We start from the raw sequence: 144,179 nt of genomic DNA, 5'->3' as shown, positions 1-144,179 counted from the left end.
AATTTTGAGATTGTTACATACACAGATGTACAGACCCCATGGAACGTTGTTATCTCTAGTTGCCCTGAACCATTCAGTGACATAAAGTTTGAATGGGTGGCCTAAATCCACAGCCTTTGGAGAGCCTTAAAAGTCTGGGAACAAATGTTACAGTGTCAATTAATGGCGATGTCTTCAAATCTGTGAGCTTATTTCTCCAGAGTAAATGTTTTGCTCCAGGAACTTACAGAAATAATGGGCTTTTCAGAGCCAGTGAAACCTCCACATAAAATGCCTTTGTGCAGTCTGTGCTGAGAATAAGCAAGCCAGTATCGTGCTTCCAGAGACACTCAAAATGCTTGAATCAAAACACATATAGCCTATTTGACAAAATAAAAGAGAGCAGTATCACAGTTTTACTAGTCAAATTGTATCAAGTCATAATTTGACTCACTTTACAGTATTATTTAATATGAAATTGTTTATTTCATAATATTCAAAACTCAGTCAAATAAAGACATGTTGTCGTAGTAGCAAACATGAAATTCCCATCAATGAAAATTTAGAGTAAAATCTAAAGTCTCCAATCATTTGAATCAATTCTCATTTTTTACTGCCATTTTTACCATACCCACTTAATAATTATATGTATTGAAATGAAAAAAATAACCTGTTTGGTCAGCTAATAAATTGTTAATTTATTAGTAATTCGATTGGTAATTTTAAAAAAATGTTAAAATCACCTGCACTCTGAAGCCCATGTGCTTAGACTGAGAGTGCTTAAAAAAATCATGAAGTTGACAAAAGGGAAAGTCAATTTAGTACCTCCTGGGGAAAAAATAAATCCAGTGCAAAGCATGCAAGATGAAGGGAAACTTGTGAAGAAATGATGTTAAAATATCCAGAGGTGAGAGCAGAGAGGGAATTGTATGCGACCTTGCTTTATCCATCCAACTGTAGCTGAACCACAAAAAAAGAAAAAGAAAGAAAGGAAAAAAACAAACCCACCAAGATTTCCCACTGGATACAACTCTATCATATTACCTATTAAGGAGGTGACAGACTTTCTACTTAAATTGCTCTTGTGAGAAGACCTCTAGAGTATTAAATCCAGTCCTGAACTACTCAGTAGCAAAGAAGGAGAAAGACGAAGGGGAGTTTACCAGGAAAAAACAGCCCAACACTCTGTAGGAAATAATACAGGATCAAAGGGCAGAAAGTGATCCGGAAAGGTCATTTAATCTCCCAATCTGTCTCTGGACATGATTGCTCTCAACTACTGAATCTAAGGAATGGAATTGTACAGCATTTCTACCGTGTTATTTCTACCGTGTGTGTGTGTGTGTGTGTGTGTGTGTGTGTGTGTGTGTGTGTGTGGTGTGTACAAGAGTCTCCTTTTGCCTAGGCTTTCCTTAAACTAACCACACACAGATGAGGATGGCCTCTTTCTCCAGAATTCCATGATATCCAGCATGTATCACCATGTCTGGTATTATGACATGCTAGGGACTGAACCCAGGGATTAATGTATGCCAGTCACTAATGACCAACTGAGCTACATTCCTAATCCATGGATACATATTTGTTCACCAAACTATGGTGACTTTTGTAAATATAAACAAATCCAAAATCCTTGTATTATAATTATAACTTAAATGAAAATACATATCAACCCCAGTATCCCAGAACCTTTCCTCCGTTCTCTATAAGTAATGATGCTGCTATCTTCTGTCCCATGGCACACATTGATGATAAATATTCTTCTTTTTTTTTCCTACCCCTGTTGGCTTTCTCTACTTCTCAGAGATTCATTAAATACGTTGATGGTCTTTTAGGGGAGATGCCTTGTTCAATGTTATAATTTGGCCTAAAATAAAGGAGTTTATTCCAGTTACTGTTCGTGGTTCTAGCATGGATATTGCGATACACTTATTTTACTACATGGAGATTTTATGTTTCTACTTCATTTACTAACAATAGGTTTGTTTAGAGTATTCTTGCCCGAACACTCGGAAACATAATGTTCTTGTGTTGGGAAATAATCTCCAGTGGAGTTGCTAGAGCATAGAGAATGTACATGATTTTCTCTAGAAAATCGGCTCTCTTCTACCATCCTCTCTCAAATCATACTGTTAATGTCAGACTAAGAATTTCAGTTGATTCACACTCTCACAGTACTTGGCAATGTTTAAAGCTCTAATCATTCTAAAAAGTAACGAATGGTCTTACATTAAAGTTTCATCTTTCATTTTCTTAATAACTAAAGTTGTCGAACACCCTTTCACATATCCATATTGGATATTTTACATCCTTTTTTTTCCCCTGAAATGCTTATTCTGGCTTTGACTATTTAAAAATTCCCATTAAGGAAATCATAGCCATTTGCACATAACTATTTCCAATGAGTACATTTCTGCTACAAAGCATTAAAGCATTCTTTACCTTGCCCAGGTAAAGAAATACAATGGAGAATTCTTTGAGGACAGATTTATGGGGAAGGTCTGAAATCAATGTATGACTGCCAGTTACAGTCTGCTGGTTAAAATTAATTTAGCTATTGGAGCATCATTAGCTATAAGAAAATGTTGTATTGCTGGTTGATGGGAGAGTAGAGAAGGGAAGTCTTTAACACCCAATGATACCATAAAATTCCTCTTTAGAGAAAGGGGCTAGAAAAAAAATTATCTCTGAGTCCTACTCAAATCTGCCTTCTCTGGCAACATGTAGTCAGACCCTGTCTCTAGCAGAACCTACCACTATAACATTTCTTTTTAAGTTTGATCATAAGCATATATTTTAGTAAGTATCTTAATACCTAACTTTTTGTTGAATTTATTTTATATAAGCACTTGTTGTATTGATTTCTCAGTGTTTCATACAATTTCAGAGTTCAAAAAGACCACAGAGGTCATCTCTTCTGATACTTATCCAATGCATAAATTCTCTCCAGCTGGTTAAACTCATTTTTAATTCTAAAGCTATTCTCAAAGCTTCTAGTCATTTCATCAGCAAACTTAATTAACAGAGACTCTATTCAATCTATTGACTCATGAGGCCAGCTTAACAAAATTAATAAATACATAATTTGGCTGACTGCACTTGAGGTGAAGGACGTGGGGGTAATGTACATTACCTCTATGTCAGTAATTTCTACCATAATATTAACAAGCTGTATTAGATAATCCTAAATTCGCTTTTCTGTGGAAAAAAAATGGTGTGACAACCACATGCCCTTGAGGGACGAAAACTAAAATATTGTAAGTTAAAATGTACATGGTGAATGATTTAATACCTCACATGAATGACAGGGACAGAGAGACTGTTAATGTAAAATCTTCATGAAGAGCGCCTAAAATGTGTACAAGTTCTACCAAAAGCTGAGGTAAGTGCAGGTGACCCATCTTCCGCTGTGCAGTTCATCTAAACTATGACAAGCATTCTGTAGGCTCAAGTAGTCCCTCAACGTTTGCCTCTCACATACTTGGCTCATGTTCAAGTCTCAGTGAGGAGACAAAGAAAAACCATGTGTTACGCAAAATTTGAAATTTAAATATATCAACAAAGATACCATTGAAAATAGCTGGTCCGTATTCATTGGTAAAATGGGTAAATTTCTCTTGTTGAGCGTGTTCTTTTATCTTTACTACTGTGGCATTTTAATAGGTTGTGTCTTATCTACTAAAGATTAGCTGGTGATCAATTGTACAAGAAAACTTATTTCTCAAGAGAGGAAACAATAAGAACCTCATCATAATTAATTACTTTTGTTGCAAGTTATCTCGCTGTATTCTGAATTCTAATTATGATTAAAAACTCACCAGCTTCTAAAGTTTGTGTTGCTTAAGTGAGTGTTCATTGGCCTCCAATATGGCATTTGCAGAAGCACAAGAACATTTAACTTTAATTAGATGAATAAAAAAGTTGGCAAGGTCAACTTTCATTTATAAAATTTGTAGTTGATTTAAAATATTGGTTCGATTCTTAATATTTTAAACTTAGCTTATAAATATTATCTGACTGCATATTAACAAAAACATTCATTTAGATGCAAATTTTGTTTAGCATTTGATCCCTGTTATATATTTGATAAATTAAATGCCTTAAAATATATCTAACTGAAGTCAAATATACTCTGTTTGGATTTAATTAGTGGGATTGCAAGCTAATACAACCAGTCTGGAAATCAGTCTGGCAGTTCCTCAGAGAATTGAACATAGGACCCAGCTGTACCACTTTTGGGCATATACCCAAAAGTTGCTACAACATACAACAAAGAGACAGGCTCTTTAATAGAGGAATGGATACATAAAATGTGGTACATCTACACAATGGAATACTACTCAGCTATCAAAAGCAATGACTTCATGAAGTTCTTAGGCAAGTGGATGGAACTAGAAAATATTATCCTGAGTGAAGTAACCCTGTCAAAAAAGAACACACATGGTATGCACTCACTGATAAGTGGATATTAGCCCAAAAGCTTGGACTACTGAAGATACAATTCACAAACCATATGAAGCTCAAGAAGAAGAAAGATCAAAGTATGGATGCTTCAAACCTTCTTAGAAGGGGGAACAAAAATACTCACAGGAGGAAATAATGGAAACAAAGATTGGGGCAGAACTGAAGGAAAGGCCATCATCCAGAGATTGCCCCACCTGGGGATCCATCTCATAGACAGCCACCAACCCCAGTCAATATTGTGGATGCCAAGAAATGTGTGCTGACAGGAGCCTGATATAACTGTCTACTGAGAGACTGCCAGAGCATGACAAATACAGAGACAGATGCTCACAGCCAACCACTGAACTGAGAACAGGGTCCCCGGTGGAGGAGTTAAAGAAAAGGCTGAAGTAGCTGAAAGCGTTTGCAATCCCATACTATTAGTACTATTAACCAGCCAGACCCTCTAGAGCTCCCAGAGACTAAACCACCATCCCAAGATGGAGCCATCGCTCCATCCACATATGTAGCAAAGGATGGCCTTGTCTGGCATCAATGGGAGGAGAAGCCTTTGTTCCTGTCAAGTCTCCATGTCTCAGTGTAGGGGAATGGCAGGGTGGGGAGGTGGGAGGTAGTGGGTGGGTGGGTGAGGGAGCACCCTCAAAGAAGCAGGGGTAAAGGAATGGAATAACGGGTTTCTGGAGGAGAAACCAAGAAATGGAATAACATTTAAAATATAAATAAAAAAATCCAATAAAAGAAAAAAGCAATGATTAAAAATAGGCTCTGCATAAGAGTGCATTTTAGGGTTGTTTTCTTAGGTGAATATATTAATTAAGTGTATACTACTCTACTACATTTTTTGAAAAAGATAATTTACAAAGAAGAATAGTTCATTTTGATGTTTTCCTTTTATTGTATTTTTTTCCTAGTCCATTCTAGCACCGGCTCCCTTATAACTCCCTATATAGCCAGAGATAACCTTGGTTTCCTAATTTTCCTGTTGGGATTATAGACAGGGTCTGCAATGCCTGGTTCATGCAATGCTGGGGGTCAAACCAAAAGTTTCTCCAGGATTTGGTATTTGGAGAGGAATTTTAATCCAGCAACAGGGCTTCACTGATCTCATCCAGAGACCTTATCTTTGTGATCTGGCTGGAATATACACACGCTGTTACCACACACCTTTAATCTAAAACAATGATGTATAATCGAGGGGCAGACAAAATGACAAGTCTGAGAAAATTTTGACAGATTGAGTCAGAGATAGGATATGCCTAACTCTCAGGAGAAAAGGTATTTAAGAACTCTTGTAAAAAAATGTAATCCTAACCCAGGGTTTCTACCATGCCTCGATCATTCAGTTTCTGGATAAAAGACACACAAGTTTTATATTTACAATAAACCTTAATCAGCACTAGCGCCAGGCTGATATCAGCTCGATATGCTATTAGAATCTACTTTCCTATTAATTACCCTGAATAATTACTATGTTTCATCTTGGTTGTTGCTTGAAACTCCAATTGGCCAGCCCTCAGGGCCATATTTTCATGGCTCACCTAACTCATGGCAGCTTCTCTTTCCTCCTCCATCTGCTCCTCCTTGTGGTTCTCCTTTGACCCCAAGCCTGGGAATCTTAAACCCCAACTATGTCTCTTCTGTTCAGTCACTAGATATTGGCATCTTTATTTACCAATCAGAAATAACTTCGGGGCAAGGTCACATAGCTGTCACTCAGGTCTACATGCAGACTCCAGGTCTTGGTGGCTGGCACTTAGCACTACAATACAAAGTACAACCAGATCTGAACAAGGGGCGGTGCAGGAAGAGTGAAGGAGTTCAGGTAGTTCATCAGTGAGTTGGGAGTTAGGCTATTTGGGAGTCAGTGCAGAGTGTAGTTTATGGCAGTTGAGTCCATTCCTGAGTTTGTGGGATTCAGTACATGTCAGAAGAGGCAGTAGAAGTCAGAGAATAAGAAGGAGCCACAAAATTAGAACAAATTTGCCAGAGTTAGTTTGAGGGCAGGCAGAGCAATTCAATGAGGAGCTGAGAGAAGCCAAATTGAATCAGTGAACTTGGAGAGTAGTTTGATCTAGAACAGTTAAGTTGAATCAGCCAGCCATAGTTGAAAAAGAACTAGAAAGGGTGAGCTTATTCACCAGTAAGCCTTCAAGTTAACATATACATCACATGGATAAAAGTTCCAGGTGTGGCCCTGTTAGAAGAAGTATGTCACTGTGGTATGTGTTTTAAGACCCTCATCCTAGCTTCCTGGAAGTCAGTATTCTGCTAGCAACCTTCAGATGAAGATGTGGAACTCTCAGTTCCTCCTATGCAATGCCCTGCCTGGATGCTGTCATGTTCCTGCCTTGATAATACTGGACTGAAACACTGAACCTTTAAGCCTGATCCAATTAAATGTCCTAATAAGAGTTGCCTTGTATGGGTGAGGGGGAGCCAATGGGGGCTTATGGACAGGAAACTGGGAAAGGGAATAACATTTGAAATGTAAGTAAAGAAATATATCTTTAGAAGATCCTAGACTGATGTCATACAGACCCTAAGAGAACACAAATGCCAGCCCAGGGTACTGTATCCTGCAAAACTCTCAATTAACATAGATGGAGAAACCAAGATATTCCATGACAAAACCAAATTTACACAATATCTTTCTACAAATCCAGCACTACAAAGGATAATAAATGGTAAAGCCCAACATAAGGAGGCAAGCTATACCCTAGAAGAAGCAAGAAACTAATCATCTTGGCAACAAAACAAAGAGAGGAGAAGCACACAAATATAACCTCACATCCAAATATGAATATAACAGGAAGCAATAATCACTATTCCTTAATATCTCTCAACATCAATGGCCTCAACTCCCCAATAAAAAGACATAGATTAACAAACTGGATACGCAACAAGGACCCTGAATTCTGCTGCCTACAGGAAACACACCTCAGAGACAAAGACAGACACTACCTCAGAGTGAAAGGCTGGAAAACAACTTTCCAAGCAAATGGTTGGAAGAAGCAAGCTGGGGTAGCCATTCTAATATCAAATAAAATCAATTTTCAACTAAAAGTCATCAAAAAAGATAAGGAAGGACACTTCATATTCATCAAAGGAAAAATCCACCAAGATGAACTCTCAATCCTAAATATCTATTCCCCAAATACAAGGGCACCTACATATGTAAAAGAAACCTTACTAAAGCTCAAAACACACATTACACCTCACACAATAATAGTGGGAGATTTCAACACCCCACTCTCATCAGGGGACAGATCATGGAAACAGAAATTAAACAGAGACGTAGACAGACTAAGAGAAGTCATGAGCCAAATGGACTTAACGGATATTTATAGAACATTCTATCCTAAAGCAAAAGGATATACCTTCTTCTCAGCTCCTCATGGTACTTTCTCCAAAATTGACCATATAATTGGTCAAAAAACGGGCCTCAACAGGTACAGAAAGATAGCAATAATCCCATGCATGCTATCAGACCACCACGGCCTAAAACTGGTCTTCAATAACAATAAGGGAAGAATGCCCACATATACGTGGAAATTGAACAATGCTCTACTCAATGATAACCTGGTCAAGGAAGAAATAAAGAAAGAAATTAAAAACTTTTTAGAATTTAATGAAAATGAAGGTACAACATACCCAAACTTATGGGACACAATGAAAGCTGTGCTAAGAGGAAAACTCATAGTACTGAGTGCCTGCAGAAAGAAAAAGGAAAGAGCATATGTCAGCAGTTTGACAGCACACCTAAAAGCTCTAGAACAAAAAGAAGCAAATACAGCCAGGAGTAGTAGAAGGCAGGAAATAATCAAACTCAGAGCTGAAATCAACCAAGTAGAAACAAAAAGGACCATAGAAAGAATCAACAGAACCAAAAGTTGGTTCTTTGAGAAAATCAACAAGATAGATAAACCCTTAGCCAGACTAACGAGAGGACACAGAGAGTGTGTCCAAATTAACAAAATCAGAAATGAAAAGAGAGACATAACTACAGATTCAGAGGAAATTCAAAAAATCATCAGATTTTACTATAAAAGCCTATATTCAACAAAACTTGAAAATCTACAGGAAATGGACAATTTCCTAGACAGATACCAGGTACCGAAGTTAAATCAGGAACAGATAAACCAGTTAAACAACCCCATAACTCCTAAGGAAATAGAAGCAGTCATTAAAGGTCTCCCAACCAAAAAGAGCCCAGGTCCAGACGGGTTTAGTGCAGAATTCTATCAAACCTTCATAGAAGACCTCATACCAATATTATCCAAACTATTCCACAAAATTGAAACAGATGGAGCACTACCGAATTCCTTCTATGAAGCCACAATTACTCTTATACCTAAACCACACAAAGACCGAACAAAGAAAGAGAACTTCAGACCAATTTCCCTTATGAATATCGACGCAAAAATACTCAATAAAATTCTGGCAACCCGAATCCAAGAGCACATCAAAACAATCATCCACCATGATCAAGTAGGCTTCATCCCAGGCATGCAGGGATGGTTTAATATATGGAAAACCATCAACGTGATCCATTATATAAACAAACTGAAAGAACAAAACCACATGATCATTTCATTAGATGCTGAGAAAGCATTTGACAAAATTCAACACCCCTTCATGATAAAAGTCCTGGAAAGAATAGGAATTCAAGGCCCATACCTAAACATAGTAAAAGCCATATACAGCAAACCAGTTGCTAACATTAAACTAAATGGAGAGAAACTTGAAGCAATCCCACTAAAATCAGGGACTAGACAAGGCTGCCCACTCTCTCCCTACTTATTCAATATACTTCTTGAAGTTCTAGCCAGAGCAATCAGACAATAAAAGGAGGTCAAAGGGATACAGATCGGAAAAGAAGAAGTCAAAATATCACTATTTGCAGATGATATGATAGTTTATTTAAGTGATCCCAAAAGTTCCACCAGAGAACTACTAAAGCTGATAAACAACTTCAGCAAAGTGGCTGGGTACAAAATTAACTCAAATAAATCAGTAGCCTTCCTCTACACAAAAGAGAAACAAGCCGAGAAAGAAATTAGGGAAACGACACCCTTCATAATAGACCCAAATAATATAAAGTACCTCGGTGTGACTTTAACCAAGCAAGTAAAAGATCTGTACAATAAGAACTTCAAGACACTGAGGAAAGAAATTGAAGAAGACCTCAGAAGATGGAAAGATCTCCCATGCTCATGGATTGGCAGGATTAATATAGTAAAAATGGCCATTTTACCAAAAGCAATCTACAGATTCAATGCAATCCCCATCAAAATACCAATCCAATTCTTCAAAGAGTTAGACAGAACAATTTGCAAATTCATCTGGAAAAACAAAAAACCCAGGATAGCTAAAACTATCCTCAACAATAAAAGGACTTCACGGGGAATCACTATCCCTGAACTCAAGCAGTATTACAGAGCAATAGTGATAAAAACTGCATGGTATTGGTTCAGAGACAGACAGATAGACCAATGAAATAGAATTGAAGACCCAGAAATGAACCCACACACCTATGGTCACTTGATTTTTGACAAAGGAGCCAAAACCATCCAATGGAAAAAAGATAGCATTTTCAGCAAATGGTGCTGGTTCAACTGGAGGTCAACATGTAGAAGAATGCAGATTGATCCATGCTTATCACCCTGTACAAAGCTTAAGTCCAAGTGGATCAAGGACCTCCACATCAAACCAGACACAGTCAAACTAATAGAAGAAAAACTAGGGAAGCATCTGGAACACATGGGCACTGGAAAAAATTTCCTGAAAAAAACACCAATGGCTTATGCTCTAAGATCAAGAATCGACAAATGGGATCTCATAAAACTGCAAAGCTTCTGTAAGGCAAAGGACACTGTGGTTAGGACAAAACGGCAACCAACAGATTGGGAAAAGATCTTTACCAATCCTATAACAGATAGAGGCCTTATATCCAAAATATACAAAGAACTCAAGAAGTTAGACCGCAGGGAGACAAATAACCCTAGTAAAAAATGGGGCTCAGAGCTAAACAAAGAATTCACAGCTGAGGAATGCCTAATGGCTGAGAAACACCTAAGGAAATGTTCAACATCTTTAGTCATAAGGGAAATGCAAATCAAAACAACCCTGAGATTTCTCCTCACACCAGTGAGAATGGCTAAGATCAAAAACTCAGGTGACAGCAGATGCTGGCGAGGATGTGGAGAAAGAGGAACACTCCTCCATTGTTGGTGGGATTGCAGACTGGTACAACCATTCTGGAAATCAGTCTGGAGGTTCCTCAGAAAATTGGATATTGAACTACCTGAGGATCCAGCTATACCTCTCTTGGGCATATACCCAAAAGATGCCCCAACATATAAAAAAAGACACGTGCTCCACTATGTTCATCGCAGCCTTATTTATAATAGCCAGAAGCTGGAAAGAACCCAGATGCCCTTCAACAGAGGAATGGATACAGAAAATGTGGTATATCTACACAGTGGAATATTACTCAGCTATCAAAAACAATCACTTTATGAAATTCGTAGGCAAGTGGTTGGAACTGGAAAATATCATCCTGAGTGAGCTAACCCAATCACAGAAAGACATACATGGTATACACTCATTGATACGTGGCTATTAGCCCAAATGCTTGAATTACCCTAGATGCCTAGAACAAATGAAACTCAAGACAGATCATCAAAATGTGAATGCTTCACTCCTTCTTTAAAAGGGGAACAAGAATATCCTTGGCAGGGAAGAGAGAGGCAAAGATTAAAACAGAGACTGAAGGAACACCCATTCAGAGCCTGCCCCACATGTAGCCCATATATATACAGCCACCCAATTAAACAAGATGGATGAAGCAAAGAAGTGCAGACCGATAGGAGCCGGATGTAGATCGCTCCTGAGAGACACAGCCAGAATACAGCAAATACAGAGGCGAATGCCAGCAGCAAACCACTGAACTGAGAATAGGACCCCCGCTGAAGGAATCAGAGAAAGAACTGGAAGAGCTTGAAGGGGCTCGAGACCCCCATATGTACAACAATGCCAAGCAACCAGAGCTTCCAGGAACTAAGCCAATACCTAAAGTCTATACATGGACTGACCCTGGACTCTGACCTCATAGATAGCAATGAATATCCTAGTAAGAGCACCAGTGGAAGGGGAAGCCCTGGGTCCTGCTAAGACTGAACCCACAGTGAACTAGACTGTTGCGGGGAGGGCGGTAATGGGGGGAGGGTTGGGAGGGGAACAGCCATAGGGAAGGGGAGGGGGGAGGAGGATGTTTGCCCGGAAACCGGGAAAGGGAATAGCACTCGAAATGTATATAAGAAATACTCAAGTTAATAAAAAAAAAAAAGAGTTGCCTTGGTCACACTGTCTGAGTTTTTCCTTAATCATTTTTATATTTTCTTCTGAGAGAGTCTGTGAAGATCTGTAGCCTATTTTTAAAATTGGTTGTTGTTTGTGTCTAATTCTTCCTCTTCTTTCTTTCTTTTTTGTTTTGTTTTAATTATAGTCTGAATACTAATCCCATGTCAGATATAAGATGTATAGCTGCCAACGGTTTCTTTCCACTGCTGAATTCATGATAAGCGTTGAATTAATCTATATCTATAAAATAAGTCATCAGGAGTCATTCAAATATTATGTCCATTGAGCAAAATAATAATGAGTTCTTACAAATGGCTTATGACCTGCCTAGCTAGAACTTCTTGGCTGTTTACCAATGCCTAATATAGGTTCTAAGTCAGACCTTAGATTCTATCAGAAAGTAGTTGATTAATCCATTAACATTTGATTCATTATTGCAAACACAGGCAGATCTTTTAGGTTAGTCATTAAATTATCTTTCAGAGTTCATACACATACATACACACACACACACACACACACACACACACACACACACACACACCACACAACACACAACTAATTCAATTCTTCCTACATGGTCTTGTATGCCAGTATGTCAAGTGATTTTCAATTGAATGTTAAATACCATATAGAGGATATCAGATACACAATTTGAGTTACTGAAGATGTCATTCTGCAGTGGGGGCTTTGTTTTGCCTCTGAGAAGAGTTAGTACCAATGATTTTACCTATAGTAGGTTGACTTTTCTCATTTGTGTATTTTATGGATAAATGCTTTATCTGCATGTGAGCCTGCACATCAGAAGAGGATGGAAAATTCATTATAAATGGTTGTAAACCACCATGTGGTTGATGAGAACTGAACTCAGGATGTCTAGAAAAGCAGAGCAGTCAATGCTCTTGACTGCTGAGCCATCACTCCAGTCTCCAGACATTTTAAGTTTAGATCCTGTCACCATGAGTATTATTCCCATAGATCTTCTGGTGCCCTGGACTTTCAAGCATCTCAGTTGAGAATTTGGAGATCTTGCCATGCTCTGCCTCTTACATAGGCTCTCACGACAGTTTCCTTCCTCTGTTGCTCCTTGAAACTGGTAACTTTTCTTTAGCAGTTCATCTAGCACTAACGAGCTAGCAGACACCACAGGGCAAAGGATGTACCAACTGTCACACTACCCCTCTATATTTGAGATTTTGGATATATGTTTGTCTTTGCACAAAATTACTATACATAGATACATTCATACATACATACATACGTGTGTGCATGTGTGGTTCCATAGAAACTAGCTCATTATAGCCAGAATTAAGGCAACCTTCTTTTGTCTTCACAATAAAACCTTTCAAGGAGTATTTATATAAGACAGTCAACATGAGTATCCAACAGATCTTATACATTCTTAGTGGTATCATTTCTCCAGAAAAGATGACAATTTCTCAATCTGTTTCTATGTGTTACATCAGCGTTTCTGGACTGTCTCCTGTGTTGCCGTCTCAGTGTGGTCATCAAATGGAAAAGGCTCTTGCTTTCTCAATATATGAAAATCATGTAAAAAGTGATACTTTTCAAACACACATGTTTTATAATTCAAAAGGAAAATGCCATGCTATCGGTTATCAGGTAATTCAGGAGAATTTTAGGTAAATTCTTATTTCTTTTAAATAACAATATTTATGACTAAGAGAACTAAGGGACAGAGCTATTGTTCTTTTGAAGGAAAACAGTAGTGATCACTCAGAGGAGACTGTCCCGCCCAAGATAGGGACCATTAACAGACCTCTGTGGAGTGAAAAGGGAGGATCTGAAGACATCACGAGGCTTTCAGAACAGTCCCATGAAACCCTTTTCCCTAGAATACCCAGTTTTCACTAGAAAATAGATAAATGTTCATTTGGAATCAGGTCCTTTGGCGATACAAGGGGGTGGGCCTTTTAGACAATGTGGCTGCCAGAGTATTGTGATAAGTTGGGATTTGTCCATGCTCTTGCAACTAACTCCCAGTAAGCCCATTTGTTTACCAACTGGACTTGTACAGAATTCTTTATCCTTCTAAGTACTCCCTACCTACCAGGAGCACAAAGATATTTCTCAATATATCCCAGGAAATGTAAAATCAAGATATGAGCAAAGAAAGAGAACACTTGTGTATATCATCTGATAAATGAGATTTTTTTTCAATTTAGTTATATTTAAGGAGCTATCAGACATAACAAAATATATACCAGGTCAGAAACTAAAAGCTACATGCTGATAGAAAATCTCTGTATTTTGAAGCACATTCAGACATGTTTACTGTGTAGTTAAGCACACAAGTAACAAAAGGACTCACGTAACACCAAAAGCTCATTTGAAGCCTGGTTGTGAATAACTACGAATAATGCTAACTATGGCCAGTTACATAAATTCTTCAATGTTGTAGGCCTGCAATGTTTCCTGAATGCTGACTAGCTAATCCTATTTTTATACCAAGGGGAAGTTTATATGAATTAGGAGAGGACAAAATTTTCAAGTTTTATTAATTCAGCAAGTAGTTGGCACCACTATGCCAATCATCGTAGCAAACATCCTAATGCCAACTCACATTACCCTATCTAGAACATACGGTAAAGTAGTCATGATACTTGCTCTCCAGGGGCTTCTACATGCTAATGAGGGAAGTTCAAACAGAAATATACTATTGGAAAATAGATAATGTTGGGCATGGGGAAAAGAACAGTTAGCAGCTGAAGTTATACAAAATGAAATATTGTTTTGCTCATAATTCCAGTCATCTTCCTTTTTATCAAAGTGCAAGGTAATTTCCAATATGGTTAATATATATTAAGTAACTTTTGTGTTCTCTATAACAAGACAGTAACACACATCCCTCCTTCTTATATTGCCTAACAAATGCCAAAAATAATGTAGGATTTGAGAGCTTGAATTATGTGTCCACACTTCTGTAACTAGGGAATGGGGCAGATGGGGTTAAGTGAGTAGGTCCAGAGACAGCATCAGTTGCCTAACCAATGAGTGAGCTCTGGCTACTCAAGGAACAGCCACTAACTAGAGGCACTGACATCATGTGAAAGCACAGGAAATTTCAGGGTCTACTCGTCCAGATTAACATAGTCTGGTGATTTATAGACAACATGTAAGTATAGGAATTCTTGGACACTGTGACTGCATCGAAAGTTTTGGGGAGTCTCATTCTGGATTATGTCTATTCAGACTATAGATACATATGTATATATGTATGTATGTATATATGCATGTATGTATGTAATTATATAAACATATACACATAATCATTTAACTCTGATGAAAATGAGACAATTCACTTTGTATTTTGTCTGCATGGCAAAGTGCTTATTACGGGTTATGCTTTTAAGTAGATGCCTAAAAACTGGAAGCTGACCAGCTCACGCAGTGCACCATGGACACACACAATACAGCTGTTTCAGGATGCCAAGTGTCACTGGGTTGGGGTGAGGTCTTTCAGACGGTACATGCTTAGCGTCACAAAGCACTGAGAAAATAACTCCATTTTCAATGAATTCCAAGTCTTCTGATCATCCAGAGGCAAGCACATTATAGGGTTACGTTTTTTTATTTTGTTAACATTTTCTACCATCCCACCATTTAAAATAAAAAAAAATAAATAAATACTTTTATGGCAGCCAGCATTATCCAAGTCAAAATTCACCATTTTGGTTGTGTTACAATTTAATTTGCTTGAATTTATGCAGTGCTGTAAATTAAAAACTCCACGCTGCATTTTACTAATTTTGTTTGTCGACAATTCCACACACATATATAATCCATTCCAATGACGGTCACTCCTCACCTTCTTTAATCCTCTCCCTTCCTACCAGTATGCCTTTTTGTTTTGTTTTATGAATTGCTGAGTTTAGCAGGAGCATTTGTTTGACTGTGGGTCTGGAGCCATCCTTTGCAGCCTGGTGGGCTCACCACCAGTGGAAATACAACTAAACACAATGACAAAGAACCACCCTTTGGAATACATCAGCAGCTCTAATGGTTTAGCAGGGAGAGCAGTAGGACCCCATGAACCCCTCCCCTGTCCATGTTTCACAGTTCACAGACTCAGTCTGGCACTGACAGGGGTAAGCCACGGCAGCTGCTGTGAGGTCATAACAATGCCTGTGTCATGCTCAGAAGGTGGACTTTAAGATTTCCATCCTCAGTCTCTTCTGTTCCCTCCTCTGTGAATGTCTTTCAGCTTTAGTTGGGGTAGTATACATATTTAGTTTAGGGCTGGGCACATAACTGTTACCTTTTTACTATCTTATAATTTAATTAAAAAATTTTAAAAAATGTTTAAATATAGGAACCAAGCAAGTACTGGTATAATTAACACATAGCCATGAATTACTCTGTGATGGATCTATGCTGATGCTGGAGTAGGGCCACTGAATGTCCCAAACCAGTATTTTAAAAAAATATAGAAAGCTAAGGACATAAATCCACTACAGAATTGTGGAAAGATTTAAACACATTTAAAAAACTTTTACAATACACAGCGTCTTTAAGTCTACTCTGTTTACAGGAAGCTGCTAGCTGAGCTGAATGCCCTTCTAGAAGGGTACAAGGTCTGGGTCATCCTGTGAGTCACCATTCCTCCCTCTAGGCACCAAGAGAGAAACCTGGCAAGAAGGAGAACACGACGCAGTAGTTGGAGGTGTAGACATACATTTCCTTCTGACAGGGGCATGGGTTATTTTCCTCTCTGGGATATCTAAAGGCACAGCCACTTCTGCCTGCTCAGGATGACCTCCAGTGGTTCTGTGACCTTGTTCCTTTTCTGAAGAAGACTAAGACGTTTTAGAATGATACAGAAGTATAGGGCACGTTAGATGAAAGGCTTTATGATAGCAGAGATGTTACACACTTACAGAGGATATAAACTGGCATCAACATTTTAAGCAAAACATACTATTTCTGTGTAAGGATCAAGCAGAGTAAGGGAAGGGAGGACACCTCTTACTTTTTTTTAATGCCAAGCACATTTAAAGAACCAGGAACTCCTTTTTGGTATTAAGCAGATCTATAAATCACTATAGTTTTTAAATACTGAAGAAAGGAAAAGATTGCTTCTAAGTGTTTCAAATCCCAGCAGTGTTTTTAATGAACCAAGTTTGTTTTTTAATCAATATTTATGCTACTGAGGTTTCTTTTAAATGTTGTTGCTTTTAAATTTCTGAGCTTTCAAGAGATAATAGCACATGCCATGCCTAAGAAAAATGAACTGGCTTTGATGCCACAAATCAATAGGAAGCACTGTTCAGCTAAGTATGACAGATAAAAGTGAGAATGCATGCCACTTTCCCATCTTATAAAACCATTATTCTTTTGCACCCTCTGCTACCTAGCCTCTAAGCCTAGAGATTGGTGCTGTGTGCAGAAACCTTTTCTGGTTAATGCAAGTTGAATGTAACGTATTTCACAACATTAAACCTGTCTTCAATTGTTAATCCCTTTTATTTGTAGACAATTTTATTGTGTAAACAGAGCTTTTGGCTCCCATTATATTATTTAAACCTTATAATAGTTCTGACAGGCAAACAAAATGTGTATGTGTGTGTGTGTGTGTGTGTGTGTGTGTGTGTTTAACAATCCCCATCCTACAAATAAAAACTTGGAGACTCAAAAATATTAACTACTGTTTGACCCAAGGTCAACCAGAGTAGTGCCCATAATGGTGGTGAGTTGAAACCCCTGTCACAGGTGCTGGGATCCTAACTTTTGTCCTCTGAAAGAGCAATACATGTTCTTAACTGCTGTGCTGCATACATGTCTAGGCCTGACGTTGATTTTTAAATATGCAGTTAATTGCATGGAAATTAAATCCTTCAAATTCTCTGCAATCAATATCAATTTCTCCAACTAATATTTATTGTGTGTTGACTGCACCCTTGCTACTATCTGTTTGAGAATATGGAGCAGCTGTCTGAGTTTGAGGAAGTTGCAACCTAATAAATTGTCCTAGAACATCTATAGGCACTTTTCCAATGCAATGATTTGTTGAAATATATACTTAAAATATATAAAATTGTTTTTAGTATTTCTACTTTAACAATTTATTATAAGAGTTATCAGCCATACACAAAAATGACATACACTGAATATTTTGAAAATTTTATAATAACAAAAGTAGAAAATAGCGTCTGTTCGTTAATAACAAATTAATGATGTCATATATAATAATCCTAGAGAATATCAAACTATTATAAATATGTTGGATGTTAATTGTAAATATGTAAGGATACCTGTATTGTTTTAATTAGAGAATTTACCTATTTTGTATTTGCATGCATGTATTTGACTATGCTCTTGTATGTGTGTAGGCATATATGGAGGTGAAGCCCAGACAGATATCAAGGATAGGCATCTCCCTCAGATGCTCTCCAACTTGCTTTATGAGGCTTCGTCTCTCTAAATCTAGAGCTCTAATTGGCTAGAATGTCTGGACAGCAACTCCAAATATTCTCCTGTTCCTGTCTTCACATTGGTGAGATTACAGAGGACAATTGTCACATGAATAGTGGGGATCCTGGGATCTTTTGGATCATCTCATGTTCTTTTGGGTGACTGAGCCATTTATCAAGTTCTAAGCACTCACTTTTTGTTAATCTTTAATTTAGTGTGTCTCTGTGTGTGGTATGTGTACATATGTGTATGTAGTGTATGTAGTATGTACATGTATGCATATGTATGTATATGTGTATGTAGTATGGGTGTACATCCATGTACATGCAGGTAGAGGACAGAAGAAGGTATCTGAAGTCTTCCTCTCTCGACATTTTTTCTATCTCATTTCTACTGCTATCATTTCTACTTTTTTGAAACAAGATTTCTCAGTAAACCCAAAGTCTTTCCATTTTGCCTAAGTTGGCTGACTAGTGAGGTTCTGTATTCCTCATGTGTCTAATTCCCGACATTATGATTATAGGCACACACAATCCTTCCTTACTTTATGCAGTGACTCAGACTTGAACCCAGGTCCTTTTGCTTTCACAGTAAATTCTCGTACTCACTAAACCATCTTCCTAGCCCAAGAATCTACGTTATTAATTAGATTCATCTAATATCATAAAATATATAAGTACTATTGGTAATTACCGTGGAAAAAGGTTAGCAAATAATTGGTTATGTTGTCTGAGGATAAGATTTTATTTTTTGCTTTTCTATATTTTTATTAACTTTGGGATAATTGCTTTGTATTTTTGTCCCTAAAGAAATTAACTTACATCAACATTGTTCATCAGAGATCAGTTGTTTAAGTATATGCACAGTTGAGGTGAAGCATGCTGGTAGGGAAATTTAGAGATAGAACGTTATGAGTTAAATATGCAAGGTCTCTGATTTCTTAGGTAAGAAATGAATTGTTAAGTCTGGTTGTGGTATCACTTTGTTAGATGTCTATGCAGTTACAATTCTTTTGCTTGAACTTGGTTATCCATGGACACAACATTCTTCTGACTTTTGGCCTATGATAAATACAATTTTATAAAGGAACAAAAAGGACAGAGTCCCCTTCTTCCATAGACCCACACTAAGGCTTCTTTGAAGCTGTTTAATTTTGAGTTTAGTGTAGTTTATATTTCTTCACACCTAGAACCTTTCAGCAGTAAGGCAATCATTTTTCTGAAATTTCAGTAAACTACAGCTTTCCCCCCTAACTCCTGGTGTCCTATTTTAATATAGATTAACAGCAACAAATCTTTGTTTGTCCAAGGCAAATGTTAGAGAGAAGACTATTTCTTTATGTAATGCCTTGGCACATGGCCTTCATGCCAGGACATTTTATTCTCTTCTTGGGAATCTAGTTTAAGAAAGAAACACTAAACTCTGTTCTGTGGATTCCTCAGCCAATTCTCAGGAGCAGTCTTTTGGCTGTCAAAGGTGAAGTCTGTACCATTCCCATTTTAAGTGAGAAAATGCTTTTACTGACCTGGTGAAATATATCACCGAAGACTGCCTATTACATCAAGACCAAAGGCTAGAAATGGGAGATATAAATAAAATTGAGGAAAATCATACCTTTGACCTTCCAGTCTCAGAACTCTGGGGTTGCAGAGAGGCAAAAATAAATGTCTGAATCACCAACTTCTAATCCAAGGGATCATGTTCATGGCATGCTTGATCTGAAGTATCTCTGTGTGATTTGTCTGTTCGATTATGCTTTATTGATTCTTTTTTTCTAAAAAAGATAGGTCTCATATAGCCCAGGCAGGCCTCTAACTCATGTGTTAACTGAAGATGACCTTAATTCCTCAATCCTGCCTCTCTACCTCCCCCTTGGTGCAGGCATGGACTGCCATTCTGTTTATAGAGGATTGAACAAAGGATTTCAGATTTGTTGACAAGTGTTCCAAGAGCTTCATGCCCAACCTGAGAGCTCTCTCTTTTCAAACTGACTCCTCCAGTCATCCTATATCATTTAAATGGGATTTGGCTATCATCCCTTGCCCTAATAGGACTATTTAATCTGACATATACATATGTTCATTTGGTTTAGGATGATGCTGCCAAACATTTCTCCAAAGAGATGGCAACATTGGCTTGTTAACAAAAGCTTCTGAAGCCATGATAAAGGAGCTTCCCAGGATCATGGCGACTCATTGGCAGGGTACTGAACCTTATCAGTGACATCTGCCATGTGCACCACAGGGGTGTTAAAACACCACACTTGCCTTTCCTACAAACGCTGCTAACATAAATGCCTACCTTCAGGAAAGGAAGATAAACCAGCTTTTTCAGATGCTTTGTAAGATTCAACCTTAATAAATAAACTACAGGTGAATATTTTATTCTCAGGGCAAAGATATAGCAGTCTGTGTGTAAATAAAAAGAAATGAGACTCAACTCTAGGTCTCTTTCATCAGTGTGACCTGACCACAGGCTTACAGTTCTCTGTGATTTCTTTTCTCAGTAGGCAAAGTTGGATGGTACATGTCTATCCTTAGAAGATAGCTCTAAGGGTAGTTACAGCCTTTGGTTCCAAGCCAGGCACTTGGCTACACATTAAATTTCATTGTCAACAGAAAATGCCAGCATAGTAAAGATTGCAGATTTTTTTCCCTCAAAGCTCACATTTATAAATCCTTGTTATCATTGATTAAAAGGTATATTGATATTACCAAAGTAATGACAAAGAACATGAGTAGTGTGAAGATCTTACTCACTAGAGCTCTTTGAGTGAACTGTACCAGAAACTGGGAGAAGTCGGGAGCATGTTGTGATTTCAAGGGCAGCATGACAGACACACAGTGGATTAGAGGCATGCCACAGTGATTCCTGAACCAACCTTAAGAGCTCCCAAATGTCATTAGTAGGTCCATTTGATCAAGTATGAGACTTCTTTATACCCAAAATAATAACATTTATATCTGAAAGTCTATTGACATAAATGAATAGATGAATAAATGGAGAGGGGTGAACAAATTCTTTATTATTAAAAAAAATAATGTATGTGGATGCTGGGCCCTCAAAGATACGAAGCAAGTGAAAGGTCTCAGGCCTGTGAGTGCCAATCATGACATCTGTTTTATAAAATGGTGGATGTTTCATCTGAGGAATCAGCCTATACTAAACAGACCTAGTAGAAAAGGAAGTTTACTGGGGGAAGGGAGCCAAGGAGCAGAGCTGGGACTTGGAAATGGGTAGACACCGAAAAAGGGGGGCAGAGAAGGACAGAAAGAGAGGAGAGAGGAAGAGGGAAGGGAAGAGACCAGCCAGGGGCACATGGGGAAGAGACAGATTGGGGGGAAGGGTCACAGAGTAAATGAAGAAGATAGAGGAAGAGAGGGGAGAGGGAGAGATGAGCTGCCCTTCTTATACCTGATCTCGGCTCTTACCTGGCTGCTGCTAGGTAACAGTTGGATAGAGCCTAGAGAAATTGCTAACAATATCCTTCCAAACTGAACTAGAAAGAGGAAGGAAAAATAACATTTCAGCCTAATTAAGTTTAGCTGAGGATCTGTAGCTTTGAGATAAGAGGATAGGCTTCATCTTTAAAAACAAAGGACTCTGGTTACCTCTTTCAGTCTTTTTTTTCCAAAACTATAAGGGCAATCTCATGAAAACACACATCCACATCGGACCAGTCACATTGGAGGAAAAAAAAATCCTTGTCAGAATTCTTCAAAGTCACCAAGATCATTAAAGACAAAGTCTAAAAATCTGTTGGAGCAAAGAGGGACCTGAAGAGACATGGCAGTTACATGGACTATGGATTCCAGAACAGAGAATGATCCTTAAGAAAAAGCAGAAGGAACTTGAGTCAACTTTGGGCTTTAGTTGATGATAAATATACCACTATTGGTTCCCTAACTAGAAAAGAGTATCATATTAATGAAAGGTATTCTTAGGGAAACTAAAAATTTTTATGGACATTCTGAAAATTTTCTGTGTCTTGGAACTGACCAAATACAAAAACTTATTCAAAGTGGTAGTAATCAGAACACTTTACCATTAGTATTTGAGATGGTTCTTCATTACAGATTATTTCTCAGGTGGTAAAGTATGTGTATTTAAAAGCCTTACAACCGTGGTTCTCAACCAATGGGTTTTGACCCCTTTGGGGACTCAAAGACCCTTTCACAGGAGTAGCCTAAGACCATTGGAAATATTGGATATTTACCTTACAATTCATAACAGTAGGCAGATTACCATTGTGAAGTAACAATGAAATAATTTTATGGTTGGGGTGGTACCACAACCTGAGGAACAATACTAAAGGGTCGCAGCACTAGGAAGGTTGAGAACCACTGTATAGAAGCATGTCAGCCAAATGGGAAAGTCTCCCATTCTTAACTTCCAAATCCAGACAGGAAGTCCCTTCCTTGGGTTACAGATTAGGGAAAGACTAGAAAGAAAACACTTGCTTTCATCTTTAGGACAGGGAGAAATTGGTAGTAACATTAACTAAATATTTAAAATTGAAATAATTTATGGCAAGGATAATTGGCCTTCTTAATTTCTCTTAAGGAATGGCCTCAATATGAACAGGAGAGAAGTGATAAGTAGACGTTTGGTAAGTAAGGAGCAGAACAGAGTAAGCAAATACATATGAATAGTACCATAGGACACACACCGACAAAACGAAGTTTACCCAGTATGTGACCTACTCTACTCCATTCCCGGAGTTCACTAAATTCCCGGAGTTCATAGGCTATGATAATGTTTGGCCCACAGTTTCTAGAATTGTTTGGAAAGAGTTAGGGGGTATGGCCTTGTTGGAGGAGCTGTATCATTGGTGGTAATCTTCCAGGTTTCAAAATTATACCCATTCTCAGTTAGTTCTCCCTGTCTCTGTCTCTGCATCCCTATTTCCTATTAATCACACACATCCAAGATCTCAGCTACTGCTCTGGTGACATTTCTCTCTTCCTTTGGCCATGCTCCCTGTCGGAATGGTCAAGGACTCACCCTGTGAAATGTAAACTGATAAACTCTTCTATAGTTATCTTGGTCATGGCGGATTAGTACAGCAATAGACAAGTAACTAAGACAACACCTAAATTCTTCAGCGAAGAGCTGCAGCCACCTTATCACAGCCCAGAAAGGATAAGAATGACAATGAAGCTCAAAATAGTAACCCTGCCCACTTGAACCCATTCATGTGGTGGGCGTCTATTGTATGGCTGGCTGTACTGGTCAATAAGGTACTGCTGCTCAAACAAGGCGACTCAGTACATTGCAAGTTTGACTCTCAGTCCTCTACTGATTATCAGTGACATCTTAAGGGTCAGAGAAGAGGGAGTCTCTCAGTTTATAGCTCCTCTCAGAGGGAAGGGAGCACCTTGTTGCTCCTTAGTAACACCTCAGGCAGATCCTTGTTCATCTCAACTGCAGCATGTCTTCACCGCTGGGACAGCAAAAGTGAGCTGGTTGTGAAGGAAACAGCACAGACCCAAAGCCCACTATGTATGCTCAAGGACAACACATCCTTGGAACTGTGGGCAGCCAGCCACCAGCACAGCAGGGTGTTCCGTCAGTGACCTATCCCAGCAGTAGTGCCTGATCTTGGAATGGAGGATAGCAAGCGGACAAAAAGATATTGATGCTCAACTTTTATATGAATTGTTGAGTCTCCTCTCTCTTTCCTTTATAGACCTAGGTGGTCTTTTCGTATTCTATTCTTTTAGGTTGCAAAGAAAAAATATTGAATGGGAGACAGTAATAGAAAAGGGAAGCTTGACATGGAAAAACCAGGAAACGTCTTCTAGACAGGGCTTCTGCACACTAGACCATGACCTGGAAGTTGGAGTATTGTTCTTGGATAGACACTGCTACAAAGGGATCCGGGGTTTTAGCTCTAGCATTCTATACTGTGGGTTACTTTTGTTTTCTTCATCCCTCTCTATGGCTCTTGGAAACAAGTTCTTGTTTACTGCCCATCACTAACTTGTAATGTTTAGTCTAGTCTTTCTCCTACTATTGTCATAAATTCTCCATCTGACTAGGTTACACAGTACCATCCTCTTCCGTAGGCGTGTCCATGGATACAACCTGTAACTGTGAAAAACTGAACAGTGAAGGCTAGTTATGCAAAGTACTGCAAAGGTGGGATTTCGGGTTGACTGCAGTCTCCACAGGAATATATACAGAGACAGATGTGAGTGAAAAGGAGCCCTTTAGTGTCATCATCTCCAATTAAGGGGGAAGGCACAGAAGTCTGAACTCTTGGATCCCACATGCCTGGACCCTCTGCTTTTGGCAGCATGTAGAATCAGACTCGTCATTGTCCTCCAAGTTGCCTGTATTACAGCAGGCTTTGGGCTATTTTCTGTTGTCCTCTTTCCAACTCTGCTTTTACAAAGTAGACCTAACTCAGTAATGCAATGATGATATCACCATCTATAAAAGAGATTTCTGATAATATACAAGGAAGCTGAGCAGCTACATGCCTTTAGAAATGGTGATAGGAAAAAAGACAGGAAAGGCTGACAGACTCCTAGCAGATATAGCCAGAAAGACTCCCAGGGTGATTTTCTCCCTTTTCCTCCACAGGACTTGTCTCTACTCATTAATTACAACTTTCTTTGTTTGCTTTTTAAATCTCCATTCTTGTTTGCCACTATAGTTCATGACTCAACTCCATCAACTCCTGTCCAGGTCTTTAGCAAGATGTTCAGCCTTCCGAAAGTAAAACTGCCCCTCATTCTTATCACTTAGATTTGCTAATTATTTTATACCACCATTTTGGGGGATGGCAATACTTTTCTTTCATGTCCTTCTTTCTGCACACGTTTGATTGCTTCTGGCTTAATGTGTGACTAATGCTATTCGGTTCGCTCTATTGGGTTTCTTGATGTTTTAATTAAAAATACAGGAATAACAAAAACAATTTCCACTCCATTGCATAGTTATAGATACTGAGATTATATTAAACTATATGATAGAAACTTATTTTCTAAGGAAGTTCTTTCAGATATAGACTGTTTTCCCTTAAAGCTTACAGTAAAAATAGATAAAAATCTTAAATTTTAAAAGAGATCATAAAAGAATAAACTTTCTAATTCTCCATAGATTCTAGCACCTGCTCTATAAAATAAAGCATCAAATGCGATGACAAATGGGATGGTTATAAAATTTTATAGTTTTTTTTAAGTATGAGGGGTCAGTTGATATTCTAAAAAAGATTTGATGTGTGTGTTTGTGTCTATATATGCATATGTGTGTGTACATGGTTTGTGTGTGTGTGTGTGTGTACATGGTTTGTGTGTGTGTGTGTGTGTGTGTTGTGCATGTGTGTGATTTTATTTTTTATATGATCTTTTCTAAAGGACAGGCAGTAGCACATGGATTTTTTTAGGTGTCATCCATTGTAATAGATCATTGTTTTCAGTGGTATAATTTTGAAAATAGGTATTTCAGCAGTGCTAGTAATGTGGTTTTGAGCATAAAAAGCGTATTTGAAAAGTCTTAATGGATGTGTTTTGTGCTTTGCCTAGACAGAATATTTAAGTGTGGTCGATTTAAATGGATGAGCTCCTTGAATGCTTAAGTTTCCAGGGAAGCTGTTTTAACTAGTTCCACATTATCACTGACAGCCGATCTTTACTTCATATCCCTAAGCACTTGGCTAGGAATAGGAATTATTCCAGAGTTCCATATGACCTCGGCTTCCAAAACAGGAATGTTGCCCAGTTGTTCCCATTCGCACCTGGTGATCTCATCTATGTCATCCACTTTGTTCCCAGGGCCACCAAGCTAGTTTAGAAAACAGCACACTTTGCCTTTTGGGGTTTTAATGGCCTTCCAGCTGTGCTCCCCAAGTTATCTGCAATGGAGTTTTAGAAGTAATGTCCTTCAGAATACACTTATGATCCTGTCACCTTATAAATGTACATGAATCAGCTACCGCTCTGTGTGTGTGTGTGTGTGTGTGTGTGGGTACGGCCTTCTGTATTGTTCTCTGTAGAGACCAAAGGAAGATTCTAGGAGTCCTTTATTGTGCTCTGTCTTAGTCATCTGATTCAGGGTCTTTGACTGAGGATGGAGCACACTGTCTAGCCTGGCAGTAAATATTAAATAATCCTCACTGTGTTACCCTGTCTATACCCTCTGTGAATGGACACAGCCACACTTCAGTTTTCATATGGCTTCTGAGGATCTGAGTTCAGGTTCTCCTGCTTTCGGTTGCCCACGAAACCATCTCTCCTGCCCAAGTACAGAGGTTTTTTTTTATTTTGAAACATAATATCCACCAGCTTCTAGAAATTCATTTTCATATAAAAATAAATAAACCAGCCCTTCAAACATTGGTAGTTTCCTGAAGGAAGAATTACATAGATGCACACACAGAGTTTACTAGAAATTAAATGCATAGTTTAATGACACACAGTTAGAGACACACGTATTATGTAGTAATGAGATAGAGCTTTGCTGTGTAGCTGTAAACCTAGGTTGTTAATTGGTATGGAAAATACAATTGTTTTATAAAAAAAATGTGATTTTCAATCTGTGCTTTCATTATAAGCACACAACACAAATGAGCTAATAATTTGGACTCTAGCCCCTTTTATTTGTTTTGTGGCTAAATTCTGGCAGCTCTCACACATCCCTGTGGAGTGAGTGCAGATGGCTCGTGTGCTGCCTTAGGTGTACAGGCCTTCACTAAGTGACTGTCATTTTGTCTGGTCAGCACAGGTCTCTGGCGAAAAGCACATTTCATTTTTATCTCCCAGGCAGCTTTCTGGGTTTTTGTTTGGTCTTCAAAATTCTAGGGTATGCTTATTCTGCTCAACCTACATTTCTGAAGCATGTTATTTACCCATACATTTCTTAAGATGTTTGATTTCCTAAGATGGTTAGTGGGCTTTTATGAATTCATGGTTACTGACCTTTCGTGTGCCTCACTTCCCACTGCATAGCATGCCCAGGGGGTGCTGTGTGAAGGAAGAGCAGCGCTGAGCAGGCAGCTAAAAGGAAACTTAAAAGGGGAACATTGGTCATTATTTCCAGTGTTATTTTTGTCCTTTGTAGGTGATGGTTTCTAGACATATAGGTATACCTAAAATATATAATAAATGTGTATATTTTCACCATATCCCTCAAGCTGTGTCAAATACATGATAGCAGAAGCCATGCCCCCTTTTCTAGTAGTTCCTTTTGAATAACTGGGCATGGATAGCGTGTGCTACAACGTCTATTGTAATAGGCATATATAGTAATGTCAAATACTTACAGTATTATTTCTGTTTGCCTAATTACCTGAAACACAGTCTGCTTTGTATAGGGATTATGTTCCAAATGCTTCAAAAGTGACCTTTTAGAAATATAACCTCATATATAAAAGGCTGCTTAAGCCAGTATTGATCTGAAATATTTTTCAGTTCATTGTGGAACCCTTCCAATCTTAACGCTCAATATTGCAACCTAATCAGACATGTAAAATGGATGATGCTAGTAAATATGTTTTAATTTATTCACTGAATGCTTATTTTATTTCATCTGTAAATGAGGTTATTTTAATGAGAATTCTTAAAAACCTTTTTGTAGAGCTGGGGGTATCTAACACAGCCCCGCGTATTCAAGGCAAGCATTATAACTGATGTGTTATTCAACTTTGCCAGTGATACCGTGGGATATTCCATTTTGTTATGTCCACATTTGGAGGGAAGGAGTCAAGATGTAGAGAGTAAAATACCTTATCCAGTATACTTAGCAAACTGTATCTCACCTTTGGGCATTGGCAGTATTGTCAAGATGTTCAAAGGTCAGACAAAGGGCAATTTGGAGTGATCAAAGCAAGGGGGGGGGAGGGTGGGAGGAAGGGGACGGAGCAGTGAGCATCCGCTCATCGCTGGCTAGAGATGGGGTGTGATCACCTCTGTGGATCCCTTCATCTTTGCTGCCAGGATGCAGAATGTCCTTGAATCATGCCAGAACGAGTCCTTTATCCCTTAAGTTGTATTTAAGAATATTTTAGCACAGTTTCAAGAGAAGGAAGACTATATTTACCCTACAAATACCTATGGAACTTAATATAATCAATATATTAATTATCTTTCCTGGATGCCTAATATTGATATTACCATACACATATCTATGGACTCCAATAGAGCCAGCTACAGTTAGAAAGTCATATCAACCCTTCAGAATATCCTAGGGAGAAAGCCTTTGTGATTTGTTTCTTTCCTTTGTTTGCCTGTCCGCAGACGTACTTTGAGCTAGCCAACTTGAAAAAAACTGCTTAATAAGCTTAGGAAGTCCATAATTATTATCTGAGAATTCTGTTTATATTTTTGGTTATAGCAAAGAGGGCTTTAAAAATGTCCCTTGTAAAGGACTCTGAATAGCAGAGGATTAATATTTCACAAAACAAAAAATAGACTGAGAGGCAAAGGAATTCATTATCCTTACAAAAATAAATAATGTGTGAATATGGGAAAGGTCATTGTTTTTGATACTTGTGTTATGCATAGAGAAATGAGGCTTTTTTGAAGTGTTTATTAAAATGATTTGCCATGAGACAGAGTTATGAAATCACATATAATTAAAATTCAAAGTCTCTGAGTCCCACAGTAACACATTGGGCTAAAACAAGCTAAAACACACCTTGTTTATTTGTGAACATGCTCATATTCAGGGAAGAAAAAAGGGGAAATTTGCCTGTCTCTACATATAAGGAATTTCAACATGTCATCATGGTGAGACAACAAATACCTCATTATGGTATGTTTGTGTATGTGGGGGTGTATGCATATGTACATAAATATTAAATGTAAGACCATAACTCATTATGTAGTCCAGGCTGGTCTTGAACTCATGATCTTCTTGCCTACCAAGTGTTAAGATTACTAATTTGTGCCACTGCACTTGACTGTTTTGATTCAGCTATCTAACTAAAGCATGCTTCATAATACTTCATCATGACTGTGTTAGTAAAAGCTTACAGAATGATGTATCAAAGTAGAATGGGAGATCTTAAACAGGGTTTAGAGACAGAAAGTGGAACTTATACCCTGGTTTTCTGCATTTTCCCTTCGAAAACTGGTTGAACATTCATCTGAGCTTCTGTTTCTTTATCTTTAAATGTTAGAAAGAGCTACACATCCAGTGCGTAGATTTTAAAATAAAATGAAACATCAAGAATCAAGAAGAGCATGAAATGCAATGTTTTTGCTGATACAGATGACAGTGAGGGAACCATACTTTGGTTTTTCCCTTGATGACCTATCTGGATGGAGAAACATTTGTTTCTATAGTCCCCAGATGAAGTCCTTAATCTGATATTTCCAGTGTCTTTTTACATTACCATTTCAAGTTCATTACCAGATTCTTAAGTGTTCAACTGTCACCCTTCTGTGTCTATGAAGAGATTTGTTTCATTTTAGAATTTTAAGAGAAATCTTTAGACGTTTTTGCCTTTACTCTTCTCATTTTATTTTCCAGAGCTGTAAATTAGAAAATATCGCAACAGTATTTAGTCAGCTTAAAAATAGAATGCTCTGCTTTTATACTTGCAACAAACAATAAATAATAATTACACTGAATCTACGCGTAGTCAAGTAAAACAAAATTACACTGGCTCTCTGATATGAGTTAGAGTATTTTCTACATTAAGTCATGATGAGATTTTGCTCTATTATGTTTTGTGTTTCTTTTCTCTAGTTATCATATTTTAGTTCCATAAATTCATGGTAAAAAAAGTTTTATAATAAAATCTAGGACTTTTAGCTGTCTGTACGACTTATTTAGATATTTATACTCAAGATACTGTAGAAGGGTCTTAATTGTTGAAATAATTTTGTATGTTTTAATGAATCTAAAACCGTGGGTCAGGCATAATCTGCTTACAAGATTACATCTCCTAAGGGGGGAAAAATCAAAGGGGGTTAGCATCTGATAATAGTAGGGAATTTGCTCTGGCCCTTGGCTCTCTTTCTTAATCTCAGAGAGTACAGGGATATGTTGTGAGGATCAAAGGATGCTTATTCATTGTGTAAGGGAAAACCATAAGCTGTTCTATATTGTAGGAAAACTCTCTGTAGTAATAAGGGCACCCATCACCTTAGAACCATCAGTTAAGAACATTTCAGTGTGATGAACTTTATTTTTCCGAAGTGCTTTAGTCAAAAGAATGGTCTCCAGGTTGTTCTTATTTCTTCTATTTCTCTAGTATTTGCCTTTCAGTGCATCCCTAAGCATCCTTTCGTCTTGCAGTTTTCTCATTCTAGTTCTTGTGAGGTTAATTGAGGGTTGGTGATTTCCAATAAAATATACTAATTTTATCATCTCTCCATCGCTGTCTCACAAATTATTTTCCTGGTCGGGGAAAGTTCAGACAGCATGTAGGTATATCAGAAGCCTTATTTGTTTGGCTTGCATACCCAACTTGCACAAGATTTACGAGATCCTCCAAAGTCTGTATTTTCCTGGGTCTCCCTGACGACGTGGTCACATCGTTTCTTTTACCTGCACTGTTTTAATAGCTTTGTAAATTCCTCATTCCCAATTCAAGCCAATGAATCCTTCATTGGGATTGTTAGAGCAATCCTTCTGAGACACTTTTCCAAGGCTGGGGATTTTTGATGGCTTCCTTTACTTTATGGAACCAAGCACAAACTCCACATTCCAGCAAACTGCTATCATGCTGTTTCCTCAGATGTACCTCACACTGCACACAGACTCCGTGGGATTTCCCAAAATAGAAGCTGAAGCCCAAAACTCTATGCCCTTCCCCACGTTCTTTCCTTGTATTTGCTTCTCCTTTGCTTTCCCCATCGCCTAGAAATTTCTTACAATTGTGACTTCGATGGAGTTGTACTGGGCCTGGACCTGTTCCAGACCGACGACTTCAGAGTCTCTTACATTCCAGGACTATAGAGTCCACGGCGATAACTTTCCTCATCTTTGCCTTTATTATTAGGCCGAACTTTATGTTTCTGGGTTGCTGTTTTTTGTCCCTGTTTGTTTGTTTTCCTCTCCTAAAGAAACATCTTGTGAAATATTACTGAGCCAATAAGTTAATGGTGACTCAGGTTCGTTTTCTCTTCTCTGAGTCATAAGGTGAGGATTAGCAGGGGACCCCTGCAAATGGGAAGGAAGGAAGCTCCAACTGTTGATAATAGACCTCTGCCCTCAACCGCTCTCCCTGAAACAGAAAGAAACTTCTTACCCTCTTTGGTTCTGGCTTCAAAGAGTTTCTTCAAAGAGTTTCTGTGACAAGTCAAGGCTTATCCCTTCTTTGTTTGTTTGTTTGTTTGTTTGTTTTTGCAGAGCATATTTGTGGCCATTGAAGTAAGATGAATTAAAAAGTACATCCTGATAAAAAATTCAGATTAGTAAATGGTTCTCTTGTCTATGAAATTATTTAAACCCAGTGGTCTGACAAGTGATATTTTCTTAATTTTGAACAATAGGTCTGTTCTCTCTCTATCTTGTAAATTCTGTTGGTGAGTTCATAGGTATTGTCAATGTTATATAGGAACTTACTTTGAAAGACATATACTTTAAACTCTATCCCACTATTTGCCTAAGAGTTATCTAAATTAAAGGCTAAAAGAAAAGGTCTAAGCAATAAGACTTAAGAGCAGCATGTCATTATCTCCGAGCCTGATACACAATGGTGTGACAGTATTCTGGGAGCCCATGATTCATCCTGACAGGGAACTGGTGGATCATATTGTCATGGCAACAGGATAGCTTCTTAGGTTTAAATTTGTTTGTGTTGCAGATCCATAACTTTAAAAGCTTATCCAGTGCTTTTAGAGAACAACTTGTGTCGCTTCTGTATGCTAAAAATTCATGGCTATTTTGCAAATCGTAATTTGAGTGTTCTTTGCTTTTGTTCTCTTTTGTCTCCAAAGTGAGCAGTTATAAGACTAAAATTGCTGTGCCTGAGTGTTTTGTTTGTCTCTTGTTTGGCTTCACTGTAGAGCTGCAGTGGTAATATATTGCTTCTCCCATATTCACTGTATGGAAACTGTGGATGTATGTTTTGGGGTATAAATATGTACATTTTTCACTGAGGCAGTAAGGATGAAATAGATGGAATTATTTTGGCAGGCTAAATATTCAGAACTTAATAAGCTTAATATGTTGTCCCTGCTAAGGCAGAACCTTGCAGTCTTTTCAATTCTTCCTGCATGACAAAGGCACTTCCTTTTGCCTTGAAACTCCGGGTAAACAACGCAGAAAAACAATGATCAATGGTCCTTGTTCTTTTCCCAGCAGATCGTCCTTGACACCTCTCCCTTTGTGGCACAGTGCTGACAGCTGGGTTCTCATTTGGAAGCAGAGTAGAGAAAGCCAGGAGAATGAGAGCCATAGAGGATGAGGAGAGAGAAGAATAAGACTGGAGGATGGAGAGAGAGAGACAGAGACAGAGAGAGAGAGAGAGAGAGAGAGAGAGAGAGAGAGAGAGAGAGAGAGACAGAGACAGAGACAGAGACAGACCGACAGACAGACAAGGAGGGACAAAGAACCATTTGTTGTTGACTTCAGAGTTTTTAACCCCTAAATATAAAAAGGGACAGAAATTCCCCACATTAACATGAAGCTTCTTAATCCCTTCAGTAGAATAAAAAAATGTTTGTGTAAGTTAGCTGTGTCTTTAAAGAGGACAATAGAGGAAGTTTACAGGGTGATTATGAAACAAAGAAGGCATTTTGATGGTGCTAGTCCTGAATTAAGGGGAAGAAGTCCAGGAAATTAAAAACAAAACAAAACTAATAGCTAATTAGCTAAGGTAGAGATAAGTTCTTCTAGCCATGATTGTCTTCTCTGGCCAATTATTTGTCATGCTGAAAACAGGCTTGGGTGATTAAAAAATAAAGACAAGATGAAGGGCATTTGTTAGGCCTTGGAGCTGCTTACGTGTCACTATTACGTGCCCGGTGCCCGTGTTGTTTGCTACTGTTTTCCTGCTTCTCTGGTGTGTGCACAGAGCTCCTGGAGAGAAGCTGCATCTGCATAGATTGACTGACTGATTAGAACTGCCTACTGTGGAGAGATTGGAATGTTCCAGGTCCAGAGGCTAATTGTCTCATCTTGGGCTAGCTTTAGCCCTGGGAACAGTCATTCCTTGCCCACTTTTGTGACAGAACTAATAACCTGTGTCTAATAGATAAAAGCCTTTTGAAATCTATGAACTTAGTAGACCACTAGCTACCACCAGCCCAAAAGCTAAAAATGTCATCAGATTATATCTTATTCCTACAGGAAAGCTTGTCTCCATCTTACCATGAGTCTTGCCCAATGCTAACACCCCCACACCTTGCCAGTGTATTTTAAAGTTGCTCTGATTTATAGATTTCTCTGTTCCATATAATTAAAAAATTTCACGAACTGCTTCCATGTTGGAACATGGAATTGGGGTAAGCTAAGTCTGAGTTCCCTGGGTTATGGTCATGCAAAATGGCTCCAGAATATAAAATATCTTATAATCTTTGTGATGAGAGATGTAGTGTGTGTGTGTGTGTGTGCGCGCGCGCGCGCATATGTGATGTGTGTTGACATAGGGTATGGTACATAAGAGCTAATCTTGGAGTTTGGAGTTTGCTTGCTTATTTATACATTTTCAGTTTTCACAGAAGCAAATTGGTGTTGATAGTTGACCTCATTATTTGATTTTTGGAAAACTTAACTTTGTGGACCAAACTAGAATTAGTTTTTGAAACTGCCTCTGAAGTTCCTAGCTATATATACATAAGAAAGTCAATAAGTTGTTCGGTTAAGAGAACAATAGAGATGCAACTTCCTGTTGGGTCAACCCAAATTAGTTCTCTTCCATGAAAGGGAAATGAAGTGAGCCACTTATCTTCTGTGGATGGTGCAGAGTGCCTGTAAGTTAGGGCACAGTAAACAAGTCACTGAAACGATGATTCTGGGATTAGTAGGAAGGTTTTTAATGTGTGTTAAAAGAGAACATCCAGAGGCAATTAGAAGAATCTAGAGCACAGAGAACAAGAAGTAGACTGGACGTGGCCAGCAATAGGGGAGTATGGCATGGGAAAGTCATTGGTTGTAAGGAGGATGAGTAGCTGATGGGAGAGAAAACAATGTGGAGGAGCAGCTTAGGAGTTTAGGGTAGAGGAGGAGGTGAGAGGTCCAAGGTACTAGATTTACCAGCTTTGAGATACATAACATGTACATGTGAATTGGGACTAACTTGGCTTTGGTAGGAAATGTAGGTTCACATCAATAGTGAACCATATGCCTGAGGCAGAAGAAAGGGACATATGGAAGTGGCTCTTCTTGGCAGACAGAAACTCCCATCACAAGTTCCTGCAGAAGTCGCAAAGTGTTTGACATCAATCCTGTAGTCCATCACATGCTAAGCCAAGACTGTCATTTAGAAGGAAGTCGGTGGAGCTGCCATTTTAGAGGAAATTGAGGTACCTTTTGGGCTTGACAGTGTCCACTCCAGAACGATTTACAAAGATGGTTTAGTGTCACTTCAAGCCACATGTACAATTTGCTTAGGGTCTAGGAGCAGGCTACGCATATTTTCATTCAGTTTGCTCAAACACAAATACATTTGTGTGTATTACAAACATTCACTATATCCCCAGTGGTCTGAGAAAGCGAACATTTCTCTGAACAACCAATTTATCCTTAGAACGTCTTTCCTGGTAATAGAAATTTTATGTAATATGTTTTTATTTGTATTACATATTATGCTACTGAGAACCTATCATTATAACATCATCCACTGATCCAGGATTATTTTGGGGATGAGCTAGTGTCATGGAGAGGCCCACTAGAGATGACCACTTAGACAACATTTATAGCCAATTGCAAGTCTTCATTCCATCTGGCTGGGACTATACTGAGGTATTTGGGGACACAAGTGCAGTCTCAAGTGTTTAGACCAAGAAGCTTTTAAAGGTAAAACCCACTTCCTGTTATTTTGATCAGAAGGCGCAGGGGAAGGTGTGCGCAAGCAATCACTTTAACAGAAGATAAGCAGTTAGCGGGAGGGAGACATCTGTACAATAGAACTTAAAAAGAGATTGTTTCACTGAATCAAAGCTTTTATGTAAGGAAGAGCTGGTTAGGTCTCAGGAAGTTGATTTGCGGGCCCTCAGAAGGTATGCGCATGTCATATTTCAAATGCAGGCAAGCATAGGGAGTAATTTTACAATCTGAGAATTTACTTGTTTTGGACTATATTTATATGTTTCTCAGAGCAATATACCTAGCAACCTGTTGGTGACCTATAAGATGCCAGTGATTCCTCACACTTCCAGCCAGCCATTAGGCTGCTTGTGAATGCGAATGCAAATGAGTAACTCCATTTAGCATCCTGTCGATGACACCACATTTTTATTAAATGTGTTCCAGACAGCTCAGTTCCTACAACTGAGGAAGATGGAGTGATCTGCAGTGAAGTAATTTGGGGTACAATGGGGCAGACTGAGGCTTTTGAGTAAGTTTTAAAGAAAACCAAAACTCCTTTTCACCAGATAAATAATTGGGTATTCATGATTAAAATCAAATTCATTATGGAAAGAATCATATACAGTGAGCAAAGGCTTTAACAATCTAAGCCTGTCAATCAAAGCCAAGCACTACTCCCTCTATGTCCCTTAATATTCAAACTCTTTTTCCTCTTGAATCTGATAAAAGAAAGCCCCAAGTGATAACTGGGGATCTGACTTGAAGGCCGACTTGCAAGAGTGACACCATATTTCAGAGCTTGACTATTGCTTTGCTTTTGAATGCAGTTTCCTTGCTGATTAGCAATTTCCATGTTCATTTGTTTCCTTAGTCACCGAGACAACCAGAACCTGGAAATACCTGGCCCAGACATTAACTGCCAGTAAGACTTCCGGAACCTGCTACTCTCACTGTGATTGGTTTAAAAAACTGAAGCATTTGCCAATGCTATTAAAAGAAAGCTCCAAAGTGGTGATCATCCTGGATTGTCCAGGTGAACTCTAAACCTAGTAACTGGTTATGAAAAGATGGGGAGATCCAAGACCAAGTAATTGATAATCATGTAACTAGAAGCTAGAGGAAAATTGGAGAATAGTGTTTCCTAGAGTTTTTAGAGGAAGCATACCCAGCCTATACTTTTAAATTCAGACATGTGACCTTCATTCCTCTCAGATGATAAATGATCCTTCACTGGCAGAAACAGTTGCAGCAGTCCCAAGGAACTAATGCACAAGACAGCAGAATCAGATATATGTAAACAAATATCCGTGGTTCTTCACCACAGCCTATCCAGAGACATAGGAGATAAGAAAATAGTTGGACATCTAGAAAGTTGTCATGGTGACTTTAAAATACTTTTCATTTCTATTTAAGTAATCTTCCTCAAATTTTATCCATCATCTTGCTCCAAATACAAAAGATGCAGCCCTGGTGACCTCTGCCTCACATTTGCACATTCCCTTCCTTATTCCAATTGTTTGTTTGTGTTTTCAGTGCTTGGAATCAGTTCCTTGGCCCAGACTGACCTGAATTTTTTTGTATCCTATATGCCTGTCTAAAGCTAAAATTTACGTTATTTCCCATAAAGTATTGTTTGTATATTATAATACCTCTGGGACTTTAAAATAATATTTTGCAATACCTGGCCTCTTTTCAAATTCTGGTTTTTTTAGGAACAAATCTTAGAAGAATCCAGTCAAATAGGAAGGGCAAGCTATTCAAAATACTCTTTAATTTTTTCTTTTCTTTTCTTTTTTTTTTTTTTTTTTTTTTTGGAGCTGGGGACTGAACCCAGAGCCTTGCGCTTGCTAGGCAAACGCTCTACCACTGAACTAAATCCCCAACCCCAAAATACTCTTTAATTTTTTAATTGCTTACATTTCTAGTGATCTATATATCCAAAATAATTGCCAATACCCTTATGGCTAGAAGGCAGTCTTCTAAAACATTGTCCTTGCTTGAATGAATTGTAACTAAAAGACTTTCTTTCTTTCTTTCTTTCTTTCCTTCCTTCTTTCTTTCTTTCTTTCTTTCTTTTTTAAGATTGATTTATTTATTTTATGTGAGTACACTGCTGCTGTCTTCAGACACACCAGAAGAGGGCATTAGATCCCATTACAGATGGTTGTGAGCCACCATGTGGTTGATGGGAATTGAACTCAGGACCTCTGGAAGAGCAGTCAGTGCTCTTAACCACTGAGCCATCTCTCCAGCCCAAGGACTTGTTTTCTTTAAAAATCAAAACACCTATATCAAATCAGGAGTCCTTAAGAGAAATTTTCATCATGGAAATTAGAAGCTTTTGGCTTGCCTTAATAACAGCAGAGATAATTAACAAAGTATCATATGAAATAATTGACTTAAAATAAACAAATTGCTTACTCATGCTTGTTTTTAGCCAGCAATAGACAGCGCAGTATTAAAAGAGGACATAATGCTTTAACAATCACAGCTTCAACCTTGGCTATGACACAATACAGAAAAGTACAGTGGCAGAGGTAAGACCTTAGTAGGTCCCACCTGACTCCATGTCCTTTTATTGTGTAAATAGAACATGGAAACATTTCCTAAGGATGGAAAAAAGTCAACAAAATAAAAGTAGCTACATACCAAATAATAATTAAAATATTTAATTGCTATGGCTTCTTTGGTAACACCAGGCACAAACCACCACTTAGCACTGGTGCTGACCTCACAAAACTGTTTTCATATGTAGTCATTTGAAGTTGTATTAGTATCGCTTCTCGGCCTTTTGGCTAAGATCAAGTGTGAAGCTGTATTAGTAATCCAAAGCTAGTCTAGGTTTAAAAATGGTCTTGCGTAGTAATTGTGCTCAGGATTCTTGAGATAAAACAGTGTGGAATCATATTTATATGATATATAAATCCTTTTCTATATTACTATTGGTATGGGGAGATTGCCTACCTCAAACAATTATGAAAACATTAAGGAAGCAATGCATAAGAGACAGAACCATGACTGTCCATGCATAATTACTCTATAAATATTCAACCTGAGAAATCCTCAGGTAGATATTTCAGGATAAACTCCCAGAGGATACATTAGAACATGTCACTTTGTATGAGTTAAGCATAATGCTTCCTGCATGACTTAAGACTGTGATAATTTTGACAAGCCACACATTCAGTACCAGGGACTGCTACATAAAGGAACAGCTTCTTTTCGGTGGGATGCCCTACTGAAACTCTAACAAATAAAAAGACATGTTAAAGTCAATCAATGGTGTGAAAGAGTGCAGAATGAGCAGACCTATACTCAAATAGAATAAAGAAAGGAAATGGTAAGGGAGACACCAGGGAATCTTGGTGCAGGAGTTACCTTTCCCATGAAATCAGGAAAACAAACTATGAATGTCACTTCTAAAGAAGCATTTAGAGCAGAGGATGGCATTATCTGGCATCAATAGGAGGAAAAGCCCTTGGTCCTGTGAAAGTTCATTTTCCCCAATGTTGGGGAATGCCAGGGTGTTAAGGTGCGAGTAGGTGTGTGGGAGGGAGGGATAGCATCTTCACAGAAGCAGGGGAAGAGTGGAGGAGGTATGGGAGAGAGGGGAAAGGGGCTAACATTTGAAATGTAAATACATAAAATATCCAAGAAAAATAAAATTAAAAAAACAAAGCATTTAGAAAGTGACTTGAAAGCACAATTAGAGCTTCACTTACAGACTTTTTTTTTTTCTCCTCGGAATCCCATTGCAGAGGAATTCAGATGAAATATAAAAGGATGGAAACTAAAGCATAAAGAAATTCAATGGAAAAGTACTATCTATATTTTCACTGTATTGCTATCCATAGCAGAAATCCTGGGGTCTCACCCTTCAAGGCATAGTTACTGACATGTTATATATACCTGTACCTGCTCCTCCAGGCCTGACAAGAATTCAGGTGATGTCTGCAGACCAATGTCAATATCGTTTGGCCTTGACTCTCCTCACCCAGTCCTGTGTTAGTTTGCCTAGTGTGGCTATGAACCTGAGCCTCATTTTCTGTTGCTCTGAGACAATGTTGTTTGACATAGTTGTATTTCGATCAATCGGCTCCCATCAGGGAAAGGTGCTCTGTGTAATCAATGCTGACTCCTTGTAGCATCTGAGGGGAATAACAGAGCACTGGTCATGGGATGCACAACCTCACAGAAGCAGCAATATGGGAGTTGATAGAAGTAGCCCAGTGGCTGTAAGTCTAATACAACACCTCTCTCTACTTTCAAGATGAGAAAATGGGGCCGTGAAGAAATTCAGTGACTGAAGCAGGGTCATGCATTCTCAATGGGAATATAAATCTTCACTTCTGACTTTATGGGCTCAGAAAATACTGTCAGCCACATGTACCATCCTCATATTCGCTCCCCAGTAAAGGAGCTGTCCCAGCTGGTATCAACCCGAAGTCACATATGAAATGAGCTGCAGGCAGCCTATGGACTGAGAAGTATATAATCATTTCTGCCACCTCAAGTTTTGGGATGATTTGTCATTTAGCTGCAGATAACCAGAAGCATTATTTTATTGATGAATAAGATGGGGAGAAAAGATACTCAGTAACTTGTCAGGAGTCTCAGCTATTCAGTGCTCAGATTTTAGGATTTAGAGTCAAAGTATTTTATATTTACCATTCTCACTATTTTTCTTCCTTCCCACCACCAACATATTAGGCACTTGGTTATATGCCTTCCATCAAATCTCATTTTTATCTATGAGATCCAAATAGGTAACTTAGCATATAATTTTGTATATATTTGTATACCACATATGTGTGTTTATATAAAGGTAAATGATTTGCTCTATAGTATATAACTTAGCAAATGGCACAGCCAGAAATTAAGCGTACAATATTTTTCTCCATAAATTTGACTTCCCAAATACAGCACATGATTGCTTCCTAAAATCAATAAGACTCTTCCTGTGCCTGGCTCTCTGATGTAGTTTAGATTTCCCTTGATTTATGACTCTCTTTGTTCTGTAAAACTATTACAACTCATGAAACTTCTTCCACAATGGAACATGGGATTGAAAAAAAAATGATTCTGTGTTCTTGGGCCATGGTCACATAAAATGGCCCCAGAATAAACAATCTCTAATTACTGCATCATAAAACAAACAAAAAAGAAAGCAAAAAAGAAAACACCAAGTATACTCTCACTCTTCTAAAGATATGTCCATGAACTTAATCATTCAGCAGTGTGGTCGTAAAGATAAGCCAGGAGTTCCTAGAGTAGCGCTGGTAAATATTAAACTATCTGTTCTATAACGAGAAGGTCAGCATAGGGAATTTCCCTCCTTCTTACTCCTTTTCTATAACAACTTTATGGAGATACTGGAGAGTCCACCCTTTGAGAGTAAATAATTCATTGCACTTTTTGGAGAAAATTGTTTTGAAAAAGGTCCAGCCATTACAACTATACAACCTCAAGACCTTTACTATCTCAAAGCAGCTGTGTATATTTTACTCATAGCTTTTAAGTTTCTCTGTCACCTCCAGCTCTGATTTTACACTGGAAAAAAAAAGCAAAAAAAAAAGTGTTATCTTCTCACTTTTCCCTAAAATAGCAAGATTATTTAAGACCTGTTAGTGGATTATGTGACTTCAATACATATACTGAATAGCATTAAATTTTATTTGTGCTTGCCTTTTATATGAGTAGCCTGTGTCTACTGAAACAGAAGTTTATAATTTTCTAGAATAAGAATATCTGCCAGATTTCCAATTGAAAAGAGAGTTTCTCTCCTGCAATGTAGTTGGGGAGCATTTAAATCAGCACTGGACTCCCAAACCATAGTACAAATTTCCTCTACCTTTACCAAGAAAGCTATTGAGATAATGGGGTTATAAACTACTAAGCGGATGAAATCTAGAGAGCTGCAATCACATGTTATGCATGTAATGACCACCATTTGCCCTGCCCCCAGGAGAAAAAGGTGTTGTGGGTTGGAGGCTAAACAGCAATGCAACTTTCTAAAGTTATGACCTAGAAAGAGCCAATGACCTTAAGGTTCTGAAGATGAAGTCCTGATCTAGCATGGGTGATTCTCTTAGGAGATAAAGATGAGATGTCAGGGATGTGAGTACCCAGAGTGCCATTCGAGGACAGCCATCTATAAGTCAAGGAAATAGCCTTAACAGACCTAAGTCTGCTAATACCTAGACACCAAACTCTACACAGGACTGTGAAAAACACAAACATAACAAACATAGGTTGGTTCAGTACCTTCTGTGGTCTTCTGTGGTGATAGTCAGAAAACAAACGATGAACCTGAGAGTTTCTCAGGGAAGTGTTACACTAATTCCAGAGGCTTTGACAAACTCCATGTCTCCTACAGTCTGTGGAAATATCTGGATATAACTCTATCCTTTGGCTTGCAATGAAATTGAAATACTCTTTGTGTTTTACACCGGAAAGATCACATCTCCCGAGGCTCTGTTATTTCATGTAACCTAAGAACAACAGTACCAGAAATGTTGTTTAAAATTATGTTTTTTATATATAGTTAGATAACATGCATCTTAGAGTACATTTATGCCCAAGTACAAAATATATTGTGGGGGCTGGTGAGATGGCTCAGCAGATAAGAGCACTGATTGCTCTTCCAGAGGTCCTGAGTTCAATTCTCATCGACTACATGGTGGCGCACAACTATCTGTAATGGGACCCGATGGCCCCCTCTGGTGTGCATGAAGACAGCTACAGTGTACACATAAAATAAATAAATAAATAAATAAATAAATAAATAAATAAATAAATAAATAAATAAAATGTGTATATAATGTATTAAATATGTTAAAACTTGAAAAGTTGTATATGCCCCTCACTGAGATACTATTTCAGTTTTACCTTTAGTAACACAACCACAATTTTAAACCATAATGAAACTTACAAGAAGTCACCATGTAATGTGATGAAGTATGTCCTTCAATAGAAACTTTAAAGCATTTTGAGGTAAGTACTCTCAATATCCTTTATAATCATCCACAATGCCCAGGCTTACATAATGCAAGTGGAGGCTATCAGAACATGTTAGGCAAAGGAGCAAAGCGAGAGACAGAAGTTCATGGTTGCAGCAGAGATTAGAGCAGAATTATGATGAGTGGGTACCGCGCTTGGATCTTGGTAGCTGTCAGTGTTTCAACATTCAACGTGTTATTTTTAGAAAAACACTCAATGCAAATTAAAAAAAAAAATTCTACAAAAGCCACAGTTTGCCTACAGATCTATAATTCCAGACTGGCAGGATGGAAAATCACAGTGTTTGTGTACGTTTTCTAAGGCTTGTCAGCTTTCAGAAATGCGATGCATGCTAAAGCTGCATTCCTTAAATTCCCCCACAGTGAAGTTTTACCAAAGTTGGAAATTATTGCTGTGAATTTTTAGCTCTGATAAGCAATTCTAGTGAGAACTGTGGGGTCGAAGATAACAGGGTGATATTATTGTGAGCCTTGTCTTGCCAGGAGATATTCTAAACTCAATTTTCAGATAAGAAAGGGAATCTGAGAGCATAACTGGCCTTGGATAAGACTCACCTAATAACCAGAAATAAAGACCACCACTCTAGTTTTCTCTGCCTTATCCTAACACAAGAGCAGATTACTCTAAGATCTGATGGACTGTTTCCAATTGCCCCATACAGATCGTAATCATAAGAATCAAAGTCTAGTTATCGTTTATAAACAATAGTAGCAATGAAACAGCTCCCTAAGCACTGAGGCTTAGCCAGGAGGTTTATATGTTTACTGGGTGTTTGTAAGTCATCGGAGAACTCCTGAGTAGAAAATGCACTGCAAGTAATGAGCTTTCTAGATGTTAATCTTCCCTATGTTGGAGAAGCTTAAACTGAAACACTGAAGGATAGGACTTCTCCTTTGCCTTCTTGGGTGGTAAAAACACAGTCATTGTAAACCAACTAGAAAAAAAATTTGCCTGGGATGCTAAAAGTGCACAGAGATCGAAATGGAAGTTGTGGGACATTTGAAATGGTGCAAACAATTAGAGAAAAATCTATATCTATCCCCTTATGGGAATAGTGGGATTGTAATTTGGCCCCCGAAGAGCACTGTGCCCTGTTAACCAATGATCTATCTCCATAGCCTCCTAGTCTTCCTTTATAATGTGTGAAGCAAGACTTTTGATGCACTTTTGGTCATTAAACCCTATGAAGATGCCTATTGAGTGGGTTTGTGAGAAATAACATAGTTTTCCTGATTTCAAGGAAAAGACTGATATGTATCATTTACCCTCTCCTATTGAACAGCAGCTACTAGAAACCATTAGGATGATAGACACACTGTGGATTAGAACACCAACAAGACTCTGGTGTTGTGCTATGACTCTGCTAACCTTAATTTCTACCAGAATTCCCTTCCTAAGATTCTGTGGTTGAATATGGTGTGTCCCAACTGAAACTCATACTGAGACTTGGTTTACAATTCAGCAAAATCAGGGGTCTTGACCTAGATGGAGGTCTGGAGGACTCAGGAACTAATTCCTAATGAAATGCTTGATATTCTACCTTATAGGAAATAAGTGAGAATTGGATCTTGTAGGGATGAATTAGTCACCACTATAATTAAGCTTATTCCTTGTGTTTTCATCTCTTCTGCAGGTTTCTGATCATTGTTCTCACAAATATTCAGCCATGTGATGACACCCGTCAATTTATGGCACAGCAGGCATCCTGTCAGATCTGCCCCTCGACCCTTCCACAGATAAACTTCTTGGTTTATAGTCCATTCACTCTCAAGTAGTCCTTTAGGAAGAGAAACTAGCCTAGGGAAACTAGACTAAGACAAAGCCTTATTAGCAGGAGAGAAAAATAGAACTCTTTTGATAAAAGGAGATTTTATTATGTGGTCTTGAAGGAGACTCTCTACAGTATAGATACTCAAAATCAGGTGTTTATACGTAGGACTCTGAATCATCCTGGACAAAACCTCAGATGACTGCTTTCCTATCAGAATTTTTAATGCTAAGTTGTCAGGTCAATGAATCAAGATTCAAATATCATATATGTATATGTATATATACATATATATAGAGAGAGTTATAAAAATAATATACTCACATGAATTTAATAAAATTCAAAATTAAAGGGAATACCAGTGAGCAACGTACCAATAGTAAGGTTAGTTGCTTACAGTAGCTCAAAATAATTACACAAAGCATAAAACACTTTTGCAGACTATGAGGGAAATGTAATCATTGTGACTTTGAGGCTTACCACTAGCCATCTTTACGAGTCTTTACCAAGAGTAAAGATGCCAGAGTGTCTGGTATAGAGACTGAACATTTTCTGAGCAGTTAGTGTTCATATGTCATTGTTATATTCTAAGGAGATGCTGAGAAACTCCACAACATCCAGCCAACAGTGACAGTGACATAATGATTAAAGGGCTGAAAATCTATCTGCCTAGGAAAGGTTAAAAGAGTTGGCATTTAGCCTGTGGTTGAGCAATGCAACTGTTTTCCTCAAATACATGAAGTTCTTTTGATGATGTGAGACTATGAAAGACCGCATTAAAAGAACCTTGCAAGTTTTTACAAAAAAAAAAAAATCAATCATCTAAGCACAATATGTGCTTGCCTTCTAGTGCTACTAGGAGTCATGCCCTGGACCAGACTAATTATCATTTTTAAAGAATTTTTAGACTTGTCATGGGATAAAGATGATTAGATGCCACAGTGCTAAATATAAGCTGTATTTGCCATTTTAGTGTTGTTATACTCTATAGTAGAATGTACTTTTAAGTGTAAATTCCACTTAATAACCAAGCCCAGGACTGCTTAGGAGATAAACCTGCTCTAAGCAATGTTAGGGCCTCATAACTTTGATCAGAATCTCTGCCTTATTATAGTGTGTTTGTTTCAGTCATTAAAATGGAGTCACCTCTCATCCATGAGAAATGGTAAGGGTACATAACCCTTGGAAATTCAGTTCCATTTTAAGTAGAGTAGAAGGAAGAGGAGGAGGAAGATACCATTAGGCTCCTCCTCCATTATGAATTCAGCTGTGTAATCACAGGCTGGTGTGGGGAAGTCTTAAATATTACCTCTGTCTGGGCAGGAAAATTTTCAGTTCTAATCATTTTATAAAAGAAAAGGAGTTAGGATAAGACCAGCATTCTTTGTTTGTTTGTTTTTGCTTTTGTTTAAATATCAGTGAATCATATTAGTATAAATATTCATACACCAGCACTTCCATTCTTAAAAATTATCACCAGATACAACCATTCTGGAAATCAGTCTGGAGGTTCCTCAGAAAAATAAACATTGCACTACCTGAGGACCCAGCTATACCTCTCTTGGGCATATACCCAAAAGATGCTCCAACATATAAAAGAGACACGTGCTCCACTATGTTCATCGCAGCCTTATTTATAATAGCCAGAAGCTGGAAAGAACCCAGATGCCCTTCAACAGAGGAATGGATACAGAAAATGTGGTACATCTACACAATGGAATATTACTCAGCTATCAAAAACAATGACGTTATGAAATTCATAGGCAAATGGCTGGAACTGGAAAATATCATCCTGAGTGAGCTAACCCAATCACAGAAAAACACACATGGTATGCACTCATTGATAAGTGAATATTAGCCCAAATGCTCGAATTACCCTAGATGCACAGAACACATGAAACTCAAGAAGGATGACCAAAATGCGGATGCTTCACTCCTTCTTTAAAAGGGGAACAAGAATACCCTTGGGAGGGGATAGGGAGGCCAAGTTTAGAACAGAGGCTGAAGGAACATCCATTCAGAGCCTGCCCCACATGTGGCCCATACATATACAGCCACCAAACTATATAAAATGGATGGAGCAAAGAAGTGCAGGCTGACAGGAACTGAATGTAGATCTCTCCTGAGAGACACAGCCAGAATATGGTAAATATGTAGGTGAATGCCAGCAGCAAAACACTGAACTGAGAACGGGACCCCTGTTGAAGGAATCAGAGAAAGGACTGAAAGAGCTGAAGGGGCTCGAGACCCCATATGAACAACAATGCCAAGCAACCAGAGCATCCAGGGACCCAAAGACTACATGGACTGACCCTGGGCTCCAACTGCATAGGTAGCAATGAATAGCCTAGTAAGGACACCAGTGGAAGGGGAAGCCCTTGGTTCTGCCAAGGCTGGATCCCCATTGAACAGGATTCTTGGGGGTAGGGTGGTAATGGGGGGAGGATGGGGAGGGGAACACCTATCTAGAAGGGGAGGGGGAGGGGTTAGGGGATGTTGGCCTGGAAACCGGGAAAGGGAATAACAATTGAAATGTAAATAAGAAATACCCAATTTAATAAAGATGGAAAAAATTTAAAAAAAATATTATCACCAGAACCCATGACAACGCTATTGAAACAAAGTCTTTGTCTTTATTGAGGTTAAGGGTGTTGGGATTGATTGAACCATTTTAACACCTAGTCTCAGTATCATTTTATACTCTGAGTATTTCTGTCTCCAGAAATGCAGATAATTTTCCAAAGTTCTTAATTTCTGTAGGCTAATTTAAGAGTGATTTTGATCTTGGATCTGCCTTCTTCTTTGCTTTACCAAGGTTTTGTAGGAAATCTTCCCTTTACCGTAGAAAGATCGATAGTTTGATTCTGTTTATCTTCTTACTAGCAAAACAACTGAATACTCTGTTATGAGATCGAATAAAACTTAAACAAAGAAACTTATGGAATTTGGTTAAAATTTCCTCCAATGGATAATCTTCATGTACTGATTTTATATTTAGTTTAAATGAGGATCTCCTGCAGCATTCCATCTGATCCTGACACCACAAGCAATCCATTGGCAAGGTCTCATCTAATTAAATAATGTTGTCAGGCTCAGAATGAGTTCAGTTCAATCTTACAGTTCAAATTCCATAAGCATTGTAACAAACAACTTTATAATACATGACAAGACTATTAAAATAATCAATCTAAAAACCAGACTCTCAAAAGCCCTTCTAATGAAATTGTTTGTAATTTATTCATGAGTAAATAGAATTTCAAACAGAACAAATCACATGCTATATCATTCTGAGAGATTTAATTTTTTTGTAAGTTGATGTATGTGTCCTTCAAGTAACTACTTCATATAACAATGAGACAGAATTCTTTATAAAATACCACAAATACTCATTGTTACATTAAATAAATAAATAAATATTACTGGATCATTTAGACTTAATTACTAAATCTAATTCTGTCCATCACTAAGATGAAGAGATTTTAGAAAGTAATTATGTTCACATAATGAACTCTTTTGCATGAAATAATCAATTAATGTAGCCAAACAAGATTTTTTTGAAAATGCAAACTTTCCATATGTTAAGAAAAATCATGATGCAAGATTTTTATACTATTTAACTCTGACTATTCATTAAGTCAAGTCATTCATACTGACAATGTGTGTACTTTGGCCTGTCTTTTGATTTCTTAGGTCTACTCATTCTAAGAAGTCATAATTTGTATAGGCTTGTTTTGAGTCTCAAATAACATAGTACACATTAATTCAGTTAATCAGATATTTATTGCTAAAAGATGGTCTCCTTTAACTTTATATGCTCATTAGTTATAGAGTTAGCACTTGCAAGACTATTTGAAGTAATCATAGAGAAGAAAATGTAATGTTCTTGATATAGCTAAAAATATATAGAGAAAACATATATAGAAAAATCCAACCTGTATTTTATGCATAATTGAAGTGATTCTTGACCAAAGACTTTAAGTTAATTTTAATGAAGCTATAACAAAATTTCTAAACAATTACCTCAGATCTGGCACTATAATGTACAGACTATCTGATTGCAGCTAAGTTTCTGTAATTGTTCTAATCCCTTGATGTTAGCTTAGATTAATGCTAGTGAGACTGGAGTAATATCAGCCAGCATTTCTTTTTTTTTTTTTTTTTTGAAATTCTAAAAATCTTTGTTTTCCTTTCCAGCTGTAAACCTTCAATTTCCTGGGAATATCACAGGACAGAGAGCAAATTCACAGAAAAAACTAAAGAGCTTTACCTCCCTGTGCATCCTACAGTTTTTTTTTCTTTTTTTTTTTTTTATCCCCCTCCCCCCTCCCCTTCCTTATGGGTGTTCCCCTCCCAACCCTCCCCCCATTGCCGCCCTCCCCCCATAGACTAGTTCACTGGGGGTTCAGTCTTAGCAGGACCAAGGGCTTCCCCTTCCACTGGTGCTCTTACTAGGATATTCATTGCTACCTATGGGGTCAGAGTCCAGGGTCAGTCCATGTATAGTCTTTAGGTAGTTGCATTTCAATCCTAGTTTTTACTGTTAGCTTTATAAGTAGCTGCATTTCTCAAACTGTATCTAATTTAAATTTTGAGCAGCTAGTACATCGAAACTAGAGAAGGTCAAATAGCAAGCTGTTCATACTAAAATTTGATGTTCAGCTCAAGTAAGAGCCACCATGTTTAAAAATTGATTATAAATTACTAATTAGAAAAGAAGCATCTAGTCTTGTGCTTAGAAAGCATTATCAGTTCTAATTATTATATTCATCTAAGTGCATTTATATAATAATATTCACAAAAATTCAAGTTGATTTTAAAAATCCAATGTATTTTAGCAGCAAGAGGTCAAAATGGCTTGGAAGTATGGCATTGAATCTAGTAACCCAAGTCTAAGACTTACCTCTTTTTTTCCCAGTATCACTCTTCTTCCTTCCCACCCTTTTGGGATAAAGAGCCACTAACATATGGCTCAGAACCAACAATTGATATAAAATAAACAGAAATGTCCTGACATGTAAATGGAAGTTTTCCAGCTTCATTGGTCTATTTATGACTGGATATTTGATTTTCATACATTTAAGGATATAACAAATTGATCAAACATTGGGCACATTGGGCTCAAAAGTGAGAATTCGACAGTAAAGCAGCAAATGTTACTTCTTTTCTTGTAGGAATTAGATTGTCTACATGGCTCTAAGAGCACAAATAGGAAACTAAAGGGAGATAGATTGGCCTTAATTTAATGGGGGAATTTTGCAACCTAACTTTCCTATCTCAATATAGCAGGAACCACTAAGAAAATAATCCCCCATATTTTGAGAACAGGCTTGACCACTGGAGCGGGGGTTGTCAACTAAAAAGACAATCAAGCAAAGTAATTATTTCTAACTCTCTAACTTCGTTCCTGTATAGTCTACAAATCCTGTGAGTATTGACTCAGATACTGCACACTAAAATACTTTGAAGAGCAAGTTAGGTAGAGGTTGAGACAATTTTAAGTATGATCATTAAATTGGGACTTATCTTATTGGGACCTGATATGGTCATCAATAAGGACACAACTAAAAGTAGTGCCTCCCTGGTTTCCTGAATCTGTCATTAGAAATTAGTTTACCAGTGAATTGTAGAGCCCCTAAAAACTTCTTTTATTCATTTACAAAGATATATGAACACAGTCTTAGTACTGTTGTCCTCAATTGTGAAGAGTTTATGATAACTTTGACAATGCATTGCTCACAGGATGTCTTTATTTTTTATCTGTTGGTTTTGATATTTATTTTCCCCTTCTGTAATTTTCCCTAAGCCCCGGAGAGGATGGAGAATGGCATACTAATTTGTTTGCGTGTGTGTGTGTGTGTGTGTGTGTGTGTGCGTGTGTGTCTGTCTGTCTGTCTATCTACCTGTCTACCTGTCTTCATGTCTGTCTTCTATTTTCATTACAAGAGAGTGGGTTTCCATATGGGATTTTGAATACCCCATCCTTATAGATAACTTCTTCTCCCTTGTTCACCCACCTCCATTATCCTTAAACCCTTCCATCTCAACTATTCTCTTTCTACTTTTATATTACCTATATTCTTCTATACCCCTCCCTTAAGGTAGCCTCCTAATGAGTCTTTTCCAGCCTTGTGACCTCTATAGGAACTCTAAGCTGACCATTCAAAATGATAGTTTCAAAGCCAGGATCTACAAAGACAGGACATGTGGTGTTTGTTTTAGTATGCCTGGATTACTTCATCAAAACATTTTCCATTAATTTCATCCATTTACCTAAGAATTTTATAATTTATATTTTCTCTGAATAAGTTTTCCTCGTGTGTTGGGATCATATTTTTATTACCTACTTGTCAGGTGATGTGTATCTAGGTGTGCTATGACACAGCTATTCTACTTGGCACACACCCCAAGGACATTGCATCCCCTTATCAAGATACTTGCTCCTGTTTATTCTTATCCTATCTACAAGGCCAAGTTTAATAAATGAACTAGCTTTTATAAAAACAATGTAATAAAGTGGTAATTTTAGAAGAGAATAGATGAAATTTGAGTTTAATGTCTCAACTTTTTGAGGTAACTTTTGGTTTTGTAGTAGAATAAATCCTGAATGTGTTGCTTATGCATTTTATGCTTCATGAATTTGCTATGCTCTTTTAGTAAGATGTGATTTAATAAAAATAATGCAAAAGATAAAATGTACTTATACCATATACAAGTAATACACCTATAAGAGTACTTATATAATGCCACAAGACCTATTTGACTCTTTAGAGATAAACACATAAAGAATTTTTAACTGCACAGACAGTTATACAAATATAACAGTTGTTGTATGGATATAATTACTTTCTATAAGCTGAATACATTCCTATAAAACCAATTGCAAGAACACTTTCTGTGCCAAGTAAATTAGAAATATTAAAAAGTGATCATACTTTTATGGTACATATTAATTTACTGCAAAAATTACATACAGGATACTATCTGAAGGAATTATGTACTTAAAAACATGGCTGTGAATTTTTAGCAATATTACGATTACTGGTTTGCTTTGATGAACATTTTTCTTTAAATTCTTTCTTCTATATGCATTTTTTTATGAGCAAATCACCACTGGCCTTTAATCTAGATAAATATTTCCAAGGATATTTTGTAGCAAATAGTCTTGAAACAGAGATTCTCAGTACAATATACTCTAATATGTCCTTTCAAGTAGAAAGGATTGCATGCTTTCTGACTATTAGAAAGCATGGGTTCTTAATATAATGGCCTTTATCTCATAATGCATAATGCAGCCTACTTTTTATGCAGGGGTTCTCTCTATTGTTGCCTATGCAATTTGAATATAAGAGACAGTGATGGTTCTATGACTATTGTGATTTCCTGAGCAGTAACCTGTGTTTTGACTGGCCTATAGGTCTTCCCTCCATTACTGTCTATGAAATAGCAGCAGATATGGCAGGATTCTGCAGAAAAGTAGAGCTAACTATTGCCATTTTTATTCTAAAAGAACAGAAATTTTCGAATCAGATCATTTGATCAAAGTTGATCACCCCCTCTCTGTGATTTTAGCTAGCTAAACTGTGAAAGGGCTATCTCATCTCTGCTGTGTCCAGATTGATCATGTAAGGGGCAGTATGACATGTGACATGATTTCCTGGAATGAGGCAGCAGGGCATGGGCCTCCATGAATGTTGATGGTTGCTGTGGACATAAGGTTTGCTTGTGTACTAGTGTACACATTTTCACGTTTCTTGTTCTATGAATGTCTTTCCTGCTAAGATTAATGACCCCATGAAAATCAGAGACAACATTTGTCTGGGAGGCAAAGAGGTGTTCATGTCTCAGCAAAATGATAGAACACTATGACCTTCAGGACAGCCCTTAAGGCTGTGGGAAAGAATGCTAAAAAGATGAGTTTGAAAATATATTAATTTCTGTGCTTTGTAAGATATAAGCATGTTTTATGAAGTATATAAGGAGACTTACAGATCAAAAGGAACAGAGGCAGCTACACTATGAGCCAGCATGTCAGAAAGATACTAAGGAGGGAGATAAAGAGATTTAAGGCACGGTGATCACAAGGCAATGTCCCATCTTTCAGAGGGCTCTTTCACTATTTCTAGCTAAGTTTTATTTGTTTGCTTGTTTGTTGTGTTTTGTTTGTTTGTTTTATTTTGTTTACGCTTACTAAGATGGATAGATTCCCGAGTTCCCAGTCAGCTTAGGACAGAGCTAATTGATGCATGTTTAGAAGGGTAATTTCAGGATGGTGTCCCACCAAGCTATCTTATTGTTTGTGTTTGTGCTTGTGCTTGCTGTTCCTAAGAATCAAGGAGCTGGGGGTACTGGGATACTGATTTATGGGATAATCAGAAGGGAACCCGGGGGTAATGACTGAATTGGTATGTAAATAAAAACTGGGCTTTTGAAGACATATCCAGAGAGATTTTAGAATAGCTAAAGAAAGCTGTCTCCAGAGAACAGAACATAGAGAGCAGTCTGAAAAGCTGTCTCAAGCAGAACACAAAGAGAGAAAGAAGACTGGAAAGCCATCTTGAGTAGAAAATAGGCCATCTTCTTGGACCCATGATTTGACTTAGAGTTGTTTGTTTTGCACTTCTAGGCTACCAGACACCTCTTCTCTCAGAACCCCTTTCCAAGTCAAAGCTGGTCCTTAGCACATCTCCATGATGGGAGAAATTAATGCCTAATTTGGAATGTTTATGAGACAAACTAGTGAAAACGCCAGGAGTTGGTTGTTTGAAGGCAGCATGCAATACAAGAGATGCTCACATTTGATGTGTTCTCGTTCTCTCTCTCTCTCTCTCTCTCTCTCTCTCTCTTCCACTCTCAGAAATTCATGAATTCATGGCATATTTTCTTTTTTCTTACTTGATGTGTTAGTCACCCTGGGTCTGTACCACTAAAAGTTTTGCCTCTTCTGGTCTTCATTCCAACTAAGAACCAAGTTTTGACATGTTATTAAACAGGTCCTATACAGATGAATGACAGTTGCCTAGAGGAAAACCTAAAACTTGCCAGTTCTAAAAGCTGCCATCATATTAACTTTACCTTGAGAAGGTTAACCACCTAGGGAGGGACATATTGGTTTCCTTGCTTTCTTATCTGCTCTGCCAGAACCTTTTCTGACCTCCTCAGATCTCTGGCATTACTTTCCAAATTATCTAAGACAAATTTCTCAGCAGCCCTCTGTGAGGCCATCATCCCTGTTGCTTCTCTTTCACTATTTCTGAATGACCTGGATATGAGTCAACCAATTCTTCCATCTGCTTCTTCTAATCATGACCTCAATGCTCCTCCTTAGAGTTCTACATCATAAACAGTAAATACTGCTTGGGACCTGAATCAAGGTCACATTATCCCTACTACGGATGTTATACTTTTGCTGTGCTAGATGTTTTACAAAGCAGGGGGAGTCATGTGGGTTCTCTAGTAGTTTTAGGTGACCTAATGTGTCTCCTGCTGGGCCTCACTCTAAGAAGTATAAATGTGAGGACAAAGTAAAAATAAGATTCATCCATACACAAGCAACTCAATTTCAAACTATGCCCCCTTTGATAAATGTGGAGTTGTTTTTGCATGTACATTTTTCAGTCTTTTACTATGATCATACAGTGTGGCAGTGAATAGTTTTCTACATATGCTATTGTGTCTAAATATATGCATGTTTCAAAATAAATGAATAGAGGCTAGTCCTATGGAGAATCAATGTATTTTCATTTCATGACAAATTGTTAAGTTACCTCTGTAGAAATGTTGTGAATTTTAGATCTTTAACACACACACACACACACACACACACACACACACACACACACACACACATATATATATTATATGGTTAAATATTCATATCACTGTGTAGTAATTAATAATTAACACAGTATACTTTTTTCTGATTTTGCTTTCATATATATTAAGGAACAGTTTTCTTTTAATCTACAAAGACAATATTCTTTGATCTGCAGAATATAGGTGTTGAGGGAGAGCGAAGATCTGAGGCTCACCTGTACTTCCACGGCCTCCTTGCTTCTGGCAGGTTTGGCTTGTGGGCTCCTAGGGAAGGCCTGTTAGAGTTGGGGGCTGAAGTAAAATGTTGAGTAGGGTATATACAGGGGAAGTTCTGTGTGATCCACTGGAGATGGGGATAAGGAGGAAGGCATTTTCTGTCTTTAGTGTCAGAGTTATATGGGTGCTGAGGATTCAAACTTGGGCCCTCATGTTTATACTGCATGCACTTGATCTGATGAGCTACCCCAGTCCCATGATTTTTAAATTAATTAATAATGGGAAAAGAAGGTTCTAACCTATTAAAAGTGATGTAAATGGTTTCTGGCTAATAATTTATGGATAATTTAGATGAAATTTGAAATATTTTAGATACAGATATCTAATTTCTCTGGTTTGTTCAAAATAACCATTTTCTATGAAAGGTACAGAAGTCTATTTTGAATGAGAAGCAATAGAATTTTTTAGCCATATTTAGGCATATGCTTCTCTCCACACTCAGAATGGCTGAGTCACGACACCCCTGCAAGACACTTCTTCCCACTTTCTAGATTCTTTTGGGGAAGAACGCTCAAGAATTGCCTCTCAGCCTTAATTTCTTTACTGTAAATTATATATGTAAAAAAAAATGGTGTGTCTTTTAGTAGAGACTGCTAATTGTAGTAAAGTTTAATCCCAGTGGCTATCACATAGTTGAATTCAATAATAAAGTACTAACTTCGTTACTGCAGTTTGATTTTACTCATGTGATTTCTTAGGTTTGGACAGATTGAAATATAAGAATATATACATTTACATTATAAAATGTGAAGAGAGCATTGAAGGTGGATGATATGAATCTTCCAATATATGACCCAGTTTCACAGATGGAAGAAGAAAAAAGGTAACTCTGATCAAAGAAAAGAGGCGTTGGGGATGCTCATTTCCAAGACGTTTGAAGACCAGCCTCCTGAAATTAATTAGCTGTTGGCGTTAAAGTGGCTACTAATGGAATATGAATTAAAATATGGAAAAACAAACTGATACATTTTATGAAAGGCCCTGACATTGCTGTGATGCTCCTTTTATGGTGTGTGGGATTTTTTTTTTCAAAGAGGAGTTGAGGTTGACATTCAGCACGAGATGCCATATTTCTGGACACTGTCTTCTTTCTCATTATTTTGTCTTTTCATTCTTGTACTTCAGCAGCTTGGAATGACGTTTCTGTTTCCAAGTGCTCTGATATGTCTTAACAGGACATTTAGACAGTAAAGGCCATTGTCACTCTGTGAAAGCATTTGGGAGAAACCTGCAAGTTAGCCAATTCCTTTGGAATGTGATTTGGTTAAATTATCCTTACTTAATCCCTAGTTACAAAATCAAAAGGCAAGGTTGATATCATCCTGCTCCGCTACTAGTCACCTTTGAAAAACTGCAGGAGACAATAGAAACCAACCAATTGTTCCTGACTATGAATAATAATATGTTTTAGTGTGTCATCCAGTGCCTGGCTTTGTTCAAGTTACTATTGGAGAGTGAGAGCTATAGAATATAAGTAGCTGTACAATAAGGAAGTGAAAATACATTCTTTAGCACTGTGTTCTGTCAGTTTTACTGTTGGTTGCGCCTTTATTTCAATGGGAGAATTAAAATACTGAATATCGATAAAATGCATTCTGAATACTTCAATGTAAAATTTTAGATTATTTAGAGGTAGTCAATTATTACTACTAGTAATGACTGGACGTAGCATTCAGCTTTAAAATGTATACATTGGGTAAAATAGAAGAAAGAGAATGTCACATCCTCAGTTTCCTAACTCGTTCCAACTGCAGATGTCAGTACATACCTTCAAGGATGAGTATGAGAATAAAATGTGCATAAAGCCATGAACACAGTATTTAGTCTATGAAAAATGTGTGGTTATAGGTGCCACATAACTTAGGCATGAAAGGTACTGTAATATTTTTTCCATCTTTACTAAATTGGGTATTTCTTATTTACATTTCAAATATTATTTCCTTTCCAGGTTTCCAGGCCAACATCCCCCTAACCCCCTCCCCTCCCCTTCTATACGTATGTTCCCCTCTCTATCCTCTCCCCATTACCACCCTCTCCCAAAGAATCCTTTTCACTGGGGCTCCAGCCTTGGCAGGACCAAGGGCTTCCCCTTCCACTGGTGCTCTTACTAGGCTATTCATTGCTACCTATGAGGTCAGAGTCCAGGGTCAGTCCATGTATAGTCTTTAGGTAGTGGCTTAGTCCCTGGAAGCTCTAGTTGGTTGGCATTGTTGTTCATATGGGGTCTCAAGCCCCTTCAGCTCTTTCAGTCCTTTCTCTGATTCCTTCAATGGGGGTCCCGTTCTCAGTTCAGTGGTTTGCTGCTGGCATGGTACTGAAATATTTTTACATGTAGCTAGATAAGGGATGATTTAATCAACATTATGTAAACTCTAAATTATAACACATTTTTCTAAAAGCCTTATAAACTTTACATAACTTCTAGAAATACAATGGATTTTTAAGTGTGAGATTTAACTCCTGTACACAAAAGAATATTGAAAATATGTGGATCAGGTAATGCTCTAATTTCTTTTCTGTCATTAATTTGTAACTGCATTATCCAAGAAGATTAGCATTTATGGCTTTTAAAATGTAAATATAAATTAATTAAAAGGTATTATCATAATAATTTAAACTAACATTGTGTACTAAAGACTGTTACTAGAAAATGACTATCTCAGCTACACTTGCTATACACCAAGTCCACCAGAGTCACAGAGAGAGAGAGTGGTTTTGCTATTGTCTGCTATAGGACATTTTTATTATCTTTGTAAGTACTCTTAGCCAGTATTGTCTTCCTAATGTTTTCATCTTTTAGTAAAGTTCCTTTTCTTCTGGTGACCCCAACCATAAAATTATTTCTGTTGCTCTTTTATAATTGCAATTTGATATTGTTATCAATCCCGGTGTAAATATCTGAGATGCAGTATATCTGATATAGGACCCACAATTGGGGTCACAACCCACAGGTTAAGAACCACTATGAACAGTAATTAGTTGCTTGTATTTCTTTGTCTAGTGGTGAGGCCCCTTAAAATTTTCTCATTGACATTTACATATCTATTAGCATTGTCATGGTATGGGTTTGATTAGGTAGCTTTAATGTTGCAGTATTATGGGTATAGCTTTCTGACATTTCTTGGAGACACAGTCTCATAGCAGACTTCCCAATCCTCTGAATTTAAAAATCTTTTCTCATCTTCTACAAGGTTCCCTGAACCTTAAGTGCAGAAGTTGTATTGTAGATGTGTCAATTGTATATGTGGGTTGGGCATACATTGGTTATTCTCTATAATTTGACAAGTTTTGGTTTCCTATAGTCTTCTGCAAAAACTACATGTTCTTTGATGAGGGATGAGATCTACATTTATCAGAGAGTTTAAGAGGAAGTATTTAGAATGGAGTTAGAAATTATGATAATTAGTAAAGTGGCAAAGGTAGGTTCTTAAGACCTTACTAGTTGGCTATGTTTACAGTACCAGAGATTTATCTCACCCTGTTGAGCATGCCTTAAGTTGAAACAGCTATGACTACTGCCAACATGTGAGTGTCATTATGGCATTTCTAAGGCTAGATTGCCATGCTGGTCATTGTTTTGGTTCACAGGTCTCTCACCTGGGCAGGACTATAAATTTCCTCATCCCAAATTGACAGCTAGCACAGCACCTCTGATATTAGAAAGGCTATTCCTCAAGGAGGTGGCTTTAAGTCAGATCCACCTTAAACCCAATGAGTCCTGTGACTGAAGTATATGATGTCTTTACAAATTGGGTCTTAATTTCAGCCTATGGGGGGCAACCAAGACCAGTAGCAATAGCTTGTATTATTTTGGGAGTCTCTTGAGCTTTGCTGGTCCATAATATAAATATGTTTCTTGTGCCTGGTGCTAAATTTTTTGTTAGATGGTCTATGGATCTTTGGGGGAAAAGCATAGAGAGCCAAAAGTGGCAAAACTTCGTTAAAGGTACACGTGCATGTGCGCACATGTGCATATGCTTATAAATGTGTTTTATGTTATAACATCACTGAGTTTTTTAAAAAAATCCTTCCTCTCTTCCTGTTCTGTGTTGAAGTCACTCCCTTCCCAATTAAATCCTCTCTCCCATTTCCCCCTTCATGTCCTTTGCATCCTGCCCCTCCCTTCTCTAGAGCTCCCTGCACCTTCTGTGACGCTGGTCTTCTTTTCCAGTCTCTGCAGTTACTCCGAGTTGCATACCAACATCTGTGTCTTTGGAGCTAGGAGCCAAAGATGAGGAAGAACATGCCGTGCTTTCCTTTCTGGGTCTCGGTTAACTCACTTGATATTTCTAGTCCTGTCCATTTACCTACAGATTTAATGATTTCATTTCTCTCTAGGGATGAATACCATTCCTTAGGTGTGTATGTAACAAACTTTATGATCCATGTGTCCATCAAAGGAATGACAAATGCTGCTTCCACTTGTTAGCTGTTAGGAATAGAGACGCAATAAACACAGTTGTCAGTACATTTTTTTTCTTTTATTGAAAAGAGATTTTTTTCTCAGAAAAATGCAAGCCTCCAAGAGACAAGAACTAAGCATGGCAAAAGAAGATAAACTGGGGTTTGGATATTGTATGGAAGAAGAATCTATTTTCAATAGAAAGTGGCTTTTTCTTATATAATATATCCTGATTATGGTTTCCCCTTCATCTACTCACCCCAATTCCTCCCTATCTCCCCACCCATCTGAATTCATTCACTTTCTGTTCCTCATTAGAAAACAATAAGGCTTCCTTTGCCTACTCTCAAGATTCTTTTCCTTCTTTTGGGTTGCCTTGCCCACCCTTGATATGAGGGCTTTTTTAAAATTTTTTGTTCTTTTGTTTTTTTTGTTTTGTTTTGTTTTGTCCTGTTTGGCTATTATCACTTAGAGGCCTGCACTCTTCTGAATAGGAAACAGAGAGGGAATGGATCTGGGGAGACAGAAGATAGTGGGGGGAACCTAAAAAGAGTAAAGGGAGGAGAAATTCAAGTACAGCTATATTGTTTGAGAGAAGAATCTTATTTTCAATAAAAATAAAAAATAAGATTTCCAAAAGATAACTACAAAATATAAATTAATATCATATTATAATATGGTATCATAAACAAAAATTAACATGATTGATTGTAATAGGACAAGAGAAACAAACAGAAGAAAAGTCCAAGAGAAAGCACCACAGAGACCCATTCATTAGCACACTCAGAAATCCTGTGGAAACACTAAATTGGAAGCCATAACACAATGGACCTAGGGAAGACTCCTGTAGGCCCAGTACATGCTGCCTCAGCCTTTGAAGTTCATAAGTGCTTTGATTATGTTGATTTATAAGACATTTGCTTCTCAGTGTCCTCTCTCCCTTCTGGCTCCTACACTCATTCTGCCTCCTCTTCTGAGGGGTTCTCTGGACCAAAAGGGTCATATTTGATAAAGACATCCTATTAGAGCTGAGTGTCCTAAGGCCTCTCACTTTCTATCTATTTTCTGGTTGTGAGTCACAGCATTTGTTCCTATGTGATGCAGGGTGAAACGTCTCTGATGATGGCTGAGCAAGGCACTGATCAATGAGTACAGCAGAATGTCAGGAGGAGTCATTTTATTGCCTTTTTAGAAAGTACAGTAGTCTTTTCTTTATTCATACATGTTCTGAGCTATCTAGTCTCAGGATCTTGGTAACTCAAGTAGAGTAAGTTATGGTTTCCATATCATGGAACAGACCTTACGTCGAATGATTGGCCCATAAACTCTGGGCTATCATTGTACAAACATATCTTTCAGGAAGTACACCTGTGTCAATCCTAGGGTTTGTGGTTTACGGCTGAGTTGGTGGTCTTTTCTCTTTTGGTAATGGGCAGCCAGCATATCTTCCTATACCAAAGACTTAGAACAGGGTTAAGAAGTCTGTCAGGTACCGGCTCAACTTCTCCATCTTGAGTGAGTTATGTAGGTATTGTCTTTATCAATAAACAGGGTTTTGTGATCAGTTTATGGTGATTGTAGGTGCTAATATTTTTCATGTCTTCTACACAAATCCATTCTCCTGGTTTCCCAAACTATCATCTCCTCCATTGCTTGCTTGTCTAATATGTGAGCACAAAGCACTTTCCACATGTCACCTGGTATGTTCTTCAAGTTGGCACACCCTACTGTTATTTTAGTCTTTTTCCCCCCTACATTTGTTTCTATGGTTGTTTGGTAAATAGATTTTTTTTCATACAATATATTATAGTTTCCTCTCATTCAACTCCTCCCAGATCACTCCTACCTCCCATCTTACCAAAATTCAGACCCTCCCTTTATCGCTTTTAGAAAATGAACAGAGAGATGGCTCAGTGGTTAAGAGCACTGACTGCTCTTCCAGAGGTCCTGAGTTCAAGTCTCAGCAACTACATAGTGGCTCGCAACCATCTGTAATGGGATCTGATGCCCTCTTCTGGTTTGTCTGAAGACAGCTACAGTGTACTTATACATAATAAATAAGTAAATCATTTACAAAAGGAAAACAAATGGGTATCTAAAACACATTTCTGTGTTCCTCTGTAGCACCAAAAGTTGCCAATGTCATTGTCTTCACTTCAGAACATATCTTTGCATCCTTTCCGTCTTCATGTATTTCCCATTCTAACTGCCTTTCAGTTGGTGTGTGATGGTCAATACAAGTTTACTCCTGAAAACAATAGAGAAAAATACTTCCATCCCCCAACTCTCAGAAGAAGCATAAAATGACAGAAAGTTGTCCATCTCCTGCTTATCTCCCACAGTTCTGTGAAGGTGATACTCTGGGGCTGTCATGCGCACAGCCTGGTGCACATTCGCAAAACATCTTCCTTTCAGTATCCATAAAGGTTGGAGCTTTTGCACTGATTGCCTTCCACCAGACATGATTTTTCTAAGAACAAATTTAAAACTGCTTGATTATTTCGGGAAAGTTTGTACTGTTAAAAAAAAGAGTTATATTAGGAACTTTAGGCAAATGCTAACATTTTCTTAAAATAACAGGTGAGGAAAATCTGTAGGTTTTGACAATCAAGAAAAGCAATTTGTTAGATAATGTTTTAAGCTCATATGTCTACTGAAATTATATTTTGTTCTTTACCAAGATAACCCAAGATGCAATAGAGTGTGAGATACTGCCTATATCTATCTTCCCTTCCATTTTTGCAAAATAATATCATGTCCTGTTTATTTGAACATATTAAGGTATTTAAAGAAGGCAGGCATGGTGGCACATACTCTATTTTGGTATTTGGGAGGCAGATGCAAGCAATCTTTGTGAGTTTAAGGTCATCTGGGGCTACATATGTAAAATGTATAGTTCACAACCATCTGTAACTCCAGCTCTGAGGAATCTAACACCCTCTTCTGGCCTCTACACTGTATTTGTGTGAATAAACCCACACAGGCAAACATGCTGGAGATTGGACTGGTACTGTTGTGTATAAAAATGCTAAACTCTGAATCCCAAGATCTTGTTGCCCCGAAACAAGTGGGTTCTCACATATATCAGTGTGTGTGTGTGTGTGTGTGTGTGTGTGTGTGTGTGTGTGTGTGTGTGTAAACCATGTGCCCTAATTGTCTTAGTTAGGGTTTTACTGTTGTGAACAGACACCATGACCAAGGCAACTCTTATAAGGACACTTAATTGGGGCTGGCTTACAGGTTCAGAGGTTCAGTCTGTTATCATCAAGGCAGGAGCATGGCAGCATCCAGGCAGGCATGGTGCAGGCAGAGCTGAGAGTTCTACATCTTCATCTGAAGGCTGGTAGTGGAAGACTGACTTCCAGGCATCTATGACTAGGGTATTGTAGCCCATGCCCACTGTGACACACCTACTCAAACAAGGCTATACCTCCTAATAGTGCCACTCCCTGGGCCAAGCATATACATCACAATCCACTCCCGGTCCCCCATAGGCTTGTTCACACACATGAGTCTATAGGAGCCATACTTAAACATAGCATAATGCAAAAATATATTTAGTCCAACTTCAAAAGTTCCCATAATCTATAGCAATCTCAACAACGTTAAAAGTCCAAAGTTCAAGGTCTCTTCTGAGGTTCATCCAATCACTTAAATGTAATCCCCAAAGCAAAACAGGAAACCAGCTGGACAATTCCAAACCTTGTATCTCCCTGTCTGATGTCAAAGTAGTCTTCAGGTCTCCAACTCCTTTTTATTTTTGTTGACTGCAACAAACTTCTTTCTCTTAGGCTGGTTGCACTCTGGCATTAGTAGCTTTCCTTAGCACATAGCCCATGGTCCTGGCATCTTGAACATCTTGGAGTCCTCAAGGCAACTTCAATGTACAGCTTCTTGTTTCAGTCTCTGGGATCCATACATGATCTTCTGGGCTGCTGAAAATTGCTGGTGTCACTTCTCCAGCTCTGCCCTCTGTAGCACTCTAAATTCAGGTTGATCCACTCCCCTGTGCTGCTGTTGTTGATCATCCCATGGTATTGGCATCTACAATACACTGGAGTCTTCCATTGCAACTAGGCTTCACCTCTCATAGGCTCTCTTCATGGTGCCAAGCTTCAAATCCTTTGCATGACTCCTTCAGTCCCAGGCTATCAACAGCAACTGAGACTACACCTTCACCAATAGCCTTCCATGACCTCTCACAGTGCCCAGCCTCAGTTGCTCTTTATGACCCCTTAATACCTTCAAAATCAGTACCACCTGGGTGACTATTGCACATTACCAAGTACAGCTGCAGCTTGAGGGACAACCTTGGCTATTTCTGTAACATAGTTTCTCTGTGCTCTCAAAAAGCACTTCCCAGAAGATTTCACCTCAGTGATGCTGGTCTCTTCTTAATCACCACTAATTTCTTAGCTTTAGCTCACCAGCATCAATTGTCCCAGTAGTCCTTCTATTTTTCACTCTAAAGCCATAACCACATGGCCGAAGCTATCTGCTGCTTGCTGGGATTGGAACACCCTCCCACACACACCACCTTATTCTATTACCAGATTTCTGTTTTCCAACTTCCTCTCTGCCTAAGCTTGGCTTTCCTGGAACTTGCTTTCTAGAATGACCGTGAACTCAGAGATTTGTTTGTCTTTGTCACCTGGGATTAACGGTTCCACCATGTATAGATCTAAACTTACCTGGGTAGGATCTTGCCCCCAAATCCATTAATCTCTTATCTCCTAGAACATGAGATTCAGTTCGATTTCATTTCCTGGTGCCCCTTTAATACTTGAACTATATATTATATATTTTTCCTTTCTAAGCTTGTTAATGCCTGTTTAAAATGCTCTTCATGGGGATAAACCAGAGAATAGTCTATGATGGGCATTTCTGAGACTTCCTTTAATCTGGATCTCTTCACCTTAGCTTTAGGCCTAGGCTTTAGACAAGGGCAAAAAGTAGCCACATTCTTCACCAAAATACCACAAAAACAATATCTAGGCCACATATGGAAATTCTCCACTGAAACCTCTTGGGCCAGGTCTGAACAATTTAAATCATTCTCAGTAACAAAGTCTTCCATATTCCTATAAGGATAGCCCATTAAACCCCCATGTAATGCATACCTGTGCTTCCCAAATCCAAAGCATCCAAATCCACATTCTTCCAAAGAACGGTCCAGCCTATCTCAGCAGTACTCCTGTCCCTGGTACCAACTTCTGTCTTAGGACTCCCAGGGTCACAGAACTTATGAGTCGTATCTATATAGTGAGGGGATTTGTTGTGATGACTTACAGTCTGTAGTTCAACTTCCCAACAATGATCAGCTATGAATGGAAGTCTGAAGATCCAGTAGTTGTTCAGTCCCTCAGGGCAAACAGATGAAGGGCAAATCATCTTTCTTCCAATGTCCCTATGTAGGTCTCAAGCAGAGGGTGTGGTCCTTAAAGGTATGTACCACCATGCCTGGTTCTGGTACTTACATTGTCCCAGATGGCCTTGAACTCAGAGGTCTCCTTGCTTTAGTCCCCTGGGATTCATAGCCACTGTGCGTCAAGATCTCCATGCCAAGATTCAGGTCAGAAACTTGTATCTCCCAGCCTCAAGATCAGGATCACAGCTGAGCCTTCCAATTCTGGATTGTAGTTCATTCCAGATAGTCAAGTTGACAACCAGGAACAGCCATTACACTAATTTAAAGCCATTAGTTTAATCAAAGTGTCTACAGCCAGTTTATGGAGAGAATAGAGTTAGGCAGGAGTTTAGTTGCCAAGCAGAGTGTCAAAGGTAGGGATCACAAGAGAGGCATAACAGGAGAGAGCAGAAGGAAGATGGAGAAAAGAGGGACCTGTCATGATAAGAGATTGACCATAATAAGCAGATGACCAGGAGAAATGCATCCTGAGAACATGCTGAGTGACCAAAGGCAGCCCAGGCAAGACTCAACAGCAAGTAACTTGGAGAGTGGAGCCTGGAATTTTCCAGTCTAGCTATAGAGAAATATATTAGGGATAATCACCCAGTAATTATATTAAGCTGATCAAATAAGTCAATAGGACTATGTCTCAATTATCTAGGGACTGGCTGGGTCCCTAGAGTTCATAAGTATATATCATAACAACATAGACACATATATACTTAAATATAACTTTAAAAGAAGATGAGAGCAATCTGGAAATGACATTGACTATACCCATCCTTGGCTACCCACTCTAGAGCTAATGATGCTTGTGCATCTGTACCTGTACTCTCATACTTTGCTATTCTTCCTTAACCTAATCATTCAGTCTGTTCACTTGCGCTGATCCTTTCTTACTTGGAAACATTTTCCCATTAATTTCTCCTGTCTGTCTAGTGCTTTTATTGTTTTCCATTTGCTGGTTCAACCGGACATAAAGCCTGACTGTTATGTCACGGTGTTAAAAACACTTTCCTCGAGTTGTTTATTTTGAGATGTTCCCTGTTCTCCACTCACCTGGACAAGAAAACACTTTGCAAAGGTTGATTATATTCTGTCTCAAACCCATGCCATTTCCTCTTCAGTTACCTCTAGATAGACAGTCGTTGTCTCACCAAGAGTAAAATTCAAATTGCAATGGTCTGTTGTTGCACATATCAATCATTTGCCCCACCCACTTCTTTTCTAAGATTCATGTCTTGTTCTCCATTTCTTTTTTACAGTTCTGATAGACTTTGTCTTACTCTGTTTTCTGTCCATTTATGAAAAGTACAGGTGAAGAAGAGGACCTATTTGTCTCTTCCCCATGTACCTCCCCATCATTTCTTTTAGAAACATAGTTACAGTATAAGTTTCAAAAGGAAAATAATTCAGTGTATTACCAGGATCTCAGCTATTTCTTGTAACAAATTGTTATTCAGTAAATATTTATTAGATGGATGGAGGGATAAGGGAATAAGCTAATTAATGGATATGGATGCCCTAATGTTGGTGCAGAGGCTATGCACAAGGTGATCAGTCAGTATTAACTGTTGTTTCCTTATATTCCTGTTATAAGAGTCCTACCTAGACCCTGTCCGGCATCACAAGTAAATAGATGGACATTTCAGTCTGAGTTAAAAGGCGTTGAGTATATCTAAACATAAAAGAAAACAAAAGACATTGCATATTAAAATGTGGGAATAGTTGAAAGGGATGAAAATAGCAGAACATGAAAGAAAGTTTCCATAGCTCTAGTGGGCAGTCTCATTCTCCAGCACAGAATCTGAGGTGCTCTGCCTAGATACCACTGGGAACTAACCTCTTAACACAGATGATCATAACATTTTTGTTTGAGACATGATTTCATAATGTAGGTCAGAATAGCCTGTTATCTGAATATGTAGCCATGACTATATTTGAACTCAGAATCTTCCTGCTTCAGTCTCGTGCGTGCTAGGCTTACAAGCAAGTCCCAACACACCCAGGAAAGCTTCTTTTGGGAGGGGATGTGACTTTGCTTTTAATTGTCCTCAGTTTTGTATTAGCATATTAAGAATCAGATAGCACTATGGTGTTTTTGACCAAAGGGTAGATACTCTTTGACCCTCACCTTCCCCACCTCTTCCCCTTTCTGTCCTGATCTACTCTGCTGACTTTCTCCCAGTCTTTTCTATCTTGTTATGTCACATGTGTCCTTGTGCTCATCTACCAACCTTCCTCAATACTAAATTTCTACCTTTCTTGGCATCCTTTGTAGTACTTCAGGGTTTACTCAAACTGACATACAATTTCAGGTATACATTGCAGAATATACCAGGCCTGCCTATAAGAAGAACGTGTACCTTTTCCTTTTTGCTGTTTGTGTCCCCTCTCTGAACATTGTGCCTTCAATCTAGACCAGTTCTCCTGCAAGCTTACCATCCTTTATAGATTAATAAAATCCCCTAGTATGTATCTATTGCATCTCATTTCCCATTCATATGCCAATGGACATCTAGTATTTTTTGATACTCTGATTAATGCAGCAGTGAACATGATCATGCAAGTGTCTCTGTGGTAGGATATAGAGTCCTTTGGGTCTATGCCCAGGAGTGATGTAGCTGGATCATATGGTAGTTCTATTTTTAGTATTTTGAGAAACCTCAATGCAGAATTCCATAATAGCTGTTCAAGTTTTCACTCCAACCAGCACTGGAATCCTTTTTACCACCATCCTTGTCAGTATTTACAGTTAGATTTACTGGTCATAAATAGCTGTTATGACGTGGGGAGAGGCAACTCTAAGTACACTGACTTTCAGTTCCCTCATGACTAGCCATGATGAGCACTTTCCTTTTGCAAAATAAAATTGAAGATTTTATTTCCAATGTATCAATGTATAATCTGAGTAATCCCTGGTTTTTTTATTAGTCACATCAACTACTAAATATGAGACCTTAATGAACACAATGCTATTAGACTTCCCGAAAAGACTGAACATTTTTCTGTTCTTGCCAGAGTATGTATTAGTTTTACCTTTTTAATTGGATAATTTATGTATTTACATTTTAAATATTATAGCCTTTCTCAGTTTCCCCTCTGGAAACCCACTGTCCCATCCCCTTCCCCCTGCTTCTATGAGGGTGCCCCCAGTCCCACCTATCCACTCCCACCTGACCACCCTAGCATTCCCATACACTGGGGAATCGAGCTGTCACAGGACCAAAGACCTCTCCTCCTATTGATGTCAGACAATGCCATCCTCTGCTACATATGCAGCTGGAGCCAGAGTCCCTCCAGGTGTACTCTTGGGATGTTGGTTTAGTTCTTGGGAGCTCTGGGGTGTCTGGTTGGTTGATATTATTGTTCTTCCTATGTGGTTGCAAACCCTTTCAGCTCCTTCAGTCCTTCCTCTAACTCCTCCACTGGGGACTCCATTCTTAGTTCAATGGTTGGCTTCAAGCATCTGCCTCTGTATTTCTCAGGCTCTGGCAGAGACTCTCAGGAGACAGTTTTATCAGGCTCATGCCAACATGCACTTCTTGGCATCTGCAGTATTGTCTGGGTTTGGTGTCTGTATATGGGATAGGTCGTAAAGTGGGACAGTCTCTGGATGATCTTTCCTTTGGTCTCTGCTCCACTTTTTTTGTCTCCATATTTCGTCCTGTGAATATTTTGTTCTCCCTTCTAAGAAGGACTGAAGCATTCACACTTTGGTCTTCCTTGTATTTGAGCTTCACATGGTCTGTGAATTGTATCTTGGGGATGTTGAGCTTTTGGACTAATATTCACTTATCAGTAAATGTGTACCATGTGTGTTTGTCTGTGTAAGGTTTGGGTTACCTCACTCAGGATGATATTTTCTAGTTCCATCCATTTGCCTAAGTATTTCATGAAGTCATTGTTTTCAATAGCTGAGTAGTACTCCATTGTGTAGATGTACCACATTTTCTGTATCCATTCCTCTGTTGAGGGACATCTGGATTCTTTCCAGCTTCTGGCTATTATAAATAAGGCTGCTATGAACATAGTGGAGCATGTGTCTTTGTTATATGTTGAAGCATCTTTTGGGTATATGCCCAGGAGAAGTATAGCTGGGTCCTCAGGTACTTCAATGTCCAATTTTCTGAGGAACCTCCAGACTGATTTCCAGAATGGTTGTACCAGTTTGCAATCCCACCAACAATGGAGGAGTGTTCCTCTTTCTTCACATCCTTGCCAGCATCCGTTGTCACCTGAGTTTTGTTCTTAGCCATTCTGACTGGCATGAGGTAGAATCTCAGGGTTGTTTTGATTTGCATTTCCCTGATGACTAAGGTACTTCTCAGCCATTCAATTTTCTGCAGCTGAGAATTCTTTGTTTAGCTCTGTACTCCATTTTTAATAGAGTTATTTGGCTCTCTGGAGTCTAACTTCTTGAGTTCTTTGTATATTTTGGATATCAGCCCTGTATCAGATGTAGGATTGGTAAAGATCTTTTCCCAACCTGTTGGTTGGGATGGTGTCCTTTACATTACAAAAGCTTTGCGATTTCATGAGGTCCTATTTGTTGGTTCTTGATCTTATAGCATAAGCCATTGGTATTTTGTTCAGGAAACTTTCCCCAGTGCCCATGTCTTCGTGGCTCTTCCCCACATTTTCTTCTATTACTTTGTGTGTATCTGGCTTTTTGTGGAGGTCCTTGATCCACTTGAACTTAAACTTTGTACAGGGTGATAAGAATGGATCAATTTGCATTCTCCTACATGCTGACCTCCAGTTGAACCAGCACCATTTTTTGAAATGCTATCTTTTTCCCACTGGATGGTTTTAGCTCCTTTGTCAAAGATCAAGTGACATAGGTGTGTGTGTTCTTTTCTGGGTTTTTAATTCTATTCCACTGATCTTCCTGCCTGTCTCTGTACCAATACCATACAGTTGTGGCTTTTTTTAAAATCACTATTGCTTTGTTATAATGCTTGAGGTCAGGGATGCTTTTTTATTTTATATCTCTAATTTTTCATGCATGTGATTACAGATCTAAACCTCTTAGTAATTCAGACCACTGTGGTTGAGCTTTAGCTGTGGCCCCGTGTGGTTCTAGTGTATTATAATCTCATTTGTATCTAGATTTTGGGAAATGATTTGGTTCCTCAATGATTGTTCAGCCTCCCAGTATTTTGTAGTATTTGTAGATTTTGTGATTGTTGATTTCTAGTTTTTGTTTTATAATAATCTGGTAAGACATAACAAGTCATCTAATTCTTTTTTATATATTTTCTCTCTAAATGTTTCTTTGTGGCCTATGATATGACCAGTTTTGGAGCAGTTTGTATGTACAACTTAAAGAAACTTGTATTCCATGTCTGTAGAGAAGGACATTCTACACACACACTTTATTATATCATTATAATGTAATATATACTATATTTTATTATTAGCAGTAATAGTTTTAGTGTTCTTTTTATAAAATTGAAGCTCCAGCAACTGGTTCATAAATGTTTCCATCTATTATTTCTTCTTGATGTGTTATTTCACTCATTTCTATAGGTAATACCATTTATTCTGCTTTCTAGTTTGGTCTTGAAGTCTTTCTTATCGGACACTAGTACAGCTATGGTTGCTGGTTTATAGACTGTGTTCGCTCAGTCATTGAGTTTTGTCCTTCAACATTCAGGATTTGAATATCTTTTTCCAGATAAGTGTGTTTCTTGAAGGTGATAAATTGTTGTTTTGTTTATTAATTCAGCTAATTTATCTGCATTTTTTATTGGAGAGTTGAAGCCATTTGTGTCCAGGTTATTATTGGAAAGATTTTTTTTCTAAGAATTTGTTAGGTGGTATTGTGGTTTACTTGATGTTGGCATTTATTCGCTTCTCTCATGTTTGTTTCAAGGATTTTTCTGGCTTGTGAATTGGGTATGTTTGACTTTTTCCTAGCTTTTTTTATCCGTTTCTTCCAGGAAGTACAGACTTTCATGTGCTGTTGTAAGAAAGAAAAAAAAACTATCTATCTTCTCCTGCACAATATATTACTCTTTAAGAATTTTCTGAAGTGATGGCTCAAATGTTATGAATTGCCCTGACTTTTGTTTGCCTTAAACATCCTCATTTATTTCAGTTTTAAAAATACTTTCACTTTCTTGATTCAGAGTTATTTACTTTCAGAGTTTGAAATAATGTCATTCTATGGTTTTCTGGATTGGGAAGTTGCTAAGGAAAGGGCTAGGTTCTTCTAAAATTTCTGACATTACAACTTGGCCTTCTTTCTCATTTTGCTTTTAGTATTGTCTAATTACTTCCATTTTAGATATCCCAATTATGACTTGTTTTAGAGTGGTTCATCTTTTGTCATGTCTCTTTGAGGCGTGTTGAGTGTCTGGATGTCTTTCTTTGTTTTTGGGAATCTCTGTGCTATAACTTTACTAAAATAGTCTGTCTCCTTTAATGTTATCTCTGTACTTTCTACCACAGAGTCTTAGGTTTGACTTCTTGAATGTATCCAAGGTTTTTAGTGTGTGTGTGTGTGTGTGTGTGTGTGTGTGTGTGAGAGAGAGAGAGAGAGAGAGAGAGAGAGAGAGAAGAGCCATTGCCTCAGTTTTAAGCATTCCTGAAGTGATGCATTTGACTGACCATTTCTTTTACTTTTATTATTTCACTTGGGTCCTTTAACTGTCTTCCAATTTCCTTTATTTTTTTATCCATATTTTGGGTGTTTGCTTGCAATTTTGCAAATTACTGTCATTCACTTAGACAGTGCCTTGTTGAAGTCTTTAGTTTCTTTGTTCCTTTGCTTAATTGAGTTTTTCCTATAATTATTGGTCCTTTTAAAAGGTAGGACTCTCAGACATTTCAGTCATCTCTGTGATTTTGGATTCCATTATAGGAGAGTTGGAAGTTGGGGATGGATGTTGGTCAGTAGTTGTCTTGTATTCTTTATGTTTTCTTCTTGTGTTTTAACTGTTGTAATAGCTGTCGTCAATTTTTAACTTCTCCATTTTTCCATATGTCTTTGGCTTTTTTGTTTTTGATTTTCAGTTTTCACTTTATCTGATGTTTACTGAAGTTAGGTGAAGGAAATCTTTGATTGGTTAAGTTGCATCATTGTTCTTAATTCAATTAGCCCAGAAAAAAGACTTTGGTCACAAACTAGTTAGCAGTATCTGCTTGGTTAAACCTTGATTCTGCCTTTTATACTAACTTGGGTTTGTGCACTAGAACCTAGAAGCTGCCTCAGTCCACTAGGCTCATAACTTTTAGCTGTCATTTCCCACACTTGTCAATAACCAACCTTCCTCCTAAAAGCTCTCTTATAGCATCAGTTTGGATCCTTGGCTGTACATTGCTCTTAAATATTTATCAAAGAAGGATTGATAACGGTATATTCAATATAACGAAGTTAATTAATGTTTCTTCTGTGGCATCCATATGTTTCATTTATTTTTTACTCATTTCCTGTCTTTGGAACAGCCTGGCTAGGAATTAGTGCAGGCATCCATTGACAGGCCTTCTGTCAACAGTTTCTCCCAGAAAGCTAATTTTGAATTTGGAATGTCTCAGTTCAATGTAGTATTGAAGTTATGCTAAATTTTAATGTATAGATATTAAGACCTTTATAATGTTGATCCACAGATGAGAGAAAATGTTGATTTTAACTTTTCACTAAATATGACGATCTCCAGTCATATATATTTTCCTAAAAAAAACCCCAATTACATTCTTAGTTATGACTAAATAAAACTCATTCTATTATTAAGATTCAGTGGCAATCTCCAATAGATTTACTACACTGTTTATGGAAACCGGTTCCTTCCTGTCAATCCCATTAGCTGGAAGACAACAGATGGCCTCTCAGGTAGAAGCATGACTCCGTGTCCATGCTAGATGTACCAAAGAACTCTCTAGCACGGCCTCTTATCTGTCTTGAAACCTAAAGAAAATCATGGATGTTACATGACTCCATAAAGTGCTGGGTATGGCTTCCAGCCAAAGGGCCAGTGTTATTAGTTTTGTCACCATCTCGAGCCATTCTAAGACAGAAGTGACTTTGCTTTAAACAAGTATACTAACAATCAAATGTCTTAATGGATAGTTTGCTTCTTCAAATAAGGTTTGAGAAGTCATCTGCTTTTCCAGCAATGTTTGTTTCCTTTGAGGACCTTTCAAAAATCAAGGACCATTACCAAGTACTTAAAACACACTGAGATTTTCTTTTTTTTACGACAAAACTAATTGGCCATACCTGCGTACATTAAATGTTTGTAATGCCAAATATACTTTGGACAAATAGAAATTTAATAAAGAATTACACAGAGATATACAACATGACAAAAAGATGAACTGACTTATTATATGATATAATAAGATTCATATGGTACCACTCAGAAGGAAGTTTGAATCTGAGCCTGAAGAGTATGTCAATTTAAATCTCAAAGGGCATACAAAGGATGGAGGGATACCACCTGGTGATGTGGTCACTAAAACGAAATGTTTAGAAAATTTTATATAACAAGTAACCTACTTATTTTATACAGCTAAGACAGTAGAAGAAAGGGTGTGTGGGGGTGGAAAATTCTTATAGATTGCAACAGATTTAAGCGGCTCATGAACAGAATGTCTAACTTGTTTGAAGTCTAACTTAAAAATCAGTTACTGAAAGATGTTTATGAAAAAAATTATAGATAGATGACCAATAATATGATATTATATCTCTTGAGTATATATATTACAGTGACCTTATAGCTACATTGCAGAAATAATTTTGTATATATTAATGGTATATGCTAAAATGTTTTTCTAGTTAATGTTGTATAGGATTTGCTTCCACAATCTCCAATAATTTGAAGGAGAATAAAGTATGGAGTGATAAAAGGTGAAGTAGCAATGACAGCATATAGGTGTTAATGAAGCAGAGATACAGGTAAATTAGTGTTAATTATGATATTCCTTCTAATTTTTGTACAAGATTGATTTATTTTTTTTACAGTAAAAATTTTAAACCAGAGAAGAGGATAGAATTTGAAACAGAAAGAAGATGACCAAAAGCACCTCTGAACCTCGCAATGCCCCCAGGGTATTGATAGCCCAGCAGTATCTCTCTCTTGGGTTACACAGATAGTTCAAACTCTGCTTCCTGTAAATTAAATTTGCAGTGAGATTCTATTTGCAACCAAGATTCTAATACAAGGAGTCAGCCAAGAGCATGCTAATGAGCTTCCCAGTACGTACATTAGAGAACGGAAAGTGTCTAAACCTACTTTATATAGAGATCCTGTAAGAACTATGCTTTATATAGACTGCATGGCTTCCATTCAAGTGCCAATCACGTTTGTCTGGGACTAAATTTGATGGACTATGCGTAGGTCCTCTTCAGTCTGAAATAAAACTACATCAGAATGAAACAATAGAAGAACCATCACCGTGGAGAGACAGAGGGAAGAAAGGAAGGATGAGAAATTGAAGATGTTTTGAATTTAGATCAATGTTTTGACTCATTTTAATTAATTCTGAATTTAAATGATTCTCCACCATTGGTAATTTCTCTCCATGTCCCCTGAACATATCTATAGATATTTTGGTACAGGTCTGGGTGGTTTAGAAAAGGTTGGTCCACAGCAGTTTGCTGCCATCATAAAGTACACAGGCCAGCTTTTCCCTGATTTCCTTGTCAAGATTTTGTTTTAGTACATCCATGATGCTGGACCAGGAGGTGGCTCAGTGGGTAGGGCATTTGCAGCGTACATGTTTTGACAATATGGTTTTAGATTCCCAGAGTCCATGTAAAGCCAGGTGTCTTAGCTACTTTTTCAGTACTGCGATAAAATGCCATTGCCAAAGCAACTTAGTGAGACGGAATTTGTTTACTTTGTTTATACATTTCCAGGAGGTTAGAGTCCCTGACAGGACAGCAGAGTGAGCAGGTGGCAGACAGCTGGAGCAGCAGCTGAGAGCTCACATTTCAAAGAACTTAAAGGAAGCTAACTCAACATGTCACAGAGACACTCCTAGTGACACACTTTCTCCAGCAAAAAAAAAAAAAAATACCTCCAAATCTCATCAAACAGTCATCAACTGGGAACCAAGTCTCATACCTGTTTCCAAACCACCATAACAGAAATGGTGGGTAGCATATAATCCCAGCACTCACACGGCAAGACTGGAGGGGAGAGCCTGAAAGCACATGGAGCCATCTTACTTGATACATACATTTAGATATATAATATATATATTATATATATATATTTATATTTGTATTTATATTTATATTTATATCAAGAGATCCCATCTTCAGCAAGATGGAAAATAAAGACTGACAAGTGAGGTTATCCTCCGATATTCTCACCTGCGCCACAGTATACATTTACTTATATTCAAAAAGCACACACACAAATGCACCTCCACAATGCCAGAGTAGAGAAAATTTAAACCACACAACAACTAACATGTATGCGGTGTTGGGAGAGTGTACATTGCTACCTCCGATTTTTCTAGTAGCTTGCAATGCTTCTGAGATGAACGCCTGATTTGCTATGAGTAAGTGAGGTCATAGAATTCTGCATTTGCTATGGAATTTATTAATCTATTTCTCACGTGATGTGCTTTACATATGGAAATATGGAAAACATATTTGGGGATTGAATTTTGGGAGGTAGGTACAATATATGCTAAAGAGATTAATCAATGGTGAATGCTTTCTTAGCAATCTAAATTTTATTTTCCGATATTAAAATTACACCCTTTCCCTCATTTGGAGAAAGCAATTCTTTGTTAGTGAGGTGTGTTAAGTCATCCTTTTTCTAAGTTACCAATAATAATTACACTAGTATTCAGCTGGGCTATAACAAGATTTAGCCAAAAGTTGTGAAAACGCTGTGTATTACATATTCCTAGTAAAAACTATATATTATTTCCCAGCCCCAGACAAGTACATAGTTATGATTTCATATAACAGATAAGGCCCATGGAAAGTAGTTCCCTACTGCAATCGCATTCAGACTTAGAGAAATCCCACTATTAGGAAAAGATAGGATTTTAAATTTTATTTTAATTTAGAAAAGTAAACTTACAACCCAACGTACTTTACATTTGAGTTTCTGTTGTTGTTTTGATTTTTTTTGAGTGTGTGTGTGTGTATGTGTATGTGTGTGAGTGTGTACATGTGTGTATGTGTGTGAGTGTGTACATGTGTGTGTATGTGTGTGTATGTGTGTGAGTGTGTGTGAGTGTGTGTGTATGTGTGAGTGTGTGAGAGTGTGTGTACATGTGTGTGAGTGTGTACATGTTTGTGAGTGTGTGTACATGTGAGTGTGTGTGTGAGTGTGTCTATGTGTGTGTGTGAGTGTGTGTACATGTGAGTGTGTGAGTGTGTGTACATGTGTGTGTGAGTGTGTGTGAGTGTGTGTGTGTCTGTGTGTGTGTGTGAATGTCTGCTAGACTTTGTAGTCCTTAGTACATTTTCAACTGTGGCACGTTATTTATTTAGAAAGTGGTATATAATACTCAAAAGAAGTCAAGGGACCTGAAACAAGAGGCTTCCGCAGCTGGAGTGCTATATTAAGGTAACATGGTATGTGACTGACCGTTCAGCTAGTGGCTTAAAGGAAAATCTAAAGCACCCCTGGCTAGAACCAGCATGGCTGACCAGGATGACTCCTAAATGCTCCATGAACTGCATATCCTTATTTTCCGTCTTGGAAAATTATGTGTTTTGCTGAGCTAAATGCAACCCCACATCTCTGAGACCTCCCAAAACTGTACCAGAAACCCCAGTTTTTGAAAGGGCCCTGGTCATTTTGGATAAAGTTACACTCCAACACTCGCACTTTTGTCTTGATTAATTCTTTGAAAAGCAACAATAGCAACAACAACAAAGCAAAAAGAACCAAAAAAAAAATCCAAAAAACAAAACAAAACAACAACAACAAAACCCCACAAAACAGAAAACCAAAAATCCAAAACTCTTTCTCCAAATGAAGCATAAAGGGTTCGGGCTAAGATGTTGGAGGGGCATAGTTATGCTCTTTATCACTCCCGCAAACTACATATTATTTTGACAAATACTACTGTTTATTGTCAACATTTGCTTAATTTACTTATGTTCACCATTTTTGTTATAAAAAGGGAATATTAGGGTCTAAAACACATTTTTATAAAGCTAGATGTTAGAAGTCCTGGGTTTGGTCTCCAGCACTGCATAAACCAGTCTTGATAACACAGGCTATAATCCCAGCACAAGAGATGTGGGTACAAAAGAAAAATTCAAGGGCACCTTTAACTACATAGTGAGTCAAGACCAACCTGAGATGTTTGAGACTTGTCTGTCTGTCTGTCTCCCTCTCACCCTCCTCCCCTCCCTTCCTTCCCTTTCTTTTTTTTTTTTTTTTGTTGATGTTTGTTGACTTTTCAAAGTAAGTTGCTTTGTGGAGGCTCTAGTCTCGATAAACAATCTGTCTTTATATGAAAACCTTATTTCTGAAATTCTGCTCAAGTCTTTGGATTTGAATTGCATTTTGTTTGTTGAGCCTTGGATTTGCTGAGGAAACCAATGCTGGAAATTCATCTGTAATTCACTCTAATTTGCTGAAAAAAATTTCAAGCATTTTCCTTCAGAAGAGTTTGATTCTATCTTTCTTACTCTCCTCTTTGAACTGAGAGGCATAGCTAATTGCGCCCTTGTGTCTTTTAATCTTGTTAGGTATTTCATCGATTTTGTACTTTTCCTGACTTTGAAAATATTCTTCACCTTCTTGGGAACTCTGCACTGCATCTTTAAAGTATTGTTGGAGCTTAAACGGTTTCTCAAGTTTAGATGGTCCTTTTCCTATAAAATGCAGTTTCTCTTGAAGTCTATTCCCTAGTCATTGCAAGGCTCAGGACCGTGTGCAAGTAAAGCTCTGTACATCTTACGTGTACGAATTTAAACACTGTGACCTGAGATGTGTCTGTCTTCCTGTCTGATATAGAAAGTCAGCTTCAAAATTAAGTCTTGAACTTTTCATGTATGCATGTTTGAACAAATAGAAACAAATAAACAAGCAAACAGAAAGATGCTTCCCTATCCTTAGGATCCCAATTTGGCTGATTGTTCCTACCCACCATGTTTCCATCCCATAATATTCTTTCACTTGTGTGTGGGGATTACCTCCATTCATCTAGATGCCATCTTTGCCTATAAAGACTGTCCTCTAGTCACCCATTTAGCTCGCTTTATAAAAACAGTGTCTGAGACTGCAACCAGACAAACAACTAAGGAAATCCAGCTTTGAAATATGTCACAGTCACATGTGGAGGAAATGGTGACTCATTTATACCATGAGCATGCTAAGAAAGAGATGGAAACTTCAGTTCACGGCTTTTCATGGATTCATGCTTAATAGCCTATGAAGATGAAGGGATCTGGTTGGGGGTGGGGAATTCAAGACCTCCAAGATATGCAAGATTGGGCCTTGACCTCTCAGGCTCCCCTAACTCTGTTATTGATCATTTTAGGAAACAGGATTCTCATCTGTTCCTTGTACATGCCAGTGATTTCCTGAGCTCATAAATATAGGAGTGTGTGTGTGTGTGTGTGTGTGTGTGTGTGTGTGTGTGTGCGCGCGCGCGCACGCGGGCGCACAGATCCAGTAATATCTCTTGATTTTACCCATTTCTGTCTATTCTTACCATTTCTGATTCAATTAGCCTACTCATTCTGGACCACTACTACTGCAAAAGTTCCCCAACCCATCTTCCTCTCTAGTGTATTAGGAATGTATTCCATATTATTCACCCTTATGAGAATGAGATTCAAAGATCTAGTGTATTAAGCCAAGGCATTTGTGATATCTCTTGCCATCTTTTGTACCTTATCTCCTTGTCAGCCCCTCTTACACCCATTCATTTCTACTTTGTTACTCTATCGCTTCCTTTTCATACCATAGCTGCATTTCTCTGTGCAGGATTTGTTCTATGAAGACGTCTCTGTCAAGCCGGTCAGTTTCTTTGTGCCCTTCATTGTACAATGAGGTAAGGCTCTCTGAGCCCTTCAAAACCAATCCATTATTTATCTTGCATTACCTGTTTGTTTCCTCCTGCCGGTCTACAAAGCACCTGTTGTTATTGTAGCCTTTAAGGAATACATTCATTGTGAGCTATATACGAGTCCTCAGTAACTCATTTCTGAACAAGCAAGTGGCCAAATTCTATTCTGTCTGATCAATCCCACAGTAGAACGTCACTGTCTGTTACAGAATAATGTAGGATAATGCAAGTTGTAATACAAACTAGCTCCTAGTAGAGTTGCATGCCTTAGGACTTCTATCATAAAGGATTGCGAAGGACTTTGTAGTGAGTCCAGTACCTACAGGTTCTCTTGAAGGAATAACTTTAAAGAGTGTGTTTTTTTCAATGCTAAGCAACCAGAGCTTCCAGGGACTAAGCCACTACCTAAAGACTATACATGGACTGACCCTGGACTCTGACCTCATAGGTAGCAATGAATATCCTAGTAAGAGCACCAGTGGAAGGGGTAGCCCTGGGTCCTGCTAAGACTGAACCCCCAGTGAACTATATTGTTGGGAGGAGGGCAGCAATGGGGGGAGGATGGGGAGGGGAACACCCATAAAGAAGGGGAGGGGGAGGGATTAGGGGGATGTTTGCCCGGAAACCGGGAAAGGGAATAACACTCGAAATGTATATAAGAAATACTCAAGTTAATAAAAAAAAAAGAGTGTGTTTTTTGTTGTGTAATTGTTTTTGTTTTTTTCTGAAGTATCCCTCTTTGATACTAAAAAATAAAAGCAAACAATAAAAATATTCTGAGTTATTGGAATGCTCACAGAAGTGTAGTGATACCCCTTAGCAGTCTGGCTTCCAGAGGGTCCCAGACAAAGCTATCCAAGAAGGAAACATGTTTTGCACTCAGTCTTTCCAAAGACAGGGAAACCAAAATATAACTTTTATGTTGTGCATTCATTTTTTTTAATTTTGTAGGCCAACTATAATGTGTAACTATTTGAACATTGTTTTACCGGAATCCATGTAATTTTGGTATAAATGATATTCTTGTGAATTTATGTTTTTCTACAATAATAGCATATATATATATACATATATATATATATATATATATATATATATATATATATATATATAAAACCTGTCTTGGTCAGCTGTTCTATTGCTGTGAAAAGATATCATAACCACGGCAACTTTTATAAAAGAAAGCCTGTGATTAGGGCTTGCTTACAGTTTCAGAGGCTTAGTTCATTTTCATTATGGTAGGTGTTATGGTGGCATACAGACAGATATGGTGCTGGGAAAGTAAATGAGAGTTATATGTCTAGATCCACAGACATCATGAAGAGAGAGCTACTGGGCCTGGCTTGGGCCTTTGAAATCTCAAAGCCCACTCCTAGTGATTCACTTTCTCCAACCTTCTAAGCCTTCTCAAGTCAGGCCACTCCATGGTGACTAAGCATTCAAATATTAGTCTAAAGGGGGTGTTTTTATTCAAATCACAATACCCATTGGAAAAGTTTTAAAAAGTTAATTTATTTGTTTCCCCTATTATATATTATGTATCTTAATAAATGCAATATTCTATCTTATCTATCTATCTCTTTATTTTCAAGTGTGTGTTTATGTACTTGTATAATTTATTCATAAATATATGCCTGGGGTTGCTTACACTATTGTACATGCATGTGAAAAGAGAGGCCAGAGTAATATGTTGGTACTACTCTATGTTCTCATTACTCTATAGTTCTATTATTCTATGTCTCATTCTCTTTCCTTTCATCTATCTATCTATCTATCTATCTATCTATCTATCTATCTATCTATCTATCTATCTATATGTATATTTATTTTTTTATATTTCCAAAGTAGTTGTGGTATTTATTAAATAACCACATAGTAATAGGACATTTACAAATTATTTTAACAGTTTGAGACTAGTTTGACACCAAGGTAAAAATGATTAAAAGGCTACTTTTTAGCTGAAAAAATTGTACAGAATATTTTGATTATATTTTCCTTTCACTAGCTTCTTCCCAGATCTCATCCCCCTCCTACCTAACAAATGCTATATCTTCTTTCTCTCTTTACCAGCCAGTTAGCAAACAAACAAAGCAAACAGACCATCAGAGGGAGGGAAGCACTAGAGACACATACATGAGCAGAAATACCTGCACACATGAAAAAAAAACATAGAATCACAAAATCAGAAACTATAAAAAGTAAGGAAAAGACTGGTAAAAATATTTTTTTAAAAAATTACCCAAAGTATTATGAGAATAAAATCAAAATACCATTGAATTCATTTTGTGTTAATTATCTACTGCTGAGCATGGAGCTTCCCTGAAGTGTGGCTTATAGAAGTGAGACTCCATTGGAAAAAATAATTTTTCTTTTGAAAGTAATTATCAATTGGAAATAACTTCTGGGTTAGGGATGGGAATTCATGTCTACCTCCATTTTCAATATTCAGCCCCCTCTGGTTCTTCCCTGTACAGGCCTTGTTCATGGTACCACAGTCTCTATGAGTTCATAAATGCATCAGTCCTGCTGTGTCCAGAAGCCCTGTTTCCTTAGTGCCTTTCATCCCCATTGGTTCTTACAGTCTTCTTCCCTCAGCTTTTTCAGAGCTCCCTGAGCCCTCAGAGAAAGTGTTCGGTGAGGAGATCCTGATTAGGACTGTATGTACATTGGTTGAATTGTCAGTTTCTATGTTAGTTCCCATCTACTGCAAGAGGAAGATTCTCTGATGCTGACTGGTTGAGGTCTTGATCTATTAGTATAGCAAAGTGCCACTAGGAGTCATTTTGTTGCTATTCCCTTTTAGCAGCACAATAGTATTTTGGTCCTTGGCCTTTTTGGACACTTGAGCAGTGTCGTCCATGTGTTTGATCTTAATAGAATGGGCCTTAAACACAATTAGATATAGGTTGGTTACTCCCACAACTTTTGTACCACTATTGGTCCAGTCCATCTTGCAGACAGGTCACCATTGTAGATTGAAGGGTTTGCAGCTGACTTAGTGTTTAGCTTTCTGTATCATGAACACTAACATGTAGGGCGAACACTCTAATTAGACATCAGCTCAACTTCTCCTTGTTCAGTGACCTATGTTGGTGTTATCTTCAGGAACAGGGCCTTACCATCAGTTTTGGAGAGCAGCTAATAGATTTGATAATAGCCCAAGTAGTATGGTGTTTCATTGGGTCCTTTGGCAAAGAACTCAATTAAACATAATCCATTTTTGGCATTGGAGGTTTTACTTTGGTGGTGGAAGAGGTTTAATGAATGGGTACTTTTTCGCCTCTGTTATTTGATGATTCTATTTATATTTTTTTCATATATTTTAATAAGATTCTCATTATCTTGAGACAAAAATCTTTAACTAAATCTGAATTTGTCCACTAACAAATTAAAGAGATTCTTGTAAGATTGCTAGAATTATAGCTATCCAGTCACTTTCAGCTGTTTACTAGGCTGTTCAGGATTTGAACTCAAGTTTTCATTCTTGCCTGTTAACCATTTTTATATCTGAGCCATCTCTTTAGCCCTCTGTTGTTATATTTTTATCAGAATAGAGAGAACTATTCTGATTATTTCTCTCTACCATGTTGGGAGAATCTATTTTGGTTTGTCTTGAAAGATTTTTGTTTGATGGTTTGTAGGCAGACAATCAGTCACTTGAACCTTTAGGGTCAACTATTATAGATGTGCCAACATCTAGGCCTCAGAATTCAGACCACATAATTTGGTTTGGGTTTTGATTCTGGTACTAGAAATGTCTGTTACTTGGCTAAGGCAAAATCACAGACTGCTAACTGAGAGAAATGAAAATGTTTATCCAGATCATTACTTCTATATCTTGTAAATAAGGTTGCCAGTGCATCCAAATCAACTTAAAGTTTGGAAAATGTCCATGAATCAGGATTACAAGATGTGAATATTTAGTAGGGGCTCTCCTAAGACATAGTTGGTTAAAGGATCCTTGCATTCTAAGCCATTGAACTCTATTCCTTCTGAATTCACTCCCTTGCTATGCATTGTGGCTATCCTGTGCACTTTCCTGCCTATTTCTTTATGCTTTCCTCTAAAAAAGACTTTGTTAAGGATTTGTTTTAGATGACATTGTTCTAGATGGCAGAGTAAACAAGATGAGCAGGGCACGTTGTTGAGGTATACATAGTCTAAAAGAAGGGGCAATAAAAAGCAAATGAACAAACAAACAAAAAACCCAGGCAACAGTAGTACATAAACAATATTTTAGAGAAATATGAAGAGGGAGATGGCACTGTGATTACTAACACAGGAGACTAGTTCCAGATAAAGCAGATGCTGTGAACAAAAGCTTGAATTAGAGCCACATAATATTTAGGTTGACTGAGCATTGCTTAGGTTATTAGCTCAGATAAAGAGGAATGGGATTTGCAGTTAACAGCCCCATATACTGATGGCACTAATCTGTGTCACTACACAGGTTGTGTGAATCAAACAACACAGCTAGGTCAGTTTGACTCCTCATAGTGGGGACTAGAGGGAAGTCTGGTTAGAGTGAAGAAAAGGGAATCTTAGAAGGGAAACAGCTCTGAAATGCGATCATTCTGATGCCATCTGTTTGCAAGTGCCCTTTGTCTTTTAGTAGAAAAATCTGTATTTTATGCAAAAGGATCAGTGGCAAATTTGTTCCTGGGTATTATATACTCTTATGTGAAAATACCAGAGCTATTGGGAGAGTCAGTCATCAGTTACAGAGTAGCTGATCTGAAGTGGAATGGAAAGTGACAAATATGTTAGATGAAGTCACTGTTGCAGAAGAGCTGGCTGGAGATGGATGGAGATGCCTTGTTAACTTGTCACAATAAGCAAAATACCAGCTTATTATTCTGAAGTGAATTTGATGTTTTATACCTGCTATAGAAACACTTAGGGTAGAAGCTATTTTATCTTTTGGTATAAAAATCTATATTTTATGTAAAACCATATATATATACATATATACATATACATATATATATATATATGTGTGTGTGTGTGTGTGTGTGTGTGTGTGTGTGTGTGTGTATGTATATAAAAGGTCAGTCCCAACACCTTCTCCGAAGATTTAACACGTTGTTTCAGACTGCACTTCAAAAATAATCCTCCGAGTCTTGTTTTTGAGCAAACACTTATAAAACTTTATTGCCTGTTGAAATTTTTATCCACTGAGAATCTCAGGTTATTTTTTTCTCTGGGTTCTAAGTAATTCCAATACTGAAATTTGAAACAACCACCACCAAAAAATGGGAAGCAACTTGTTCTTTGAAATTGACACTGCTGTGCTCTCTGTGTCTTCCACATTCTCCTCATCTCTCTCCAGGTCTCCCCACCCCATCTCTCTCAGTCTCTTTCTTGTTGCTATTCTGAACGATATGCACCATTCACTCAGATCACGGCTAAGAAAAGACACTAATTTCCAGATCCTAGTCGTGTGCGGAGTATAAGTGCAGGCCAGAAAGGCTGTGTCTGTGAGGTCACAAGATACTAAGATTTAAGATTTAAGATTTAAGATTAAGCTTTAGTAATAGAGGTATTATTATTTTATTTTGAATATAGCAGGAGTGGTAAGACTGTGAGGAACCATCTCTGTTTCTTGCAACTTTAAGATGTTTATCTCTAATTACCAAAGCTTTCTTCTCCAGAAAAAGACTTATAGGAGAGATTTATTTCTCCTCCCTTCTCTTTTTGTTATGATTTTTGTTGTGTCCCTTAGAGTAGGATTGCTTTCTATTCCTACAGTCATTCTGTGCCCCCGTCTATACCTACCTGTTAGACTTCCCTAGTGTTTAAGAAAACAGACCTAAGCTGAAAGGTATGGAGGTTAAACTGCATAGCCATTTTCTCTCAACACATGTTCTAGACCAATCATTATTATTAACATAGATGTAAATAGAAAGTGTCAAAAAGTAATATAGTTAGGATGTGTTTCATGTCCTTATATTTTTCCTCAACTCACTCATCAAATACATAAAAAGAATGCTGGAGCCCCACCCCTAATCTGTTCCCTTCTTAAATGCTAAACAGTATATCTTTACTATGTTTCCCAGCTAGTACTTAGCCTTGTGGTCATGTGACTTCATTCTGGAGAAGGATGTGGACAGAGGGACATATCCTTCATGTGGCTACAAGAAATATTTGTCTTCTTCCTTCTCCTAACTTCTGCTCTAGCTGAAATTAAGACATTCTGCAGGAAACTGGGGTAGCCATTTGCACCACTATGTAGATACCAGAAAATGGCAAGGCAAGATAAATGAATGAACCTGGAACTCTAGTGAACTAGAACTCTAGCACCTCCATGTCACCCTTGGACTTCTAGCTGACTTCCCGGTAATAGATGAGTTCTCTTGGGTAAGCTTCTATAATTTTGGATTCTCTATGACCATGTTGAGTGGAATAGGGTGATAGCAGCAATGCCCACCAATAGTCTGTTGCTTTAATTATGAGGTGGCAGTGAATGAAGGCAGCTTATTGGGACTAGAAAGCTCTTGACCATAAGAATGTTGTGGTATATCCAGAGCACATCTAATACAGAGGTCAATGCTAGCAGCAAACCACCAAACTGAGAACAGGACCCCCTAGGGGGGAATTAGAGGAAGTATTGAAAGAGTTGAAGGAGCTTGCAACCCCATAAAAACAACAATGTCAAGCAACCAGAGCTTCCAGGGACAAACCACTACCAAAAGACTATACGTGGACTGACCCAGGGCTCCAACTGCATATGTAGCTGAGAATAGCCTTGTTCAGGCACCAGTGGAAGGGGAAGCCCTTGGTCTTGCCAAGATTGGAACCCCTCCAGTGCAGGGGAATATGGGGGAGGGCAATAAAGGGGATGTATGGGGGAAAGCCCGTAGTGGGGAGGAGTGAGGGGAGGGAATGGGGTCTTATGGACAGGAAACCAGGAAGGGGAATAACCTTTGAAATGTAAGTAAACAAATATATAATAAAAAATTAAAAAAAACAAAATTAAGTGGCTAATTTGGGAGTAAATTGCTCATCTATGAGTATTTGTGAAGAAAGAGCTAGTGAGAGAACTATTTTGTATTACTAAATAAGTAAGCGTTCTGCACTATAGAAAAATTGTTTTTTATACAAGTAATTATTTCTGTGAATAGCAATATATAATATAATAGTTAAATGGGCATCTGGACTTCTTCAGAAATATGAAATGTTCAATCTTAAAACTTATTTGGGAAGACTAAAAGTAATAACAGAATCTCCTAACGTCCTTGGTTATCAGAAATGCATAAATGTATAAAATTCAGAGAAAATAGTAGGGAAAAAGTTACTTTTATTAGTTGATTAAAATTGGGCTGAAGCCTAAGATTGTTTTCCTTAGCTAGAGGTTAATATTCAGTCATCAATAAAATATTATTTAAACAGATTTAAATAAAAAGAATGTAGTGGTATGGCATTGTCCCAAATTGTCTTGAAGAGAATACACATGAACCTATTTTTCTAACCAAAACATGTATCTTGTTGCATATTGGCTGCTTTATTTTATATTGCTATTTTTTAACCAGGATACATACATACATAGTCCTACCAAAGAAATGCAGTCCACTCAGAACCAGCCTCAGGAGAAGAGAATTAGGGAGAGAATGTGGTTCTGGCAAGGCAGGCTTTTTTGTTCTTCTGCTTGTGAGCCAAATTGACTGAGAGTCTTATAATTCAAGGCCACAGTAAATCAGACCTGACAGAAACCAAAGACTCTGTGCCCCAACCAAGGCAGTGATAAAATGAGTCTCTACATCAAGAAACAGTCTTAGGAGGAGATAAGACTGGACAAAGCCATTAAGACTACCAGACAAGGGGAGCCAGCCAACTGGGAAACATTAGATTAAGAATGCTGCCTTTCTACTGAAGCCAATTGTTTTATTTCTCCTTAAGGGAGTCACTATTAAATCGAGCAAGAGAGTGATTGAAAGAGCACAAAAAGAAAGTAAACAAAAGATCAGAGTTTCCAGGCTAAAAGGACACATAGAGTTGGGAACTTTTTCTTTGTCTGCAGCCAGAATGGACACAACTAGAGCCCATGGGCTTACTAAACATTTGCCATGGCAAAGTATTGCTAAGCATCCTGTGGGCCAGGCTTCAACAAGTCTGCCATGTTTACTCTTTGTGAACTTGCACCAGGAAACAGCCTGCCAACATTCTGAAGCTTCCAATTTAGTAGTGTTCTCCAAAATCTGTTTCGTCTGGGACCATGGAGATAATGATCAGATAAAAATATTCCTGAAGACAAGACATATATTCATAGGATTGTGACCAAAGAGCTATATTCCAGATTATATATTCAAAAGACTTCATGTTGCTTGACATAAGGACTTACTCTTGGGCAGTACCAGTGACTTCAGTTTCTACAGTGGTGATGTCTACTCTTTACGCAGTTGTGTTGACTACTGTTTCTTTCTTGTCCCTCTTTGTACTCTGTATTAGGTTGGAAAGGCAGAGACAAAAATTGGATTAGGTGAATACTAAGAAGCCTCTGCTGTTTCCTAGACCTTGGAATAAGACACTTAGGGATTCCATTAGTTAGAGGGTATTTAGGACTTCTAAATTTGAGTGCGAGGAGTGATGACTTCATGCTAGCTTATATCAGTAAATTATTCAATCCCTTTAGAATAGAAAGGTTATAACAGTAACATATAGTTCATAAATGAATGATGCTGGGTGTGGTGGCACTCCTGGAGAAGACGGAATTGAGAGATTCATTATAACATGTAACATTGTAGCCTAACCTGTGCAACATAGCAAATTCAAGGCCATCTTAGCCTACATAAGACCCTATCTGTCTTCGATAACTAAGCGCCGTGGCTATAGCTCAGTGGTAGAGGTCACATAAGCGCAAGGCTCTGGGTTGGATTCCTAGCACTAAACAAAAATGTGATGTTATTATTTGCACACAGCAAATGCATTGCATTAGCAGAAAAGGAGCCCTACAGGTACTTGTCCACATGATATCGATTATCTTGGTAAAGTCTGGCTTATTTCTATCTCCCAAATAGCAGAGTGATTGGTTGTTTTATTAAGCAGAGGTCAAATAATGTGAATAGGATTTTATGCCTTACAGTGTTGTTTACTTATTGACTATTTTTTTTCCAACTTCTTTCTGGACATTGTGAATGAAATGTTAAAAAGACTAAAAGAATATGCTGGACTCTAAAGAAAGAACAAAAATCAATTGGTTCTACTTGCTTTTCCACCTTAATATCTTGTTTATTTGCCTTCCACCAAAGAAATGTGTTTATTAGAATCTCAAGCCCCATGCTGGTGTTGACTCACTTGTAGGCCTGTTTTTCTTCTGCCAGGCTGGGCGAATTGCTGCCGTAAGGATGGGATGCACTTTTGCTGTATTGATTGAAACTGGACTCTGCAGAAAAAATATATACACTGCTCAAAATGAGAGACTTGTGACCCTTACTGTATTGCTAACAGCTATTGTATCAGCGAAGATTATAGAGATATCTGATCGTCCATTTTGTCTTTTCACAGTGACGCTGAATGGTGAAGGAGCTCTGGAATTTCTTCAGGTTGAGATCATAACAGCAACACACACACACACACACACACACACACACACACATACGCGCGCGCGCGCGCACACACACACACACACACACACACACACACACACACACACACCCCTTACTTTCCAAATTGGGTTCTGTCATGATGACAGATCACTTTCTGTTATTGTTGACGGTTTATTTCCTTTGTGAGTTGCTTTGTCGAAACAACCCAAAGCCTTATACAAGATTTCATACTGCATTTTACAAACAGTCCCATTGCTTCTGGTGTCTTCTGACTCCAGGAATCCTGCCCTCCATTTCAGCTGACAGAAAATGTATCGTTAAAGTTTCATCCCCCAGATGGCAGCACAGCATTCCGAGTTTAGAATGTTCTGGTCTAGTGTTTGTGAGAAAGGCGATGCAGGCTTGTCTCGGGCACATACAGTGCCATGGTTCTTTCTTTTGGAGGAAATATGCTTCAGTTATAATGTAACAAGACCAGAATCCAGAGACAAATAGTCCAACTACAGTGAACAGAGCAGCGGTCCACTGCTACTCGTGAAGCAAGGTCTCTAATTAACAGGAATTATTGCAGCCATTTGAAGTGAGCTACTGTAATTCTGGAAGTCCCTTGAAACGATCAGGGAAAGAAATCACCTCAGTCTTTAATTTTCATTTTAGATGCAATTTTATCAGACTTTGAAAATATTTACTAAGCGAAAGAATATTAAATAACTGATGACAAATTATTTTTCTAAAATACAAATAAAATGGGCAACATCAACCACAAATTTTATGTAAAGGACTCCATATGGGATTAACAATAGGGGTGCTAAGGCTTACTTATGAGATGCATAAAAATGAACAAACAAGTTTCCTGCTGTGAACATGAAGGAGAAACCAGTGATGAGTCCACATCACTGTCCTTAAACAAATCTAGCAGGACCATTTAAACTAAACCAATATCTAATTGGGTAAATGATGGTCAAAGAGATCAGAGTGACACCTTAAATCATCCCTACATGCCAGACAAACTATAGATTTAATATGCTAATATACAGATGCATACTTACTACACTGAGATGGAAATTGTCTTTAATGAAATCAATGTCCTAGGAGTAAAAAAGGGGGAAAATAAAAATTTTAAAGGCTATGAAAAAACATTTTGAAAATATGAATGATTTTGTTCTGACGGGTTTTAGAATACATACAGTTTCATGCTCTGAAAAATCCTTTATTTTCCGGTCTAATGAAATCTTTTCTTTCATTGCTCTATTTTTGCATCTGGAAAGAAAAATGATTCATATTGTAGAGACAATTTAATTCGAAATGCAGACTTTGGCTTATTTTATTTGATCTGATGTTTCCCAATAGGTGTCTACCTATACACAGGTAACCAGATGAATACTCCATTGTGATCTAAAGTCTATATTCTTCTACAGTTATTGCTTGTAGCTCTGTCACCAACCAGTTCAGTTAAAATGTGTCTATGCACTATGACCCATAACTACTGCTTGAGAAAAAAACAAAAAATAAAACTAAGATGAACTTGCTTTCTTCAGTGAGTGAATACTATCATTGTCAAGTTCAACTGGACTGACCATAGGCAACGGAATATGTTAAAGGCAGAATGGGAAGGACAATAGGCTCTGGTGTCAAAGACATAGGATGAAATTCATGGCACTAGTTCTTAATATTTCTGTGGTTTCAAGCAGATCTCTTCCGCGTGTCTTTGTAAAATAGATGGTGTGGTAGTTTAAATGAAAACAAACCCCACAGGCCCATAGGGTGTGTCACTGTTAGAAGGTGTAGCCTTGTTGGAATAAGTCTAGCCTTGTTAGAGGAAGTGTGTCATTAGTGTGTGGGCTGTGAGGCTTCAGAAGATCAAGCCAGGCCCAGTGCCCTTCTCTTTCTGCTGCTTCCAACCTGGAGTAGAACTCTCAGCTACTTTTCTAGCACTGTGTCCGCCTTCATGCCACCATGATTCCTGACATGGTAATAATAGATTAACCCCTGAACTGTAAGCCAGCCCCAGTGAAATGTTTTCCTTTATAAGAGTTACCATGGTCATGATGTCTCTTCACAGCAATTGACAGATGGGAGCAGAAATACTTATCTATAGATTTTTTTTAACATAATCAGCTTATTGAGGGAAGTTCTTGGCCTATTGCAATTTTATTGTGGTATAAAAAAGCAAAAAGTGAAAGTCGTAGGGCTCAGACTTAGAAAAATTCAATAAAAAAAGAAACACTGGAGATAGCCTTTAAAAATCCCCTTTAAAGATTATCAATGATGTATAAAGGAAGGTAGACAGAAAAGGCACTTTGAATTCACAAAACAACACATCAAATTTTAAGGAAAAAGACAGGATCTCACTGTGCTTATAAACAGAATAAAAACAGAAGAGAATGTAGGTATAATACCTATATAAATGGAATTTCACCTGGGCTAATAAGATGTTACTTAATAGGAAAATATGGGAATTCACTGGATATATTTTCCTTACAGGATGGATAGTGAGATTTATGTTGTAAACATAGCATTCCGGTAGCTCTGGGGAAGAAAAATTGAGTGTGGGAGGAACTAGAGACAGAGAGATTAAAGATGTGAAGGGAAACACAACCCAGAACAATGGAGGTAATTGATCATTGCTCAAAAATGATCAGTTGGCTTGCCAACCAACTGTAAAATTGTATTATATAAATAAAACACTTTTCAAAGGACTATAAATTTTTACTTACTTTGTCTATCTGCATATAGATTCTCATTCCATCTCTGTGGATACACAGAATTTCAGACAGTTTAAAACTTCACTACAAAATTAGCCACATGAATCCACAAGTTCTTTCTCCCCATTTTCTGAATACCCTAGATGCAATCATAGAGGAAAACTCCCTTCCTTATAACTACATCATTGAGGACCATAAACTCCTTAAGGTTTACTCAGGCAAAAGTCCATGTAGTTCTTTATGACCTGCCTCTCATCAATGCTAAAACTGGCCAGTCTCTACCCTTTCCTCTCACTTATTTTCTCCTGTACCAGCTTCTGATCCATTCTTTGCAAACTAATCATTGTTTCTGCCTTTTTTATTTCATTATTTCTTTCTACATTGAGTCATAATATTTGAACCTCTCGACTCTTTTCCATTTATCAAAGTCAGAGAAAAGTCTTTGGTTAACCAAAAAGCCCTTGAATCTGACGCCCCCCCCCAAAAAAAATTGCGTGTTCTTACAGAAAAAACAAAACAACTTGCTCAGCAGTTAGGAGAGCAACTCTTCTACCCAATTGCAGTTGTGGGAGAGCACCTTGAATTATTGAACTGACAGCCTAAAATTGGACCTCATCAAGCTTAATTAGAATACGCTTAATCATGAGTCCATGGAGAAACGGTAATAAATGACTTTGATTTAAGATCCATTATCAGAACTTTCCTAAATCCCAGAAGCACCATTCAAATGATGTGTTTCTTTTTAAAAATATTTTTATTGCTTGAAACTTTCACACAGGAATAAAATACATCTTGTTCATACCCAACCCCACCATAACCCTCCCAACTCTTCTCATGAACCCTACTCCCAATACATCTTTCCATGTTAATGTCCAATCACAATCTATTTCTGTTTTTCTTTACTCTTCAGTTGAGTGAGTTAAACCAGTGCCGCTGTATTCATGCAGGTGGTGGGGTCATGCTCTGAGCCGTGGCTAACTTACCAGAATCTACCCCTACAAAGAAAAATAAGTCTTTCTTTTCCAGAGCCATCTAACAGTTCTTCAGCTAAGAGTAGAGCCAGGTATCTTCCTCTATCTTGTACAGGTCTTGTGTTGGCAACCACAGCTGCTGTGGATCATGTGTGCAATAGCTTATCAAGTCCAGGAGACAGCATTCTACAAGGACACTCTCCAACCTTGAGCCCTTACCTTTTCCTATGTTGTTCCCTGAGGTTTAGCGAATGAGGGGAGGAGGGTTGATACAGTTGTCCCATATATGGCTGAGTACTCACAATTGCCTGTAAGTAATGTTTTGGGTAGCCTATAAAACCCAGAGGAGCTGCTGGGGAAAAGAAAAGAAAAGAAAAGAAAAGAAAAGGAAAGGAAAGGAAAGGAAAGGAAAGGGAAGGGAAGGAAAGGAAAAGAAAGGAAAAGAAAAGGAAGAGAAAAGGAAAGAAAAGGAAAGAAAAGGAAAGGAAAGGGAAAATGAGTGGAAAAACCAAAGAGGGAGGGTGGGGTTAAAAGTTAAAAAACAAAACAGTAAACTCAAAGGAAAACTAGCCTGTTTGAGTGCATTTTTATGCTTCTATATGTTTATGATCTTTTTTTTTCCTGGGAACAATGGCTGAATATGTATTTCTCCCCTGGCATTTTATCTCCTTCTACTTTTATATGACCAAACACGCTCCAAACACGTCAACTCTCACCTACAGTTATAGAGGTCAGGAGCACTGGGTGCGGTGAGGTCGCTAGCACACAGCCCAGTAAAAGTGAATAATTAACTTGATACATTTAACTTGAGATGTACCATCCCATAGAGTACTTAGATGTATATTATTATTTTTAAAATATATGACTTTTGAGTTTTGGGTTATTTTATGATGTCAGAGTTCTTCAGTGGAACTTCTTCAGTGGCCATTGAGTAGAGAGAGAAGACTGGCTAGAGAGGCCCTTGGAAGGGTCTTCCGGGTCAGGCTTGCAAGTTATGTTTGACATTTCTATGTATATTCCATTACTTACTCTCTCATAAGCCTAACTATAAGGGAGGATGTGGACCTTTCTTTCTATCCTGAAGCCCAGGAGGAAAGGCCTTCATTATGGTTGGTCAGCAAGGATGTTGTCAGAAGAATATATTACATGCTAGACAGATACCATAATGATGTATTATATAGGAAACAAGCTCAACTTGTTTGTCCCAGGCTTTCAGCATTGCCTTGTGTTGATTGCTCCTTCCTGAAGCCTGGTTTGAATTGCTCATTTCAACTAAATTTATTATTTTCTGACAGCGCTCAAGGGATTTACAAAGAAATAAAGATTAAAAAAAAAAAAAAACCAACTTCCATTCCCTGTTACTCATATGAGCGTCAGATCACTTACTTGTAGTCTCTGTGTCTTTTGAATGTCATCTCTTCTTAAGAAAATCCTGTTTCAGCCAAGAGATTTCATTCCATAATTATATCACAGGGGATCACTTTCTAAAGAAGGCATTGACTTTGAATTTCTTTCAAGTTCCATTTGAGCAGATGGAGAACTATAGAATATATACCATAAACAACCATCATTTATAAAAGCCTAGCAACCAGGAACATTTCAGCTCTCCGAATCAGCTAACAAACTATGGCTAATTCTTCATCCCTCTGCCTGGACAGTTGGACAAATTTACTCTTTGTTTACAAAACAGAAATGGCTAACGATATTCAGACAGAGGAGAGGAGAGCTGTCTCTCAACAGGAGAATTCATTGTTTCAACCTATTTCCTTCTTTTTCCCCCTCTTTCACCTCAAATATTCTGGCAAGGCTGGCTGTAATTGCTCTATGGGCCAAACGTTCAAAAAATCTATAATAATAAAACTCAAACCTTTAAATTACAATCTTCTGTTTAACAGAAATCTTCCAGGGAATGTGCTGTGGGAGTGGAGAAAGAATCCTTGCCGTTAAAAACCATGTCAGCTCATCACAGAAATGCGATTGCCACTATTACTAACCCACCAGAAGTAAAAATTCATGAAATGAGTCTTTTCATCTCTAGTTACCCATTCCTGCCACCGAAGCTGAAAGAGCCCCATTGGTATGCAAGCCCATGAAGATGTCCTCAGTGCTCTGTGGAAGTGTAGATCTGCATGCCTGCGAAGGTACAGACGCTGAATGCACATGCTGCTAAGTATACAGAAAACCAATCCCTGGGTTGTTTGTTATTGAAGAACCCAAACACCTTATCAAGGTAATATGACTGAGCTCATACATTTTCTAAGCCACTTAACACATCCTAGAATAAATACATGGGATTTCATGGGCCAGGGACAGCTAACTATAGAATGAATTGTTCTGTTTGTGAGAAGCTGGAAATGATTGAGACTGTAGCTTCATTTGGGTTGGTAGCAGCATGTGTTTAAAGACACCGAGATGTCTAATTCTTCTGTACGTCAGATACCGAGTGTGGTGGTGATGGGGGAAGCTGTCTTTATCTCCCTCATCCAATCCTTTACAAGGACCTTCTAAGTCTACTTTCTGAACTTAATGTAAACGTCTCATGCTTTGTGCTACCTCAACTCTGCCTGCCCACACACACTTCATTTCTTTCAGCTCTCAGCTAACAGAATCCTTGGTTGCATCTAAGAATCTCAGTTTATCTGTCCTGACATCACTTGAGAGCTTGCCTGAAATCTTGACATGAAATTTCATATTCTACCAAACGTGACTCATTTGCATCTTGGGAACATTTGTCGATGCTTTGTGACTGTGTTCCTTCTAAGTAGCGTTGACATAGCTCCTTGCCTCTCATGTTATTCACTTCTACTTTCCCTGGAACACTGAAGCAAAGTGATCATTATACAAGTCAAAACCGATCATGTCACAGTGAGGCTTAAAACTTAACAACATATCCTCATCCTTTGGCTCCAGAGGGTAGAGCAATATCAAATTAAGTACGGGGCTTCAGAAACATGAATCCTGATAACCCTTCCAATTTATCTCATAAAAGATCTTCTATCTACTTGCTCCAAAAGTAACATTCTGTTTGTTTGGTGTGATATCTATACCTGGAGTTTCCTTATATATACATTTACTTTGTCCACCATAGCCAACCTTGGCTTTTTCCATTTATTTAAAGACTGATGTGCTTAGAACCTCCCGCTGTGACTGTCTAGATTTCCTAGTGTTATTTCTCACCTTAGCATAATACGTGATGTCACATCAACTTCTTTGATGCATAAATACCTTACTAAGCTTTAAATCCATGAGAAATGAAGCCACATTTGTCTTGTGCAAAGAAATATTTGCAGGGCTTGGCTTAGCGACTAGCACATGGCAGTTATGATAGAGTGACCAAGTGAAATAACCCCTCAGGAAGACAAATGGACCATTTCCCACATCTTTAAAGATAACTGGCTTCTAAAACTGTGGAGCAGTGCCATAGGGAAGATGAATCAGACTTCTTCTGATGGGCTCTCAGTGATGGGGTGATACAGGCAGAACCACTATGAAATCCCAGCATACAGTTGGCACTAAAATACTTATTGAGCAGATCCACAGTAGAACCAGCAAATGAAAGTTTGAGGAAGAGAGAAATCATCAAAGAAAAAACTGAAGTCCCATTTCTTGGGTGTATTATATATGCTGGTAACCTTTGCACGGTAGCAGAGAATCATGTGACTGGGCCCAACATTCAAGAGATGAAGGCCAAACTCGCTTTAAAACAGACCCTCTCCATATACAACCCATTCCCCTATTAATCTACTACTCTTCAAATTCATTAACTGACTCATAAAGGCAAATTTTCATGACCTAACAACCTCTCACAGGTACCGTGTCAATACCTCAAAATAAGGATTAAATTAACACATGAATTTTTAATTACTGGTGATTCAGAATATTTCACACTATATAAAAATTACAGGAAATTTAAATTTCTTGGCTGTCATAAAGTTTTATTGGCATACAATCACTAATTCATAAACTCGTTTATGAATTTATTTTCTCTGTGTACTTTCATGCTATAGTAGCAGAATGAGTAATTGAACTGAAGACCAGATGTGTAGAAATTATGTTATTACTTGCTGGGTATTCATAAGGAATATGTTAGCATTGATGCTCAATGATAGTAGTTCTCAAGGTTACAAACATTTAATTCATTTCCTCACATTGTGGTGACCCAAAACATAAAATTTATTTTGTTGTTACTTCCTAACAGTAATTTTGTTATGGCCATGAATCATAATGTAAACACTTGTATTTTATGATGATCATATGTGACTTCTGTGAACCCAAAGGGGTTTTGACATATAGGTTGAGAACTGCTCCTCTATGGTAACATTCCATAGAAATATAATCAGTCACAAATATAAAATTAAATTTCCTGATGACTGCATTAAGTAAATAAAAATTAAATAAAATAGGTAATGTTAATAGTATATTATATGAAGCTCAATGTTTCCTAATTATTAATTCAATATGTATTCAACATTAAAAAACACCAATATACTTTACATTGGTTTTTATGCTAAGTTCTTAAAGTTCAGCATTTTGTGTGTTATCATACCTCTGTTGATGTTAGTCATCTTTTATAAGATAACCAAGTAAAATTGTGAAACTTTAACATACACACATAAAAACTGAGTAATATCATAACTGTAGTTATGGTATTAAGATTAGCATTATCAATGACAGATAACATGTCAGAAAGAAATCATATTCTATAATTCTCTTGCCTTCACAAGAAATATTTGTCTGATTTTTGCTATATCAAGAAGACAAAATATCATTAAAAGTGAAAATATTACTTTAAGAGCAAATTATCTTGACCTTAAGACATTCTTCATTACTTAAAGAGAAATCATACTTCAGGTTTCAGACAGAAAGGCAAATCCTGAATGATTTAGGACATATTTATTGGGAAATGGAATAGATTTCATTTGTGGGTTTAATTATTTGTGAATTTGCTCTAACTGAATGAAAATAGTCAAAGTAAATTTTCATCTGAAAGGTAGAACTGTAGCATAGTATGTAGGGTGGTGGTTCTCAACCTGTGGGTTGCTACTCTTGAGGTGTGGGGTCAAACAACCCTTACATCATCAGGATGGCATACCAGATATCCTGCATAGCAAATGTTTACACTCCAATCATAACGGTAGAAAATTACAGTTCTGAAGTAGCAATGAAAACAGCCTTCTGGCTGGGGCTCACCACAACACGAGGAACTGTCTTGAAGAGTGGGTAGGCGTTGGGAAGGTAGAGAACCACTGATAGAGAAGAACCATTTGAAATAGATCACTGCTGAGACCACATGCATTTTTTTAAAGCCTGTTAGAATTTTACTCTCTAAAAATAGAACAGTGAGGATATTTTAATTTTAGAAAACCCTTTCCAAAATAAAATCCCTTTTATAACTTCATGTAGAGCGGTGTGACTTGCTTCCAGTGTCTGGAACCTGTGTCCGTTTTAGCATGCAGAATGGTATAATGCACAGCTTTGCAAGTTACTGAAGGAAGGCCTCCATCTTCAGCCCTGCCTTCACTTACCATCTGTTCTTTTTCATAACCCCAGGGCCCCAGAGCTGCACTGGGAAAGCAGTCAGAGCTAATGACTTCTAGGGCTGTATTCTATTTTGTATCCCTAGCTAACTCCAATTATCTCTCACTATCTCAGTATTTCCACCTGTAAAATGGGGATAATGACTATCATATAATGGGCACTGCACAAGCATCAGTTAAGCATATTCTTTTTCTTCTGTTTACTTAGATTGAAAGGGCAAACCACTGTTACAGTGTCACAGGAGAACACAGAAAATATTCTAGGCTATTTGAATTTCTTCCTTTGCCCTGAAAGATCCAACTTTCCTTAATTAATTTTGGCAACAAATGAATATATCCTTCAGGTAAAACCTGCTTCATAACAAAAATAAAAGGAGTTGACAAGGTGCTGGGACAATTCCCAGTTCAATCCAGGGCACTAGGAACTAATTCAATGACAGAGATAGAAGGTCTGAAAGTCAATAATGACTTTCAATTTTATGCAACAACAAAGGCTGTCTGTCCACAGCAAATGGAAGCTTTCAGAAAGAAAATATATTCAGACTCGAAGCAAGGTTTAAGTTTCTGTTCCATGCCTGACACAGACCTATCTCATCTGAGCAGAAAACTTTTCTTTGTATAGTTTTCTTTCTGATTCTTCTGTCTTATGACTCTGAGCCCTGTAATGATGTATTGTTTGTACAGAGGGCATGGTGTGTTTTCTGATGCATGAGCCATCCCACCCTAAAGGAGATCTATCATCTATTACAGTTGAGAAAACCGAAGTGACTCAGCCTGTGGCCAGATATCTGGAAGGAAATGTTAAAAAAAATAAATCTAGATATGGCTGGACATGCACTGGATTTCAAGAACACTCAATAAATTGGATAGCCTCATAGCCAGTGAAAAGGCCAAAGACTAAAACTACGGGAGGAAAACTTGCAGCCACTTAGATGTTAAACTAATTCTAGAATAAAACGATACATAATAAAATAAGAGGGGGCATGTGATCCATTAAAGAGACTGCTTCCCTCATTCAGGTTGTAAAACAGCTGGGTGTGTCAGAGAGAATCCCACTTGGAAACTCCCGAGTGATACAGTGTAATCGATAAATTCATCTTCATAGATCTGCATTATTAATGTGAGCTAGGGGAAGCTCCATTTAGCAAGTAAATTTTAAACTTTTCAACATTTAAGTTGAACAGGTTTTACTTATAAGAAATATTAAAAACTTAGTAGGTGAAGGTTGGGATTATAGTCTGTGGTGGTTTAAATGAGACCCCCAGCCCCTGCCATAAGCTCATATATTTGCATGTTTTGTCCCAGGTAGCGAAATGTTTGGAAAGATTAAGAGATGTGTCATGTTGAAGAGGTGTGTCACTAGGGAAGGACATTAAGGTTTCAAAAGCCTATGCCAGGCGCACGCTCTCTCTCTCTCTCCCTCCCTCCCTCCCTCCCTCCCTCTCTCCCTCCCTCCCCTCCTCCCCTTTCCCCCTACTGCTTGTGGATCAGGATGTAAAGCTCTCAGCTACTGCTCTAACACCATGCCTTTGTCCTGAAACCATGATGATAACAGCCTATTCCTCTGAAAGTGTAAGCAAACTCTTAATCAAATGCTTCCTTTTGCAGTGGCTGACTTGATCATAGCTTCTCTTGACAGCAATAGAACAGTGACTAAGACACATTCCTTTCCAGCTTGGGTAGCCTGGAGATGTTCCTTTCCCTATCTGAGACTACTTTTCCTCAGTTATTGTAAGATAATGCCAGAGCTTTACTACCTGGCTTGTGGACCACAAGGCATATGCAGATTTCTGGATTTTTGAAATGTATCTATTTCCTGCCAGAGACAAACACTTTGGTTTTGAGTTCATCCAAAGATAAGTTACAAACCAAGGTGTATGTCTTTATTTTGATCTGATTAGTTTCAAAAGTTAAATCATGACATTACCTTGTTTCCTTTGACTTTTTGCAGCATGGCTTTCAGAAAGATTTAAATTATCTATGTCACTTTCATTTGCATATATATATTTGAGCAAAGGTAATTCAGAGAAATAATTTCCATGTATTATTCTTGCATGTTTATGGGCATCTATAAAAATGGCTGTAAAAGTTCAACAGAAGCATGGGATGCTCGCTTTGTCATCCCTTTTGCCATTCCTATTTTCCTCCTCCCACTTAAAACATTAAAGTGGTAGTCACAAAGAGTGGCCTCACCTGAGGAAAAAAAGGTTACCCATTGCATTCTGGGTCAAAGAACCAAGCTCTTTCTTTTCATCAGTTTCTGCTCTACACCTCCCCAGAAAGCTTTGACTCCCTCATTTCACCCTTCCCTTCAAGAATGTGCTGAAGATACCCATTTTGGAGATTAAAGGCTGCCTTTAAGAAAGTTGCTCGGTCTAATCGCTCTCTGTTAGTTAAAGGACAAAAGAGAGAAATGTTTGCCCAGGGTATTTAATTTGAGGAAGGTAAACTCTCTAGGTTTGGAGAGAAATGAAATATTTGCCTTGTCTCCATTGGCAGGGAGGACCTTGGTACTGCTAGCTCTCTAAGAGCAGTGTCATGACCTTTCCTTCACAGCCCCTGACATTTAAAGGCCAGGGCAATCAAACCCATCTCAGAGGTGAAAATGCAGGTTTCAAAGATTCATTGGGCGGCCTCGCCAGATGCCATATTCATGGTTGGAGGCTGAGAAAAGCATGCTGTTATGATAACTCAGAAGATGTGCTCAGACATATGGTTTATAGAGCCTTTATAGTCCCCAAATAGCCTAGATTGATGGTTGGGCTATGATTGTGTGTGTTTATCATGTAGTCACTATGTTTCTTAATTGCTTTCTATACAATTGTAAATAATAATGCAAATAAAGTAAGTGAAATAATAATATGAATTAAAATGCATCCTTACCCAGTTATTACTTTTCCTTAGAAACTTATCTCGATGCTGAAATTATAATTGGGAACTCATTTTAAAATGGCATGCTCTGCTTCTGAGAATAAGACAAACTCTTTGGGTTTTTTTTTTGTCTGTTTGTTTGTTTGCTTGCTAACTTTGTGTTTTGTTGTTGTTATTATTGTCATTGAACTGTCCTGCATGCTAAAAAGAAATCTTGAGACTGTTGTATTTTTATTAAGTTTTAGTCAAGTCCTGCGTTTCATGTTTGTTCTGTTGTTTGAGTGAAAGAAGACCCTATCTGTAGACATAAATTTTTGCAGCCTATTTTAATAAACATTCGACCTCTCCTGTTGCCCACAACCCACCAGAAGTAATAGAAGAGAAAAGTTAATAGGATATGGGAGAAGTGGACCTGTTTAGCAATAATTCTTTGGTGGGGGAGTGAGCTCAATCTTTTTTGTCATCAACTCAGTCCCATAGCAAACACCAAATATGAATCATCAGCTCCAGCACAGTCTTTTCAGACACCACACATGAACACGTGGCTGCGGTCCAGTCCTCTTGGCAGGCAGACACCACGCATGAACCAACAACTGTAGTTCAATCCTGAAGAAACCACAAGGCATGCCACCTGGCCCAAGGTGAAGCGAGGAAGCAGGAAAAAGCCACAGGAACTTCATGAGACATTCTTTGGCAAGTTATCACAATGGTGGTAGTAACTCAAGCAGAGCTCAGCAAAGCTATGTAAGGTGAGCCAATATGGGCATATTGTTAGTGAAGAATAATGAGGAAGAGCAAACCGAAGCAATGCTTGAGCTTCCACTGTTTGTGGGGCCATATTTAAACTCTTTCATTACATTTCCTTTCATGTGTCTGCTACATCAAAACATCCTTTTACCCGTGTGCCCAGCCAAACATCATTTGACATAAACTGACTTTTCAAAGAAACTAGAAATTTCCACTTTATCCATTCCATCATTCCTGCATGTATTTCTCCATTCTTATCATTGTGATTCCAGCTAATCATCTCAAGGAATGAGACAGTTTCCTTCCCCCTACTTGTCTTCAAATAGCTGCTGAAGGCTAACTTGATGGTACAGCTACACTGATATACCTAGCTGCTTTTGGGTCTTTCACTCATGTGTATATTATTATTCTTGAAAATACTCAGTCCAGGGACCATTCTCCCATTTCTTGGCATATAGTAATCACTAAAAATGTCATTTTCTGGGATATGATGTTTATGTATTCCTGGTATCCATTCCCTTCCATTGGTTGCAGTTGCTGTTGTTTGCATGAAAAGTGAGCACAGACTAGAACTCATTTACCATGGGAAGTCAAATGTCAGGCCCTCTGGTAAGGGCATCATGTAGCTACAGATACTTTAGTTATGTGGGGTCTCAGGGCTTCTCTGGGGTTCTTAGAAGCAAGTAGTCACCTAAGGCTAAAATCATGAATCATCTTGTAGATCATACTCCATTTAAATGCAAATATGGCTTACAGTTAAGATCACATAGATGATTAACTGGACAAAATATCTTGAATATCTTGAGTTTTTAAGGTTCTTTTTATCAATCTGGTCCAATTATCTGATTATTGCTTGACATTTTATAAAAGCCATGAAGCTGGGAATACTACCTGATGTAACAGAAGACTTCTCTGATCCTACATCATCTCTAGAAAGAATATTCTGGAGAATTTTTTCTAGGATGTCTTTTGTTCTTTATAGGAAATGTGATAAATTAAAACATATCAACTCTTTTCTAAGGTTGCTGAGGTGTACATTTCTACATACAACTTCTCTCTCTCTCTCTCTCTCTCTCTCTCTCTCTCTCTCTCTCTCTCTCTCTCTCTCTCTCTCTCATACTCCTATATACCCTCAAATGCCGATGTAATTTCTTGGTAATGGTGCATCTTTGTATAAGAGAAATGGTTTGGTTTAGAATTTAAGGGTATTGATGCTGTGAAACTTAGTTGCTTCCTTTTAGCTCAAACATGATCTATCAACCACAGAAGTCAAACAATTTTTATAAGCCACAATGAAGAAGCCTTAGAAACTTTGAGAAACATATTGGGGATATAGAACTATTTACACTGTAAAGTCACCTCTTAATACTAGCATTTAAACAAAACAAGAGAAAAAGTGGGAGAATTTGGGCTTTGAACCTAATCACATTTTCTTTTATTCAATGAACAATGTATATTTTTTCAACAGAAAGGAAAATAACTATGTATAATCTCATAAATTATGTCATCCACTCTTGGTTCATGATATAAAAAACCCTAAAAATCAAAATCTCATGTTATTACAATGCCAAGTATTAAATCTGAGTGATATTTTTATTTAAATATGTAGATAAAATTAGATTAAGAAAGAAAATTTGTCTGCATCTCTTTCCAGTTATTTGAGAACAATTACTGTGGTTTATTAGTTGTTTATAGTTAATTCACCACCATAAACCTTCCTATAGAACTAATTATTAGAGTTTTAAGTTTTTGAACAATGCCCAGTCTGCCTACTCAAATTAAAGCTTTGATTAATTTCAATGTGTAGTGAATAGGGTTCTGTGGATTAGTTGTTCTAGAAAAATCTGTGGTAACAGTTATAAAATTTTAGTAGCCTATCAAAAGGCATCGCAAAATAAGCAGAAAACTGGGGTCTTTCATTTTTTCAGGCTGTGTCCATTGTGGGGTACCTGTTACTCTACTTTCTCTTTGTTCTGGAATCCATGACTGTGTTCATCTGTTGTTGTTGTTGTTGTTGTTGTTGTTGTTGTTGTTGTTGTTCTCTGAGAAATTCCTGAGAGAAATATTTGGAGTCATTTTGGCTCATAGGTTTTAGAGGGTTTATTCTATGCCTGGCTGGCTCTGTTGAGTCTGGGACAGGTGGAGCTGAGAATCAAGGGGGAAAGATTTATAGCCCTACTATGTCCCAGGAACCTGGGGAGGATATTCCACCCTCAAGCATACCTTAATTCAGTAGCCATGTTCTAATCTGTCAGATGAGCTGACAAGTAAGCGAGGCCATGAAAACCATGGACTCATGGGCTCAGAAATTGTAAATACTATCCTTATATATATATCCATACTACTCACTTTTCATTGGCCCAAAGGAGTCATGTGGCCTTATTTATTAAACAAGAAGCTGCTCTGAAGGCAAGATACTGCACATACATACACAGAAGCATCTCCCTCAGAAATTAAATATCTCCATTGAAAAGGAAGATAACTATAAGACACTTTTTCTGTGTGTTAGGTTATCCAGTACTTGATGATGCCACGTAGTCTTGGTTTCTGTTGCTTAGGTTCTTGTGCTTGCCTCTCACCATCTGGTTATCCCTGATGTTAGTTGGTCTTGCTGTCTCTGACTGGAGCTTGTCCCTCCTTGTGGGCCTGGGAGCCTATGATATTAGGAGCAAGAGGGCTTTTGGAAGACCAGCTCTCTGCGGGCAGGTTTTGGGTCCATAGGGCCATGGGACAGTCTTAGCTCTGGGTGCAGATGGAGACTGGAAAGCTCAGGCTGCTCCATGGTTCCTGTGCCCCATGCACTCCTGGTGGATCTCTCTTTGGACAGTCAGTGGAATATTTCCTTATGCAATTATAACAGACCCTGGTACATTTTGAAGGGACACATTTAGATAAATCTTTCTTTATATAGAGCTACCCTATGTACATGGGCCGTAATATTCTATTCCCAATCTATCCATTTGATAATCATCAAGTAAACTTCCTCTCCTATGATCGACCCCTAGTTTTTTTTATCTATTCCCTCACTGCATGGAATTAAGATAGCTAAGCTTGTTTATGAGTAAGGGTCTTTGGGAAACTTCATAAATTCACTAGTGAGGACTGTCACTTCATGATTTATTTGTAAAAAGCAACTACCCTTTGTGAGCTTCAGATTTGAAGGTCAAGTTCAGTCCTTAGGCATATGGAAAGAGCTTCAAGTCCAGGAACACAGAGTGCTGAGAACATTTTCCTAGAGATAAAGAAATTTAAAGGCCCATACTAGTCATAAGGTTTATTCACTATAGGCTTAATTCTCCCATTCATCTTATTATATTTCTGAAACATTGCTTGTGTGCTTGAGCCTTTACAACAGCATAAAAGAAATCAGTACCCTTAGGAGCTCACAAAGCAAAAGAAGAAACAATAAGAGAGACCTGCAGATATGCAATACAGCACAGTGAGAGGAAGAAAGGACCCCTTTTCATTTACTTTTAATTTTGCAATTTTTGAGTAAATCATCTCATACCCATTAAATACTTTCATTTTGACTTGTCTTTGATACAGAGCTGTGGCAGCAACAGATAGCCTTGGACATTTTGGAGAAAATAAATAGCTATCACAGCAGGGCTTCGTGTTGTAAGCCTCAGCTTTAGATTTACAAGTTGCTTGTCTTCCTCTAAGCAATTCTGATGCTTATACCATAGAACCATTCCATACACAGATGATCCATTTGGAGCACTTCATGTTTAGCATAACTGTTGAATGTCCTGCTGTCTTGAATATCTTAGTGTGAGTTGTACCTCATTGTTTTATTTATAAACAGAATCAACTTAGATGATAATGCAGTTGTGCTTTGATTTTGCCATTCAAGGAGTCTAAATAAAGATACTTCAACAGGTAAGCGGAAACATTTTAGGTCTTAAAGTCTAAGATATTTCTTGAATACTGGTATAAGACTTCATATACAAAGAACTTGGGAATTAAAAAAAAGTGATACTTAGTTTTTAATGTCATATAATTTGGTTATGTATTTTGATTATATTTTATCCCCATTATCCTCTCTAATCCTGTTCTACACTCTTTGAACCTCTTCTTTTTCCTGTTAAGGTCCCTTCCTACTTTCATGTCTTTTCCTTTTTTAATGACAAACTGAGATTAACATGGATTGCCTAGGCATGTGTAGGGATTATTTACTTGAACTTTGCCAATCTACCAGTGTCTATACCACCGGAAGGAAAAACTACTTTCACTGCCCATAACAGCCCAGGACAGATAAAAGCTCCTTAGTTAGGTATGGGGCTTTGTGGGCTTCTCTAATCTGTGATGGGTTGCTAGCAAGTCAATGTTGTGTAGGTCCTGTGAAGGTAACCATAACTACTGTTGAGTTCATGATTGCAGTAGCTATGTATGCGCAGAAGTCACAATTTCACTGCATACCATCTCACCGTCCAGCTTTTATATTCTTTCTATTCCCTCTTCCGAGGGGTCCTTTTAGTCTGAAGAATGAGCTATAGATAGGATTTGGCAATATGTATCTTGCAGATGTGTATATATATATATTTGAATGAAAACACTTAATATCAAGTTTGGGAAATTAAAATCAGTTTCATTGGGTAAATACATGAAAATTAATGCTGTGTAGAAACTTAGCTAGTTTTGAGGTTGAAATTTTCTCCAGCCCACATGAGACAATTAGGTATAGAATACAAGAACCTAGTAGGGAGTCATATCTTTTTTTTTTCTTTCTTTCTTTTTTTTTATTAACTTGAGTATTTCTTATATACATTTCGAGTGTTATTCCCTTTCCCAGTTTCTGGGCAAACATCCCCCTCCCCCTCCCCATCTTTATGGGTGTTCCCCTCCCCATCCTCCCCCCCTTGCTGCCCTCCCCCCAACAATCTAGTTCACTGGGGGTTAAGTCTTAGCAGGACCCAGGGCTTCCCCTTCCACTGGTGCTCTTACTAGGATATTCATTGCTACCTATGAGGTCAGAGTCCAGGGTCAGTACATGTATAGTCTTTAGGTAGTGGCTTAGTCCCTGGAAGCTCTGGTTGCTTGGCATTGTTGTACATATGGGGTCTCGAGCCCCTTCAAGCTCTTCCAGTTCTTTCTCTGATTCCTTCAACGGGGGTCCTATTCTCAATTCAGTGGTTTGCTGCTGGCATACGCCTCTGTGTTTGCTGTATTCTGGCTGTGTCTCTCGGGAGAGATCTACATCCGGCTCCTGTCAGCCTGCACTTCTTTGCTTCATCCATCTTGTCTAATTGGATGGCTGTATATGTATGGGCCACATGTGGGGCAGGCTCTGAATGGGTGTTCCTTCTGTGTCTGTTTTAATCTTTGCCTCTCTATTCCCTGCCAAGGGTATTCTTGTTCCCCTTTTAAAGAAGGAGTGAAGCATTCACATTTTGATCATCTGTCTTGAGTTTCTTTTGTTCTAGGCATCTAGGGTAATTCAAGCATTTGGGCTAATAGCCACTTATCAATGAGTGCATACCATGTGTGTTTTTCTGTGATTGGGTTACCTCACTCAGGATGATATTTTCCAGTTCCAAACATTTGCCTACAAATTTCATAAAGGCATTGTTTTTGATAGCTGAGTAATATTCCATTGTGTAGATGTACCACATTTTCTGTATCCATTCCTCTGTTGAAGGGCATCTGGGTTCTTTCCAGGGAGTCATATCTTAATTGTATAATTTTGGAGAAGCCTTCCACAGCTTCATGGTTTTTATTATTATTATTATTATTATTATTATTATTATTATTAAAATTAATAATAATACCTACCTCCCAGGCACAGATCAGATAGCATTTGACTAAGTACCTCCTAGTAATTGGCTCTCCACCATCCCACTAAATTGAGCACCTATTTGCATACCAACTACCTTCACAAGAGCTATGAAAATCAGGTGTTAGTCACAGCAAGTGATACCCTCTTGTATTCAGTAATTCTCAGCCTGGGTGCTTAGTTATTATGACCCCATCTGTGATAACCATCAGGGGAGTTATTATATTGGTCAATCCCACTCTGATCTGTGGAAATTCACAATACTTTGATCAATTCAACAATATATCATTGGCAAAAATATTTGTTTCTGCAAACTCAAATGCTTATAATACAACAGAGATGTCCAAATGCAAGGATATATGCATTAAATTTTATATTTCAATTTGGAAGCACAGTGATTTCTTTCATAAATACATTTCTAAAAGTGTGATCACTTTCTTTTTGTCTATGGAAAATAGGATCTTCTCTTACAAATTACATCACAACTACAGTTTCCCTTCCTTCCACACTTCATAGCTCACTTCACCCTTCCCCCAGTCCTACTTCCCCTCCATTTCCCTTCAGAAAAGCAGGGCTACAAGACACAACAACCAAATATGACAAAATAAGATGCAGGCAGACGAGGGAAAAGTCCTCCTATAGAAGTTGGTAAAGGCAACCCATTAGGAGGGAAAGAGTCCCAAGATCAGACAAAAGGGTCAGAGAACCAACTCCAGTTAGAAGTCCCACAAATCCACCAAACTAACAGCCACCACACGCATTCCAGACCTGGTACAGAACCAGGCAGGCCCTGGCTTGCCACGTCTGCGTCTGTAAGCCCATATGAGTTGATTCAGTGGTCCATGCTCTCCTGCTGGCCTCCATCCCCCCTGACTCTTACAAGTTTTCCTTGCCATCTCCCACTGGGTTCCCCTAGCTACTAGGGTAAGACCTGATGGAGAGCCCCAATGTAGATTCTCTCTGCATAGACTCTGGCTATGGACCTCTGAACTCGCTCCCATACGCTCTGCTGCCAGAGGAAGGCTCTTTGATAACAACTGGACAAGGCACTGATCTATGAATCATTTCTCTCCTTCCTTCCTTCCTTCCTTCCTTCCTTCCTTCCTTCCTTCCTTCCTCCCTCCCTCCCTCCTTTCTTTCTTCTTTTCTTTTCTTTTCCTTTCTTTTCTTTTCTTTTCTTTTCTTTTCTTTCTTTCTTTTTTTCTTTCTTTCTTCCTTTTTCTTTGTTTCTTTATTTTTTTATTTATTTTTTGCCACTAGTGTTTGATTCTGCTCTAGTATTCTGGGCTATCCAGTCTGATTTCTGGCTTCCAATTATGTAGCTCATGGGATCCCTCTCATGGTGTGGGCCTCTAGTTAACTCAGACATTTGTTGCCCACACTGACAAATTCTGTGCCACCATTGACCTAGAACACGTGGTTGTTTTCCTTCAGCTTTTTAATGTGGTAGATTACATTTACTCATTTTGCATGTTGACTCATCCTTGCATCTCTGGGATGAAGCTTACTTGATCATAGTATCCACCATGATCTTTTGATGTGTTCTTAGATTCAGTTTTTGAGTATTTTACTGAGCATTTTTGCATCTAAGTTCATAAGGGAAATTAGTCTATTAACTCCCTTTCTTTGTTGAATCTTCATGTGGTTTGAGAGCTCTGGTGATTGTGGCCTCATAAAATGAATATAGTAATGTCCCTTCTATCTATATTTTGTGAAACAATTTGAGGAGTAATGGTGTTAGCTCTTTTTTGAAAGTCTGGTAGAATTCATTGTTAGAACTCTCTGGCCCAAGGCTGGCTGGCTGGCTATCTATCTATCTATCTATCTATCTATCTATCTATCTATCTATCTATCTATCCATCCATCTTTCTTTCTATCTATCTATCTATCTATCTATCTATCTATCTATCTATCTATCTATCTATCTTTTAGAAGGGAGACTTTTAATGACTGCTTCCAGGGATTGTCTATATGACCTTGATTTAACTTTGGGAAAGTTACACCTATTGAGAAAATTATCCATTTTTAAGATTTTTTTTTGTGAGAACACACATTTTTAAAGTGTGTCCTGTTTGAAGTTTTGACATTTCAGGTGTTCTGTTAAGTTGTTAATATGACATCTCTCCAACTCTTTTATGTAGGAACTTAATGCTACTCTTAGGACTGCTTTTACTGTATCCAATAAATTTGGGTATGTTGTATATACATCTTCATTGAATTCTAAAAAGTCTTTAATTTATTCATTCTCTCTCTCTCTCTCTCTCTCTCTCTCTCTCTCTCTCTCTTCTTTCTTTCTGTTGTAGCACTAGAGAAGACCCTGGGAATTGGGATTGGGAAAGAAAAAGAGTAGAGAAAGTCTTTAGGCAACCTCTCTGCTCTTCTAGTGAGCGTGGATGCATAGGAAGAATCTACATGAGTCCATATGAGCTGGGGTTGAGGAAAAGCAATGTGGCAGGGTAGTGATGTGGCTGAAGTGGGAGATGGTATGTTGGATCCACAGGAAGCGTGGTCAAGTGTGGGGAGACTGAAGCTAGTGTTCTGTTGCAGTGATTGTATCTAGGGAATCCAGTCGGGCCTGGGGGAGTCTGAGAGACTGGAGAAGATTCATAGGCAGCTTACCTGGTCTTTGTACTCCCTTTCTAACAGACATGACAAAATTATCTTCCCACAGAAAATAAAGACAAAATATCTAGAAAATTAATTTTAGATAATAGATAGAAATTATCAAATATGAATAAATGAATTGCCAAGATTGATGACTGGGTCTTTTACATTATGAATGATGGAAAGCCAAAAATCTCCCTCAAAATTAAATTTACAATTTCCATTATTTTATACATATCATTTCCATGATGTAGATTACTTGCGGTCTCTGAATTATAAAAAGATAAAATATATTTTTCTATACAAGGGAAAAGACCCTGTGCTTTCACAATCATGCAAAGGCTTTAATAAGTACCAAAATGGAACATTTATCCTTCATTATAAAGATCCTTTCTTGCTGGTGAAATATTTAAATTCTAAAGTATAAGCACTCTTGCATGACTAATATATAAGAAAGAAAAACTGATGTTTACACTGAAGTTTACTTTAATAATAAGCTAGATCAACCTAGAAATCCCCTTGTGGAAGTTCCACTTGATATGGTTTGCTATACCCCAGCCCTAGAAATAATGCTCTATGTCTTCATTTCTGTTCTCCTTGTGTTGTATGGGCCCTTATTACTCCACCTACCTTCTTTTTCCTTCTCGGTCTCTTTAATTATTCTATGACCTTATTACTTAGAGTTATTTACTTTCCAAACCTAATACCATCATGGCAACTAGATATTTAAGAACGGTTGCTGAATTGATGAGTACTATGGATCGCAATACTTCTAATAAATAGCAGAAGTTCTACACGGAACATGGTACTTGTGCTACTCTTACTGAGAAAGAGTAAGCCAGATTTTTATGGTCTGAACTATGGTATGATATATTGCAACTCCTAAGAACAAATTCAAGACTCAGATGTAGCCATTTTTTTTCCATTAGACCATCTCACTTAAGCAACTAACAAAACAGTAATTTTTAATTAAGGAAAATGTTCATATTTGTAGCAGAAGATATGAATAAACCTAATGTGGTATTTGGATTTTTCAAAAAGAAAATGTTTAATTTTTAAAGAATTAAAAATTAGACTGGGGATACTCAACACTGGAGGAATGGAGTTGGTCTTGAGATAGTTCAGAACTGAACCAATCTGATTTTTTTGTCAGTCTTTGGGGATTTTTTTTAATCATTTTAGTTATGTCATTTAAATTTTCCTCTTTATCAAAAATTATAAAAATTAATGATTGTATTGAGTAATTTATATTTTAACATTTATTCAGTTTATTTAATTTTATTCCTTGATCTTTTTTTACAGTTTAGACTTCATCCCCCTGTTTCCCAACCATTCCCTATCCCATCTCTCCCCCCCCATCTCCAAGAAGATGTCCCCATGCACCACGCCTACTCCACTAGGCCTCCCCACTTCCTGGTACCTCAAGTCTCTCTAGGGTTAGGTGCGTCTTCTCTTACTGAGGCCAGACCAGCCAGTCCTCCTATCACCTGGATGGTGGCTCAGTATTTGAGAGATCTTGGGGGTCCAGGTTAGTAGAAACTTCTGGTCTTCTCAGGGGTCCTCCCTCCTCCTCAGCCTTTTCCAGCTTTCCCCCAATTCAACCACAGGGTTCCCCAGCTTCCATCCATTGGTTGGGTGCTAGTATCTGCATCTGACTCTTTCAGCTGCTTGTTGGGCCTCTCAGAGGGCAACCATGCTAGACTCCTGTCTGCATGCATACCACAGCATCAGGAACAGTCAGGGCCCTTTTGGCCTCCCCTTGAGCTTTATCTCAATTTAGGCCTGTTATTGAACCTCCTTTCATTCGTGCTCTTCTCTACTTTTGTCCTTACAGTTCCTTCAAACAGGAACAATTCTGGGTCAGAACTTTCGACTGTGGGATGGCAACCCCATTCCCCCACTGATATCCTGTCCCTATACCAGATGAACTCTACAAGTTTTCCTTCCCTACTCTGAAGCACTTCATCGAAGGTCCCTCCCTTTGCTTCCTGAGAGTCTCTCATTTCCCAGGTCTCCATTACATTCTAGAGGGTCTCCCCACCTACTACCTCCAGAGATTTTAACATTTTTAATGTATTTCCAGTTTGAAATGGTACTGAATTATGGAACTAGAAAGACACATGTTGGATCACTTTGGAAAATCTTTTGAGTTGAGTTTTTAACAAAGAAAATAAGCCAAAATTGATGGATACCATGAGTGTAGGAAGTACTTTGTATATGCATATCCATATGCAGTTGAGGAGGGAAAGTAATCTCATAGCTTTCAGAGGACAAGGATCTTTTAAGGTTAGTCACTAGTACAAAAAGATACTGAACAGGAGTCACGTTTATGAGTTCCTGTATGCAAATTCTTTAGGGCATTCTTGTGGAAATTCAATGATGTGTAAAACAAAAACAAAAGCAAAGACAAAGCAAAGCAAACAAAAACCAAATTAGTTTTACAATCCATACAGAATATTCAAAGTAGAGTCATTTTTACTCTCCTTCCATATCTGAGGATTTTTGTTTCATTCTTTTAGGCTGTCAAATCAAGATATGGGAGGGTCTTTTATGATTTACTCTTCCTTCTTTAGTCACACTCCCATGTCCAGGTAGACAGACTGATTTATTCTCAAAGACTGTCATGCCCAAATTCCTCTAGATACCTGTCGATGTTTTTCCTCTTGATTTAGTACCTTTATGCCTGTTAATACTTGATCAACTATTAGGGCCCAAGCCATGAGCTCCTACTTTAATGAAAACTTACAGAGCTTTGCAATACAGAAGTACATGTTTATACTTCTCTCAAATCGCAAACTATGTAACTCAATAATTTTGAATATATATTATTTAGCCATCAGGATATGCAAGCATTCTATAATTTATCTCTGAAATTTTAAATTCTATGAATTAAAGAACACGTTTTCTTCAACAGTGTACATTGCTAAGGTCGACAAAAAGCTAGAATCATTGTGTGGTTTTACCTTTGGAGGCAAAATAAATATCTGACATTCTTATAATACATATGTACTCTCATATAATTTTGTACTCCAGATTTACAGCAGCTCTCAAGCATGGAACCTAGCAAAATTAAAACTTAAACAATAACATAGTTCCCTTCCTTTCAGAAGTATATATGGTGTTACTCACATAACACTGAAGTCAGTGTTGAGTTGTAAAATGTCCTAAAGATTTGTTATTGACAGAATGTCCTACAAAGTTCAGAAACCTTAACTTCAAAGTAGGAAGATTCCAATTAGGACCAACTACAGAACTTGGAATTATTTTCTTGACTTCTCCTTTGACTCATTAAAGTGCTTCTTTTTGAACTAACTTTTTTCTTAGAGCAGGCTACCATGACTCCTAGTGAAATTCCTACCCACTCCCTTCCTGGAAGACTTCAGTTTTGCTGCATCTCTCAACTGCTATGCTCTGCAGCAGCTTAGCAGATCAAGAGCAAATTTCCCACAAACTGTTCGCTTATAGAGTATTAAGAAGAAACATCTTGTCAGTGGGAAGTCTCAGCTCTTCTAACCTCTGAAAATACCATGCTATCAGAAGGCACAACAGTTTGAAATTTTTATTTCATGACAGTAAAAGTCTGCTCAAATATAACCAGTTAATCATCGCTTTTAACACTGTGCACTGTTTATTTGATATTTTCATGTTGCCACATTTCAGGTGCACATAAAAGATTCACATAAAGGATTTTAGATTTTATAGCCAGAAACAATCTTAAACCTACTTTCCTGCTCCGCTGAGCATGTTTGTCAAAAAAAATTCACCATCATTTTTAATCACAATCTCTCTCTCTCTCTCTCGCTCTCTCTCTCTCTCTCTCTCTCGCTCTCTCTCTCTCTCTCTCTCTCTCTGTGTGTGTGTGTGTGTGTGTGTGTGTGTGTGTGTTAGGATTTTACTGCTGTGAATAGACACCATGACCAATGTAAGTCTTATAAAAGACAACATTTAATTGGGGCTGGCTCACAGGATCAGAGTTTCAGTCCATTATCATCAAGGTGGGAGTATGACAGTGCCCAGGCAGACATGGAGCTGGAGGAGCTGAGAGTTCTACCTCTTGTTCTGAAGGAAGCTAGGAGAAGACTGGCTTCTAGGAAACTAGGATGAAGATCTTAAAGTCCATGTCTACAGTGACACACATACTCTAACAAGGCCACACCTCCAAATAGTGCCACTTCTGAGCCAAGCATATTTAAATAATCACAATATATACATATGTGTCCTGGTATACATGTGGGTACAAGGGCATTCCTAAGTGTATGTGTAAGTCAGAGGACAACCTCAGGTATCATTCCTCAATTATCTTAACTTGCAACTCATGATCATTAGCTCTCTGCATGTTGACTAGGCATATATCTCTGTATTAGCCCATATGCACAAAGAAGTTTCTTTGACAAGGGGCAATAGCTATGTTTATCTAGTATAGTATTTAGAATTAGGGAGAAATTAGATTGGTTTAAAGAAACAGAGTGATAGATTCTCCTCTGTGGCTTGTCACTTTTCCAGTATATGTGATACAAGATTTTATCTAGAATTTGCAAAGAAATAAGCAAAGAATAAAGAAAACAAGTGACCCAAATTTAAAAATAGGCCATGGATCAAAAAGTAGAAATAAAAAAGGCCAATAAAGTCTTTTAAACTGTTCAATATCTTTTTCAATTGGAGAAATGCAAATTAAAACTCCTTTGTTTTTGTTTGTTTTTAACCTTAAAGTCAGAATGGTTAAGATAAAAAAGATAAGATAATTGAGGAATGATACCTGAGGTTGTCCTCTGATGTTCACATACACTGAATGTAGAATGTACATGAAGTCATGTATAGCACATGACTGAGCTATATCTCTCCTTGGCATGTACCCAAAGACCTGGATATTCTTCTAAGGAGATACTTACTCAGCCGTATCGATTAACACTTTATTTGCAATAGATAGAAAATAAAAATAACTTTGATCTACTCAACTGACGTATGAATGGTAAAAATGTAATCCCTACACCCAATAGGATTCTATTCAGCCATAAAGAAAGTGAAATCGTGAAAACTGCAGGCAAATGATTGGAACCCTGTGGTGGAATTTTAATCCAGCAACATGACTGCTCTGATCATATCCAAAACCCTTTCAGATCTCTGTGAGACACTCTTGCTGGAAGGCAGACCTACCTTTACTACATACCTTTTAATCCCAAACAATGAAGGTAAAGTTAGTGTGTGGAAGGACGCAGCCATGCTGGAAGTTATGCCTAATTGAGGAAAAGACAAATTGAAGAATCAGAAAAATTTGCCAGGACAGGATGCCCCCAACTCTCACAAGAACAACATAGGAAAGGGAGGTTATGTAAGAGCAGTGCAGGAAGGGTGAATCAGTTCAGTGAGCTTGGAAAATCAGATGGTCTGGAGGCTAGAACCTTCCAGGTCTAGGCCTGGGAATAGTTAGTGCAGAGAAAGAAACTCTCTGGGTTCAGCCCAAGCCTTGTATTCACACAGCATGGGTCTGACTCTCCTCTTATCTCTTCATCTGAGAAAACAGAAGGGAGATTTACAGAACAGGAAAATATTATACTGAGTATAGTGACCCAGACCCAGAAAGTCAAATCCACATATTATTTATTTGTGTATTCTCCCTCCTAATCTTGAGATTTTAGGATTTGACTGGAGCTAACCACAGAAGGAAGGAAAATAGAAAAAGGGAGAAAAAATAGAAGCTGTAGAGAGGAGGTAGAAGTAATGGTGCAATGGGGAAGGGGTTTGTGGGATCTAACTGGGGGAGGAGGGGGTAACTCAGAAGGATATATGCTGTTTTTAACAAAATCTCAATTTTTCAATCTTTGATTTTACCAATGAAGACTCAGGGGTGAAAGCCTGGTAGCTCAAGAGAGGCAAAGAAAGGCGAAGAAAGCACCTAACTCAACTTCCTCCACTGCCAATGTCCCAAGAGGAAGTTCTCCTTCTCCATACTGTCTCAACTGCATGCCCCCCACACCTGCACCCCTTCTACTTCCTGTTCATCTGCCAGACGCCTCTTCCTCTATGGTTCTTTTTTTTCTTTCTTATGTTTACTTCATGTCCAACTGGTTGCTGGCTCTGTCTCCTGACCTATGGTTGACCTTATTTAATTCTGTTTACTTGAAACAGAAAGCTCTTGGATTAAAGGTGTGTGCTAGGACTGAGCCACACCACAGCTAGAAACATGTTTTTCTAGTAAACAACACAATCCCTGAAATCACAGTGTGGTCAAACATCCTGCAAATAAATAAAGGAAGTGGGACAAAAAGCATTGATAAGTTTAAATGAGTCATAGGGAAGCTTATTAGTGTTATTTTTAAATGCGTCACATATGATAGCTTAAATGGAATTACATCACACAGGGTGATAATGTTCTCCACAAGGGTCATAGTCTATCTAAGAAACCACCCAACACTAGGCATGCTAAACCTCTCTTAAAGATGGCGATTGTCTGAGAAAGTCTCCCAATAATATATGCTGTTGTAACTGTATTTGGCTGCATCCCAGAGCTTGAAGGGAGATTCTATTGCTGAAGATACCACACACTTCACACACTTTGGACATCGGGCTTGGCGAATTGAGCAAGAACTCACCTGGAAAGCTCCTCCCTAAGGACTAGGTTTCATAGTACTGTGGAGTGCCATGCAAGCAGCCAAAATGAGATCAGTCCTACCCAGCTGTAAAGTCTAAGAATCACAGAGACCTCCTAACAAGATCTCCCCAGAGGTGCTGAAATGGCGCTTTTTAGTCAGAAGCAACCAACAGCTCTTCAACTGGACAGTGGGTACACCGGAGAGGGAATTTCTGCCTTACAATGTAAATCTAGCCCTCTGGTTTTATACAAAAGGGAGTCCTCATATTTATAAGGAAATCAGTTTCCTGAGTGAGCTATCTCTCCAGCCACTAGTCACCATTTTATAATTTTGTTTTCCTTTTGCTCTGAAATATAAAAGATGGGGGGTGGGGCACTGAGAGAGAAGCAGGGAGCGAAACAATGTTGAAGATAGCGCCCCGTGGAATAACGATTAATACATTCTTTGCCTGCAATGAAGCCAATCAATCCCAAGAACACCAAGAAAGCTTATTGATTGATCATAAAGAACCTTGCAAGGGAAATGACATTAGGAGAGATGGATGCTGTCACACGCGCTTCTAGGAATTGACTTCTTTGTCTCAGTGACTTGCCCCACATTGTGTGTGTAGCCTTTGCCGGTTCCTCAGAAGGCTCTGCTTCCAACAAAGGAATGCGGTTGCAAGAAAGAGCAAGAGAAAGAAAGAAAACAGCAACGACATCAAAAATCAGAGCAGCAACTATGTTATGCTAATAAAAACATGTGGGAAGTCCTACAACTCTTTACGGTAAAACAACTGTTTTGGGGAAGACACCAAGCTCTTGATAAATGGTGTTGTCTTCACTAGCATTAATCAAATCTCCGGCCTGGAAATGGGAGGTGGGACCATGATATTTTTAGTAACATTCTCTCCTACATTTCATGCCTTTACAGCTTGTAGGTGCTAATTTTCCTAATAAGGTCACCTTTCAGTAAATGGCATGTGTTTTCAAATTCATGTGGGGTACTTGCCTAAAAATAAGGACAATTTGTGTGCACTCACGATCCTTATTTTATCCCACATGTTCTGCTCATTACAGTATAGAAAGACGGAAGCTCTCCCTAGTATTGATCCAGATCCCTTTCTGTGCACTACAATGAAAGAGCTGTTGGAATTAACACCTTCCCGGGTTTCTCCTATACTGCAGTCTTGGGATGCAAGTGTTATCTAGGCCTGTTTTTCTGTGCTAATAGACAGCTCACTGGTAAGATCTATATAGGAAAGGGGTTCAATAAGCCTTATTGACTAGGGGCTGGAGCACACAATCACGTGGGGATGAATTAAGAGCTGTGCATACATCTAAATGCTTTAATGCATCAGGCATGCTTTGACACTTCTTGCCAAGTCCAGCATGGCATCAGTGAGGACAGAATGGCATAGTTCTTGCCTCTGGGCCAATGAGTGTGGGCCTATACCAGTGTCATGGCTGCTGAGGATGTAGGGTTTGTTTATATAATGATGTACACATTTTCCCATTCCTCCTTCAAGCAATATCCTCCCTGTTAACTTTAATGACTCCCTGATAATCAGAGAGCATAGTCCAGGAGGCTAGGATGTGACAAATGTCTTATCAAAATGATCAATTCTGGGGCCTTCAGGATAGCCCTTAAAGCTGTAGAAAAGGACTCTTAAAACATGGGTTCAAAAATACATAATTTCTCAACTATGCAAAAATATAAGGTTGTAATGTGATTTATATAAGGGGCTTCACAGATCTAAGGGACTAGAGGTGGCCACACTATGAGGCTTGTCAGAAAGATACAGAGACAGGCAGGAACAAATGCAGACAGATTGACAGATTCCGAAGTTCAAGTCAGTCTGGGACAGAGCTAATTTAGGTCCAGCTGTGGTAGAAATGGTAATTTCAGGACAGAGTCACACCCAGCAGCTTATGTCTGTGCTTAACAGAGGAAAAGATCTCTGAATTCTTTTGCAATGTTAAGAGAAAATGCGTGCTTGCTGTTTCCTATGAATCAAGGGTCTAGGGTCATGGGATGCTGATTTGTGGGATAATCAAAAGTCTGAAGTAAATGACTAGATTGATATGTAAAATAAAAGACTGGGCTTATGATCTGCAGGAGATGAGCTATCTAGGGAATTTTTTAGAATAGTAAGAGAGAACTACTTGGAGAACAATAGTCTCAAGCAGAACACAGAGAAAGAGCTGTCTAGAGATCTCCGGAGAAAGCAGACCAGTGAGAAAGAATGCAGAACAGAGAGAAAGCAGGCTGGATAGCTGTCTCCAGCAGAGAGTCTGTCAGTTTGGATGCAAGATTTGACCTGAAGACACTTGTTTTCACCGCTCCCAGTCACCCTTTCCTCAGAACCCCTTTCCAAGGTTCCCTGCCTTGCAACCTCAACTGTGCCCTGATAGGAAGCCTTGGTTCTTTTGCCGAACCACAGGAGGGACCTAGTGATCACTTTTTTTCTGATTGTCTGAGTCAGATATCCACTGGAGTTTTCACACCTTGTGAGTCCCTTAATAAAAACCCTGTCCTTCTTGGTCTGAACAGTAAAAAAACAAACCAAAACAAATCATCTTTCTGGACCAAGGGTGCTATGGCTTCAAAGTAAATGTCTACTGATGATTATGAGTGCTCTAGAGTGTTAATTGAAGCAGCGAGAGCAGGCAGCCCCAAGGAGCCTGAAGTTCTAAGATGATGGCTCACAACATAAAGCAATAGGCTTAATGTTCCTTGAGCTAAAAAACCAAAGACAGAAAAATCCAAGGAAGAGAATGCTCGTCTGTCACAGGAATAGATAAATACCACTCATAAATTAATAGAGCATTTATTTATCACAGACGGAAGAGCTACCATCTGCTTTCAGTGCCTCATTTGTTTAAAATCTGACTAAAGCATAAACACTCTTATTTCGGTGCGCAAGATTCCTTCATTTTGAAATATTAATTGACTCCGTTATTCTCATTCAGTTTCTATTTTTAATAAGTATGACAAATGAATGGGGGCTATATTTATTGTTAGCTCATTCATTTGCGAATTTAATATTTGCTGAACATCTATTATGTATATGATAGGGGTTGTCAGCATGTATGAGTCAAAACTTGATTGTACAGAATGAGCAGAAAGAAAAGGAGACGCAGTCGCCTCCACGTGGGCTCCACATGGATGTGTGCTGAGGTTTGGTCTGTTGCTGTGTTTGGTGATCGTAAATACTGGCCTTGGTTGCCAGAGACTCCTCAGGCACACCAACTGATGCTATGTGTGCCTTGCTCCTTAATTTAAAACTAGTGCTTAAATCAAAGATGCTGACAGCCTATAGCTGGGCGGAAGAGAGGTAGGTAAGGTTTTGCTTCCCAGGCTTGGGGTCTAAGGAGGACCAGGAGGGGAGAAGAAAGAAGGTGGAGAGAGGCCATGGGGTAATTGAGGACTGGCCAGTCTGAGTTGAGCAGCCCGGGCAGAGCATGGCAAGTCATATCTCAGGGTTATTGATAAGGAAGCAGATACTAATAGCTTAGAGGGTAGGTCGCTGCCCAGTTGTAGTGATGATTAGGCTCATTGTGACTATAAAAGTTTTGAGTCTTTTATCTGGGAACCGAATGATCTAAGGCAGATAGAAACCCCTGATTACAATAGATGTGCGTGTGTGTGCGCGCGTGTGAGCACACGCATGCGCATATGCATGATGTGTGTGTTTCTAATACTTCCAGTAAGAATTTGGCCCTGTGAGTAGCTCTAAGTCCTTCGTGTGCTGTTTCTATATACCTGCAGTGTTGTTACATAGTATGTGTCATGAAGTGCTTTTTCCTACGACTCTTGTGCTCTAGGGCCATTACCAAGCAATGTGAGGATCATTTGAACACCGGATGTGCTATCCTGGCACACTTGATGTGATGACTACTAAGTGACCAACCAGAGAATGTGGATGTGGATGTTCTGGACAAAGTAGTAATTCCCTCGGAACAGGACAACCTCTGATTTTACATTGCTCAAAAAGGCGATGATTTAAAATTTAAAATATAATGCATGTATTTATTTCTGGAATTTTCCATTAATATCATGAGACATTAATCAACCATAGGTTGCTAAGGTTAAAGAAGCTAAATTTCAAATAAATGGGAGGGGGAAGTCTACTTTGTATAAGAAACTCTAGTGAGAGTGGAAAGTAATAAATGCAATGTGTCAACAGAAAGCACAATGTATTCCCAGGGTGTGGGCCTCAAAATTAATGAAAACCAGTGTCTCTATTCTCTTGACATGTATATAAAGTGTCCTATATGTAACTGGCTGCACAATTTTAGGAAGCATACTATGTAAATTAAAACACACGAACTGAAATCAGTTGTGACCTAATTACAGTAAGTGTTCCATAGTAATGCTAGGATCAACTAGATTCCGCTTAAATTACTGAGGTATTTCTGCATTGTATACAGTCACGAGCATGCTACAATGCTAAGCAAATAGCACGTTTGAGCAGGTAACAAACTTACACGGCTGATTTTAACAGTTTGGAGCCAAAATCTCATCATGAGAGGTACCAGTAACTGCAACCTATTTTTGAAAATACCTGTACACCATTAAGGCTGTTACAAGTAACAGATCTCAACCTAAGCTTTAAAGAACCCTCTCTTTCCTAGGGGAAATTAGCATGAAGGAAATGAAACTCAAATGAGATTATGACACAGCCGTGGTGCTCTAATAAGAGTGGGTATGAAGCCAGAGGACCTGGGTTCAAGTCACAGCTGGCAAATGAGAGAAGCCCAGCCTGAAGATGGAAAGATGCAAACTTGTTTCCAGTCATGTTAGGATTAAAAGAAAATCTCAGCTTGAGCCTGAAGCTCCACTATTTAGGAGGCTGAGGCAGCAGGATTGCTACAAGCTCAAGCCCAGCCTGGGATATGCAGACTACAGAGCAAGAGCCCATCAAAACAAATAAAAATACATTATAGAATTATTTATTTGATATCCATATTTATTTATATGCATATTAATTTACCTCTGTGATATTGTGTGTGTGTATGAGTGTGTGTGAGTGTGTGTGTGAGAGAGAGAGAGAGAGAGAGTGTGTGTGTGTGTGTGTGTGTGTGTGTGTGTGTGTATGGTACACGTGAAGAATAGAGATTGAAGTTAGAATGTCTTCAACCTGTTCTTTATCTTTTGTTTTACTTAAGGATTTTTGTTTTGTTTTTGTTTTTGTTTGTGCTTTTTTTTTCCATTTTCTTTTTTTTTTTTTTTTTTTCGGAGCTGGGGGCCGAACCCAGGGCCTTGTGCTTGCTAGGCAAGCGCTCTACCACTGAGCTAAATCCCCAACCTGTTTGTGCTTTTTTTAAAAACTTTACTCACTTTGCATTCTGCTCACTGCCCCCTCCCAGTCACCCCTCCCACAATCCTTCCCATATTCCCTCTTCCCTTCTTCTCTGAGTAGGTGGGGTATCCTGGGTATTCCCCTACCCTGGCACTTCAAGTCTCTATAAGGCTAGGCACCTCCTTTCCCACTGAGGCCAGACAAGGCAGCCTGGCGAGAACATAGTCCTGGGACAGACGACGGCTTTGGGGACAGTCCCTGCATAAAGACCAAGCTGCACATCTCCTACATACATGCAGGGAGGCCTAGGTCTAGCCTGTGTATGTTCTTTGGTTGGTGGTTCAGACGCTGAGAGCCCCAAGGGTCCACGTTAGCTGACCCTGTTGGTCTTCTTGTGGAGTTCGTATTTTCTTAAGGCCCATAATCCTTCCGCCTATTCTTTCACAGAGTCCCCAACCTCCATCTACTGTTTGGCTGTCAGTATCTGAATCAGCTGCTGGGTGGAGCCTCTCAGAGGACAGTAATGCTAGACTCCTTGTCTGCAAGCTAAGACAAGAGCATCCATTCAAAAAGCAAACGAATCAGCAGGTATGGACTGCCAGGCAGAGCCTGCTGAAGATGCTGTGTCATTCCTACCTGCCACATAAGTAAAATCAATCTTTAAAAATATTCATTATAGAAAGTGAATATTACATCTATTAAATGTCAAAGTCAAATCTAAGTCAGTCCTCAGTGAGTTTATTCTGTAAAGCATACAAAAATATCCTGATTAACATATGTAGGTTACTCAATATTCATTCATTCATTCAATAATCAGTCAATCAATCAATCACTCTATGGCTTATTTGGGCCTATAGGTTTGCAGGCCCAACCTCTCTATGCCAGATCTGATGGTTATCCTTTCTTTAGCATAGTTATCATATGGCAAGATGGGAATCATATGTCAGGTCCTTTGTTTCTTTCTCCCTCCACTTAATACAGTTTTAAAGAATTTTTATTGAAATTAATAAACATATGTAAAGAGCACAAGCCATAAACAAGCAGCTCAATGAATTCTCAGAACAAGTGATACAGTGGGCCTCCAAAAACCCTGTATTCTTTCTCCCAGGTGCTAATCTCCGAGGATAATCACTCTCATGGGTGCTAACTACTTATTTTAATTTTGCTGACCTTTGAGCTTTGTTTAAAAGGAACCACATAGCATTGTGGCTATATTATATAGTTTAGCATTATGTTTGTGGCATCCATGGTATAGGATGTAACTGTGGATCACTCATTTATCTTTATATAGTGCTCAAGGAGAGGAATAGATCACAGAGCCTTTTATTCATGGGACTGTTGGAAGCCCAAAGGGCTGTCTGTCTGTCAACAGTTTGTGGGTATTATGAATTATTCAATACACATCTTTTGAGAAACAATTGAAATAATTTCTGGCAGGAAGATGTACCAAGGAGTAGAATTTTGGAGACCCATGTTTGGGTGTGTCTCTGTGTGTATTCTCCTTCTGATAAATGCTGAAAAGTACATTTCAACATGGTTGCTCTGTTTTGTGTATGAAGTATCTCTCCAAAGATTAACATGCCAAATATTCATGATCGTGAGATGCCAACGTTGAAAAGTGTGATTGGGTCCTGGGAGTGGTGATGTATTTGATGACCTAGTGTTGACAGGGTATCTCTCTCTGCCTTTCTTAATGGATAGTTTTCCCTGTCCCCCAAGTAACCAATTTGAAGCTTGCTGGCTATTTTGTTTCTTATCTCTTTCTCCTAATTTGAAACCTGCACCTTATGTTTCATTTCTATGTCTCCAGACAAGAGGCTGTCCCTGATATGCAGTCACAAGCACTCATATTCTTCTGGGCAACTCTCTGCAGCTTTTGTTTGTTTTTGTCTCGGTGTCATGGGCCTTAAAAGAGGAGAGAAGCCTCAAACCTGAAAACAGAAATTATTGATGGTAATGTGTTATTGAAAAGCCCCAAGGCACTTTTATTTTTCCAGGTTAATTTGCTGTTAGCGCCATCTGTGCCACCAATTCAGGCCTTTGTGGCTAGGTCTTATAAGTACGTCCCTAAGCCCACAAAATGTTAGCAAAAGGGCAGAATTGTATTCTTAACAAGAGAGGCAAAGTGAGATAAGACCACACATAGGAAAGAGGGTATCTTGAAAATGAACAAAGCTCTATGAAGCTGGCAAAACATTAGAAGCCATCTCATTTCAGCCGTCAAAGGGGCTGCCATTGATTTCTGGGCTCATTGTACATGCTCTCAAGGTCGTCTAAATGGAGTCTTATTTATTTGCCTCTTATATAAGCTATCTTTCTCTGGTGGAAAAAAAGAAAAGGTAATAGTATTTTCTAGTAGGGAAAATGGGAGCTGGGTGTAGATTGGAATGGCGGAGAGCTGCTTTGCTCTTCCTTAGCATCAGGGAGATGTAGAGGCTTAGACTTTTCAAATTAAAATAAAAGGAGGCAAAAATCCAGGACCCCTAAACCACTTCTCTGAGCACCTACCCGCCGCAGTGTCACCCACGCTGAGTGTTCTTGACAGTCGGTCAGTGATCCATCCATTTTCAGCCTTCTTATCCCTGATTCCACAAAACTGTTTCTGAGAAGGAAAAGAATATCATGACTGAGTTAAAACTAGCTCTTTGGAGAGAGGCTTCTAGAAACTGGCCAAAAATTAAACCCAGCTTCACATCAAAAGGTTGTGTTTAGAAAATATGATCTATCTTTAAACATGACTCAGTTCTGTTGTAGATGTATTTTTCCCCCTGAAATACCTTGGTAAAAGCTCCTTAATAGATAAAACAAGGCACTTTACTGTCATAATTTCATCACAGTCCTAGTGAGTAGGAAATTTAACTGCTTCTTGTTGCCATTATAAAAGTTTTTGTCAGTTTATATTGTCTTTATTGGAGATGGAAGAATTTTTGCCAGTATGGTTCCTATAGGCTTCAAATTCTGATTTTTTTCAGAAAAGTTTATTATTTTTACTTATGTGTGTCTGTGAGTCCTGTCCTATGTGTGCAGGTACACAATGAGGCTAAAAGACGGCGACTATTCGAGATCTGGTTGTGTTGATTGTGGCCCCCTCGACTCCCATCCCCAACTAGGAGACTGGGATCTGGGGTAGGTTCTTTGTGGGAGCAGCAAGGCTCTTCCTTCCTGAGCCAACGCTCTAGCATTTCAACTTCTATTTAAATGTAGCAATATAATTCCATCTGCAAAACTGTAGACATCAATAAATACTACACCAACTAAACATGAAACAGGTTAAGGTAAGGCAATTGAGCAAGTAGAAATTTTATGGTTTACTAGCTATAACAAGAGGAAGATAATTTTGTAGTTATAGATAACTACAAAAGGTAGTTTATTCATATCTAAAGGATATCTGAGTCATTTTCAGGTTGGGGTTATTGTACATAAAGCAAGTATAAATACTTAGGATACAGTCCAGTAACTGGAGATTTCATTTCTCTAGGATACATAATAGGTGAATGTTAGGGAACTTGAGTTTCTAGGTGATTTAAATAAGCAGAAATATGAGTAGTACCATTCTGTTTACTAAGCCAAAATGTCAAATATAAGAATTCTGGGAGAGAGAGAGAGAGAGAGAGAGAGAGAGAGAGAGAGAGAGAGAGAGAGAATTCATGTATCTCCCTATGTGTACACTTGTAAAGAGTTTATAGGGGTTGGGTGACTAGATATGTTTTGCTGGAGTAATACAATTCTGGGATTTGTATTACATCTTTCAAATTTTTAAGGCCTCCTTAATGTTTTTAACTGACTTGGGTGGGTGCTGAACAAACCTCTTCGAGATAGACAATGCAGAGATATGTCTCAAAATTAACTCAGGCCATACTCAGGAATTTAGAAGGCTGATAATTTGGGGAGGTCATTCCGGATCACACATATATGTTACAATGTCTCACATATTATTCTACAATATCAAGAGAAATACCATGGAGATGGCAATTTGACTTTGGAGATTCAGGCAAGAATAGTATCTTGGGGAGAGACTGAAATAATTTTTTAGAATTTGGAATGAGCAAAATTCAATTACAGATGACTGAATGACAAGCCTACCTTCTTCTGAATGAGGAAATATGTACAGCTCTCACTGAAAAGCACAATATATCAATGGCAAAACAAGCAGAAACAAACAAGACAAAAGACGCAAAAAAGAAAACAATAACAAAACACCAACCAACAGACAAACACAAATAAACAAATATAGCTACCAGCAGCATCTAGCGTCCAGTTAAAGTTGTTTTCTTTCTTCCTAAAAGTGATGACTTCTTATGAAGCTCCTTCATGGCAAGGGTAAGTATGCATGTAATTTGCAGAGACATCTCAGGAAGGAAGAATGAGATCAAACGTACCCATAGCAGGCACATCTTTAAAGTACAATTTCTTTTTTCTACCTTCACTAATTCTGTGAATTAAGAAGTAGCTTTTTCTAGTTAATGAAAGACGAAACAGGCTATCGAGTCTTGTGATGTCTGTGACAGGCCTAACCAGTGGTGCAGTGGTGCAGCTAGATCAGGGACAAGCTTAAAATATGTGTGTGTGTGCGTGTGTGCGTGTGTGTGTGTGTGTGTGTGTGTGTGTGTGTGCGCGCGTGCGTGCGCCAGTATTATGGTACTTTATGCAGGACTTGATTTGCATTGTATTATGTCTTATAGCAAGCTGAGGTAGAGATGCCATTGCCTTATTATTATTATATATTAAAATATTGTAATTTCAGAAATGGTTGGAATGGTTGTTTTTCGGGGTCACCGATCATGTCAACAACATGTTTTGAATTTACTAGCTTAAGAGATTCATACCCAGCTATATTTATATAATTAATCTGGACTGAAGCCCAGGGATTTTTAATTTTTAAGGTATTTTTGAGTGGTTTTAATGTGCTATAAGCATGCAGAAATAATGATTAGTAGATAATTTTAATAGTTGGAATAACATGGATTTGAATTAAAAATTTATCATGAATCTAACTGTAAAACATGAAACTCTGAGAAAATATTTAGGATATAGGGATAGACATATATTTCTTAGGCTGCATAACAAAAGCTCATTTTGTAAAATGATTACTTTCTAAAGTAGTTTATATCTAAATTAAAAATTATCACTTTGCAACAAAGCTTGGTAAAAGAACCAAAATTGCAAGCCATGGTCTGGAAGAAAAGGTTGGCACACCAGCCAGCTAACAAAAGGAATATCATGCATAATATATGAAGAATTATCAAATTAAATAGATTAGTAATAGAAAAGATTCATAATAGTGTGTCAATTCATTGATGAGATATATAGAGTAGGACAAGATGAAATAAAGCCACGATAGATTACTCTATATTCATTAAAATTGTGTTTGTGCATATGTGTGTGTGTGTGTGTGTGTGTGTGTGTGTGTGTGTGTGTGTGTGTGGCAGGGTAGGGGAGATTTCTGGTGGGAGTACAGAGAAACAAAATCACATCTGTCTTCACAAATTGTTTTTGAGAATTTAACATTATTTATCCATTCTGCAAAACATGCGGAAAATTGTTTTAAAAAACTAACCAGAGAAGTAACACTCACCTAATGATTACATGGAGGATGTGTGTCCCAGAGAAAGAAAACCATCCAGTTACTAGGATGTATTCTACATATAGTCTCTTTCTGTGCAACAACCCTGAAGTAGAAACCACCCAGATATCCTTCAGATCTGAACAAACTCTCCATGGTCCCATAAAATAATTCCATGCAATAAGGTATGAGGTGACAAAGCAACAGTAGCAACAACACCAACAACAAAATGTATGGCTACCGAGGAAATCGCGATGGCTGCAAAAAATCCACTGCAAAAACATTGCGTTCTACATGGCTCCCCTTTTATAGCAGTCTTGAAATGAAGAAGTGAGAGAACTGGTTATGACCTCAGTGGTTTTCAAGAACGAAGTGGGGAAGAGAATAGAGGGAGTAAGTTAGAGAAGTCATGAAGGGACACTATGTGGGTTTCCCGGGTGATAGGGAGGTTTTTGTCTTTTGATTGTTTTGAAGTGTTCTATTCTTTGTAAAAAAAAAAAAAAGAAAAAAGAAAAAAGAAAATGATTCAATCTGTAAAAACTAGAAGGAACTTTAGATAGTATCTGCAGTAAATGTGGCTTCTACATGGGAACCAACAGTGGCTTTGAAATTAAAACATCAACTGAGGACTGTGAAGGTCATGGCTTAGTTGGTAAAATACCTGCCCGGCAAGCATGAGGATCCTTATCACAGATATAAAGCACGGGGCTTAGTCATGCACGGCTACAATCTCAATACTGGAGAGCAGGGGTTAGGAGCATGTGGTTGATTATAATTCATTGGTCAGTCTAGCCAATCAGTGACTTCCAGGCCCAGTGACATACACTGTCTCAAGATAACAGGAAGCAAGCAAGCAAACAAACAGACAAACAAAACAGACAAACAAAAGGTGTTGGATAACAATTGGGGAAGACCCTCAGTGCAGACCTGTGGGCTCTACAAAATTATGTAAACACATGAAACATGTACTTATACCCATATGAACATGTACAGAGGCACAGGCATGCATGCATGCAGGCATGCTCTCTCTCTCTCTCTCTCTCTCTCTCTCTCTCTCTCTCTCACACACACACACACACACACACACACACACACAAACGCACGCACAGACACACTTTAAAATCTATTGTTTTGTGGGTCCAGAGGTTTGTCAAAAGCTCATTGTAATTTTTCTTTCATTTTCAACAGTTTAACCCATATAACGTATTATAGTTATTTGCCCTGTTACCTTCTGGTACCCCCTTCTTTTCCACCAGAACCCTTTCTTCTTCCCACTTCATCTCCCAGTGGCTACACCGTTAGAGGAAATAACACCATCCCTAAGCAACCACTAATAGTTATTAATTCCTCAGGAAAAGAAAAATGGACCTCATGGCTCTCTCTGTCCATGGTAGATAGTTGGATGGCCCAATGTGGTGCAAATACCCATAGCTTCTGAATATCCATTGTTGCAACAGCAATGACGTACATGGCTGAGGTTTAGCAGTTACACACCCACAGCAATTTGCTCAGGTATAAGTTTCTGCATTATCTGGCCCCCTCTGCACAAAGAAACTTCACTGTCCTAGGTTAAGTATTGCACTACTCTAAGGCTGTGAACATAAATATCTAGAATTCAATTTGACAACATTTACAATAGAAGTATATTCCTCATCCTTTGTAGCCATAGGCTTTTGGGCATATTTGTAGTATTAAGTGTATTCCCTTGTGTTGAGTATGCCTCAAAATCGAGTTGCCAGGTAACTGTGCCAGCAACATATTTCTTTCTTTATAGGTTGGCTTTGTAGAATATGGTCTATTGCTAGGTGAGGCCACTGATGAGTTTTCTCTGCCAGCAACCTGTATAGCATCTCTTTGCACTCTAAGTCCTAAGTAGCAGGAAGATAGTGTCTAATTCAGTACCATTTTGGTTTCTCTATGTCCTGCATTTCTTATCTCATGATTTTGTTTCTTTGTCATGGATTGGAAACTCAGCCATGGCATTGGTAGATCTTGTATGAAGCTGCCATCACTTGTAGCCAGAGCTAGTGGTGGGATGGCATGTATCCATCTAGCACTTGTAAAGCCGATACCAGCCTGAGCTCCAGAGCAAGCCCTTGTCTCAAAGCCAGTAGGAAGTGAGCCTGGGTTTTCATCTTCACACAAACCTGCTTGCAGACTCATGCAGATACATCAACAGGAGCTGTTGTAGATTGGCAGACTCTGCTTTTCAGTACCCCGCTGCATATGGCCTTTAGCAACATGGTTGAATAACACTAGTATGCTTAAGGGGTTTCCCAGCTGGACACATGTCGAAATGTTTTCAAGTATAATTCTGGAGGTGATTGGCCATCCCCATCACTGGATTCTAGTAATTATCTGCAAATCATAGCCTTTCATACTTGGAGAGGGATTGCATGAGAGCTAGAATATCCTAAGACAGAGGCTCTTAGCATATTCCTACATATGTTTGTACACATTCCTTTCAGAGATGCTCTGTTGAATTGACACTTAATTGGGCTTTGACATACTTAGTTTTTATTTAATTGTGAATGTGTTTACTACTATTTAGATACTTGGCAGTTGTACAATATCATTTAAAGGATTATAAACTCAATTCTACAATGGTAGCAGATCTTGGAACTAAAGGTTATTGGAACATCTGTACTACAGCAGATAAGATGCATTCAAGAAGGGTAAGAGATACCGTATCACGATTACATCATCTATTTTTGGACTATATCCTAAATATTTTAGTTCCACAAACTACTGGTTATATTTCTATGGTAATAAGTTAGTTACATAAAGGAGTTCATGTAATAGCCTAAAATATGACATGGTTATTTGGAAAAATACTGTACTTGGAAAGATTTTTTTTTCTCACAGCACCTTATTTATATTGGGAAATGATCTTCTTTAGACACTTTTCAATTGCTTTGAAAAATGTTAGAAATGTTCTCAAATTTGAGAAAGCATTCTGCATATCATTTTTCTTTTAGTTAATCTGTTCTAGGTGACCTAGTAAGTATATTCAAAGTACAAATAATCAGCATAGAATCAAATTCTTCTAGAGGTTTGTGGCTATTTGCATATCCACTGTTACATATTTTAAGGTAAAATATTCGCTTGTTGAAAAATTAAGCCCAAGGTGTTTTACTTTTCTTATATATTTGTGCTCCAAAACAGGGCGCCTAAAAGACAGTGAGGGAGGAGGGGAAGGCTTCCATATTGCTCTGATAGTACGAGTGTCCATGTCTTCTGGCATGCTGCAAGACACAAGGTAAGAGGATCCCAGCAAACTAGTAAGCCTTAGATTGGGCCCAGCAGGGCTGTGTCTACTTTTCCAGTCTGCATGGAAGTCCCCTCAGGTGCTGGCAGCCTGGCACTTCCCCATAGTGACAATTGGATAGTTGGCTACCCCACAGTTCGTGTCTGTCCCCCATTGGTCCAAAGACTGTATAAAAATGCTTGCTGCAGTGCAGTACATCAGATCTGCACTCGCTGTTGGTTTCCAAAGTCTGTTTCCTGAGTAGGTGACTCTGCCTCCCTCACCCTCTCCTGGATCCCCTTTCCCATATTCTTTATGGTGTCAGGATTCTAGGCATGTGGGTCTGGTTTTATCTTTTTTTTTTTTTATTAACTTGAGTATTTCTTATATACATTTCGAGTGTTATTCCCTTTCCCGGTTTCCGGGCAAACATCCCCCTCCCCCCTCCCCTTCCTTATGGGTGTTCCCCTCCCAACCCTCCCACCATTGCCGCCCTCCCCCCATAGACTAGTTCACTGGGGGTTCAGTCTTAGCAGGACCCAGGGCTTCCCCTTCCACTGGTGCTCTTACTAGGATATTCATTGCTACCTATGGGGTCAGAGTCCAGGGTCAGTCCATGTATAGTCTTTAGGTAGTGGCTTAGTCCCTGGAAGCTCTGGTTGCTTGGCATTGTTGTACTTTTGGGGTCTCGAGCCCCTTCAAGCTCTTCCAGTTCTTTCTCTGATTCCTTCAATAGGGGACCTATTCTCGGTTCAGTGGTTTGCTGCTGGCATTCGCCTCTGTATTTGCTGTATTCTGGCTGTGTCTCTCAGGAGCGATCTACATCCGGCTCCTGTCGGTCTGCACTTCTTTGCTTCATCCATCTAGTCCAATTGGGTGGCTGTATATGTATGGGCCAAATGTGGGACAGGCTCTGAATGGGTGTTCCTTCAGTCTCTGTTTTAATCTTTGCCTCTCCCTTCCCTGCCAAGGGTATTCTTTTTCCTCATTTAAAGAAGGAGTGAAGCATTCACATTTTGATCATCCGTCTTGAGTTTCGTTTGTTCTAGGGATCTAGGGTAATTCAAGCATTTGGGCTAATAGCCACTTATCAATGAGTGCATACCATGTATGTCTTTCTGTGATTGGGTTAGTTCACTCAGGATGATATTTTCCAGTTCCAACCATTTGCCTACGAATTTCATAAACTCGTTGTTTTTGATAGCTGAGTAGTATTCCATTGTGTAGATGTACCACATTTTCTGTATCCATTCCTCTGTTGAAGGGCATCTGGGTTCTTTCCATTTTCTGGCTATTATAAATAAGGCTGCGATGAACATAGTGGAGCACGTGTCTCTTTTATATGTTGAGGCATCTTTTGGGTATATGCCCAAGAGAGGTATAGCTGGATCCTCAGGCAGTTCAATGTCCAATTTTCTGAGGAACCTCCAGACTGATTTCCAGAATGGTTTTACCAGTCTGCAATCCCACCAACAATGGAGGAGTGTTCCTCTTTCTCCACAACCTCGCCAGCATCTGCTGTCACCTGAGTTTTTGATCTTAGCCAATCGCACTGGTGTGAGGTGAAATCTCAGGGTTGTTTTGATTTGCATTTCCCTTATGACTAAAGATGTTGAACATTTCTTTAGGTGTTTCTCAGCCATTCGGCATTCCTCAGCTGTGAATTCTTTGTTTAGCTCTGAACCCCATTTTTTAATAGGGTTATTTGTTTCCCTGCGGTCTAACTTCTTGAGTTCTTTGTATATTTTGGATATAAGGCCTCTATCTGTTGTAGGGTTGGTAAAGATCTTTTCCCAATCTGTTGGTTGCCGTTTTGTCCTAACCACAGTGTCCTTTGCCTTACAGAAGCTTTGCAGTTTTATGAGATCCCATTTGTCAATTCTTGATCTTAGAGCATAAGCCATTGGTGTTTTGTTCAGGAAATTTTTTCCAGTGCCCATGTGTTCCAGATGCTTCCCTAGTTTTTCTTCTATTAGTTTGAGTGTGTCTGGTTTGATGTGGAGGTCCTTGATCCACTTCGACTTAAGCTTTGTACAGGGTGATAAGCATGGATCGATCTGCATTCTTCTACATGTTGCCCTCCAGTTGAACCAGCACCATTTGCTGAAAATGCTATCTTTTTTTCCATTGGATGGTTTTGGCTCCTTTGTCAAAAATCAAGTGACCATAGGTGTGTGGGTTCATTTCTGGGTCTTCAATTCTATTCCATTGGTCTATCTGTCTGTCTCTGTACCAATACCATGCAGTTTTTATCACTATTGCTCTGTAATACTGCTTGAGTTCAGGGATAGTGATTCCCCCTGAAGTCCTTTTATTGTTGAGGATAGCTTTAGCTATCCTGGGTTTTTTGTTATTCCAGATGAATTTGCAAATTGTTCTGTCTAACTCTTTGAAGAATTGGATTGGTATTTTGATGGGGATTGCATTGAATCTGTAGATTGCTTTTGGTAAAATGGCCATTTTTACTATATTAATCCTGCCAATCCATGAGCATGGGAGATCTTTCCATCTTCTGAGGTCTTCTTCAATTTCTTTCTTCAGTGACTTGAAGTTCTTATTGTACAGATCTTTTACTTGCTTGGTTAAAGTCACACCGAGGTACTTTATATTATTTGGGTCTATTATGAAGGGTGTCGTTTCCCTAATTTCTTTCTCGGCTTGTTTCTCTTTTGTATAGAGGAAGGCAACTGATTTATTTGAGTTAATTTTATACCCAGCCACTTTGCTGAAGTTGTTTATCAGCTTTAGTAGTTCTCTGGTGGAACTTTTGGGATCACTTAAATATACTATCATATCATCTGCAAATAGTGATATTTTGACCTCTTCTTTTCCGATCTGTATCCCTTTGATCTCCTTTTGTTGTCTGATTGCTCTGGCTAGAACTTCAAGAACTATATTGAATAAGTAGGGAGAGAGTGGGCAGCCTTGTCTAGTCCCTGATTTTAGTGGGATTGCTTCAAGTTTCTCTCCATTTAGTTTAATGTTAGCAACTGGTTTGCTGTATATGGCTTTTACTATGTTTAGGTATGGGCCTTGAATTCCTATTCTTTCCAGGACTTTTATCATGAAGGGGTGTTGAATTTTGTCAAATGCTTTCTCAGCATCTAATGAAATGATCATGTGGTTCTGTTCTTTCAGTTTGTTTATATAATGGATCACGTTGATGGTTTTCCGTATATTAAACCATCCCTGCATGCCTGGGATGAAGCCTACTTGATCATGGTGGATGATTGTTTTGATGTGCTCTTGAATTCGGTTTGCCAGAATTTTATTGAGTATTTTTGCGTCGATATTCATAAGGGAAATTGGTCTGAAGTTCTCTTTCTTTGTTGTGTCTTTGTGTGGTTTAGGTATAAGAGTAATTGTAGATTCGTAGAAGGAATTCGGTAGGGCTCCATCTGTTTCAATTTTGTGGAATAGTTTGGATAATATTGGTATGAGGTCTTCTATGAAGGTTTGATAGAATTCTGCACTAAACCCATCTGGACCTGGGCTCTTTTTGGTTGGGAGACCTTTAATGACTGCTTCTATTTCCTTAGGAGTTATGGGGTTGTTTAACTGGTTTATCTGTTCCTGATTTAACTTTGATACCTGGTATCTGTCTAGGAAATAGTCCATTTCCTGAAGATTTTCAAATTTTGTTGAATATAGGTTTTTATAGTAAGATCTGATGATTTTTTGAATTTCCTCTGAATCTGTAGTTATGTCTCCCTTTTCATTTCTGATTTTGTTAATTTGGACGCACTCTCTGTGTCCTCTCGTTAGTCTGGCTAAGGGTTTATCTATCTTGTTGATTTTCTCAAAGAACCAACTTTTGGTCCTGTTGATTCTTTCTATGGTCCTTTTTGTTTCTACTTGGTTGATTTCAGCTCTGAGTTTGATTATTTCCTGCCTTCTACTCCTCCTGGGTGTATTTGCTTCTTTTTGTTCTAGAGCTTTTAGGTGTGCTGTCAAGCTGCTGACATATGCTCTTTCCTGTTTCTTTCTGCAGGCACTCAGCGCTATGAGTTTTCCTCTTAGCACAGCTTTCATTGTGTCCCATAAGTTTGAGTATGTTGTATCTTCATTTTCATTAAATTCTAAGAAGTTTTTAATTTCTTTCTTTATTTCTTCCTTGACCAGGTTATCATTGAGTAGAGCATTGTTCAATTTCCACGTATATGTGGGCATTCTTCCCTTATTGTTATTGAAGACCAGTTTTAGGCCGTGGTGGTCCGATAGCACGCATGGGATTATTTCTATCTTTCTGTACCTGTTGAGGCCCGTTTTTTGACCAATTATATGGTCAATTTTGGAGAAAGTACCATGAGGAGCTGAGAAGAAGGTATATCCTTTTGCTTTAGGATAGAATGTTCTATAAATATCCGTTAAGTCCATTTGGCTCATGACTTCTCTTAGTCTGTCGACATCACTTTTAATTTCTGTTTCCATGATCTGTCCATTGATGAGAGTGGGGTGTTGAAATCTCCCACTATTATTGTGTGAGGTGCAATGTGTGTTTTGAGCTTTAGTAAGGTTTCTTTTACGTATGTAGGTGCCCTTGTATTTGGGGCATAGATATTTAGGATTGAGAGTTCATCTTGGTGGATTTTTCCTTTGATGAATATGAAGTGTCCTTCCTTATCTTTTTTGATGACTTTTAGTTGGAAATTGATTTTATTTGATATTAGAATGGCTACTCCAGCTTGCTTCTTCTGACCATTTGCTTGGAAAGTTGTTTTCCAGCCTTTCACTCTGAGGTAGTGTCTGTCTTTGTCTCTGAGGTGTGTTTCCTGTAGGCAGCAGAATGCAGGGTCCTCGTTGCGTATCCAGTTTGTTAATCTATGTCTTTTTATTGGGGAGTTGAGGCCATTGATATTGAGAGATATTAAGGAATAGTGATTATTTTTTCCCTTTATATTCATATTTGGATGTGAGGTTATGTTTGTGTGCTTTCATTCTCTTTGTTTTGTTGCCAAGACGATTAGTTTCTTGCTTCTTCTAGGGTATAGCTTGCCTCCTTATGTTGGGCTTTACCATTTATTATCCTTTGTAGTGCTGGATTTGTAGAAAGATATTGTGTAAATTTGGTTTTGTCATGGAATATCTTGGTTTCTCCATCAATGTTAATTGAGAGTTTTGCTGGATACAGTAACCTGGGCTGGCATTTGTGTTCTCTTAGGGTCTGTATGACATCAGTCCAGGATCTTCTGGCCTTCATAGTTTCTGGCGAGAAGTCTGGTGTGATTCTGATAGGTCTCCCTTTATATGTTACTTGACCTTTTTCCCTTACTGCTTTTAATATTCTTTCTTTATTTTGTGCGTTTGGTGTTTTGACAATTATGTGACGGGAGGTGTTTCTTTTCTGGTCCAATCTATTTGGAGTTCTGTAGGCTTCTTGTATGCCTATGGGTATCTCTTTTTTTAGGTTAGGGAAGTTTTCTTCTATGATTTTGTTGAAGATATTTACTGGTCCTTTGAGCTGGGAGTCTTCACTCTCTTCTATACCTATTATCCTTAGGTTTGATCTTCTCATTGAGTCCTGGATTTCCTGTATGTTTTGGACCAGTAGCTTTTTCCGCTTTACATTATCTTTGACAGTTGAGTCAATGATTTCTATGGAATCTTCCGCTCCTGAGATTCTCTCTTCCATCTCTTGTATTCTGTTGGTGAAGCTTGTATCTACAGCTCCTTGTCTCTTCTTTTGGTTTTCTATATCCAGGGTTGTTTCCATGTGTTCTTTCTTGATTGCTTCTATTTCCATTTTTAATTCCTTCATCTGTTTGATTGTGTTTTCCTGGAATTCTTTCAGGGATTTTTGCCATTCCTCTCTGTAGGCCTCTACTTGTTTATTAATGATTTCCTGTGTTTCCCTAAGTGTGTTCATGTCTTTCTTGAAGTCCTCCAGCATCATGATCAAATATGATTTTGAAACTAGATCTTGCTTTTCTGGTGTGTTTGGATATTCCATGTTTGTTTTGGCGGGAGAATTGGGCTCCGATGATGGCATGCAGTCTTGGTTTCTGTTGCTTGGGTTCCTGCGCTTGCCTCTCGCCATCAGATTATCTCTAGTGTTACTTTGTTCTGCTATTTCTGACAGTGGCTAGACTGACCTATAAGCCTGTGTGTCAGGAGTGCTGTAGACCTGTTTTCCTCTCTTTCAGTCAGTTATGGGGACAGTGTGTTCTGCTTTCCGGCGTGTAGTTTTTCCTCTCTACAGGTCTTCAGCTGTTCTTGTGGGCCTGTGTCTTGAGTTCACCAGGCAGCTTTCTTGCAGCAGAAAATTTGGTCTTACCTGTGGTCCCGAGGCTCAGGTTCGCTCGTGGGTTGCTGCCCAGGGGCTCTCTGCAGCGGCAGCAACCAGGAAGACCTGTGCCGCCCCTTCCGGGAGCTTCAGTGCACCAGGGTTCCAGATGGTCTTTGGCTTTTTCCTCTGGCGTCCGAGATGTGTGTGCAGGGAGCAGTCTCTTCTGGTTTCCCAGGCTTGTCTGCCTCTCTGAAGGTTTAGCTCTCCCTCCCACGGGATTTGGGTGCAGAGCTCTGGTTTTATCTTTTGTTGTGTTTGATTTTCCTCACTGGGTAATCTGCCCATTAATAAAAGTGGGCCGAAGGTCCCCCACTAGTACTGGATTGTAGTCTACCTTTCTTCTTGAGTATACCTATACTTGTTTAAGGTGTTTGTTTAGTTCTACAGAGGATGCACACCTATTTACAATGGTTACTTAGTCTTACTAAACTGACACATTTATCACACTATGTGCTGATCTCTTTTTAGTGAGTTTGACTTAGTCAGTTTTACCTTTCTCTTTCTCTCTCTCTCTCTCTCTCTCTCTCTCTCTGTGTGTGTGTGTGTGTGTGTGTAAAGAAAGAGAGAGAGAGAGAGAGAGAGAGAGAGAGATGACTCTTACTTTCCTTTTTATTCCATTCACTTCAAAAGGGGTTTATTGTGAGCAGTTTGGAATAATTTGGAATAATTTTTTATTTTTTTAATCTACTGAACCTTGTTTCTTTTGTTTGGAGAATTTGCCCTATTAATAATTACAGTAATTATTGACAGAGAAGGCTTTGTTACTGCTGTTATTTTTTCCCCTTCAGGTATTTGTAGTGAGGGCCTCTTTGTGCTTCAGTCTCCTTTTCCTCATAGCATCCTCTGATTCCTTGCTTAGTTTTGAAAATACCCATTACAGGGTTTTTGTTTGTTTTCACCTTGTGTTTACTATGAGACTTACAAGGAACATGCTTTGATGATACAAAACTATTTCGAAATGGCAGCAATTTAATACTTGCCAGAAATCTATAAAAAGAATCTATAAAAACAAATAATAGTACAGTAGTATTTACTACCATTAAAACAAGAAACAAAAATTATTATTACTAAAACAAAAAACTCTAAGGTTGCCTTCCATTCTGTCACAGTGTTTGGACCTTGATACCCCATTTTATGTCTCTTTATATTCTCTCTCTTGAAATAATAATATAGTTACTGTCTTGTCTTTTGAGCTAAAATTAGTTGAATAGGTAAAATGATTTCTGTATCATGTTGCACATATTAGGTATACTGAACTTGTCTGCACACTCATTCTGTCCAGTGAGATTCGTTTTGTCTCACGCTTTTACCTTCACTCATTAACCCAAAGGCTTTCTGTTTTTAAGAGCGTTCTTTAGCATTTCTTTGAGAATAGGTTTCTGAATGGTGGGCTTTGGAATGTCCTCATCTTTCATTTCTGAAGAATAGCTTTGTCGGGCACAGAATACTTGCTTATACTTCCTTCTCTTCAGCGTTGCGAAAACCTCTTCTGTTGGCTTCACACCGAGCAATCTGCGGTTGAGCACACCCCTGGGACTCATTCGTGTCTTTTGTCTTTGAGTTCTCTAAGAGAGTGGTATAAGATATGTCAGACTGACGTGCTTGGATGAATCTGATTGGTGGCCTTCCTGAAGCAGGGGTCTTCCCAAGGTCAGGTGAAATTTATCACTTTTATTATTGTTGTTCCTTTTTAGTATTCTTAAGCACTGTTACACTGATAACCCAACTATCCATGCCTTGGATGCTATTCCTTAAAATATCATACTTTGCTTCCTATTCTTAAGAATAAAATTATTATTTTTAATCTATGTTTGCATGTAAGCCTACAGAAATATATGGGCACTCTGTGAATGCTGGTTCCTGCAGAGGCCAGAAAGGGTGGCAGGTGCCCTGGATTTAGATCTATAGGCAGTGCGCGTCACCATGCGGGTGATTAGACATGAGTCTGGGCTTCCTACAACAGCAGTATTGCTGTTAATCACGAAGTCCTCCTCTGATGCCGTCTATTCTTCTTAACAACGCTGTTTGTCTCCTGACCCACAGTACCTTTTCCGGTTCTCACCTACAAGCTTGCTGAGTCTTCTGTCTGTGCTACTTCGCTTTAGGTGTTTTCCTGTTGTGTTTAGAAATTTTCGCTTAATATATTTCAGAGACAAAAGATTTATAGTATCTGAAGAGAAATCAGACTGAGTATATGGAATGCCACGATATCTGTTGGATATATTCAAATTACCCCAGTGTCTCTGTAAGGTTCCTCTGGTAGCCTTCTGAATATTTTGTTTGTTTTTCTGGAAATTCACTGTTTTTCATTTGAATATCTACCTATCTAGCTTCAACCCTTTGCTCATGAGTTCATATATGCTGATCAGTTTCTGTCACCTTATCTTTTTTATTAGGGAGAGGTTTTTTTATGTCTAGCATATGCAATTGAAGAGTTAGGTATTCATTTCTTCCTCTCTAACCTGTTTTGGCGTATGACTTTCTTTCCAGGCATTCCAAGTTGACTGTTTATATCCTCTAGGCTTGTGGTAACTGATGCTACCTAAGCACGAGAGGCCACATGAAGCCAATTATTGCCCCAAGTCTATATCGATGTTTTGTCTTTGGTTAGTCACTTGAAGGTGCCCTAGGTTAAAGTTACTTCCAAATCTATAGTCGGCATGCAGTTTGGGGACTGGGTAGAGGTCCAACATTGGCCTGTTGCAATTTATCCAAGCAATCCAGCATCATTGTTGACACATAGAAGGTTGTGTTGGCATTGGCCTGGGAATGTGGCCATAATGATCTTTGTGTTTGATTTGACATTGTTCCAAGGCCATGCTGGAGGCTTACATTCTAGTCAGTGTCTCAGGAACTAGGTTACTTTTCAGTGCTATGTACTCAAGGTTGATATAGAGATAGAAGACAATGCCTTGGCTTTCAAGCCAAAGTCCAGAATCTCTTATGACTTGGCATATACCTTAGGTGGGGGACAGTATGGAGGCATTTCTTAGTACTGGGTTTTACTGGTAACAGATAACAAACATGTAGCTTAAAATTGTTCTTTACTCTTCAAGAAATCATCTTTCTACATAACCTCGCTTGAACTTGGGGAAGGAAATACCACTCACATTCTTTCTCCTTTCTTCCTCTATGTATCTAGGTGCTGTGCTCTTTCAAATGGCTGCTTTAGTTCTTATGAAGAACTTTTTTATACAACTAATTATTCAATATGTAGTTTCTGGGCAGAAGTTATGACTGATGGGATTCTTCTAGCTTTCCCTCCGAAGAGTTTCTTAGTGGTTGGTAATAAAGATCCTCTTGTAAATGACAACAATGACAGCAGTCATCGACACATGGCACACTGAACTATCTGGACAGCTCTAATTTCTGTAACATCATTTCTATGTAACATCATCAGAAATCAATGGTTCTTCCTACAGTCACTCTCCTTCATAAAACTAAGTTCTTCTTCCTGTAGGCTATTTGGAGACCTTTTCTCATGATTCTGCTGACTCACTGCCCATATGGCCCTGCATCTGTGTGCTGCCTGACAGTTACCCATGCAGCTGCCTGGCTGCTATGCTCTGTGTAACCCCTGTCATCACAACTCATGATACCATTAGAGCAAGACTGCCTGAGTGATCTACTGTCTGCCAAAACAGGAACATTTTAAATATTCGGGGTTAAATGTTTTAGAATGTACAGTTCAGTGAAAGAGATGTTTTTTGCACAGTGCTAAAGAAGAGGCAAAGTTTCTTAACTCTCTTTGTGTTTGAATGTTAACGATTTGTTAATTAGCAGCATTCTGTTCTGCTTCTTGTAGTGATCTCTGTGCTTTCTCCATTCATGTGGTCTTCTCCAACAACATTTGATGGAAGCAAGGATGGTGGTGGTCTGGTCAACCCACAAAACTAGTCAACCCCCAGACCTGCCTCCTACAGTAGTCTGGGAGATGCTCACACCAGCTTTTCTCTATTATTCATAGCTCTCTGGTCTTCCTGGATTAAGAGCAATTAGTGAATACAGTGGATTACAGGGAGAGCCTGTTTTAGGAAAATAGATTGAATTAAACTTGCTAATTAACTCTTATTATTCTGCAAGTGAGAAAGAAGAGCCAAGGGCAGAGTGATTTTATATAAAAGACTTTACTGGCCCTTTCTAGAAAATGAGCACTAGTTAAGGACTAGAAAATTGCCTGGAAGAGGTAGAAGATGTGATCAAACGGAAGCACAGAAAGGACAGCTGAGCTAATGTGTCAGGCTAAAGCTTGAGGAGACAGAGTGCTTGAGACTTTTGATCTCCAGAGCTACAAGCTAATAAATTTGCATTACTTTCAACATTAAATCTGTGGTCATTTGTTACAACAGTAGTGGAAACCAGTACACCTCTTCTCATTTCTAGTTTCTTCTTTCACTGTTTCCCATGTGAAGATTATTATGCTTGGCCAAAAGGGATAGAGCACTATTGGCACGAGGTACTAGCCCAGTTCTCTTTACTCCTTGCCTTTCTTACATCTCAGCAACAACTTTTGCAGTTTTGTTTCAGATCAAATTGTGGAAAATTTCACTGCTCATTTTAATTTTTTAAGCTCTTTGTCATTTAGGTTTCTAAAGCTTAAAGTTCCTGTTGTTATGCCTTCTGTTTCCTTTTGTCCTTAGTGAAGTACAGATACACAGATGACAATGAAAATCTGACTTACAAAGTGAAATGAGCATCGACGCCTAAAGGAGGGGAAGCAGAGATCCAATGGGTGCTCTGTAGTCTGAAGTTATCCAGATAAACAGGGGGATTGTGCGTATAGGATACAGCTGAAGAACCAGCATACAGAGAGCTCAAAAGTGGAAGATTACTGGAACAGACCATGCCAGTAAAGCCCTGGAGGGAGGTGAGACTGGTGCTGTCTAATAATTACATCATAAAGGGGTATCATCGTCCTGGTAGAGACTGTGGACTTTCATCTTTAAGATTTTGAATGAATCAATCTCTGAAGGATGTTTAGCTGAAGAGGAACCATCTCAAGCTTAGGAGAGTAAATGGTTGAACAGCATGGTGATTATAATTATGTAGCAAGCCTATGTTCAAGGCTATGACTTGTGAGGCTATACAGTTTACTAGATAAGGGATAATAGAAGCTGTATGTAATGGTGGTTCTTGGAGAAGGAAGAATGAGACTAATTTGAAAGCTATCAAGAAAATAGAATGATAGTTATCATTGTGTATGAAATGTAGGAAAAGACTTTTGTAATCTGGGACAGCAATTTTCCTGGTAAATGTACTCACTAATCTGAGCAATAAAATGCATTAGAGACAGAGTTAGTTTGTTGTCTCGGGCTTGAGTTCAGTTTTAATGCTATATCATTCAGCCCAAAATGCATGATGCTGTTGCTTCCTCCTGTGTTCCTGTCGGACATCTGCCACTGGTTTCCAGGACCTACTTCTTGAAGTTGATAAATGATCTCAGCCTTCTGTTGGCTTCTGTTATCCCAGCCTCTGCCAAGCAATCTGTGGTCATCCATAGACCTCCTTCATTAATTTAAGTCCACTTAAAGGGATTGCTCAGAAATGGAAAAGAATAAACACGAAAGCCTCAAAGACTGGGAAAATATGTGGGGATCATAGTTTATGGAGGAGCAGCAGGAGTGGGAGTTTAGGAAATGGCAGAAAAGCTAATGCAGCAGAGAGTGACACCAATGAACAAGCAAGGTCAAGGTGACACATAGGACAATTGGTGAAAAGTTCCCACTGACTGCATCAATATTACAGCCTTACCACAACAGAGATGTGAGAAAGAATCATGACATTGGTTGGAACCTTTCGAACACAATCTGCTGTTTATGCCCTTAACTGAATGGTACTATAGTTTCCTCATAAAAGCAGTAGAACTCTACTTGGGTTTCTCTGCTGTTAAAGGCTTGTCATTAGCATTTATGGAGGATTTCTAGTCCTGTGCTAAGCATGGTGACCAAATTAAACAAAACCAAGTTGGAATTTCTATACTCACAGTGATTATATCTGTAAAAAGAAGCAATATTCACCTATACAAAAAACCATTAATACAGCAGAGAAGAAATAAGAGCCATTGTGTATGTGAACAAAAGTCATCCTTTCATTTGGTTTTGTTTTGGACATAGGAACTCTAGAAATGCTAGTTAAATGTATCTGTACTATTTGGTTTCAATATGACAATTCTAGAAAACAAACACCACTTTCTTCATTTAGCTGCTACAACTAATTCGTAAAAGATAACAGTGTGCATACAGAAATATCCCTCCATGTTTTCAAACAGTTAAAAACTGTCTGCTGTCTGTCAGACTAGTTAAGGATCCAACAGGTGCAGCTACAAAGTAATGATTATCACACTCAGAGCAAGCAATTCTTGCATACTTTAAGAATATTGAACAATAAATGGGAGCATAAATTTAAGCTGGCATGATCTTAAATGTGATTTGAGGACCATTGAAAAATCTACCTGTGTAAACAGGCCCTGGAATAATGACTTCTTGCAAGGGGAAATGAAAGATATTTTTAAAGTCTAGGAAAGCCTGCCTGGCACGATAGTCTCTGCTCTGCAGAGCAAATCCCTTGAATGCCTTAGAAAAGATTGATTTCTGATGTAAAGGTGCATTTAATCATAGCTCTGGAAGTTTGAAGAGTGTCTGTGAAGGTTTGCCTCTCAGTGGATTGGGAATCTATTAGTGTATAGCCAAGAGGTCACTGGATAGCACACATAAGACTTTTCAGGGGTTCAGATTCAAAATTTGATGGGACATACCAGGGCACTACATTTCTAAACACATAGCACCAAAGCTTTTCCAGCAGAGATGAGACCAACAGATACAATCCTGTGAGCACATTGCTATTGCCCCATTGTTAAACAGTGCTAGACAATGTTACTGTCCTCCCAAGTAGCAGGACTTTTAGCAGCTGAGCCATCTGTCTCTCTCTCCTCATTCTAACTCTGTAACTGCACTCCTATTCCCTGGGTTTTTCCACAGCTTTTATTTCCCACCTGTGACCCCGTCTGTTGCCTTCCTGTAAAAATTGGAAGACCTTAAACAGATTGACTATTTTCTATTTTCATTCTTCACCTGTATCCTTTATTTTCAACTCATGTACGCTCTCCAGTTCCTTTCCATTGATCAAGCATCTTCGGTTTGAGTGCTGACATCATAGTTCATCCTGGTACATGCCCTTGATTGGTTAAGGATACATCTGCAGGCTACTTGTCAATGATAAGACATACTTATCTTCTTGTCCTAAATAAGACTGTTGTTTCTCCCTGACTGTTTCCACACTACTCTCTGCGGGCATGTCTTTTATTTAGTAAGCTTTTCCTCCATTTGTTGCAACATTCTCATTCATTTTTCCTCTTTAAGGTGGTTTATTTGTTTGTTTGTTTAGTAATATTCCTGTTTGTCATATAAGTGTGAACCCAAGGAACTTGATCAAGGCACGTAAACACCATGAAGAACAATATTCATAGCCCCTAACTTTGATTTTTAAATTTTTATTTTTAATTAAATATAATTCCTTCATCTCCCAACTGTCTGTACACATAACCATGTAGCACCCTCTCAAGTTCATGGTCTCTTTTTAACTATTACATTTAAGCACATTTAATATACTTGGAAGGGGCACATAATCATTCACACATATGTGCCCACGAAATAACACACACACACACACACACACACACACACACACACACACACATACACATACACACACAGAGCTTATTAAGTCTGTTTAGTGTACATGGTTCAAAGACAGATCAGTTGGTATTACAAAACCAATAAAGCAATAAAGGGGTTCATCCCTGGGAAAATGAATTCTTACTCTCTCAGTAGTCAGTAGTCATTAATTCCCTGTACTTCTTCCTCTAGGCAAGGCACCCTGAGATTTTCCCCGTCCATCTTGCCCTGTCAACTGGCAGTTGAAGTTTTCAGGTCTGTTTAGGCAGCCATCTTGTTGAAATGTCTTATGTCAGCTTCCCTGTCATAACTAGAAGATACAACCTTACAGCAGGCTTTCTGGCCTTCTGACTCTTACAGTCGCTTCTTCCCCCTCTCCTGTGATCTACCCTGAGCCTTAGGTGTAGGGGTTGTGTTGCTGATATAACAGCTGTGGCTAGGTACCCCATGTTTAGGTTTTCTCTGCATTTAGACTACAGCTTTCCATAATGGTCTCTGTCTACTGGAAAGAGAATTTTCTTTGATGAAAGGTGAGAGCTACATAATCTGTTGGGATAAGGATATGGATTTAGAATGTAGTTAGGAATTATACTACTCGAGTAAATGTTTAGTAGTGACTTCTCATTCTTGAATAAAGCCCCACGATGGGAGAGCTTTCTGAATATTCTCTCTGAAAATCACAAGTAGTGTCTGTCTTAGTTATCGGTTTCTTCCTTTGAAGAGACACCAACATCAAGACAGTTTATTAAAAAAGCATTTAATTGAGGAACTAGCTTACAGTTTCAGATGATCCATGATCATCCAGGCAGAAACATGGTAGCAGGTCAGCATTCATGGTGCTGGAGCAGTAGCTGAGAGCTTACATCTTAACCACAGGCCAAGGGCAAAAAGAGATTAAGACTAAATCTCCACAGCCTTTTGAAATCTCAA

Source organism: Rattus norvegicus, chromosome 7, assembly GCF_036323735.1.
Source record: "Rattus norvegicus strain BN/NHsdMcwi chromosome 7, GRCr8, whole genome shotgun sequence".
NCBI classification, from domain to species: Eukaryota; Metazoa; Chordata; class Mammalia; order Rodentia; family Muridae; genus Rattus; species Rattus norvegicus.
Note: the sequence above shows the minus strand (reverse complement) of the source record.